Source organism: Chiloscyllium punctatum, chromosome 9 (assembly GCF_047496795.1).
Source record: "Chiloscyllium punctatum isolate Juve2018m chromosome 9, sChiPun1.3, whole genome shotgun sequence".
In the NCBI taxonomy this organism is placed as follows: domain Eukaryota; kingdom Metazoa; phylum Chordata; class Chondrichthyes; order Orectolobiformes; family Hemiscylliidae; genus Chiloscyllium; species Chiloscyllium punctatum.
The window spans coordinates 29,506,878-29,651,056 of NC_092747.1; the positions used below are offsets into that span (position 1 = coordinate 29,506,878).

The window sequence follows — 144,179 nt, forward strand, 5'->3', positions numbered from 1 at the left end:
AGCTGCATTTCCTCAATAGCCAGAATGTCTTTCCTCAAATTTGGAGACCAGAACTGCACACAATATTCCAGGTGCGGTCTCACCAGGGCCCTGTACAGCTGCAGAAGAACCTCTTTGCTTCTATACTCAATCCCTCTTGTTATGAAGGTCAGCATGCTATTAGCTTTCTTCACTACCTGCTGTACCTGCATGCTTATCTTCATTGACTGGTGTACAAGAACACCCAGATCTCTTTGTAATTCCCCTTTACCTAAATTGATTCAATTGAGGTAGTAATCTGCCTTCCTGTTCTTGCCACCAAAGTGGATAACCATACATTTATCCACATTAAACTGCATCTGCATGCATCTGTCCACTCACCTGACCTGTCAGGTCACCCTGTAATCTCCTAACATCCTCCTCACATTTCACCTTGTCACCCAGCTTTGTATCAGCAAATTTGCTAATGTTACTATTAATACCATCTTCTATATCATTAATATATATTGTAAAAAGCTGCTGTCCCAACACTGATCCCTGTGGTACCCCACTGGTCACTGCTTGCCATTCCGAAAGGGAGCCGATAATCACTACTCTTTGTTTCCTGTCAGCCAACCAATTTTCCAACCAAGTCAGTACTTTAATTAGAACATTTGCTTATTTAAGTACATTTTTGAAAATGTTTAACATCACTTACGTACATACTATGTTGGAAATGTCAGATTAGGCCTGTGTGCTGATTGAGTTGTTAAAATGTTTTAGCTGCTTTGACTAATCCTCTGGAATGAATATCCTTTGAAAATACATTTTAATTTAAGGTAGGGTAACCTTGATTGAATTGGTACTGTAGATGTAACTTGTCGCGTTGCTTTGTTTTCAGGGAAGTTGCGGTGTAATGGCTTGTAAATAGGTGAAGACACAGGTCCCAAATAGATTAAAAACACTGTCCTCGGAGTGCTTTAGGTGTGGAATCGTTTGGTTGACATGCTCTTAACGGAAGAAAATATGCAATAGACTGACATGGTAGTTCCTATCTAGAAAATATTTTCTTCTAGATAAAACAACAGCATTTAAAGCATGAATAGTGTCGAATTTCAACGCCTTCCTTTAGATTTAGCTTCGAAACGATGCCAAAATATGCAAACTGATTACATCTTTTGTGGCTGTTCCAACCTTCTTTGAAGTTCAAAATCGTTGTGAAGTTATTATTTCTTTTTTTTAAAAAAAGCCATAATGTTACTCATTTCGTCCAAATCTTTCGACTTTAAATCTAACAGCCTTTCCTTCTAACAGGTAACCTCGGGGGCGGAGCTCAGACCGTATTGATACGGGTGACAAAATTAGAGTGAACTCAGGTTGAACTCAGGGATTCAGTTCTAATCCGCAAAATGCAGAGTATACTCGAAGTAAACAAACTCCAGATTGAACTAATTTCAGTACTGAAGCCGAGTGTCTGGTCCATTTGTCGGTGTGGAAGTGACTCAGATTTTTTTGGAAGTGGGGGTGGTGGGGGGGGAGAAATCTGTCAATATTTGACATTGGTTAACCACTGTTCCAGAAATACAACAGGTCTGCAGGAGAACAGGGTGTGCAGTCTCGATCACTCTCACGCACTTTCTCAAAATCACTGTCACACTCAGGTTGCAGAGCTTCAAAAGCTGTCCCGCAAATCGAATTAGGCTGAGTGTACAACTGTCGACTTTAATTTTCATGACTTGAATAAACAGTACCATCCTTTCGGATTTTGCAACGCCAGCTTTGCGTCGGGAGCCAACACGTTCCCATGATTTCATGGGGGACTTCAAACCCTCCGAGCCTGCCCTCCTTTCTGTGAACTGGGGGAATTTTTTTTGGGGTAGATAAAAGTCCACTGTCAGACTGTCAAAATGGCTGTGTGTCTGTACGTGTTTGTTTTTATGTGTGAGTAAGCTCCCCGCCATGTGTTTACTCATGTTGCTGGTGGGCGGACTTTGATGAGCTCCGCCTCATCAACCTAACTTGAATTGGAGGGGGGGGGGGGGTTTGCAGACCGTGTGTGGGGCAGGGGTGAGAGAGGAAAGAAGGGGGCGGGGAAGGATTCGGCCCTTTCCCGGGGTTTCGTTGGCTGGAGGTCCCCGGCTTCTCCGCGGACTCCGATGTCGATTGGTGCATCTAGCTGCCCATCAAGCTGTCTCCGCCTCCTCCCTTTGTCACGCAGAGCCATCAGGTTAGGTGGCTCGGCCCAGAGTACAATACAGCGCTTGTCTGTACAGAGAGAGGAAAGTAGGACAAATGGTACGACAGGGTCATGAAGGTCTATGAGCATTATTATTGTTATTAGTGTTTTGTCAACGTGTTCTTGTTTTCTGTGTAATTTGTTTTCTGCTCTTGTTGGAAATCGGTTTTTTGTTGGAGTTTTTTTATATCAGAAGGGACATTATTTTTTTCTTGCTGCCCCAAGTGACGAAGTAACTTTTTTTTTCCCCCATAAAGTTTTTCTTTACTCCTCGCGAGTTGCGTTTTAAGCCGAGAGGGAAAGGTTGGGGGGTGGGGGGAGGGGGGGGAGGAGGGAGAGGGAGGTTGAATAGACGGACAGACAGACAGAGGGAGGGAAACAAACTTCAAAACTCCAGTCATGGCCGAGGCACCGCCGCTTCAACAGGTCGTAGAGATCGACCCCGATTTCGAGCCGCAATCCCGGCCCCGTTCCTGCACCTGGCCCTTACCCCGGCCGGATTTCAGCTGCGCTTCGTCCCCGGCTTCGGTGAAGCAAGAAGGGCAGAGCGAGTTCAACCTGACCCCGGAAGGGGCCGGCCGGGTGAGCGCTTCGGTGTCGCCGGCTCTGGTGCTGGAGGAGCAGGACGAGGACTTTGAGCAGAAGCCCGCTGTTCTCGGACTCGAGTGCTGCGGTGACTTCCAGTGCCAACAGCAGCAGCAACAACAGCAACAGGATGGCTGTCACCATCAACATCAGCACCAACAGCAGCAAGTCCCCTCGGCCGGAGCCGCTTCGGCAGCCCAGAGAAAGAGTAGCTCCTCTCGGAGAAATGCTTGGGGGAACTTGTCATACGCCGATCTCATCACCAAAGCCATCGAGAGCTCCCCGGAGAAGAGGCTGACCCTGTCCCAAATCTACGACTGGATGGTCAGGAGTGTCCCTTACTTCAAGGATAAAGGAGACAGCAACAGCTCTGCTGGATGGAAGGTGGGTTCAAAATAACATTGTTTTCTTTTAAAAATCTTTTTAAACTTTGTACTATGTGTATACATATTCAATACAACCAATTCAGTTTTCATTTAGAAACAGAAGTTTTGGTGAAAAAATATCGATATTCCCAATGGTGCATATCGTAAGGTTATTCTACTTTCCGAATCCATTTAGCGCCAATTGTTGTCCAGCAGGAAGGAAGTCTGATGGGAATGATAGGAATGACTCTCGCAAAGATCTGACACTTTAAATATTCCGCTTTCAGGGCTACAAGATATAGCTGTAAAAAAACTGCACCTTTTAAATGATTTACTGCTAATCATATGTCGTACACTCCGCAGAGATAAAGGGTGACTTTTTAAATCATATTTTCCCACCTGTTTTGGAGAGTGGGATAATATTGTGTTCAGTGGAAAATCACACGTGTGACCAAAACGGGTCCAGTCGGTCTAGTTACCAAGAAATTGTCCATTAGGTAAGAGGTGAGATCAGCTGCTCTCACACAAACACTGATACTTCACGATAGATTTCCACATGTAAGAAAAGAAAACAAAACGGACAGCATCTTCCACAACTTCAAAAACAAATCACTGTTAGAAAGTCCGGAAATGCTGTCCCGATGAACTCGCGCTGCCTTTTATTTTAGATTTTACATTATTGTCGCAACTTGCATAGCCTTGGCAAACAAGTGACGTGTAAATAAATCGATATTGCCTGACGTACGTCCCAAGTTTCCCAAACCAAATAAAACACTTTTTGTGCCATTAGGTAGGTTCGTGGTTGATATTCTGTATGGTGAGCAATTAGTTTTTCTTTCGAATGGGTGGGGACGGAAGACACTAGTGAGGAAGACAATGTCGGAAATCTTCGGAGTAAATGTTAACTGTTGAGCAGCTCTCTCGGTTTTCTCCTGCACTACGTTATTAATTCAACCCTGACCAGTAAGGCAATATAGTATATGCAACAAAAGGTAGCATTGCTTCAACAACATTTACCACATTTACAAGGCTTTTGGATGGGTATACGAATAGGAAGGGTTCAAAAGAGTCTGGGCCAAGTGCTGGCAAACTGGACTAGATTAGGTTAGAATGGCATGGACGAGATTAGGTTAGTCGGCAAGGACAAGTTGGACCGAAGGGTCTCTTTCCGTGCTGTACATTTGTATAACACTTATGACTCTAACCTTTTTTCTGTGAAAACAGAATTTCAAATTCTGTTTAAGACAGACGTTAGCCAACATTTCTGAAGAGCAAGACAAATTAACGGAACTCTGTAGCATGGTACTTTTTTTTAAAAAAAGGGGGCTAACTAAGGAAGTCCGAGCTTGGGGGTTTAAACATGTGCGCAGCTAAAGACTTCAAAAGTATTGCCAAAATACCAAACTGTGTACGTCCGGTTCAAAAATGCAATTGGTTGGCTTGTATTTAAATAACACCCCCACCCCCATGTTCACATTGAAACCTGTGATGCGGTTTGCACATCTCTTGATGCACTCTATAAGACGTCTGTCCATAGTCTCTGAATCTTGGGGCGGACATTTGTTCGCAGAGTATCGCAATATTCAAACGGTGCATCATTTCTCTTTTAAAGTTTTTAAGCGGAAACACTCTTGCAGCCCTGATTTTTGTCTGGCTGGATTTGGGGCCTTTCTCTGCCTTTCTTTCTGTCTTGCTCTCTGCGTTAGTTATTTTGTCATGTCAGTACAATAGAATCATAGTTGTCGGATGAATCACGCATGCAGTCGGCTGGGCGCATCTGCCAGTCTGTCCCTGAATGTTATTGTTTCAGCCAGGATCGCACGCGTCCGTCGATCACGCCCACACCCTAACCTGCTGCCCTTGCTTGGACCCGCCCTTATCCTGACGTGATTGGGTTGGATGTGTCAAAGAGTGGGTCTTCCAAGGGCTTCTCTGGCTCCGATTGGACGGAGCCCTCTGCCGATCATTCAGGGAAGGCAAGCTTGATGTTTCAGGGAATAATGTATCAATCCACTGACAGGCAGAGAGAGAGAGAGTGACTCATTGACAGAAACAAAGTTACGCAAAGATCTCGACGAGTTGTAATTGTAACCTCCTCCCTATCTCCTCCACCAACCTCCCCCTCCCTTTCGTCGGGAAACTAAGCTGACGCTGGTTATGTACTTTTCCACATGTTTTTGGAGAAGGGGCAACCGTTGTTTTGGGGACACAAACACAGCTGAGGAAAACGGCTCAGATAAATAAGAAAGACTCCGAGTCAGATTGTGAGCTGTTCCTTTGTCGGCTTTCCGCTTTCTCTCGTGACTTGCAACAACTTGGAACAGTTTCATGTGTTTTTGTAGTTTGTATTTTCTACTTTTTGGGGCGCAGCGTTGTTTTTGATATCAGAATGGAAATGGATTTGACGTTTCTGTCAAATGAATTGTGCTATACTCTTTGTTGAGCGAAAAAAACAGCACCAGCTAGCGGAACGGTTCGTTATTTTTACATCTTCCGGCAAAACAGCCACAATAAGCGGTGATGCATTTCCTTATAGATTGGAAAATAACACATTTTTCAGAATTGACTCATTTGAACCCATTTGAACTGTTCAATGTTTACGTTACTGCCAGCTTGGAATATAAATTAAGTCATAAAGGTGGGAATTACCTGTCTTGTAAACTGTAATAATGACGAACCTTTTTGATACATGGAACTTTTTTATATCGAAAATATCCCCTTCCTTAATCATTTGTTTTGGAGCCTAGCAGGCGTGGGGTGGCTCCAGCTGAATTTAAATTGCACCTGTGAATGTAGGCTTATTAAAAAATCTTTAATATTTTAAATATGATGGAGTAGTACTGATTACACTCAATAATCGTTGCTGTGGCATTGAAGTCGTCAGAACAAATGCACCAATGTCAACTGGATTAATACTCAATGATATCTTGATAGAGGTGCTGAACGTGACACATCTCTAGTCCAGATTCATGTACTATTGTACAATTGTTTTTTTTCTCTTCAGTTCTGCCTTTTTGGCACAGGAATCTTGTTCTATGTGCTGACTGTTTGACAAGGATGCATATCATACAAAAAAAAGAGGCAAAATAGAATTTAGGAATATAGTGTTTAGGGGCAAGATTGGGCCTTTCAGCCGACTAGCCAGCACTATCTTTCAATGGCTGAATTAGTTGTGGTTTCAATCCCACTTTTTCACCCTCCCTTCCAACCACATAGTCCATGACTCACTTCTCTATAAATCTGACTACTGATTGAGTGGTAAATGGTTAGTCAGTGAGGGGAATTAACGTATAATAGTGATTAATTGTAAAATATACCTGTCTTTTGTAAAGTTGTATATACTTTTGAACTTTATTTTCCAGCAATTCATGAGAATGATATAGCTGCAAAACAGAGGGAATGGAAACTGCCAACTGAAAGCAGTTATATTCCAGCACATTATTCAAGCATAAATTGGGTTTGAATCAAATGTTTATAAATATAAGCTGCATTACAGCAGCAGTACTGTAAAGTATGGAACTGTCTGACTTTTGCCATAACATGAACAGGTGCTAGCGTTTCCCTTTCTTTCCCCGTCTTGGTGTACCTTGATTAGTCCACTCTTAAATCCAGTTCAAAATGTCCAAACTTTAAATATTTATACTTAAGATTATTTTTATACTTTTTTTTCATGAAGCAATGCAACTAATCTTAGTTTCCACCATTGAGGTATGAGCATACTCATTTGCTAATATGTTAAGTATGTTCTGACACAGGTTTTTATTCTTTAAGTATTAAAAATTTATCCCCACAGGGAGGGGAAATATCAGTTTTTTAACTGATGGACTATGTTGATCCAGTTTGGAATATTACCCTTGGAAACTGTATTCTTGCTGTTAGCAATCGAGTGTTGTGTGTACAAATATGGTCTTATGATTGCATTTACTCTGTCTAAAATGGTTTGTTGTGGTGCTTGCTTCAGTCTATGTCTAGTAATAGTGTTACCTTCTGATAAATTTAGGACAAGTAAACTACCTAAATAATTTTGTGTTGATAAGGGAAGGTATGTCAGCACACCTACTTTTCTTTGTACCTGGCAAGTGTACCATAGTACTAAATGATGTCACTGGTAGCAATGTTGGGCCTGCTGGTCATCAAAAGTGTTATTAAAAATTTGTTATTATGTCACCGTACATTAAAGTTGGTGATATTTTAGTTCTGCTAGAGTATGCTTAGTGACTTTAACAATAAATCAGCAGTAATATACAGGACTAAAAAGTGCAACAAGGGAATACTGAAAAAAGGGCCAGAAGAACCAAAACTTGTTCTACATAAAATTATTAGACTTTACAATTACTATGTAATAATGTTCAGTAAATCCTCCCAAATATATAGTGTATAGAAAAGATGGGGAGATGAAAAAGATCCAAACTTGTGTTGTGTCAATCATGTGGCAAGATGAGATGTCTTAGACTGTCTTAGCAGCAGTTCATGAAGGCAGGAGGAAGAGTGTTAACTGCAATGAGTCATTGTACCTACATCTTTCAGTTTCAGTGGTTTAAATGAGCATGAAAGTATCTTGTCTCGCCCAAACTGATTGAACAACAGTTCAGTTACTCAAGTAATTGTGGTTTTAGTCTTATTCCGATTATTAACTGTTTAGTCTTATTGGGGGGGGGGGGGAGCACTTTGCTTCTCAGCACTGCCTTCAGTGAATTTCCCTCAACCCTACATGTATATTATCTTGAGACAGGATTAGAGGCCTATTCAGGCAATGATGCAACATATTTGTTGACGTGTGAACTTGAATCATTTGTGGAGAAACTGTTTTTTCTCTTCTGCAAATTATTTTCCTTTGTTCTTTTCATTCCTCCCTTCATAAGTCAGGCAAGTTGTTTCCTTCTCCTGGGGAAATTCAAGTGCAGTACTAATCAGGAAAGTATAAATGTCACTAAAGATATCAAACTTATTTCAGGCTCTGGTTTAACTGGAAAGTAATCACTTGCTATTTCTAATTGCTTAGACATAACACAAAATTGGTTAACAAATATAGTGATAGTAGCCTGCAGTCTGACAGCTCCCTGTGGTTCTGGATGAGCCAATGCCTACACAGTCGACAGTTATAATTGGAATTAAGTGGTGATATGCATGCTGCTAATTCAGTGACTGTTCAGTTTAGGTTTGGCTTGCAAAAGCATGTTGAATAAATTGCATTTTATTTATAGACTTTTAACATTGTTGTGATCTGGTAGATGTCATTATCACATCATTAATAATCAAAATCTTTCAGCTTGGACATTTTACCCAAACTAGGTTTAATTTGAAAATAATTTTGGGTTGGATTGACTTGTCCAAAATTTGAAACTTTAGGATTAATGCTAGTTTCACATGTGTTTCTGTTCTTTTTGCCTGAAACCAGGTGAGGTTATCTGATTTGAGCTGGTTCCACCCACTCAAACTCCGCAAAGTACCATACCTACTCACTAACAATTGGCTCATCTTTTACCATGCATGGGAGGTTGATTAATTCAAATCATACTTTCAGTTCTTGTGTTCACATGATAAAGATCTGTGTACTTCCCACGTTCCAACTGTAGCTTTTATGAGCTTCTGTTTCAACTCTAGAGTTCTCACTCCTCACAACCAGTCTTGAGTTAGATTACTGTCATCAACTTAATTAGGTTAGTGTGGGATAACTGCCTCATAATCTTTGTGAAGGAAAATGTTTAGATTCCAAATGACTATGAAAAGAATAATGATACATATGAGTGTCAACACTTATTAACTTTGATTCGGTGCTCAAAATCTTATCTCCATTATAGAAATTTTCTTTTCATTATTATTATCTTTCCCTAATTGCCATTGAGAAAGTAGTGGCAAGTTACCTTTTTTGAACTGTTGTAGTTCATGTGGTATAGGTACACCTATAGCGCTATTTGTGAGGGAGTTCCAAGTTCTTGACCCAGTGCAAGTTCCAAGTCAAGATGGTGTGTGGTTTAGAGGGAAACATGCAGGTAGTGTTATTTCTATGTGTCTGCTACCATTGTTTCCAGGTGATAGAGATCATGGGTTTGGCAGATGCTGTTTAAGGAGCCTTATTAATAGTACACATTGTTACTGTACATTTGTGTTAGAAGGTGTGAATGGCATGTCATCTGAAAGCCTTCACCAGTCAAGCAGGATCCTTTGTCCTGGATGTGTCGAGCGTCTTGTGTTGTTGAAGCTGCACTCATCCATCTATCTTGTATTCCATCACACTCAGGACGTGCCTTATAAATGGTGGACAGGCTTTAAGGAGTCTGAGGTGGGTTACTCTCTATAGAATTCTCAGTGTCTGACCTGCTGTTATAGCTACAGCTTTTTATCTGGGTGCTCCTGTTCAGCTTCTGGTCAGTGGTAACCCTCAGGATGTATATATATAGTGGAGGAATCAACACTGGTTGAGACAGGGAATGATTGGATTCTCTCAGTGGAAATGATCACTTGTATGACGTGAATGTTACATGCCACTTCTAAGCTCAAGTCTAGAAATTGCCTATGGGTGTATTTAGGCATGGACTCCTTTTAATATCTGAAAAGTTGTGACTAGTGCTGAATGGTGTGCAACCACCAGAGAATACAAGTACCTCTGACCTTCTGATAAAAGGCAGATCATTGACTGACAAATGTTCCTTCGAATTCAGATAACTGGCCCTCTTACTCCTTTATATGTATATTTACATTGTTTGTAGAAGAGAATGCATGTGTCCTGTTTTTCTGGCCAGCATTGATCCTTCAACTAGTTTCTCTCTAAACCAATTATGCAGTTATTTACCTCCTTTTTTTTTCTTTTGGATTTTGTGTGTAATTGGCTTCCAGCATTTCCTCGTCTTGCCACAAAAGTGACTATAAATCAAAATATTTAAATGAATGAAAAGCAAATTGGCATACGTTTAGGGTGAGAAAGGAAAGATATAAAGAAGGTGGTATGTGTATGGAATGAGTTGCCAGAGGAAGTGGTGGAGGCTGGTACAATTGCAGCATTTAAGAAGCATTTGGATGGGTATATGAATAGGAAGGGCTTGGAGGGATATGGGCCAGGTGCTGGCAGGTGGGACTAGATTGGTTTGGGATATCTGGTCGGCATGGACGGGTTAGACCGAAGGGTCTCTTTGCATGCTGTACATCTCTCTGACTGTTATACAAATTGAAAGAAAATAACGTTGGAGAGGAGGAACAAGCTAAGGAAGCCTGTGTGTACAATCTTTAAAGCTGAAGTTTGGCACAGAGCAGTTAGTTTAAGGGCATTTACACAGATTCTTCTGTTAAGATTGGTCAAATACAAGTACTGATCTTTTTTTAAAAAGAAGAGCAGAGATCTCAACGTGTGATTAACCTGCATGCAATGTGTTATGTTGGAAGCATGCCAACTTTATGCTGCCCACTCATTTGAATGCTTATTTTGTGCAGCCAGGACTAATTGTGACCTTTGTTGCTTATACATGTCATCAGGAGACTCCAATTCCAATCTTGCTAACACCAGTTAAAGCTAACCAGCACTTCTGAAACAAGAGGTGTACTGAGGCTGGAACAGGTGCTGGCAGTTGTGCAGGAAGTGTGTCAAACTTAACAAAGAGTGATGAAGGGAATAACATGGGAGGGAGCCATCTCCAGTACTTTTGGACATTGCTGTGGGAACTTTGGTAGAAGAGTTGTAAAGGAGGATAAGTATTCTATACTTGCAAGAGACCAAGAAGTAATCTAGATATACACTCAAATGACAGTGGGAATAGATGGCTTTGAAGGTCATTGCCAGGGATTGAAACTCAACTACTTACATGCAATACTAGAAAAATTGATGACCTCACTGGATTGGCAAGGCTGGTGAATGCATCTTCAAATGTCATTCATTACCAACTGTACAGGCATTGCTTAAATCACCTCACACCCACCCTCTCAATAATCAAAGTTATCAGTCAAGGCAGCTAGCTATACATGTGATAAACTTTATCATGCTGCTGCATTCACAAGTAACTCACAATGCTTGCTGTTTAACCATGACAATCATGTCATGCAAGCAGAGTTTAATTCAATCAACAAAACAATTGCCCATCTCTTTGGGTTGGCAGCCACCATGTAGCTAACCAGAAGCTTCCCTGCAAGCCCTTTTCCCTGTGATGAGGAGACTAAAATGAAGATTGTCAATGGGACATCCGTTACTGAGGATGTGGTTAGGGATGGTTTTGAAACCTTTTGTGAAGATGAAAATAACAGCCAGCAATGGACATGTTAAGCAGTTCCCACTTTGTTTCCTCCCCTCATCCTGCTGCACAATGGTGATCTCCTCTGGCTAATGCCATGTCTCTGATAGCTGTTCTGTTCCCAAAGAGTCACTTCCCAAGAGACGACTGGCAGACCCAGTGAGTCCTTCAAAGCAGACAAATGCATTCAATCCCCATTTTAAACCTCCCCTTAATCCCTAACTGCAGTTGGCTAAGAGACAATGGATGTCAATTGGCTCATTAATGAAGAATTTACATTGTATTGCCAACAACAGGTAATTCTGCGTCAGCCCCTTTCAACCACTCACTTAATTGGGAGAGGTTTTGCTGCTGCCAGCTCACTCTCTCACGCTCTCTCTCTGGTCAAAGTGGCATTTTGCATCGATGGACATTAGAATCCATCTGCTATGTGTGCATCCAGGCAAAGATTTAATTATGTGTGCAACACATTTTGGATGGTGCCATACAATTCAAAGCTGTCACCTTGTAACCTTGAACCTTTTATACCTAACTACAAGTTTCCTGGTGCGAAAGTGAAAAGCTGAGAGTACAGTATTCCTTGACTTTTGCTGTTTTTTTTTATTGGACCCATCTGGCATAGCACAAATTTCACACATTTCTTTATTACAACCATTGCCAATTTGTGAGTGATTATTCATTTTGTGCCAGAGATGGTATCTGAGAAGCAAGAACATAAAATGTCAAGGCAGAAGTACTCCATTGTTTTATGGAATTTGTCAGTGGAGCCAGCAAAGGTGGAGCGATCTGTCCTGTTATCCTGAGAGCAAACTCGAGTGTTATATTCCTCTTCAGAAACCACAAACAATTTGCATTGCTACATATTAAATGACATCAACATGCACAGTTTTTCTGTGGTCAGACTGCTTCTAAATATTAATTGAATGCACACTCTTCCAGGACATGTAGACCATATGATTGTTGGGAGGAGCTCTGTAAGTTCACTTGGATGCCATTTTCAGTGACTTGTCGTTGAGGGAATCCTACCATCTGATGAAAGTTTTGCACTCTGCCCAGCTGATGCCTTCTTGTCATGGGGGACAGTGTTGAAGTTGCAAACATAGTGTTTTTCATTTGGTAACGTGCACTGTAAATTGCCAGATGATGCAGCTGTTCCCTGCAATAGCTTGAAAAGAATCTATACATGTTGCATGATATGGTTGCCTTGACTTGTACCTGAAGTTCCATCCTTATTCTGAAATGGAGACTCTGAAGGCTTTTCTTCAATCGTATTCAGGTATATGTATAGAAAGAAAGAAATGGTGGGTTCCAGATGTGGGTCAGATATCTTTTGTTATTCCTTTTGTGTTTCTTCCCTAATTTTTATTATCTAAATCAAATGGTATTGTGCATTGTATTATAACAATGTCTTTGGCACCCTCTTTCTCAGTCACAAAAACTTTAAAAGTTTGGTCTCACTGCCTATGACAATGTTGTTCTGAAGTTCCATGTTTTGGCATAAGGCAAATGATTTTGAATGATTCCTGTAATTTTAGTGTGGTTTTCCAAAATGCAGCAAACTGACCATTCATTGTACAAATCCCCTGCGAAACTGTTCCAATTTGCTCAGGAAACCTGTCCTACTACCTGAGCATTTCCATAAATGTGGGGGGAAAAGAGGTGGAATTGTACTCAAATACAGCAGTGCAAACATAAATATCTTTTCTTCATTCACCAATGCAGCTCACCTTGGAGTAAGAGACATCTACTTCTAGCATCATTGAACTTAAGAAAAAGCAGGTCCATATACAACTTTGTCACAACTGAGTGGAACAGTTTTCAAATGGGAACAATTTTTCTTTGTGCTGTTTCAGGGATATTGTTTGTACTTTCTAAACTGTGCTTTGTAGATTTGATTTTTTTTTGCTCAATTTACCATATCTCCTCGTCGGTATTGGCTCACTACCAAAAAATATGGACTGATAACTTTAAGTCAAGATTTTGAGGATTTTTAGTAAATTTACTTTGTCTAATATAGATTTCTTATTTGGACACTGCAATTCTGTTATATCCCTTGTTGGTGCCTCATTGGATTTTCCCATTTATGGCTACTTCCAAATAGATACCTGTGCCTTTGGCATTATTAATAGACTCTGAAAAAAATTCACTCTGTTGTATGCACCATGCTGAGTGATCTTGTTCATAGAGTCATAGAGATGTACATAATGAAAACAGACCCTTTGGTCCAACTCATCAATACTGACCAGATATCCTAACCTAATCTATTCCCATTTGCCAGCACTTGGCCCATATCCCTCTAAACCCTTCTTATTCATATACCCATCCAGATGCCTTTTAAATGTTGCAATTGTACCAGCCTCCACCACTTCCTCTGGCAGCTCATTCCATACATGCATCAACTTCTGCATGAAAAAGTTGCCCCTTAGGTCCCTTTTAAATTTTTCCCCTCTCATGCTAAACCTATGTCCTCTCTTTCTGAATCCCCAAGGGGAAAAAGACCTTGTCTATTTATCCTATCCATGCCCCTCATGATTTTGTAAACCTCTATAAGGTCACCCCTCCGCTTCTGACGCTCCAGGGAAACCAGCTCCAGCCTGTTCAGCCTCTCTCTATAGTGTTGGAATTATAAGTTCTTTTGTGATTGACTAAAACTATCATATGTGATCCAAATGTGCTTTGCAATTAAAAATAATTTTGGAAAATGATTACATTTGCAATTATTATATTGTGGAAGTTATTTGAATGGGTTAAATAAAAAAAACAGAACTTGCATTTGTATATCTCTTTTCTTGACCATTGTCATATTGCTTTACAACCAGCGACATTTTTAAAGTGTAGTGACTGTTGCAATATAGGAAATGTGGCAATTAGTTTGTGCATAATAAATACAAACAGCATTGTGCTAAAGGCCAGATAATCTTTGTCTGTGGTGGTGATTGAGCAATAAATATAGGTCACAACAAAATAGTGCTGCAGCATCTTTTGCTCCTGCTGAAAGGACATTGGCTTTATGCCTCCTCTGAAAGAAGTATCTATGGCAATGTAGCAACCTCTCAGTACTGCATAGGAGTGTCAGCCTAGATTTTTGTCTCAAATTCTGAAGTGAGACTTGACTCCACAACCTTCTGATTTAGAGACAAAAGATCCAATTTCGCCACAGCTGACCACAAATGGAGTATGCATTTATTACTTGATTAGAATAACAATGCAGTGATCTGTTACAACTATTGGCATACCACAGGAATTTCCTAAGATAATTTTCATAAATATTAATGTCATGAGAATTCTGTGGTGATTACTGTGCTATAATAACTGTTGGGCTTCGGGTAACCGTTGTTGTTTAGCTGCATAACTCACTTTATGGGCCATGTTAAATGCCCGAGTCCGTTATATCTAAGTTTTTCGTATCTAACTGATAGTGTTAGTGGAATCTTCTGCGTCACCCCTCAAAAAGGAAAAAATATGAGCTTGCACTCTAAATGAAATATATTATTTATAATCTGGAGCTAGCCTTGTTCCCTGTGTGGTTCTTGTAGTTGATAAAATGTTGCAAATAGCTCATGTTACGTAAGGTGTTGTGGTATGGATAATTTCGTAGTCACAGCGTAGGTAATCTGCCACTGCAGTCTACTGTTGTAAAGGGGCTGATGTTTCTCTAATCCTGTGCTAATGTTACTCTTAAGTGGGCACTGGTGAAAGCAATACTTGATCTGTTTTTTCTTGTGAAAATCTGAGAACTGTGGTAGGGATACTCTATACCATCTGTCAAAAGGTAAAATTTTAACAAACTTGATTGTTAAGGGCAAATAAATCTCAGCCTTTTAAAACATAAGGGTTAACAAACAGTGTCAGAATATAAAATTCCTGAAGCCTCTGGAAAGGCTCCAAAGTCTTTTGGTCTAGAACTATTGGGATTTGTACTACTTTTAAGTAACAGTACCCTGTCAACACTTTCTTGTTCAACTCATCTTGCAGTGCAGTTGTCGTAATCTTGTCTCTGGTCCAGAAAGTCCAGACTCAAGTCCCACCTGCCTTGGAGGTGCATCCTATCTGAATAGGTTGACTAAAAGAACTAGAACTTCAAGGAGCAGCTGCCATATTGGTTTTGAGATATGATTCCTACTTTGGGATATTTAGCCCTATATATGTGAGAGGTCCTCGGTTCAAAACTTTGACGTTCCCTGGTATTTTGTCACTTAGGGCCTTGTGGTAGAGTGTTAGTATTCTCCCCCCAACCCCTGAGGCAAAAGGTCCAGGTTTACATCTCATCTACTCCAGAGCTATATCTAGCATGTCTGAAATATCTACAATCAACTTTATTATGTTGGCAAGTCTTGGAGGTAAGACCATAAGACATTAGGAGTGCAAGTAAGGCCATTCGGCCCATTGAGTCCACTCCGCCATTCAGTCATGGCTGACAGGCATTTCAACTCCACTTACCCGCATTCTACCCATAGCCCTTAATTCCTTGTGAGATCAAGAATTTCTCAATCTCTGCCTTGAAGACCTTTAACGTCCCGGCCTCCACTGCAATGGATTCCACATGCCCACCACTCTGGCTGAAGAAATGTCTCCTCATTTCCATTCTAAATTGACCCTCTCTAATTCTAAGAGGGTGGGTAGTTTCACTGTGTATAGTTGGCAAAATTAAATTTCATAAAAGCAGTCAATGTATACTTCTGTCCTTTTTCGTGCATGGAACAGTGTGTTTGACTGTGTGCTTTCCCTTTTTAAAATTAGACTACAAAGGGAATTAGACTTTTCCATTCCCCTTTCTTCCCCCCTCCTTTTAAGGTAGTGACTTTTACTGAAATATGTTTCCGTGCATGTTGACAGGCCACCAGTATCCCATCCAATTGTCTGCTTTTTGTTTGGAGTCTGAATAGTAAACTATTTAGGCGTTGTTTTTCACTTGTGATCTCAGCCAGTTCTGTTCATTCCCTATTTAACATCTTCAAGAACGAGAATTGTATATCTACTCTTCGTAGCCTTGAAAAGTTTGAAAACAAGTACAGAGACTTCCATTACTGACCTGCCTGTGAATTGAATCCATGCATGATTAACTGAGTTCAGCCTTTAGACTACTTGATGTATGTAATTCAGTATTGCACCATTCGTATACTGTGGGAGGTCTTTTGGGGCAAGGGTGGAGGCTTAAGTGGAGGGGAGGCAAGATTATTTGAAATGAAATGTATATATTACAAAACATAAATAATGAATCTTGCATGTAAAGGAACTTGTGGGCTTGCAGGATGAAGAGAAATCTCTTTATCTTTGCATATGCATTTCATTTATGGTTTATGTTGTGAACCAAGGAAGCCTATTAGGTAGCATAGGATCTTGTGTATGTTGTAAATACTTGGATCTTTACAGATGATATTTGAAACTATTATCTCCAACATTTCAGATAAATAAGCCTGTACAGTGGTAACTTGCAGTATTGGTTATCCAACCACATAGCTTCAGAATTTAGGTTCTGCCATTTTTGACCTTGTTGCCACTCTATCAGGCATTTACAGTTCCATAGCAGCCAATAGATAGAATGTGATCAAGGTGAGTGGGAGTGTAGCCTAATGTTCAACTGAATTAGACAACTTGTTAGATATTAGGGTTTGGTGATTTATGGTAATGGGACTATTTTACACTGTTTTTGTTTCAGTTCTCTTTTTATTTTCACCAGTCAGTTTGCTTTTGTGTAGACCTTTTGCTTGCCCAAAACTAAAAGGAAGTGTAAGAGTAATAAGATAAGCGCATCTATTCAGGAAAGTTTTTAGTAAAGTTGCACAAGTTGTTTACATTTTGGTCATTTAAGGTGTCTGCCTTGGTTCACTGGTAGCACTGCTTTAATCTGCATGTTATCATTCTACATCAATCTCACACCTGCACTAAGGGCTGACGGTGTCCTGGCAAACATGTTGCAAGTGCATTAACCAAATGACCATGTATCAAAGTCTGAAGGGAGTAGACCTCCAGTTTGGTCAAGGGAGACACCCTTCAAGTAGTGAGTCCCAAGACATTAAGTCAAGGTCGTTGTTCGATCTCACTCCAGGGTTAGACATGGTCAGTTGGGGCAGTCAGGGTCAGAGGGTCTGGGCCATGGATTAGAGCCGCACAATGGTGGCATGACTAAGCTGAAGGGCAAGGACTTGGCGTAATGTGAGGAGATGAAGTCATAAATCAGGGAGTTGTGCAGGAATGTATAAAAGCTCGGTATGTATAAAAGATGGGTTCAACAGGGAGTGTGATACGGAGGTTCAGATCCTTGACTACTCGGCTGAGCCTGGAACTCATTCTTCTAGGTGTAACCTGCATTGCTTTCTATTCTCATGCAAATCATAATCGTGCACTAGAAATGGTAAATGGCTGCCTCTGCACCTGGAAATGGGCAGGGTATGTGTTTCTCTTCTCTTCCGTCTGAACAGATGGGTTGTATTTGTGAATGTTGTCAGACCTTTCAAGGGCAGTTGCCTCATTGAGATGCTTGCATTGTAGTTTTCAGTTATCTGTAATCATAACACCCAGCATGCAAAATGCATCCAAGAGGGTGGAATACAAATCCTGGTCACAAACAATGTTGCTATTGTTGACCTCCTTGGACGATATCAGGGGTGGTGGAAGGGATGAGTGACATGTTATAAGTAAACATACTGTACTTAGTGCTATAATGCCACACTGCTAATACATTTGTCCAACCATGGTCTATGCTGCAATCATCTGAAATAAGGTTCCAATGTCAAAGGTCCATGTAGGGCATTCCAGAGCCCTGTTTCTCCAAATTCTCTATGTCCCATTCTATGGGGAAGTATGCTAAATCATCATTGACTGGATACCTGATGAATGGTGACAGAGATGAGGGCAACCAAGGCTGATGATTCAATCACACATTCCCCTGAATGAAGCTGAGGGTAGATACATTCTTTCATGATAGGACTGTTGAACTTGAGATTCTGATGCTTGGATGGTCAGGGCTCGAACTTGCAGTACACTGCAGTTCAGAGTATGTACTCTGTACTCTGTGCTCTTTACAGCTGGAACAGAAAAAGAGCAGAGGTGATGGATGCTGAAGAGCTGGGAGCTGGTATAGTCTACACCTTCACCATGACAGAACGTTGCAATGTCAGGCCCAACAAGCCAGACTAGACTTAGTTGATATCCATTTCTGGTTGATGTCAGAGGAGTGCAGTGATTATTCACTTGACTGTTTTTGTAGTTGCTTGAAACTCCAGCAGACCCTGTCTGTTCCAGAAACAAATGCAACTTTTTGTTTTTGTATTTGTTGTTGCTGGATAAAAGTGTATGTTTTAACCATTTTGAAGGTTTCCCAGTATCTGATTTCTCCCACATTAAGCAATGAACAACCAAGATGTTGGGCTACATGTGGCCTTGGGAAAGAGTGGCACTTTCTTAGACAGGTTCTAAGCTGCGATATTGCTAAAGTCCATTAACCTGTATACCCTGGTTATTAAGCAGTGATATGTTTACAACTGTGCACTTATATTTGCAATGACTTGTTAATATCACCAGTGTGCCCTGGGCAGTGTTCCTTTTAGGTTACTTTGCCATTACATAGTGAAGGGATGCTCCTACTAACAATGCTTGACCAGGTACATGGCTGGCATTGAACAATGGCACTCATTGGGAATCCTGGCAGTGATGAGTACTTCTGCTTCTGGAGAGAAAGAAGATGGTGTTTGCTGGGAATAGAGACATAGGCTCCACAAACTAGCTACACACTAACATGAGAACACATGCTTGGGCTTGTGGGGAGGATCCCTTCATAAAATTTGCCAAAATTGATGTGCTTGCATCTGCGGAAAATTTATTAAGATGCCGGATCATTTAATAACTAAATTGAAACTAAATATAATGGTCAATGCGGCTTCATAAAACCTTCGTGATCATTTAGTTGAGTTTAGCAGGTTTGATCAACCTTGCTAAAGATGTCCAGAGCTAGTGCTTCAACAATGGTTGTAAAGGTGAAATTGTGCTGTCAGTTGTGAAGAACTTCTGTGCAAACTCTTTATTTTGTGATACCTGTTTTTTAAAAAAAAAGTCTAATACAGAAATTTGTATAGCAATGTGGTGTCCAAAGTACGCATTTCCTGTCTGTCATACTCTGAGAAAGTGACCCTCTGTCAGTCAACTTAGTGGATTTTCAGCTTACTACTTGGGTACTAAAAAAACATGTTCTAAATTAGATGTTGGTCATAATAAGTGCCTGATTGAAGTCAAAAGAAATGAAAATTAGGTAGTTTATGTAATGGCCAGGTAAACTGAAATCCCTGCTTTATGTCCCAACTATTTATCAGCTTTGTATTCTATGTGGAATAGTCTTGGCTTGATTATGTTTTGTTGTAAACAATAATTAAAGTAAAGGTGTGGGCAAAATATCATAAAATGGCTACTTAATTTAACTTAGTTAATAATTTGGAGCAGTATTAAATTTTTGCTTCTGAATTCCATTTCAAATGCAATTTGCAAGGGAAAGTTGTGCCTTTTGGGACAGGGTGGGTGTAGTAGCAAAGCACTTGCTCATTCAAAGTTTTAGTCCCTAATGGAGCAGTCTAAAGGTTGATACTTTTAACTGTTGAAGACCTTGCTTGAGGTGCTGGTAGTTCTATCAGTGTAAAACAGAACTTCCTGTTCAGGTGTGTTGATGGTGAAAGTCTAACATTACCATTGTAGTGAGTCATTCAGTCTCTATCCCTGATTCTGACCAAGCCTCCCCTTCTACAATGGAAAATCTTTACGAGCATGTAGTTAATAAACTTCATGAGAGAGATGACTAACCGGTTTTGTTTGATAGAAAGCCTTTAAATTAGGCCCTGGCAGTACATGTGGGGAATAAAAAAACGCTAACCATTTTCACAATAAATATTTTGGATAATTTAAAGTTTTTGAAGTGTTCCAGGGTAGATTCTTACCCATTTACTTTTGTGGAATGGTAACATTACGGCCAGTCTGAGGTAAAACCATGCTTTTGTTTTTGGAAGACTGGAAGAGGTATGTTTTATTGTTGCTGATTATTTTTATTTGCAAAGTTATCCCATCTTATGCCCCTCATTTAAAAAGTATTAATAAATAGCTTTAACTATTTTAGTATAAAGGAATTACATTTCTGTTGCTTTAAGTCTGGCAGGTAATACTTTGTTTTAACCACCACAAAAATGGTTGCATTGTCACTCTCAAATACCAGCCAGTGAAGCTAGTTTCTGCTTTTACTCTTCTCAAATTTTTTCATACATTTGAGAACCTCTGTTTAAAGGGACTTCCCTATTTCCAGCATATAAACGAACTTCATAACTTCATTACTCCTAGTAAATATTGTCCTGCCATCCATGTTAAGTGTGGCACCTAGAACTGGATACAGTTCTCTCTATCACTTATCATGCCTTAGGCTTGTCATACTGGTTTTGTGTTCCATGCCTTTAACAGAAAAACCAGGGATCCTAAATGCTGCTTTTTTTTTGAAACAGCATAACTTATCTTGCCACTATCAAAGATTTGTGTATGTCATCCCCGCCACCCCGCCATCCCATCATGTTTCCTTGTTCCTGCAATCCCTTTTAAAATTGTTGTATTTAGTCTTCACCCACAATCTACACACTCATTTTTCAGCATGAGCTGCTGACTGGCGGTTTGGCAGACAAATTATTTTCTCCATTTATTTCATACAGCAGAACATTCATCCTTTCTTTCACTATTGACTGTGACTGTTTGAAATGAGGCAAATGTCAATGTTTTTAGTGGTTATGGGAAATCTTACTTGTTTAAACTGTAAAAACAGCTGAAGAGTCATCTGATTGAAAATACAAGTTACAAAGTAGAGCGAACTCCCATGTCCCACATCACAGTTTCGAAAGCAAACTGTTCATACATGTGTGTTAATACATATCCAATATTGTCTGCTGGCTTGTATGTTTGAAATCTCTAATTCAACCTCTTGTCACTGAATAGAGTTTATTATTTAATTTGCACGTGAGCTGGCTGAACTTGAGTCAGTCAGAGAGACCTTAGGCTAAGATCGAGAGTTTTTCAGCTATTTGTACTATCGGCTAGATAGTCCTATGATCCAATCATAGGGGGTTGATGAATATCATCAAGACCTAGATTAAAAGACTTTATTGTTGGAGGTCTTTATTTTCCTCCCTACTTGTTCTGGTTTTCTCTCTCCTCATGAATGCGTTCTCACATTCCTTCTCCTCACACACAACATTCTTCTCTCATCTCACCAAGTGCATGAGAGTGAGCTGTCTCTCCTAATTAGTTGAAATTATGTTCTTTTGCTATCTTTTTTTTCCCTCTTCTTCTTCTTCTTCGTTGCATGTTTTTTTTCTCTCTCTCTCCGCTCTTTTCTTTGCATAGCTCTATTAGGTCATTTTTTCATTATCTCCCTCACACGCCATAAAGTTGAAAGGTAGGTTTTTATTGAAAAACTGGTGGTTGCCTTTTTGGAAGACACTGGCATGTGTTGGATTACATTGTTTTATGTACAAATTATACTATTGTTAAACATCTTCTACCTGGATTGTGACTGAAGCAGATCTTTCAGTTTTCACTGGAATGTATTGTTCAAGCATAATCACGATGAAACTGTGTTTTTAGCTCTGTCTTTAACTGGATTGAATATTTTCAGTTTGAAAAATAAACTAACATAAGGAGCATGCCAGCTGGTTATGTTGGATATTTGAAATGTAATTATATTCACTATAACAGGTATATTGTTTTAGCATTTAAATTTAATAAAGATTCCAAGTTTGATCTCTGGTTTATACTGAATTTGTTGATCTTGACTGGGTGTAATGGTGGGATGAGGTGATAAAATTGGACCTGATACACTCAGACCACCAAATGAAAGGACAAAAAAGTTACTGTCCCAGACAGCTCTCCATCAGCTAATACAGAAATATCCTTTTTTGGACATTTTTTAAAAAAAAGGAAGTTTAGGCTGTGCACCCTGGTCTCCGGAATAACCTCCGGACACTGATTTCCTATTCTCCTCTGTAGACCATGGCCAATGGTTGAAGCCACAGAGAGCCAAGGTGGACAAAAGATGGAGAGAAGTATAACAGTTTTTGCTCGATTCACATATTAGTTTATCATGGCACGCAAAATGACTTGTGAACTCCTTTTTTAAATGAAAATCCTTTAAACTTGTTTATACTATATGCTGGATAATTTTACGAGATACGCAATGGGATTTCATGGCTTATGGAAAAAGAAACCACCAGTGAGTTGATTCTGTATAATGCACTTAACCAAAGTTAACCAGCAGTATTAGTTTTTTTCCATTAAGGAGAGTCCCATTGTGATTCCTCTGTATATCAGCTATAATTATTTAATTTTAACTGCCTTGGCATAATGTAGAAATGCACGCGTTGTCCCAAGTTCGTTTTTCTATTTAGAAAAATAAAATAGTAAATAAATCAGAATTTTCACAGTTACAAGGACTGTGGTGCTGAATGTAATATTATAACTTAACTGCATAATGTCTTCCATTCCTTAAATAGTAACCCCCATACTGTTAAGTGCCTTTTTAAAATTTCATTGCAGATGTATTGCGCTTACATTGGTTACTATCATTGTATTCACCTTGTCAGAGTTGTGCTTGAAACTGATACATGCTTTATTCATTGCTGACGACATTGATTGGACTATGCTGTTACATGGCCCACAGTATTGAAATATTACAAAAATGATTTGTATTTCAACATGCTCTTAGTGTTGAAGAAGTGAACGTAAACATTAAATACATAGCTATTTGTTGATTGGAAAGAAATATCCTATCTTTGCAGGTCTGGCAGTATCTGTGAAGAGAAATCAAAGATCTGTTGAGGCTTTCCAGCAACTTCTGTTTGTGTTTCTGATTTACATCATGCGCAGTTCTTTCAGTTTTTAACGAGTTATTTTTGCCTTGGATAACCTTGTCCATCAGACTGTTCCCAATTTAGGTCCTGGTGTGCTTGCAGATCCCTGACAACTGAACTATAATATTGTGCCCTTACTTTTTCTTAAAAATGTTTAACTTCAGTACAGCTCCGTGTTAGAGAAAGGATGTTTATTTTTGACAAATATTAAGTAGTAGAGAAGGCTTCACAATAAGTACTGTTACAATTTTGATTTCATTTCACTTAGCATTGAAGTTGACAGTATTAACACTGTTCACCGATTCTTTTCGGGTATTTGGAGCGGGCAATGTAAAAATCAAGAAATAATGCTTATTGGCCTTCATTACTTAAGGAATTAGCAGTTATTAGGACAAACTTTAGAAAATCATACAAATCAACAGTTTGAAGGGCTTGATTGTATTTAATTGTTAAGCTCCTTTTATAATATACTACTTTGCCATACAAAAAGACAAATTTCCAGTTAAAATCCCTCAAGATTTTTTTTGAATGACTTAGCACTGTAGGATGCAATTGGTGTTTTTGTTTTGGTTAATTTCTGGACAGTTACAGTATTTTGCGTTGCCACGTATTCTGTTTTGTTAAGTTGCTGTGGGTACTTTTTTCTAAAAAAAAATTGTGCCATGATGCTCCTCTCACGAGTTGAAAGTGGGTGTGTTTTTTATGTGTACACCCACCACAAAAGATTTTGAGTCAACTGCATGCTATTTGGAGCTTTCTGTAAAAAAAAAGCTTTTTAAAAATTATTTTAAGTAGATTTTAGGTTGTGAATTGTGTAAATATTTAATTTTCTTTCCTTTGCTGCCTCAGAACTTGTATCTTGCATTATTCTACTGGGAAGTCTATTCCATGTGTTACCATTTTCAGAATATTTTTGTGCTGTAGAGTCTATATTGTGTTCAGCGGTTTGCCAGTGTGTATTACCAGTTTTGTACTAATGTTCATTCAAAGCCATGTTGTATTGGCACAGCCTAAGTATAGCTAAATGCCCATGGATTGATCTTCCAGCTAGGACTTGTGCTCGGGATCAAAAGATTTGGGCAGGAAACAAGGTACTGAATTGTGTAATCATATTGAATGGTGGAGCAGCCTCGAATGGCCAAGTGGACTACAGTACTACCTTGATTATCCAGACATCAATTATCTGAATTTTGGATTATCCAAACAAGAGCTCAAGGTCTCGCAAAGACTGCATTAGGCAGCTCAGCATTCAATTATCAGTTAAACGGCATTATGGCGTGCATTGCCGGATAACCGAGAAATGTTCGGATAACTGGCACTCATAAGTTACGCTTGTTTACGATCAGATCAATTTCCGAACAAAATACTCTGCACCTATCTCATTTGGATAATTGAGGTTTACTGTATTCCTGCTCCAATATTCTGTATTTATTTTGAAGACCCCAGTGTTTCAGTTCTGAATTTAAACAGCAGAAAGGTATGTATAGGAATAGGTGTCTTTGATCATGTAGGAAATCATTACTCACTGACAACAGCTGCATAAAAAATGTTAATGTCCTTGTTTAAAACATTGTCAACATTTTCATTCTTTCTCTTAGTCTTAAACATTGCATCAAAGTTTAAATTGTGACAAAATACTTTTGTTTCCTGTGTTGTGAACTAGAATGTCCAAACGATTGACAGAAGTAGTTTTAAAAATAGCAACTAACTTCGTACTGTAGAGGCTGAACTTTCCCTTATTAATTTACTGTAATCCAAGGTTCTTTGTGAAAATGTTTGTTTAAATGAGAGTTAGAAAACCTGTGGACATCCCTGTCATACAGTTCTGTTGAATCAGAACATGTAAGTTCTTTTGATATGGACTACAGTAGCTCGAAGAATCACAAGACTAAATTAGGTAAGTCCTGTTTGTGTTGAGGTGAAAGGAAGCACAGATGCAGACTTGATGGAACAAATGGGCTGTTTGTATTGCATTTTTCTGTGATCAAGATAAAGTATGCAGATGCTTTCAGACTGAAATAGAAGTTTGCAATTGAAAAGCATGGGCTGCTGTAGAATGGAGCTATACACGCTGAGAAAGTTAAAGCTGTTTCTCCCTTTCTCCACTGTGCTAGGGTCAGGTCAGAGGTGTAATTGAAGGTGTAAAATAAATAGCAGAACTATGTTTTATTAGCTGCTTTTAGATTTAAATGAATAATATTTGACAGCTTTGGATTTTTTTTGGTTACCAAAAACAAGTGCTATATCTATTATGTAAACACTGCCGTGGAGTAGTGAATGACCATTGTGCGATCATTATTTTTACACATTTCTTGAAGATTGAGTTCTTATTTCCTGAGGATGTTCAGCAGCAGTGGTTTTTACAACATAATGTCAGGGCTGCAATTATGTCTGCAGTTCATGTGTTTCAATTCATGTTTTTTTAAACAAAGGTGGGTGGAGCCTAAATACAACCAGTGTTATATGAAACACTGTTAACAGCGTGTGTCCTGGAGAGGAATGGATCATAAAACTTTCTGGTCATATGGTAATCAAATGTAGTGAAGACACAATAACAACATATACTGTGGATAATTATTTATGTATGTGTGTCCTTTTATGTAATAAACTGCACAACAGTTTAACCCCCTCAGTGATCCCTGGTTGTCTTTCAAATATTCCCCATACTGCATTTGTGCCCATGTTTATCTACTTTTCAAAATGCTGTTCATCTATAATACCGCCCACCTCCAAGGTAGTTTTAAGCTAAAACTGATTTTTTTAAATGCACTCATGGGGCTCAGCTGCATCAGGCAGATTTCAGATAAAATGTTAAGAAGCTTGCCTCCTCACTGGGGTACTAGCAAGGGATATTAGAGTACAGCAGTCCTCTAATCAATCTATCTTAGCCCACACGATTGCTAGTCTTCAACTCCCTTTTCTCCCACTTACAGACCTCTTGGAAAAACCTCTTGGAATTTGTCATCAGCCAACCAATTAACACAATTCTGTGAATGCACCCATATCTTTACGTAAGTCAGGGATTATTGGACTCTGGTTCCTTGTCTTTTACTGTTACCCAGTCCATGTTCTACCGTTCCTGCTCTGCCATCTTCAGTCAAAAATGCAGCATTGATTAGAGGACTGCTGTACTCTAATGTCCCTTGCTAGTACCCCAGTGAGGAGGCAAGCTTCTTAACACTTTATCTGAAATCTGCATGATGCCGCTGAGCCCCATGAGTGCATTTAAAAAATCAGTTTTAGCTTAAAACTACCTTGGAGGTGGGCGGTATTAGAGATGAACAGCATTTTGAAAAGTAGACAAACATGGAAGAGCATGTGTGCATGCAGTTCAAGCAGCTGTTTATTGGCATGACAAGAGGGTACAATAAGAGTAATCAAAGAAAGCAATGCAGGAACCAAGGTTGAATATCACTGATGCCAGTCACCCTTTTGACTGCCTTCTTTATTTTTAAATATTAATGTGTTTGTTGCCATTGACAGCATCTGTTGTCAGAGAGAAAGTGGGATCTGCAGTCCCAGTTTCTCCATCTCTGTTGTATCTGTTCTGATGAAACAAACCTCTACAAGGGGGCCTCTGAAATGTCCACCTGCTTCCTCAATGAGGATTCCCACTGGATTGGTTCCCAGGTCCCTCAGCCGTGTCCAACTTATCTCCAGACTTCTGTGCTCACCCCTTCTCATTCCTCCCCCTCACACCACAGCAATAGGATCCCTCTGGTCCTCACTTAAGACCACTTGCATCCCCATCAAAAAGATGATTAGCAGCTATTTCTGCCACTTACAGAGGGTCTGCCATCACCAGACACACATTCCCCTCCCCTCACTTGTCAGCCTTCCGAAATGACTGTTCCTTCCAGGACACCTTGGTTCACTCTTCCTCCGTTCCCAACCCCTCCCCACATTACTATGGCACCTTCCCCTGCAGTTGCAGCAGGTATAATACCTGTCTACTTCCTCCATCATCATGATCCAAGGTCCAGATGCACCATCCAGGTAAAGCAGCGATTTTTACCTGCACTTCACTCAAACTAATTTATTGTATTTGCTCTCTATGTGCTCTCCTCTGCACAGACTGGTTGACCGCTTTGTAAAACACCCACGTTCTGTCTGCAAAAAAAAAACCCCAAGCTTCTAGTTGCCTATCATTTCAAGACACCACCTTATTGCCTGGCCAACATCTCTGTCTCAGGCTTGCTGCAGTGCTCCAGGGTAGCTCAGCGCGAGCTGAAAGAACAGCACCTCATTTTCTGCTTGGGGGCCCTGTAGCCTTCAGGATTCAATATTGAGTTTAATAATTTTAGAGTATAAGCATCTTTCTCACACACACACACACACACCCCTTATCATATGGGCTGCAGCTGCCCTTTGCCTGTCCAATTGTTCTTTCTGTCTGGGCTCCATCTCCACCTATCCTCCCCCACCCCAAACCCAACTTCTTCATATATACCAAGCTTTAACTAGCTGCGATCAGTTCTGAATCAGGGTCACTAGACCCAAAATGTTAACTCTGCTTCCTATATTGGGGGTACTGCCAGACTGCTGAGTTTTCAAGTGATTTCCGTTTGTGTTTTTTTTCACCTTCAGTGGAACAATGTAAAAGATCAAAGACAGAGGTCTGAGGGAAAAAGGGATGGAGAATTGAAGTGACAAGCAACAGAGTTTGCATTCACATGTGGGACTTTTCTATTTACTATTTCCATTGAATTCTGTATTGAACATTTTTTCTATGTCACTAGTATTACATCTAGATGATAAGTTGAAAGTCTACACCCATGTTTAAACTAGTATTGGAGTGAAAAATTAAAATATATCATACAAATAAATTATAGATTAAAACTGAGCTCCTAAAATATGAAAAAAGTTGAGGTGCTTTATTTTCTTCATTCTTATTAATGTACCAACAGTATTATTTGCGTGGTGGCCAACACTATGCCTAATTGTAGGTTACTACACAGTATTTCCATTGAATTTATTCGAATTTATTTATTTATTGTTAAGAGTATGAGGTAAAGTGAAAAGCTTTGTCTTGTGAGCAAGAGAGGCAGATCACATAGTTAAATAGCATAGATAAGTAAATAATAGGTAAACAGCAGCAAAAACAAAAATACAGGTACAGGCAAATGTTAAGAGTTTGAGAGTCCATTCGGTACTCTAGCAACAGTAGGGTAGAAACTGTTTCAAAACCAGCTGGTGCGAGTGTTAAGGCTTCTGCACCTTCTCTCTGATGGTAGAGGTTGTGGAAAAACATTGCTAGTGTGGGATTGATGTTTGAGAATGCTGGTGGTCGTTCCTTGACTGTGGGGTCTGGCAGATGGATTCTATAGATGGGAGGTTGGCCTTTGTGATTGCCTGGGCTGAGTTCACCACTCTCTGTAACCGTTTCCAATCTTGAATGGTACAGCTGCCATACCAGGTAGTGATACATCCAGACAGAATTGTCTCGATGGCACACCTATAAACGTTGGTAAGAATCCATCTACCATTGTTAGTGCTAAAATAGAAGATTTGTTTTCTGTTTGACACAGTGCAGTTTGAAGGCAGAAACTTGGGGAAAATTAAATCTAGAAAAAGTTGTTTTTTTTTTAATTTGCAGGAGCTTAATGCTGTATTAAGTAGCAACAGCCTTAGGGATTGAGATGACCTTGTGGGGATATATGCGGATACAAGGAATGTGAAACCCTGTATAATGCTGTCTAATCAGAATGTGGGTGGTTTCTGACTCAGTAAATGACTGACAAATACGTCACAGGCATGAAGCCAGCAAATACTGGAGTTGCAGGTAATTCCCAGTCAGATGAGTAATGTCTTGTAATTTGGCATTTTGTTCATTATTGTTCAAGGCACATTCATATGTATCTCCAATTTCAAAGATACCAGTTGCAGGAGGAGTATGGAAAAGGGTAAGATGTGTGTTAACAAGGAATTTTCTAATATCTCCTTTAGTGAGTTGGATTTCATGATAGTTGGTTTTTTACACAATATGAAAATGCCTGAATTCCTTTGTGGATGAACAATGCTGAAATTAGAAATGGAGTTCTTCAATGCACACATCTGGAAAAAGCAAAGGCTATTCTTGATTCAAATATTTGATGACTGTTCCTGTGGTTGAATAATTTTTCTGAGCCAATTGAGTGCAGAGAAACCAGGCCTGAAGTAACCTCCTAATTGTGCCCGACATTTCAGTCTTATGGGAAAAATGTTTTAAGCAGCTTGAGTTTTTAGTGGCTTTTGTAGTTATATGGGAGGGTAGTTGTGGTTTATCCAAATGGAGTTTGCTGTTTATTTCCTCTTCAACATTTAATTATTGTTGAGCTGACTGTAATTAAGACTGACTTTGATGTTTTATATATTGTAAACACTTGCATTTTGTTGCGTGCATTAAGGCTGAGGTTTGTCCATTTAGTTGCATTAACTGTTCTCAGGGAGGAAAACTTTTTGGTTTTATATATATATAGTGATCAGTGAGAATCCATTCTGAAGTCACTTTTTTTCAGCCAGACTGAATTCCTGTGCCTGTGCCTTTTAAGGGAAGAAATGTTGCTTGCAGTTGTCCACCTGTTGGTTTGTTGAACTCCTCTTTGCTACTGTAAGGAACCAGTAGCATAGCTCACAGATAACTGGGTGGAGAGTTCCCTAGGTGGCTCTTGAGCACTTCATGGTGGTTGTTAGAGAAACCTGATGGAAATTCTGTGACTTGGTCTGTTTTGGCCATAAATGAGAAATAACCTAAAGGAAAAATTGGATGTTTTCTTCAACCAAAACACAAACAACATATTTCTTTGGTAGAAGTTGAGATGTATTATAGTTTCATAGATTTAGAATCCATGCATCAAATCAAACAATTGTTCTAATTGTGCATGTATTTCTATTCACCATAAGCCTTATCTTAGGGTAATTGTCTCTTTCTATGCTGTCATCTTATCTCTTTTTGCTTCTTTGTGTTTGAGGAGCACAGGTAAATATGCTATTTCTCTAGACTCTTCAACATAATGGCTAGTTAGCAAATTTGTTGAAATTACTCTGAAATTCTTTATTTGAGTTAATGATTATTTTGTATTTATATCCACCAACTAGTCCTCACTGCCTCCATAAAATCACTATGCCACAAGAGCCTAAGTAGTGGTGGAGTAAAGCTTGGCGTTGTTTGTAGATTATTTTTATATCACTTGTTCAGACATGCTGTACAGCAGCATGAATTGAATCCAGGCCTTCTAGCCCATTGGTTGGGACCACTGTGCCTCAAGAGTCATAGTTCATAAGTGAAGGTATTTTTAATCAACCTATTTGGAGATGTTATAACACACCGTTAGAGCAGATGGTACTTGAATCCAGGCCTTCTGGCTCAGGGATAGGAATACTATAGTTGCATCACAAGAGTCATAGTTCCTCAGGGCATCTTCAGATGCTTCATCAATGTGCTTTCTTTCAATATGCTTGCACAATGTGACCAAGGCAGCAGAGCCTAGAAAACATTTCAGTTTTGTGCAGGTAGCTGACAACAAAACAAAACATTCACACCTCATAATTTCCAAGCAATGAGCATCTCCAACCAGAAAGAATATCACCATCTTCTCTTGACATTACCAGTCATCTTCATCTTTCCAACATCAAACATCTTAACAGCCCCAATTTTTCTTTGCACCCTTTTGCATTATCATTACTGAAATCTCAACATCCTGCAGATTTGCATTGACAAGCAACTGAACTATACCACCAATATTAATAGTGTAGCTATGAAATCTGATCAGACTAGGAATTTTGAGGTGAGTAATTACCGTCTGATTCTCGAAGGTCTGTTCATCTATAAGGCACAAATGATGAGTGTGAAGTGTGAATATATTGCATTCCAACAGCTCAAGAAGCTCAGCACGATTCAGAACAAAGCATTTGACTTGATCAGCACCCTATCCATCCACCTAAAATATTTACTGAGCCCACTTCCAAGGCACCAATGCATAGTAGCAGGAGTGTATACAAGGTGAACTGCGATTTACAAATGCTCATTTGACAGCATCTTTCAAACTCCCAAACACACTCACCTAGAAGGTGAAGGGCAGCAAATACATGGGAACACCCAATGCCCACAAGACCACCTCACATGCCACACTATCATCCTGACTTGCGCTTCTAAGAGCCTTCTTTCATTGCTGTTTCAGAATCTTGGTTCTCCTCCTTTGCTAACAGCACTGTGGGTGCTTCAAGCTAGAAGCCCACCATCATCCTCTCAAGACAGTAGGAGATGGGCAACAAATGCTGGCCTTTGCTAGTGATGGTCACATCCCCAAAAAATTGAAGCAGAAACAGACCTCTCTAACAAATGCTCTTTTGAGTTTTTCACTAAGGCAAGATGGAAGTTGGTGATAAAATCAAAATAAAGAAAAAATCGCAACAAACTCCTAACAAATGGAAGCTCGAGCACCAAATTGTAAAGTTAATGTCAATGTCAATAAGACATTTTTTAGCTTTTGTCAGTGTGACTGGTTGCCAAAAAAATCAAGTAGATACTGCATGCTCTGCATACTCCAGAGTAATCTGAGAGATTTAAGGTGCAGAAGAGATACAGACAGTGAAAATGATTGCACCTCTATGGGCATTGCCTTTCTGGACCTAACTATGTGCTTTTGGGTTTGGGGGACAATGAGATGATGAGGGCAGGGAGTGGGACTTGGGTCAAGATAACATACGTTCAGCAGAAATCTGGATGAGTTGTTTTGAAGTAGCGAAATTGTGAAGCTTGTGATTACAACCTGGAATAATTGAGCCCAATGTACTAAAAGTGTGAATTAGAGTGGAACGTGGGAGTGGGACTATATAGTAAACTAATTTTGTCTCCCTTCTAATGTTTTTTTTCATTAGTTATTAGAACTGTTGTAGGAATGGTGGGCTAAATGGTCTCCTCTGAACTGTAACAATTCTCTGACACCATGCAGCAAAAGCATTTTAATCTCCAGAACTGAGTGGGTTTGAGTTAGGTGGGAAATAATGTATAACACTTTTAGATTACTTTTAGATTACTTACAGTGTGGAAACAGGCCCTTCGACTCAACAAGTCCACACCGACCCGCCGAAGTGTATACCACCCAGACCCATACTCCTACATTTACCCCTTCACCTAACACTACGGACAATTTAGCATGGCCAATTCACCTAACCTGCACATTTTTGGATTGTGGGAGGAAACCGGAGCACCCGGAGGAAACCCACGCAGACACGGGGAGAATGTGCAAACTCCACACAGAGAGTCGCCTGAGGCAGGAATTGAACCCAGGTCTCTGGCGCTGTGAGGCAGCAGTGCTAACCACTGTGCCACCATGCCGCCCACAAACACTTCAAATCTGAACCCAACACTCCCGCTTGTGGTTTTACTGGAGGTGGGAAAATGGGGGAAGGGGGTGAGATAATGATTTACATGTATGATCCACCTGCTGAGTAAATGTTCTTCTTGTGTTTGTGTGCCTCCGATTTGATATGCCTCAGACCCTTCCCTAGCTGGCTGTGTCCCTGGACTTTGGGAATACCATGGAGCTAAACATTTGTAAGGAAAGAAGCATGGAAGAGTTGAATAGCTCCTAAGTATGGACCGGAGATTTTCCCCATAATTCCTCCCCTGATGCTGCTCCATTTCTGTAGATACCACATTTCCACACCCATCTGCTCATGCCTCCATTCGCTGCACAGTCACTAACTTTCCCCACTCTCTGACCACCATCCCCCTCTCTCTGATTCATCTCACAGCCCAGCCACCATCTCTGGTGAATCCCAGCTCCCCAGATTGTTTCTGACCATCTGTACCCACCATCCTTCAGACCACCTAACCCAGATGATCAGTGTTCCTGCCCACCTCTCATCCCAAAAACTACTGAAGTCACTGAGTAGAAAGTTAGTTGGGTAACTACAGAGCACTGAGCACTCGTTGACTATGAAAAGAGGTGGGTCAGGAGGAAGCTAAGAGAAACTTTGTCAAACATGTTTCAATGATTTTGGAATCTTTACATTTGGCTATATTTCTGCAAGCTTTCTGTTTTATTGCAATGTTTCACCACAGTAAGATAACATTTTGGGAGTGCCTTTTGTTTAAATTGTTGCTTCTAATTTTTTGACCGTTTTAACCAATTTATATCTATGCACGTCTGGTGAAAGACCGTTGAATATATTTCAACTGTCTGATTTGCATAACCCATTCATCTATGAAGTCTACACATCCTTACACATCTCTGCCCTGTTCCTGACCACTAAATTAGTCATGTGACAGAGTTTTAAACTTGTATTCTGCCATCACAGTGAAGGGTTAAGTATCAGTTGATTTGTCAAATTTTAAACTACAGTGTACCAAGTAGTTTAGTGATTATTGAAGTTGGACATGCTTTTTCCTCATTTAGGGAATTTCCAATATGGTGATGAAATATCATTGGAGTGAATTGAAAATAATCTTAAGTCTGGAGCAATGAACGAGTAGGTTGTGTTGGAGTCTATCTGCTTGTGCTCACGGTCTTTCACATGATGAATCTGGCTACTCTGAGATGGCATGAGTTGGATAGTGCACATTCTTTGCAGGCTGTGAAGGTCAACTGTCTATCACTGATCTTTTATTAGTTTCAGTCATTGCCTGACATCCTGTAGTAAGTTCCCAGGCATGTAACAATTTTGTTTGTTGAAAATTTTGTGACTCAAATATCTTCAACCCCACTCATCCAATTCACCCAAGGCTTCAAGGATGTTGTGTACCATTGCTACTGAGAAGAGTGGGGAACTGCAAGTAGAAGCATTGCAACCGGTTCTAATCTTGCCTTCATTTGCGCATGTACTTGAACCAGACATTGTTGGATGGAAATTCAAAACAGCAATCCTTGGCCTATTTTCTGTGCCTGAGCATTGATGACAAGGCCATTTTGAGAACCAGAGCTCCCACTTGGATCATTTGGGCAAAGACTATGGATTTAGTGTGAACTTTGCTGATCTGTACAACATTGCTGTTCATGGTTAAACATGTTCAGCCAAGAGGTTGTGCAGACCAGCAACTTATGTATGTCTTGAATTTGCCATTTCAAACAAATTGTGATTCCACAAGGTTTTATTTCATCCCCATTTTCCTCGATTGTGACTTTGCAAAAATAAAAGTTGACCAATAACATCTGTGCTACACGAGTGCCAGGCAATGACCACATCCAACAAGAGAGAAACTATATATTTCCCCTTGACATTACAAATACTGAATCCCTCGCTATTGACATCCTGGGGTTTACCATTGGCCAGAAACTGAACTGGACTAGTCATATAAATATCAATGACTACAAGTGTAGGCCAGAGGCTAAGAATCCTGCAGCAGTTAACACAACTAACTCACCAAAACCTGCCTCCATCTATAAGACACAAGTCAGGAGTTGGATGGAATACTTCCCACTTACCTGGATGAGTACAGCTTCAGCAACATTCCTGATTGATTGGCATCACCTCAACAAATAATCAATCACTCCACCATTGACACTCAGTAGTATCAATGTGTATTATTAGAAATAATACAGAAATTCATCGATGCAGAAATTCATCAAGGCTCCTTAGTCACACCTTTCAAATCCACAACCCTTCCATTTAGAAAGACATGGGCAGCAGATGCATGAGAATGCTAACATTTGCAAGTTCCCTTCCAAATTATTTACTGTCCAGACTTGGTATCGTTGGGGCAAAGTCTTGGAATTCCTTCTCTCACAACACCATTGTTGTGCTTACATCACCATCACATTCGCAAGGGATATTAGGTAATAAATGCTAGCCCAGCGAATGAGCTGACTTGCTATGAAAGGCAAGAAAAACTAGCAGAACAAGTGAATTATTTCAGAGTTGCATGGACACGACTCAGAAAGCAGGTTTGAAGAATGTGGCGCTGGAAAAGCGCAGGCAATCTGGCAGCATCAGAAAAGCCGGAGAGTCAACGTTTCAAGTATAAAGCCTTTCATCAGGAATGAGGCTTGTGGGCCAAGGGGGCTGAGAGGTAAATGGAAGGGGGTGGGGCTTGAGGGGAAAGGTAGCTGGGAATGCGATAGGTGGATGAAGGTGGGAGTGAAAGTAATAAGTAGAGGGTGAAGCAGATAAGTGGGAAGGTAGGAATGTTTAAGAAGGCAGTGCTGAGTTGGGAGATTGGGACTGGGATAAGGTGGGGGATGGGGACATGGGAAAACTAGTGAATTCCACATTGATCCCGTGTGGTTGGAGGGTCCCAAGGCGGAAGATGAGGCGTTCTTCGGGGTGGTTAGGGTTTGGTGCCAGGAGACGCCCAGGGCCTGCATGTCGTTGGTGGGGTGGGAGGGGGAGTTAGTGTTTAGCTACAGGGTGGTAGGGTTGGTTGGTGCGGGTGACCCAAAGATGTTCTCTGAAATGATCTGCAAGTTGGCGTCCTGTCTCCCCAATGTAGAAGAGACCACATTGGGTGCATCAGATAGAGTAGATGACGTGTGGAAGTACAGCTAAAGTTCTGTTGTATACAGAAGGATCCTTTGGGCCCTTAGATGGAGATGAGGAGGGAGGTGTGTGCACAGGCTTTGCACTTCCTGTGGTGGCAGGGGAAGGTGTCGGGAAGGGAGGGTGGTATGTGGACCTGACAAGGGAGTTGTGAAGGGAATGGTCTCTCTGGAACACAGATGGGGTGGGGAGGCATATATACCTCTGGTGGGGATCTGTTTGTAGATGGCAGAGGATGATGCGATGTATGCAGAGGTTGGTGGGATGGAAGTTGAAGACTGGGGGGGGGGGGGGGGAGAGGGGAGAGGGGGGATGGGTGATGGGTCTGTCCTTGTTGCGGTTGGAGGGGAGGGGTTCAAAGGAGGAGGTGTGGGATGTGGAGGAGATGTGCTGAAGGGCATCATCGACCACTTGTGAGGGGAAATTGCGGTCTTTGAAGAAGGAAACCCTCTGGGATGTCCCCACCTCTCTATGCATTTTCAGAGAGACCATTCCCTCTGACTTGCTTGTCAGGTCCACACCCCTCACCAGGCCACCCTCACCTCATGGCACCTTCCTCTGCCTGTGCAGGAAGTGCAAAACCGCACCCACACCTCGCCCCTCCACTCTGTCCCAGGCCCCAAAGGATCCTTCCACATCTGACCCCACTCCTCTGAAAGCAATTTTAAAAGATTATTATGAAAGAAGGATTTGAACAAAAAAATGCATTTTAAGACATTCTGTGGAAGCTGGGGGAAAGAACTGGGTGACATGCTGTAGGACTTATTACAGTGGTCATTGCTGCTTATAAATTACACTTGACTTTAGAAATTCAGTGCTGTTTCATCTTTGCAAAAGAAATCAACATCAAGACATTGCTGTATCTAATAATTCCTTTTTAGCATTGATAATGGTAACCTCTCTAATATTAACAACTCAAGCCAGTAAGTATCTTGAAATTTTTATTAAAATTTACTCGTTAAATTAATTTAATACTCAGTGGTACTTCATTGAACATCATCCGTTATTTCTTGTAGAACCTGTTGAATTCCTTTTGTAACTCATACAAATTGTTTTAATTATTTGGTCCTGATTCAATGAAAATTATCCTATGATTGGACCACTGAGAGAATTGGTGGCAAGAAAGATGTCTTGACAATATATAATAAAAACTCTTCCTTAGTAGTATTTCAATTGGAAGAGTCCATTGTTGAAGCTTTAACCTTTCATTGAAATAGTAGTCAGCTAATACTTTTAAGAAACACTCATTGGCTGGTTTTCAATATTTGTAAAACTTTGTACTTTGGGGTTCAGCAATTCTCCCCCATGTGCAAAGCGAAAACAATTACATATTTGTAGTTTTTTCTGTTGTGTAATCAAATTGTACAGTACTTTAATGTTATAAAACCTGTAATTTTTCAACAAGTGACAGAACCTGTGGTGACAAACAAAATGCTTTGAATAGTATTGTGCCCACATTGGGTTTAAAAATCTCTTAACAGTTCCAGCATGTTCAAGTTTGGCCTTCAAATATTTGAGAGATGTTGTCACCCAGAGACCAATGTTTTTCATAGTCGAGCAGTAATATACAGCTCTTCGCAATATTGCTACACTATCAGTCTCAGTCACAAATACTTGATATTTCTTAGGACTCAGTAGGATTTAGTTGGAATCAATGGTGGTCTGTTGACTTGCTTGCCTATTGTCTGCAGACAGCACAATGAAGTTTGGAGAACCCCATAGGACTCTTCACCATTCTCATCCTTCTCAACTCTTTCATTCGCTTCTCCTTTACCTTTGCCAACAGCATAAAAACAATTGTCTTCCAGCTCCCTTTTGATTCTGAACAAGGGTGCTATTGGACTAAATGTTAACTCTGTTTTTCTCTCCACAGATGCTGTCAGACCGGTTGAGTTTTTTCTATCACTTTATGCTAATATTCTATTAATTGGTTAATGTTTTGTGCCTGTCTGCTAGATTTTAGTGATTTCTATGTGTGCATACCTAAATTTCTCTGCTCTTTTACTGCTTCAGTCTATTTTTAAACTCAAATCTATCTTTCTTGGATCGAAAAAGGATGACCTCACACTTTCCCACATTGAAAACAGACTACCAGTTTTTCCATCTAACTATTAATGCCTCTTTACAAATTTCTATCCCTTTTTTAATGGCATTCTGTCCACCAACACAACTGTTAAACTTAGCGGCTTTCCTGTTTGTCTAGTATTATAAGAAAATCAGGGGAGTTGCTTTTTTTTCACGTTTTAAGCCAGTTCATTGGATGTTTACGCACAATATTGGTTCTGATTTACACGTTGTACCTGGAGGACAACATGCAGCATTATTAGTATCTCTTCAAAATCACATCAGCCAAAGAGGGAATTTGACACAAGGGTGTAACTTTAGAAATGTCATTTCCAGAGGGAGTGGATTGGAACATGTAATGCCTCACATGGCTTATCTATTAAATCTCTGCAGTTGCATAATGAAGTTTGACAGATAATATTGGTCTCATTGTTTTCTATGTAGTTTGTATCTCCAGTATTTGCAGTACTTTGTTACTGTCAGTTACACAGATCTGATACCCTACTGCAAGTAAACGGATGAGTGTGTGGAGGGCGAGATGATGCCAGATGGTGTATCTGCAATCAGCATCATGTTTCATATAAGCTTGCTTTGTGCCTGTGTTATAGGCAAACTATTGTATCATATAAATGTGGAAAGATCCATGGTACTAGGAGGTCCAACAAGTTTCTTTACCTCTTGCCAAAGATGCGTAGGTTTGTATTGAGTTTGCTTCACAGACTGAGCTTCAGTGCAAACGGCAGGTGCTACAAAAATGACAGAATTCAAGCCAGGGACTTTATGACCAAAGACCAGAATTGGCTGAGCAAAGGAGTACATTCAGTACTATTTGGCAATAAACATCCTATACAAATTGGGGTGTTCCATTACCAAATATTTAGGAATAAACACAAGATAGTATTTGATTCATGAATAATAGAGAGGTTTCCATATTCAGTACATACCATTAAATGTATCATGCTATTTACCTCATGTCAAATACTTCAATCCTTTAAGACACAGCCCCTTGTAACTTCGAAACTTTGGAGATTTTCAAATTTATAAAATGAGGAAGACTTTGGCATGAGCCATTGCAACTAGGAATTCCTGCCAAACATAGTTTTAAAAATCCATTTTTTAAAGCAAATTTGGATAGTAATTTGGTTTTAGATTAGACTAGATTACTTAGTGTGGAAACAGGCCCTTCGGCCCAACAAGTCCACACCGACCCACCGAAGTGCGACCCACCCAGACGCATTCCCCTATATTTACCCCTTCACCTAACACTATGGGCAATTTAGCATTGCCAATTCACCTAACCTGCACATTTTTTGGATTGTGGGAGGAAACCAAAGGAATCACGCAGACACGGGGAGAATGTGCAAACTCCACACACAGTCGCCTGAGGCAGGAATTGAACCTGGGTCTCTGGCGCTATGAGGCAGCAGTGCCAACCACTGTGCCACCCATAAAAGTCACCATGATTTGTGCTGACTCTCCGTGCTGTTAATTACATCCCCCTCATGGGGTCTTATCTTTTTTTTTAGATTTAGATTAGATTCCCTACAGTATGGAAACGGGCCCTTGAGCCCAACCAGTTCACACCAACCCTCTGAAGAGTAACTCACCCAGATCCATTTCCCTCTGACTAATACTCCTAACACTATGGCCAATTGAGCATGGCCAATTCACCTGACCTGCACAATCTTTGGATTGTGGGAGGAAACCAAAGCACCTGGGGGAAACCCATGCAGACACAGGGAGAATGTGCAAACTCCACACAGACAGTCACCCAAGGCTGGAATCGAACCTGGGACCCTGGTGCTGTGAGGCAGCAATGCTAACCACTGAGCCACCGTGTCGCCCCTGAAAGGATTAATAAAATTGTGTTGAAATCAGCAAATCTTATACATGTTCTTCATAGAATGCTTGCCTGTATTACGGTTTGCATTTTTTTTTTGAACGGGAAAAACAATTAGAGAAAATAATTTGGAGGTCTTATTGACTTAAGTTGACATGTTTGCTTTGACTGACCCTCAGCATGAGAATGATAATGCAATGCTGTGAAGTTGACATAACTGGTCCATTTTGGAAACTTTCTAAAACCAAGTTTAATGTATAGCCACTTCTTTAATTTGGTGCACAAGTCAAAAGTATAAAATTTATTTTATTTTTGTTGTGGTTTCCTTTTTAAAAAAAACTGTTCTTAAGTCTTTTTATTTAAATTCAAGCTATCTTAAATTTGCATGCAGCAGATTGAGGAAGAAATGAAGTTGAATGTTATGATATAGGTTTCTAAAGAGGCATTGAAAACATCAAATTCTCACTAAACAGTCACTGATGCAGACATTGTGAATTTAAAGGCAGGGATATTGTGGAAGTGAGGATGTTCTTGGTTGTCAGCTGGAGAACAAATGAGAGAGCCATTCTTTTCTCTTTATTTCAGAAAGGTTCATTGTGTCTTACTCATGGAGGTGAGGTTTGGCAGCAGGGGCAGCTGTGACTCTCAGTGCTCCTTCATCATCACCACCATCACCATCACCCCTGACCCATGGCTGGGGACCTGCAAGGAGCCACAAGACAGTTTACTTGTGGTGTTACATGCCCAGATGGATAAAGCTTTAAAAAAAAAAGTAATACTGTTTGCACTGGAGCTCCTTTTCTAAGTTTGCAAGATGAATTGATCCTGCATGTGTCATTCACATGTTTGACTGGTTTTTCTTTCTGGGTTATGAGTTCACCTTACTGTTGCTGTGTCAACGCCAGTGGCAGCAGGATTGGACATTTAAGTGGACGTTAATTGGCCTTAAGGTCAACTTAAGGGTTTATTGGCAGCTGGTCAAGCAGGCTACCTTCAGGCTTTCCTGTCCTGGATTTAATTGAATTAGAGGCGGAATGCTGGGTGGGATCCCCACCTCCATTCTTCTTCACCACCTCCTACCATAAACCTGCCATGTGGGACAGCAACAGATTCTACCTATTGACTTTCACTGAAAGGATTCAATTTAAGATCAATTAAATTAATCAATTAAAATATGCATAAAATATGAAGCTGCTGGGTGGCACTGCAGTCTTCAGAAACCAGATTATTTTTGTTCTCAACCATATGTTCCAATTATTTCTATCGTCAAAAAGGAATATTTTCATTTCTTTGTTCAAAATGTGGTCATGGAATAAATAGGTTCATATTCAAAATAATTTTGTCCTCTCATGTGACTTTTTAAAAAATTTCCTGAGAATGTTCGGAAAGTTGGCGCTTAAGCACAAAATTTACTCATCTGGTGATCGTTTTGTAAAATCGGCCATTGTTCGACTTTTACAAGAGTAGAAAAGTAAATCTGAATTCTATTTTTTGCTCCATGGGTGTTATCATGACCTAAACACAGGCAAGAAGTTAATTTTATTGAGAAATGGAGTGATGAATGAGGAAAAAGCAGAACAGGAAATCTGTGGCAGGATGTGGTTGGCATATATAGCCTGTCATTTTAACTTGTGCATAATGGCAAGGCAAGTAGTACAGTGAACAATTATTTTTTATGAAAAAAAGTTTAACGTATGGTGCTAAGCTGGTGGCTCAATTTCCAATTTTAATTGATATATGCCTCAGTTTTGAAGAACTTAATTTTTCTCCTCCTGTCCAAATGTTATCTTGTCTTTACCAGTAACAAATGCATTGTAAATAATGGAACTGACACTGACGGCTGAAGTAAGGCTTATTGCATCTTTTGGTTAACAAATAAATAATAAAAAATCTTTTGTGGAGCAAAGCAACTAACTTTCTGAATTCTTTTATCGTCTAATCCATATTGAATATAATTTAGTATTCTCAGTTGCTCTGCATGATAGAAGATCAAGTCAGATTTGACTGACTTTACTACTGGTGTTGGATGAAAGCACAAACACTGTCAATCGTGGATTGAGTCAGCAGTGAGCTTTTTGGGATATTAAGGCTTCTTATCAGTTTCTTCAGAATGGTATACACTAAGGGATCTGATTGCACATGAAGAGTAAAAGAGCAAAGCTGCTGTAAAAGTAGCCTTATTGTTGCAGAACAAGCATTGCACTGAAATCAGGCACTGAGTAGTATGCTAATTAAGATGTAGTGCAATTTGCTAATTAATGTTTGGCACCAATCATCTTAGAGAATGGTACATTATTAACACTGCACATGCATTCTTGTAGAACTAGAAATTCCTGTTACTTCTGGCAATCTCTTGTTTGATTATTCTTGCAGATGGCTAGTTGGATCTGAGACGTGAGTATTGGCTGTGCATTCGCAGATGGTTTATTGAGCCCTATTTTAGCTTTAAAAGCTGTTCCCATACTGAGGATATTAGTTCTGGGTTGACCTGCCATTTTCTGCCTCTCTTTGTCATTCCCTTCCAGTGGCTGCTGTTGTTGACCGAAAGATCTTGACTCTGTTTTGGATGATGAATTGTTACTTTTGGTCATGTTTGGGAATCTGGTTTTCATGTGTTAATGTTAATAATCATCATTGAGTTTTTGCAACTTTTCCTTTGGTCCCCCATGTGAATGCATTCCCTGGCACAGCTCTGAGAACAGCATCTGTCTAGGCATTCTTGAGTCGCACATACTGACAATGCATCCCATCCACTCAACTAGTGAGGTTATTGTGTCCTCTATTGTATTACGTGTTTTTATCTTGGAAAATACGCATGGTCGTTCTTTATCCCACCGCTAAAACATTGTTTTTGGCCTTGATATGGCATCTGAGTTGTCCAAGTTTTAGGGAAATAGGGAAGACCACTTGGATAAATGTTGAGTTTAAAGTCTGGTCCCATATCACAATTTGCAAACTCAAACATGTAGCTTACTGTAGACTCAGCACATTGGATATTTCTTCATTTAATGCCAGCTTGGTGGCTCAGTCATTAGCATTGCTGCCTCACAGCTCCAGATTCACATTCACCTTGTGTCCACGTGGGTTTTCTCTGGGTGTTCCGGTTTCCTCCCACAATTCAAAGATGTGCAGGTCAGGTGAATTGGCCACACTGAATTGCCCCATAGTGTTCAAGGATGTGTATGTTAGGTGCATTAGTCAGGGGTAAATGTGGGGTAATAGGGTAGGAGAATTCGGTCTGGATGGGTTACTCTCTGGTGGGTCAGTGTGGACTTGTTAGGCTGAAGAACCTGTTTCCACACTGTAGGGATTCTAATCTTCTAATCTTTTAGGGATAGATGGCTTCCAAGATATTTGAAGTGAGGGACATTTTTCAGCACTGTACCATGACACTCAATTGAAGGCATTGGAATTTGACCCATGGTGTAATGTCATAGGTAAGCTTGGTCTTTTTGATGTTCAAGGCAAGTCCCATGCTTTTGCAGGCTTCAGTGAACAAAGAGCAATCTGTTACAGTCCTTGTCTGACTGAGTGATCACGAACCTGTTAATCCTGACAAGCTAGCATGAGTCACAATGAAAGGTTTAACAGGCCCTTACCACTGCCGAATTTAAGATTCTCAATCTGAAAACATAGCCTTCAGTTTTATCTGTTTATCTTCATGTGAGGCACAGTGATCGCAGTGGGTGGAATGAAGTTGGACTCGCCAGTTCAACATGAAGCTTGCTGCTTTCAAATGCTGCTGAGATGCATTCAAAGCTGTTGCCTAGTTTTTTTTTGCTGCTGAGCTGGTATATGGAGCAAGACCGTTACAATATATGGAGTTAAGACACAAACTATGTATATTGAGAGGTGGAAGAAGCTAAATACCATTTCTAAGTTTTGAAGGTACTAATCTCTCCAGTTGGTAAAGTGTTCATTAAACTCATTTTTACTATACTGGCTTACATAATTATTCACTAATCTTGGTGCTGAGTTGGATAGGTATGTGGAGTGGGAGCTCGTTTGAAATGAAAATTAAATGGGTGGGGGGGGGGGTGATAAGGGATTTGTAGGGACAGGGACCTGAGCATCAAAAGAAAATGCCAGGGAGAGAGAATGTTGTGTCTGTGAGTGAATAATGGAGTCATCCAGCTGTGGTTTATGGATACTGACTTTCCAGAGTTGTTGCATGAGATGCTTTTGAGAAAGAGTATCCCACTTGTCACCAAGCACCACTTCCCATGAATTTGCATTGCAGCATGCCCGTCAGGTGGTGGAGGGCAGTCCTGTGACGACATTTAAGCAGTATATTGTCAGTGGCTGTACAAACCACGTCGTACATGTCAGCAACAGATATACTTACTAACCCCAGCTCTGATTGTGATTTTCTTAAATATTGCATTCACAGTGGAAATGATCAGTTTTTTTTGTGGGTCCTGTCAATCAGGCATTGCAAACTGCTGATCATTCTGCTTTCTTCAGTAACATGTATGACATCCAGTAGATTACTTAAACAGGTCTTCACATGTATATGTACCACCTTGCATGCAGTCATGACCTACTACAAAGTTAGAGCTTCTGCATGCTCTAGTTGTCTATCAAAGCAAGATATCATTGCTTCTGACTGCAGGCATCAGAAGGACTACTTTAGGCATCTTGTCTTTCAGTAGTTCTGCTTTCTTTGCAAGTAACTTATTGGCTTTCTAAGAGAAGTCATTCATTAATGACAGTATTAATTTTGGGGTCAAGGAAAGAAATTCAAAACAATTGGAACAAAAGCTAATGTGAGCTCAAATGTGCACAGAAAAGGAAACTTCAAGCTGGTATGGAAGTGACCTAAACTGTTGAATGAATAGTCTTTTTAAGCCTATCTTTTATGTACTGCTCAATTCTCTGCAACGCGGAATCTAGATTTGCTTTGGTATCATTTTGAAGTAGTATGACCTGATCGTAACTGTCAGCAGTCATGATTTGGAGATGCCGGTGTACAAGTTAAAAATCACACAACACCAGGTTATAGTCCAACAGGTTTAATTGGAAGCACACTAGCTTTTGGAGCGTCGCTCCTTCATCACCACCTGATGAAGGGGCGACGCTCCGAAAGCTAGTGTGCTTCCACTTAAATCTGTTGGACTATAACCTGGTGTTGTGTGATTGTCAGCATAATACACATCTTCAAACAGTACCCCTAATCCAGTGAAGCTTGCTGCTGTAATCCTGATGAAGGGCTTTTGCCCAAAACGTCGATTTTACTGCTCCTTGGATGCTGCCTGAACTGCTGTGTTCTTCCAGCACCACTAATCCAGAACCCTACACTACTGCCCACATACACACTTAAAAGGTAGAGCTTTGTATTTGGAGTTTATATCCAATTTTTCTGATTTGTAATACTTGACCTTAAGGACAGGAAAGTTAATTCCTTAACTGAAATTTACATTGGGACTCTTCAATTGAAAGCTCGTTTGCCTAAAAGATGGATAAATTATATTTCTGTAGTTGGGTGTTGTACTTTTTTAGACTTTGGGTAGGATTGGATTGGTTCATTCATTGTCCAGATGGATTTGGTAAATTCTGAGGGGAAAACATTTCCAGAAGGAACTCATTTCCCTTTCACTTCAATATAATCCTTTGTTTCGCCATCTATTGTAAACCACGAGTCTCCTGCTACTTATAGATCAAAACTATCATGTTGCTAACTCCATGACCTCTTGAGGTTTCCTGTAAAATGGGCTTTCCAGTCTGTGAAGGTTTCTTTGAATCTGGGACCACTCCAGAGTAGTTATTGCCCATTTTATTGTGAAAGCTTGAGAGATCAAGTTTAAGTCTAAATTGAAATGCAACTGTTTTCTTCCTTCTCAAACTGCTTTAGGGTAAGATGCTTAAATTAGTGTGCGATCTGTCTTTGTCTTCATTTGCCTTCACACAATGATGCATCTTAGCCTTGAGGGTGAATCTTTCAACAGCTAATGTGTTGGAATAACTGGAAGAGTGGCTGCAATTCCTGTTATTGGGATAGAATTGGAGTTCTCCTGGATTTATTGTTAATGACTAGAGAATGTTTGTCGAGTTTTCCTCTGGGTTGAATCCTTTTATAAAAGATTGTGCTTAACAAATTCTGGTTCTATGCTTTGTGTATTATGTTCTTTGTGGATTGCTAGCTTGGTTTGAACATGATTGGAATAACATAAATGCAGTAAGATTGGAGTAAATCTGGAACCATATTAGTATGAGGGTAGTTTACTTAATAGTTGATCACTTCTTCTAATTATCACCACAAGCTAGAGGTTTGAATAACATGGGGAGCCACAGATTGTGACAACAAAAATAAGTTCCATTATGCTATGGGAATAATGTGGGTGGCACGGTGGCACAGTGGTTAGCACTGCTGCCTTGCAGTGCTGGAGACCCGGGTTCAATTCCCGCCTCAGGCGACTGACTGTGTGGAGTTTGCACATTCTCCCCGTGTTTGCGTGGGTTTTCTCTGGGTGCTCCGGTTTCCTCCCACAGTCCAAAGTTGTGCAGGTCAGGTGAATTGGCCTGCACACTGTAATGTAATGTAATCTAATCTAATGGGGATTGGCGCCGAACAAAACCCTTAGTTTTTGAACACTTTTTGTTTTGGTGTTTGAGAGGCACTTGTAGAGTGCTGGAAAATTAAGCTATTCTGTTAATACGCAAGAGTTGTTATGAGGAATTTAAAGGAAAATAAGCAAGGCAAGAGTATAGCAGTCAGAATAAATAGAACAATTTTTGCAGATGTTTTTGCGGAGAAGAGTAAAAGCAATGCATGAATCAAGAGGCCAAGCCTTGTTGAAGAAGTGAGAGATCGGTGTTCTCTCTTTTTGGGAAGGCACATCTAATCAGGCAGTGACAACACCTTTCCCTGGAATCACGACTGTGCTGAGTAATTGGGAGGGAGAGACGCTCACCACCTTTATAGCAGCAAAGTCTGTCGGAGGCTGGAAACTCTGGTGCTCAGCAGCGCTCCTGGGGGACGTGGCTGCTGCTGGAACAACACCCACTAGAGTCCCAAAATTGCAGAGGGACCCAGATCACAGGTGAGTCTTGGGGGAGGGAGGTGACTGGCAGAAGAATAGAGTTGCGGGTGTTAGCCGCAAGAGGAGAGGTTGGCCCTTCTAGAATACCAGACCCTTACCGAAAAGTGAGAAGCTGGCAGCAACACTGAGGTTTTTATTGGCCGTGTGGTGAGAGGTCTGCTTCAAGCTGGCTTTAATACCCAGTGGCTCGGGATGAGATCTTGGTGTGTATTTATGTACCCTGCACATGTTGCTGATGGAAGACCTGGTGACAAACTTTTGTTTGGGCGTTGTCCGAACTCACTCCACCTTAAAAAAAACCACGCGTGCAAATCTTTGTTGATTGTAAATTAGTAGGTGGAGGGTAACCCAGATTTGCAAAGTCTAGGGTGTGGTCCTGTTGCATTTAATGTTCTGTTGTGGTGATTTAACGTGTCGATGAGATGTGCAGATCACAACCTCAATACAGGGTGTGGCTCCAATTCATGAATAAGAAAAAACTTACTTTATTTTTATTATTAAAACTGTAACTACTTATCGTTCCATATCTGCAACCCCAGTGTGAAGTGTGATCCTGAAGAAAATAAACGTTTGCAGCAATGACTTGGACTTTATTGAATGATACATGATTGTGGCTTTATAACCAGACCAGATATTACAGGAACTATGTGATCTAAATCTAACGTCATGCCCCTGCTATGAAGTAACACACCATATTGCCTTGGTAATCAGAGATTTGTGGCTATGGATTGGCATATGTGGTATGATTGCTGGATAGCTGTTGAAGTCAGTACTCCAAATGCCTTTTATAATTGGTGTTTTCTTTTTGGTGATTCAAAATGTTTTATTTGCCAATGACGACAAAAACTACGTTGTCATCTATAGTTGTCTATTTTTGGTAGAACAAACCAATACTTCAATACTGTAACCACTGACACCTTTCTTCAACAATGAAACAAGTAAAGAAAGACATTGTAATGTTGAGCCACAATTACATGTTTAATACTATGGTTCTTATCTTCCTGCTCTGGTAACGAGAGGTCTGGGCTAACAGTGTAAGAATAGTAGTTTAGTTTAGGGCAGCATGGTGGATCAGTGGTTAGCACTGTTGCCTCACAGTGCCAGGGACCCGGGATCAATTTCGACCTTGAGCAACTGTCTGTGTGGAGTTTGCACATGCTCCCCATGTCTGACTGCGTTTCCTCCAGGATTCCTCCTCCTGTCCAAAGATGTACAGGTTGGGTGAATTGACTCTGCTAAATTGCTCATAGTGTTCAGGGATGCGTAGGTTAGGTGCATTAGTCAGGGGTAAATATAGGGGAGGGAGAAATGGGTCTGGGTGAGTTACTCTTCGGAAGGACAGTGTGGACTTGTTGGGCCAAATCAAGATTTGAGTGGTGCTAGAAAAGCGCAGCAGGTCAGGCAGCATCTGAGGACCAGGAAAGTCGACATTTCGGGCAAAACACCTTCATCAGGAATGAGGCTGGGGGCCTCGGGGGTGGAGAGATAAATCATTAACATTCCCAATGAAGGGCTTTTGCCCGAAACGTCAATTTTCCCGCTCCTCAGACGCTGCCTGACCCGTGCTTTTCCAGCACCACTCTAATCTTGACTCTAATCTCCAGCATTTGTTGGGCCAAATCGCCTGTTTCCACACTTCAGCGATTCTATGAAAACTGGCAACAGTAAAAGCAACCATGAAAATTCAATAAAAATCCTGAGACAAAACCTTCCAAACCCATGACCATCTCAAAGGTCAAGGGTAGTAGATATGTAGGAACACCACCATCTGCAAGTTCCATTCGCCATCCTGACTTGGAAATATATTGCTGTTCTTTTGGTGAGTCAAAATCTTGGAACTCCCTATCTAACAGTGTTGTGCATCTGTCTGCACCATGTGGATTGCAACAGGTCAAAATGGCAGCTCATCATCACTTTTTTTCAAAAACAACTAGGTATGGGCAATAAATACGAGCCAGCCAGAGATGCCCATGTCCCACAAGAGGGGGAGAAAAAGCTTTTGGATTATTATAAAAGCTCGCCTGATTCCTAAATGCCTTTTCATAGGAAGAATTCAGTTTGTGCTTATTTGTGATTCTAGCCCCATACCAAAGCGGTTGATTCTTGACTGCGCTCTGAAGTGGTTTGGCAAGTGATTCACTTATATCAAAACTAGTACCAATCAGTGGTCACCTACCCCCACAACCCTACCCTGCCATGATAAATAGATGTCACTTGGAAGGCAGGGATCTCTCTTGACCCATTCCTGCTGGGTGTAGTTTTGTAACACAAAACAATTGAAACTTTCAGCACATACTCAGTAATTTGAACAGTAAGGATGGTTAGTGTACAGTGAATGAGAGTAGTCATAGATACACAAACCGCCAAATATCTGTATTGGTGAAGAGTGACAACCTGTGACCTTGGAAATTTAACATTGAGGGTTTAAAAATTGGTCTATCCCCAGCAATGACATGGCCATATTCATTGGTGCATCACAATCAACCCAGTTATTTATCTGGCACGGCCTCCACTTTTACTTGTTTAAATCCAAGAAATATAAAATGAGCATAGGTAGTGCCTAACTACGTTAGCTGTCCATCAGTATATCTGGCTGAACCACATCCTTTTCACAAAAACAGTCCGCTACTCCAGGATAACTCTGGAGAGCATGTACACCACCAGTTTCCTTTTTTTCTTATTCTGGTCATTACTGATGCCAGCCTTGCCCGAAGTAGAAGCACTTGAAGCACGTGGATTTCTATGTCATTTAAAGTTGAGACCATCATCTGCTGGGCTGCTGCTTGTATTCTCACCTACCTGTCCTCTCCCTTCCCTCCATATTTAAGCAACCCTTACCCTAGCATCTGAAAGTTGTTTCATTTAAGGTGCTCACTCATCTCTAAGTTCCTTTACAAATTCCCCTGAGAGTTTACGTTTTAAATGATCCCTTGCTCTAATACTGCTCTCTCTTTAATGACTGTTGTTTTCAACCCTTCCTCCAAAATAAATTTGATCCTTCTGTCCTTGAAGCGACACAAGTTAGAGCATTACACTGCATTGAATTCTTGTCCAACGCATTATTGTGTAATGATGATGAGCAAGATCATGAAACATTTTCAATACATCCAGGAAGAGGCTTGCGTTGCCTATCATTTACATACTCTACTGGAAAATTTCTGGTAGTTAACTCGCTTTTCAACTGGTTCCTCAGAAAAGATGAGTGACTCATTAACAACTTCTCAGTTATGCTTTATTATGTTAACCAAGTTTTGTTTCAAAACAATTTTTATTGCTGATCAAACCCTGCAGGTTTTCATAAACAGATTACAAAAATGCTCAAGTAAAAGCAAACTACTGTGGATGCTGGAGATCCAAAATAAAAACAGAAAGTGCTGGAGAACCTCAGCAAATCTGGCAGCACCTGTGGAGAGAGGAACAGAGTTAACATTTCAAGTCCTTCAACACCATTTGTTCCATTCGCTCCTCCTCTCCCTTTGTCAACAGCGTAAACAACATCATTTTCCAGCCCTGGAGAAGAAGTCATACGAGACTTGAAATGTTACTTTGTTTCCCTCTGCACAGATGCTGCCAGACCTGCTGAGGTTTTCCTTGCACTTCTCATTTCTTTAAGACAATACTCTTTTTGTTTATTCTAAAGATTTTTTTTTCTCATTTTACAAATTTACTCTGTCAGTTAACTCCAGTCTTTAGGTAACTTGTCTTTGAGATACAATGATTTGCAGATATTTACTTCTCCTGTTAATTTACTTTTGTAGTTGTAAAACAAGTCAGATAGAGGTTTCAAAGGAACATTTTTACATCCTCAGATGACAGCCATTAGCACTCTTTGGTGAGAGTCTTTATATTTGCCAAGTCATGATGTTAGGAAGCAAGATGCTGGCAGCCACATTGCTCTGATTGACTAATATTAGCCCTACCATAGGATTATGAAGAATTGGTGCTTCAGGGAAGAATGCACTTGAGTGTATATGTATTAAATGCATATGTTGGAAGTTGGACAAAATAATGTTCAGACGATCTTAATTTGTAGCTGGATTAAAAATTAACTTGGCAGCAATTCTAATTTTTGTTGATTATCTTTGCCACATATGTCAGTCTCTCTATGAGAAATAAAAGTGGTACTTAATCAAAATGTTGAAGTCTATTTATCTCCTACAGGGACATACATGCAGATGTAGAACATCTGTTAAGGTTGCTGAATATTAACCTTTTACATATTTCTTCTTAGTTCCAATTCGCTGCCTTGTACCCTTAATACCTGCACTTCCAACCTATCTATCATCCTTTTGAATGTCAATTGAATTTGTACTTGAGGGCCTCTAGGGTAATGTGTTTCACATTCTCACATGTTTTATGAAATCCTTCCTAGATTTGCTTTTCCTGGAATTGGTTGAGCTCAAATTCTAAGAGTAACCCTAAAATTACAGGAAGAATTGCTTCCAGATTCCACTCTATTTGTGTGGCTATAGCTTTTGTACTGGTCTGATGTTAACAATTTTCAGCAATATCCAAGTTTAGGATAGACATTACCTAAACCTGTGAAAATAATTTTATGACATTGATGCAAATTCTTCCATCACACATGTCTTTCATTAACGATGAAGGATTGGCACTTCAGGGAATAATGCGTTTGAGTGATATTTCACAATATTTACATTTGATACATCTGAAATCCCATGACATGTATGTTTAAATGTTAAGAATAAAACTTACTATTCTTAAAAACTTTTGCGAAATTTTGTCAGTAGATTTGTCTTTAAGGTGATACAAGATTTACTTCAGAAAAGGTGTTGATTTTGTTAACTATTTGCTGCTAATGTATAGGGCTTGGTTAGTCGCTGGACAGCTGGTTTGTGATGAAGAGTGATGCCAACAGCGTAGGTTCAATTCCTGCCTCCTTCAGCTTGCCCTTTGCCTGAGGCATAGTGACCCTCAGGTTAAACTTGCCACCAGGTGTCTCTCTCTCTACTGAGCGAGCAGCCTGATGTCCTCTGGGACTATGGTTCTTTATGGGCATGGGTGGTCACTCTTTAGTTTTCCTTCTATCTTCCATCAAAATGCCACATAGTGCCATTAGCAGAATAACAAATTATAAAACTGAGAGTTTGTGCTTTTAAAACAAAAATACTTGGAATATTTGCTGCATTTTACAAATGAGGTGAGTTCACGTGATTCAAAATTAAGTTTGTCTCTTTTTTTTCTGAACAGTCACTAAGTTACATTTATGTAAATAAATGCTTTTTCTGTTCAGTCTGTGCTGTTTAGTGTTGACGAATGCTGGAACTAGCTGAAGCTTGAATGTTTTTTTCCTGCTTTGCAGCTAGTAACAGCACCAGGCTTGACTAGCATGTTAAATATAGTATAACTGTCTACTTCAATAATATTGGCATTGGATATTGACTAATATCTTCAGACCACCTATTAAGAAGTCTAATACAACTTAATATTCCCATAGCACCTGTTCTTGTGTCTATGAAATAATCCCAATCACCTAAGATGCTTTTTAAAATGCCCAGGATCCCTCATCCATCATGTCCATTGACCAAGTTCTTCTACATGTCTCCTTTTTCCTGACTAGTCATGACCATGCTTTAAGTTGTTTAAACAATGGAAACCCTAATGCTTCAAAGGAAGTGTAGAAATTCTGTAAGATATAAGAAATGGAAATATTTTGGAAATGGAACTATCAATCCCTTGTTGCTAAATGTAAAATCACAATTAGAAGTGATACATCACCTAACCATTTGGCTATTGTGCTGAAGGCATAGCTGCCAATGATGGAGGGATTAAACTTAGCCTACTAAAAGGGTAACTTTCAAGATGTTAGTGGAGGATTCAGCTCCAGTAAAGGCATTGAATGTCGAGGGGAGATAATTCAATTCTCTCTTGTTGGAGATGATCGTTGTCTGGCACGTATGATGTGAATGTTCCTTGCCAAACCTGAATATTGTCCAGCTTTCTCTTGTTAAGCCCCACCGTATCTGTTCTTAGTAATCTAGTTAAATAGGTTCCAGCCACCTCATGACCAGTTTCTTTTTATAAGAATTCATGTGCGTTGTTACACTGGTCAGTTTCTATATTTTTATATTTAAAACAACACTGTCCATTAACTCTCAATCTGCTGCACCCAGTCTATTAGTAAAAGTTATATGTTCGTAGTGTTTGTAATGTTCACATTTGTTATGCGTAGTTAATTAATTTGCTGAAGACACTGATGTCATTGTATGGTTTTGCACACTAGTAAATGGATTGTTCCAAAGAGTCCCATGCTTATAAAATAGTCCTATGCTTATAATTGAACTCTGATCTGGATTTCTGGTCAAAAAGAGGAGGTGGCAAGCAAAAGCCAATGGGTTTGTAAGTATTTCTGCCTGTTACTTATGTTCTAACTTAAAGTTGTCTATTTACACATTTTGTATAGACTAGAAGTTGAGCTCCACAATGTAATGAGAATTCTTTGCATGCAATTTAGAAATAGAAGGATCTGAAGAAATTAATAACTGAGGTGGGCAAGTCTATTTTAGGAGAAGGATTCATTATTTTAAAGACCATTCACTTGGCTTGTTTGTTAGTTCGTACAATGCAGATATTCTAAAGTCCCTAAATGCGTCTTTTGTTATAAAAGAATAACCATTTGACTTGGAATTGCAGCAGATTGTTGTTCCTTCTTGCAGCTAAGTATCTGGTTGAGCTATTCACAATGTTTACTTAAAAAGAGAAATATTCCCAGCAACAAGAAACAAGAAAGACAGGTCATTTAGATTCACATTCCCATTTCAGCTTTTGTTTTTAAAAATGTTAATGGTAATCTGTTTATATTCACCACCAGCCTGTAGAAATAGGTTAGTTTTATTTCTGGAATGCTTGTCTACCTTAATGAGTGTGTAGTGAAATATATTAGACATTGGATTAAAGTCTATTGTTTCCCTTTCACCTGCTTGTAGCAAAATTTAATTGTGTTATGGTTCATGCTTCAGTTGAGGATAAAAAGTTTGTGATAAGTATAGTGAAAGCCAAGGAAATAAGTGGATATTGTTAATTTTTTCGTTCTTTGGTCTTGGAAAATTTGAATTTTTTTTTTAAAAAGCAAAGTATGATGAATACTGGAGATCTGAAATTAAAAAGCAGAAGAATTCTGAAGTGTCATATTTGCAAAAAATGTTGACTCTGTTTCTGTCCATATGAATACTGCCAAAGCTGCTGTTTCTCCAGCATTTTCTGTTTTCCTTTAAGAAACAAACTTTCTAAATTGTGACCTATGCTTTAGGTAAAATTTTTAAATGTCCAGGGTGAAGTATTGGGGCTTTGCTGGAGAAACTTTTAAAAATATTAGTCCAAAAATTATTAATATTATGGATTTTATGTATATACATCAGCATTCCACCTTAATGCATCAAACAACCTACAATGGGTAATCACAATCAGCACATTTATTCAGTTAACGTATTTCTATGTGACTTCAGGTTAATGATAACAAGGGTGATATTTTAAGAGTGGAAAAGCTTGTGGTTTGCTATTTCTGCTTTTCACCACCAGCCTGTAGAAATAGGTTAGTTTTATTTCTGGAATGCTTGTCTACCTTAATGAGTGTGTAGTGAAATATATTAGACATTGGATTAAAGTCTATTGTTTCCCTTTCACCTGCTCCCTAGAGTTGTTTGTGTGCACTCAGACTGCTGTTGTTAATGTGTTGTGATGACTGTCAATTGACAATGTAACTAGGGTCTGCTGACTGCCCAAAGATTGGCAAATTCCATTATGATTTATATCTCACCACAACTTAAATCATCCTAAAACTGTATTGATTTTATAAATTAATGGTCTGTGAATGTTGGTTCCATTTATAATCCTCTAAATTTGTATTTATATAACCACATTTTATTCCTACCAGATACTTCAATCATTTGTAGCCAGGGAAGTAGTTTTAAAGTGTAGTTGCTGTCTTAATGTTGGCAGCTAAAATGACATCCCATAAACAGCAATCTGTCTTTGTGATATTGAGGGAAGAATATTGGCTAGGATGCTCATGTAGGCATGGAATGCTCGATTTTGTCCCCCCCCCCCGTGCAAAACGTCACAGCTCTTGGACATTTTCCAAGAGTATCTTTTGGAACATCAAGTTGTTTTGAGTTCGCACTTCTGCATCTTTGCAGTTGGCCTGGTAACAAAAATGACCTAAATATGTTTTTTTAAACATGGTCACTCGAGGAAAGACAGGGAATTTACTATAAACACTTCACCTTGTGCCAAGTGCTCCTCAAGATGGATGAGGAGGTTGAGTACTTTGCAACTGCTTTCCTGCAGTCTAAAGGTCTTGGCAATTGGTAAATGGAAGAATTTGGACATGACTGGTACCCTCCTACTTGTCCCGATTACACTATTGCCAGTCAATGTTCACAGTTTATCTTGCACCCAAATCATATTGCATTTGAAAAATATCACATTGTCTTCCAATTGTCAAATTATCCATTTATAACTTATTTAATGAAAAGAGAAGTAAAAACAATATGCCTTTACCTGTTTTCCGTTTAAACCTGTAGAAAAAAATAATGTGCTTATGGGTGAGTTGATTAAGACTACTGATTTTACTTGTGGTTGTCAGAGAAGATGCATTCACTGTTCACTTCAAGTTGACTTATGTACTTGAAGGAAGAGAATACATTCTGCATTTTCATATACAGTGCCGGGGCTATTAATTTTAACAAACCTTGAAAAATGGAACTTGATCTTTGTCTTCTGATGGTTTCACGTTAATAAAAAAATGGTTTAGCAATTCCAGTGTAAAGTGGCATGTACTTGAACAGGAATAAATGGACCTGAATCTTTAAATGCAATATCTGCCTGTCATTCTTGGCATAGAAACTGAACTTGTAAAAGTAAGCATGGATCGCTCTGACCACAGAAATAAGAATTAGCTGTGAAATGGCCACAGTTCAGTAGAATAAGCAAGAGAATTACTTCATTGGTGGTTAGTTTTTCCTTCAACGTGTGGAGATGCAGGAAGTTGTCAATCTTTGTGAGACCACATCATTTAGTGTACTGTAATATAGAGTTTTGAGTTTCAGGAAATGTAGCATGTGGAATTTATATAGCAACTTTGTATTATTTAGGATGATACAACCAATATGTTCATAAAGGTTGATGCCACTAGGTAAACCAGTCTTTGCCATCACCATCAGTGCTGCTTTTTGGCTCTCCAATTTTTAGATAAGTAGGCACCTTTTACCACCATGTTAATAACATTTATTTTCTTGGTCTCTTGCCAGCAACTACCATGTATCTTGTCTTTCAGAAGCCTCCAGTGGTCAGCACCTCCAATTAACCCTGGAGAAGTGGAGTTGTGACATTATGTTTGATCCTGAATTGTGCTATTGGCTATCCTTTTATTAGTTGCCATGAGATCTTACGTTATTTGAGCATTACCTCTCTATAGCATGTCTGTTCCTCACTATTACTGAAACATTTTCTCAATGCCTTCATCACCTTTGAGTCTCTCTCTCACGCACACCCATGTGCGCACACAACTTACCTACCCTCTGCTTTTGAGATAGAAGTTCAAGCCGTATTCCAAAGATTTGACCATATAATAGATTGAATGCTGCGTTGAAATAACGGAAAATATTGCAGATGCTTGAAATATAAACAGAAAATGCCGGAGAAATGCAACAGGCCTGTGAAGAGAGAAGACCAGTTTTGAATCTGAGGTGATTCTTTTAGAACAGTTCAGAGCAGATGAGATAGCCCAATTTGCCCTTTCAGGTAGACATAAACAATATGCTGTGTTGAGAGTGTGGCACTGGAAAAGCTCAGCTGGTCGGGCAGCATTGGAGGAGCAGGAAAATCGACGTTTCAGGCATATGCCCTTCATCAGGAATTCCTGATGAAAGGTTTATGCCAGAAATGTCGATTCTCCTGCTCCTCCGATGCTGCCCTGACCTGCTGTGCTTTTCCAGTGCTACACTCTCGACTCTGATCTCCAGCATCTGCAGTCCTCGCTTCCCCCATAAGCAATCTCCTGGCAAAATTTAAAGAAGAACAAGAGGGCAGGTAATTTGTCCAACATTTCATTTATTCAACTAACTCACTTTTTAAAAAAAATTCTGCCTAGTCATTTGGCTCATTGCTACTGTGAGACCTTGTGCTTGAATTGGCTGGCAAAGTGTCTTTTATTTGATGTGCTGAAGCCTTGAAAGGTGCTATGAAAATGTAAATTCTCTCTCTCTTTGTTTAACCTGGGTTAAATTTACTGAATCACTTTGGTCATTTCTCTTTCCGATCTGCTACTTGCTGTTGAAGTGTGGAACATAAAATAATCCTCTTTTTCTACTGTCTTACATTTCCAATACCCTCCCTCTCCTCCAAAAAAAACTTATATTAATTGTTCAAATTTGTTGTAGATCTTTAACCTTTATTGGTAACTTAACAGTATCCTCCAGGAACAATTAGACTAATACTACTGAAAACCCAATCTGTAAGTCACATTCTTATTAAATAAGCGTTCAATATAATTTTCTTACAAGGGCAAAAACGTTTCTTTCAAAAATGTCATCCTTTGCTGCATTTTTGCAGAATTTTGATTAGAATTGCAATTCTTTTAACTGCTCGGTGCCATTTTATGTATGTTACTGCTAAAAACCGCAGTGTACTGTATGGTTATTTTAAAAAGTTGACCTATGTTAAATGTCAAAAAAAGTGGAAAGGAAATAATCTTTTAAAATGTCACAAGGGTTGTGTAGAGAAAGAATATTGTAGAGCTGACCAATAATTATGTATTATTGATATGAATTCACCAATCATAAAATGTGTTTATGGACAGATGTAGGGAAGAGACCAGAGTGATAGGATTTGTACAGATGATTTTGAGAAGCTTGTACAAACATAATAATTCAAGTGACTGTCTTCTGTGTTAAAGTCTCTGTTTTATAGTGTTGTGGAAAGGAGCAACCTTAATGTACACCAGACAAAACAAGGGTTCCTGTTTAAGTGACAATTGCGTCAGGTCAATGGTTCCCATATTGACACATACACATAATGTTATGGACTTTAATCGGCATAAATTCAATGTGAATTTACTGAAAGCTCTTTCACATAAGCATGTGAGTGCTGAACTTAATCCTGTTGCTTTTGATGACCAGCATTAAAGTTGGTCTCTTTACAGACCCTGCTTTAAAAAGGAATAACACTACCTCTCGGGGACGAAAGAAAAGCTTGGAAAGTTTTTTTTTAAAAGCAACATAACCATTTTGCAATTCCACAATTTAGGACAAAGCAGGCACACCAGACTCTACAATTGGGGCCTTTTGTTTTTGAGGTTTTGTAGGAATAGTGGGCTTTGCCTTTCCTTTCACATGAGGACAGCTTCCTCCCATGTAAGGGTTTCCTGTGGGATGTAGTTAAGCCCTACTGTAAAGGAAATGTGTGGTTTTTTTAGTTGTATACTATGCAGAGAAAGGTCTTTGAGGACAGACTTCTTCAATTTCATCTCCAATCAGGTTGAAAAAAAGTGTTCTGATTGATTGATTGATTGTTTTGTTTTCTTTTTTTCAACTTTAGGGTTTGGTTGTCATTTTCTTAAACATCTTACAAAATACACAACTGGCTAACCAACTGATTTCAAGCTGAAAGCTGTTCAGGCCACCTTGTATAAATGAGCATAATATCTTGTTGTATAGAAACTGATACCTCTCACTGTAAGTTGCTAAATATAAACTCCATTGTTATCTAATCACATGTATGTACAGGTTCTATATAGCTTTTTTCCAACCGGCAGTGTCATTTAAACCATTTACAGCTGGTATTTCAGCTGATAAATAGATGGGGGCAGAATTTCTGCCAGTGATCTCCTGATCATTTACTGTAACATTGGCACATGATACAAGGAAATCCCAGAGAAGTGACGTAAACTAATGGTGAGCATATCTAGGTTATAATCACAGCATATCAACGTTGTATTCCATTGGCATTCAGTTATGAAACTCGTCAGAGAAGTGTTGCGTAAAATTGCCATGTAAAGAAAAATGTGCTTCTGATGTGGGGACAATAAGTCCGAAAGTCAGCTTAGTCAAGGTAAGGCTGTGAGAGTATGGGAATTCTGAATTTATACTTTCTAAAAAAAAAATTGTATGTATTCTGATGTCAAATTGAAAGAAAAACAAAAGTTAGATTTTGTAAAGACTGCCTTAAAGGCAAATAGCATAGGCTGTCTGAGGGTGAAAACACTTTTTCAGTATGTTATAGCATAGACATTTTGATTTTTTAAAAAAAAATGAGGAGACAACAGGGAAACTAGATACTTTTCATGGGGACTTCTTTTTTGAGAGTTCCATAGGATTATTGGGCTTTTACACCATTTCTTGGAGCTGTGTACAGATCCTATGGCAGGGTTGCAGTGTACTGTTGGCAGAGACCTCTCTGAAATTCAACGCTGTCCTTTAATGAATCTAAAATATAGTGGTACTGCCAATTTTCTGTAATTTTATACAGCACAGTGTTGTGTAGTATTGCTTCTCAACCTGAAATAGAATTGGAAGGGAGAAAAGATTATTTGAATTTAAAAACAAAATGTATTGGAGAGATATCCTCAGTGTACAGATCTTCAAGTTTTAACTTGCATTTATCAAAATGTTTTGAGACTGCTAAGTTGAGTGGTAGTCAACATCACTATTGGGGGATTAATATTAATTAAAGATGGTTAACATGGTTTTAGTACTGGCAGATTGTACATAAGTAATTTGTTAGATTTCTCTGAACAGATCAAAGACCTAATAGATAGGGACCAGGCAATAAATTTCAGGACTGATATTGTCTGACCTGTAAAGCTACTGCATAGCTTTGGAGACTGGATATGTGGGAATATATTAGGCTGATTTGACTATTGGCTGATGCACCACAAGTTATCTGGATGACAGCCATTGTGAGTTATATGCCAGAGAAGTTTATTTTGGCCACATTTTTAAATGTTTTCATCACATATTTGGAGAATAGTAGAACTTAGAATTATAGATGACTTGTATAATGTTAGATTCTGAAAATGTCACACATGGCAGAAAATGTTCAATAACATAAGCTAATGAGATTGTGTCTTTGAGGGGTGGCAGTCTGGATGCATTTTTTTTTAATGTTTTCCCACCCAACAGCCAGCTTGATCTGAAAAGGGAAGGACTGGTGAAGAAACCTGAGGCACAGGGCCTTGGCTGACCTGAGGAGAGGCAAGTCTTCCAGCTGAAACAAACCAGAAATTGCTGGCGCAACTCAGCATGTCAAGCAGTATCTGTGGAGAGAGAGAGAGATAGACAGGCAGACAGAGTTAACATTTGAATCCGATCAGACTGTTAGAATCCTAGAGTCTTACAGCATAGAAACAGACCCTTCAGTCCCACTAGTCCATGTTTCCAAACTAAACTAGTCCCTTCTCCCAACGCGTAGCCCATATCACTCCAAACCTTTCCTATTCATGAACTTATCCAAATGTCATTTAAACATTTTAACTGTACCTGTGTCCGTCACTTCCTCTGGCAGTTCATTCCACACGCTAACCATTCTGCATGTAAAACAAAAAGTTGCCCTCGTGTCCTTTTTAAATCTTTCTCCTCTCCCCTTAAATGTATGTCACCGGTTTTGAAATTCCCATACTTTAGGAAAAAGACCTTTTGGTTTTCACCTTTATCTCTTCCCCTCATGATTTTATAAACCTCTAAGTTCACCTCTCAACCTCCTATGCTTCAGTAAGAAAAGTCCAGTTCATTTTTATAACTCAAACTATCCACTCCCAGACACATTCAGTAAATCTTTTCTGAACCCTTCAATTTAATAATATCCTTCCTATAAGAGGGAGACCAGTACTGCACACAGTACTCCAGAAGAGGCTTCACTAACATACTGTACCAACATGACGTCCTAACTCCTATACCCAAAGATCTGAGCAATGAAGGCAAGTGAGCTAAATGCCTTCTTAACTGCCCTGTCTAAATGTGATGCAAATTTTTTTTTTATTAATTCATTTGTGGGACTTGGGCATTGCTGGCTAGCCAGCATTGATAGCCCATCCCTATTTGCCCTTGAGAAAGTGCTGGTGAGCTGCCTTCCTTAATCACTGCAGTCCACTTGCTAGGGGTTGACCTACAATGCTGGTAGGGAGGGAATTAAGGATTTTGACCCGACTGTGAAGGAACAGTGGAATATTTCCAAGTCAGGGTGGTGAGTGGCTTGGTGGGTACTTGTAGGTGGTGGTATTCCCAAGTACTTGCTGCCCTTGTCTTTCTAGGTGGAAGTAGTTGTGGGCTTGGAAGTTGCTGTCTAAGGATCTTTGGCGAATTTCTGCAGTGCATCTTGTAGATAGTACACACTGCTACTACTGAGCACCGGTAGTGGAGGGTTTGTATGTTTGTAGATGTGGTGCCAATCAAGCAGGTTGCTTTGTCCTGGATGATAATTTTCTTGTGTTGCTGGAGCTGCACCTATCCAGGCAGGTAGGGAGTATTTTATCACAGTCCTGACTTGTATCTTGTAAATGGTGGATACACTTTAGGGTGTCAGGAGGTGAGTTACTCACCGCAGTATCCCTAGTCTCTGACCTGCTGTTGTAGTCACTGTGTTTATGTGGTGAGTCCAGGTGAGTTTCTGATCAATGGTAACCCCAAGGGTGTTGACAGTGGGGAAATTCAGTGATGGTAATACCGTTGAATCTCAAGGGGCGGTGGTTAGAGTGTCTCTTATTGGTGATGGTCCTTGTCTGGCATTTGTTTGCATATTGTCCAGATCTTGTTGCATTTGAGCACAGACTGCTTCAGTATCTGAGGAGTTGTGAACGGTGCTGAACACTCTGCCATCATCAGCGAACATCTCCACTTCTGAACTTATGACAGAGGGAAGGTCATTGCTAAAGCAGCTGAAGATTGTTGGGACTCCTACAGAGATGTCCTGGAGCTGAAATGACTGACCCTCCACAGCCACAACCATCTTCCTTTGCGCCAGGTACGATCCTAGCCAGCGGAGTGTTTGCCACCTGCTACCTATTAATTCCAGTTTTGCCAGGGCTCCTTGATGCCATACTCAGTCAAATACGGCTTTGATGTCAAGGGCTGTCTCTCTCACCTCACCTCTGAAATTTAGCTCTTTTGTCCATGTTTGAACCAAGGCTGGAATGAGGTCAGGAGCTGAGTGACCCTAGGGAAACCCAAACTGAGCATCACTGAGCAGGTTGTTGCTGAGCAGGTGCTGCTTGATAACACTGTTGATGACACCTTCCATCACTTTACTGATGATGGAGAGTAGACTGGGCGGTAATTAGCTGGGTTAGATTTGTCCTGCATTACCAGGGTAATTTCCACGTTGTCAGGTAGATGCCAGTGTAGTAACTGTACTGGAAGAGGTTGGGCAGGGGAGCAGCAAATTCTGAAGCACACATTTTCAGCACTATTGCCGAAATGTTACGAGGGCCCATTGCCTTTGCAGTATCCAGTGTCTCCAGCACATGGAGTGAATTGAATTGGCTGGAGACTGGTATCTGTGATGCTGGGGACCACTGCAGAAGCCGAAGGTGGATTATTCACTCAGCATTTCTGACTCATTGTTGCAAATGCATCTGCCTTATCCTTTGCACTGATATGCTGGGCTCCACCATCGTTGGGGATGGGGATATTTGTGGAGCCGCCTCTTCCAGAGAGTTGTTTAATTGGCCACCACTATTCCCGACTGGATGTGGAAGGACCACAGAGCTTAGATTGATCTGTTGGTCGTGGGTTCGCTTAAATCTGTCTATCGCTTGCTGTTTATGCCATTTGGATATGCCTGATGCTGCTCCAGGCATGCCCTCCTATGGTCTCCATTGAAACAGGGTTGATCCCCTAATTTGATGGTAATGATTGAGTGGGGGGTATGCCAGGCCTTGAGGTTCCAGAATGTGCTGGAGTGCAGTTCTGCTGCTGTTGGTGGCCCACAGCACTTCATGGATGTCCAGTCTTGAGCTGCTAGATCTGTTTGAAGTCTGTCCTGTTTAGCATGGTGATAGTGCCACACAACATGATAGCAGTTATTCTCTGTGTGAAGGTAGGACTTCGTTTCCACAAGGCCAGTGCGGTGCTCACTTTTGCCTATACTGTCATGGACAGATGTATCTGCAGCCAACAGATTAATAAGGATGAGGTTAAGTATGTTTATTTTTTCCTCTTGTTGGTTCCTTCACCACCTGCCGCAGACCCAGCCTAGCTGTTATATCCTTTAGGACCCGACCAGCTTGATCAGTAATGCTGCTGCTGAGCCACTCTTGATGGTGCTTCCTCCAGGTGTTGCTCAACATGGAGGAGTAGGTTAGATTACTACTTAGTGTGGAAACAGGCCCTTCGGCCCAACAAGTCCACATCGACCCTCCGAAGAGCAACCCACCCAGACCCATTCCCCTACATTTCAGTAGTGATTCATCAGCCGAAGGAGGACAGTACACTGTAACCAGTAAGAGATTTCCTTGTCCATCTTTAACCTGAAGCCATGAGACTTTGTGGGTCCGAGCTGATGTCAAGGGCTCCCAGAGAAACTCCCATCTGACTGTATACCACTGTACCACCACCTCTGCTGGGTCTGTCCTGCCAGTGGCTCAGGACATTTCCAGGGATGGTAATGGTGGTGTCTGGGATTTTTTTCTGTAAGGTCTGATTCTGTAAGAATGGCTGTCAGGCTGTTGCTTGACTAGTCTGTGAGACAGCTCTCCCAATTCCGGCACAAGCCTCCAGATGTTGGTAAGGAGAATATTGCATGGTCAACAGGGCTGTTTGTGTTTTTGCCGTTGTCTTTTCTGGTTCCAAGGTTGATGCCAGGTGATCCGTCTAGTTTCATTTCTTTGTTGTGTCTTCCTCGTGATTAATGCAACTGATTGGCTTGCTGGGCCATTTCAGAGGACATTGCTGTGGCTCTGGAGTCACATGTCGGCCAGACCAGATAGGAATGGCAGATTTCCTTCCCTAAAGGGGATTAGTGAACCAGATGGGTTTTCCTGACAATTGACAATGGTTTTGTGGTCATCAGTCAACTCAATTCCAGATTTTTAAAAAATTGAGTTCAAATTACACCATCTGCCATGGCGAGATTCGAACCTGGGTCCCCAGCATATTTCTGGATTAATAATCAAGTGATAATACCGCTAAGCCATTCCCCCCCCCCCACCACCACCAAAGAATTTCAAAGAATTGTCTACCTGAGTCCTTACGTTTCTCTGTTCAATAATACTACAATGGGCCCTTCCATTAATTGCATAAGTCCTGCATTTTTGTTTTTATCAAAATGCAATACCTCTCATTTATCCAAATTGAACTTTATCTGCTACTCTTTAGTCCTTTGACCCAGTTGACCATAGAATCCCTGTAATGTGGAAACAGGCCATTCAGCCCAACAAATCCACACCTGATGCTCCGAAGAGCATACCACCCAGACTCACACCCCTCTTTCCCCCCCCCCCCTTATCCCTGTAACTCTACATTTCCCATGACTAATCCACCTAACCTACACATCCTTGGACACTAGGGTCAATTTAGCATAGCTGATCCACCTAATCTGCACAATTCTGGATTATGGGATGAAACTGCAGCATCTGGAGGAAACCCACGCAGACACTGAGAGAATGTGCAAACTCAACATGGAGAGTTGCCTGAGGTTGGAATTGAACCCATTCCCTGGCGCTATGAGGCAGTAGTGCTGACCACCGAGCCACCATGCTGCCCACTAGTCAAGATCTCCTTGTAAGCTTAGATAACCTTCTTCACTGTCCACTATATCACCAATTCTTCAGAAGTCTTCTGAGTGGGTAGGAAAAGATGGTTATCAGCGTGGGGTCTGAGATTGGGCAGAAAGCAGGGTTATCAGTGATAGTTTGGGGTAGTCAAGAGGTTGTAAGGCTGACTACAGCCTCCAGAGGAAAGGTTCCTGTACCTTCTGATGCGCAAGCAGTGCAATAAACCTGAAGGATCCAGCCATTCTGGATTCCTCATATTTGCCAAATTCATTCATAGTCATTGTGGAGTCATTGCTTTTGATGGCACAGTTTTCAATCCTGCCTAATCAAGTTGCGAAAAAATTAACTGCCTGATACTACTTCTTGAAGTGGCCATATCAAGTACTCAACCTGATAGAATCTCTGTCACTTATTTGTTTTATATTTGTTCATGATATGTGGGCAATTTATTCCAGAAGTTATTGCTCATTTTGGATTGTCCTTGAGAGGGCAACGAGATTTTGTTTTATTTTTCATAATGATTGATTGTTTTTCAGAATTTTCATTCTTGCGGACTATTTTCAAGATGAACCAGCTTTCCCTTTCGCAACAGAAAATCCAGTTTTTTTTTTAACTAACCAGTGTGAAAAACTGTCACCTTGATTATAGAGGTGCAGCTTGTAATTAATAGTGTAAAACCAGTACTATGTAAGGCAGCTGCAGAGGTATTGATTGATACATTTATTTACTATTTGTTTTGATATTTCTATCCTATGTAGTTTTTTTTCCCCCTGAAGTTAGTGGGAAATTCTTAGTCCCACTAGTCCTTATCTTCCATGTTATTGGAGCCATTTTGATTAAAATTCTAATCATGCCAGGATATGTTGTTCAGTATATTTAGCACGTGCAATATAAAGGAATGATTTGAAACAGTGAGTATTTTGGCAACCAGCGCCATTATTGTGTAGTGTTTGTAACATTGGTGCCATCTTCTGAACCAATGATAGTCTTAAGGGATACAACAGCGATTACAAGAATTGTACTAAGAAATATTGAATCCAGAGTTCTGATTCAATTGAATCCAGAGTTCTGATTTTCCTGGTGCCCCTTTGAGGGGCACCAGGAAAATCCTCTCAATATGAAGCTCAGATCATTTACAATAATTTTGCTCTGTTCTGAATTTAACCCAGAGCTAGCAGTAATGGTGATAGGTTGAGAGTAGGAAACTTAATGGGAGAAACACACTGATGAAATAGTAGCTGGTATGTGGATGATTCTGGAAGGAGGTGCAAAGAGGTGCTAGGCAGATGGAGATGAAAGGGAAGGCCAGGTTTCCCTTTTATATCACTGAGGTATCACTCATCCTTATTATGTGAGCACACTAGAATGTTGTTAATTATTATATAATGAGCAAGTATAGACTGTAAAATTAGAAAACCTTACAGAAACATAAAGTCTTAAAATCCTTGCTGTGATCATAGAATTCAGGGAATCTTCTAAGATGGAAATGGTTCAAAATTATTTTGTCCCCTGTGACCAATGATGCTGTAGTCCAGTGGCCAGTTATTTCTTAGAATCCCTACAGTGTGGAAACAGGCCATTAGGTCCAACAAGTCCACACTGATCCTCCAAAGAGTATCCCACCCAGACCCAATCTGCTGCCCTATTATTTTACATTATCCCTGCTTAATGCACCTAACCTACATATCCCTGAACACTATGGGCAATTGAGCGTGGCCAATTCACCTAACATAGGCGAAAGTGAGGACTGCAGATGTTGGAGATCAGAGTCAAGATTAGAGTGATGCTGGAAAAGCACAGTAGGCCAGGCAGCACCCAAGGAGCAGAAAAAATCAACTTTTCGGGGATGGAGCCCTTCATCAGGAATTCTTGAATTCATCTAACATGCACATCTTTGGACTGTGGGAGGAAACCAGAGCGCCCAGAGGAAACCCATGCAGACACTGGGAGAATGTGCAAACTCTACACAGACAGTCATCCGAGGTTGGAATCGAACCTTGGGTCCCTGGCGCTGTGAGGCAGCAGTGCTAACCACTGAGCCACCATGCTGTCCCTTTGTGGCAAGTTTTCTCATATCAATAATGCCTTGTGTCTTTATTGCTTAAGAAATAGCAAGATAGTTCAATGAGTAACTCATAATCACTCCCTCACTTTGTATTTTGTGTACTGTAATGTCTACCTTTTTGGAGACCTGGAACTACATTGGCTGTCCCTAAAATAAAACTCCTTTTCATTCAGTTGGGTAACACGTTGGTACAAATACTCATTTACATTGTTCAAAAACATAGCCAGCAAGCTTACAAAAGGAAAAAATTTGTCATGACAGTGTGCAATTACTAGTGACCTAAGTTTGAGAAAAACAACCACACCTCCTCCACCCACACAACTGTAGGGTGTGGCCTTTCAATAATGAGAGGGAATTTGGAAGGACAGATAGGAAAGATGTGCAGATTAAATAAATATAGGTTTGCTAATCCTTAAGGATTAGCTCGGAGTCTCTAAGAGTTGGAGGTAAGTCTCCAAGGCACTGTTATGAGCAACACAAGGGAGAAGGCATAGGGATAATAATCAAAAGCACAGATATTTCAATGGCCACAGAATTATTGGAGTAGTGTAGACTGGAGCTGTGTGTTTAGATTATGTAGATTCTCAGACATTGACTTCATGGGAATTAGCCAGGTAATTGAAGTTTCCAATTGGCTGTTCCCTTGTGTCTGGAATCCTCCAAATGGATCCATTAAATTTTGGGAATTTTGACTCAGTTAAGCAAATGGTTACCCAGGAAAAATTTAAAGGATTAAACACCTACACGCAAAGTGATTAAACTGAATGCCTGACCACTTTCCAATGAGTACATACCCAACCTATTCAACCTTTTCTCATAAGACAATCCCTCTGCAACTGACTCCAGCCAACTGCACCTTTTCTGGACTGCCTCCAATGCCAATATATTTATCCTTAGGTAAGGACACAAGACTATCGACAGTATTCCAGCTGTGCTCAGAGTAGTGTCTTGTTTTGTTTTAACAAACCTGTGTACTTTCATTCCCTTTTGAATAAAGGTCAATGTTCCATGAACGTGGATGTTACCTTTTTGTAATTCATGGATGAGGACTCCAAAATTCCTCTGTCCCGAAGGTTTCTGCAGTCTCCTGCAGAATATTCAGTTCCTCTATTCTTCCTGACAATGTACATAATTTCATATTTTCCCACATTATTTTCCATCTGCCAAATTTTAGCCCATTCACTTAACCTGTCTCTATCCCTCTGGAACATCTTTGTATCATTTTTGCCTCTGTTTTTGTGTCATCTGAAAATTTGGCTATGATACATGCACTTTCTTCACTCATAACACTGATATACATATTACAAATAATTGTGACCCCAGCAATGATCCCAGTGACACTCCACTAGTTATAGGTTGCCATTCTCAAAATGCCTTCCTTATTCAATTCTCTGTCTTCTAGTTATTTTTCTGTCCATGTTAATATGCCACCTCCAAAGTCATGGCCTGTTATCTTATTAAATCGCCTAGCATTTGCCTAGCATGTGGTACCTTACCAAATGCCTTCTAAATATCCAAATATATTACATTCACGAGAGGTCAAGTCTTTATTTTTTCTCATAAAATGTGAGCAATGCAGGCATTTATTCCTTATCCCTAATTCTTCTAGAGGCTGTGATGCTGTGCCACCATAGTCCTTGTGGTGTACGGACACAAGCACACGGTGCTTCGGGGGATTTACAGATTTCTGACTTGGCGATGGTGGAGGAATGATGATCTAGTTCCAAGTCAGGATGGTATGTGATATGAAGAGAAGCTTGCAGATGGTGCTTTAATACATTGACTGCCCTGGTACTTCTGGCTAGTAAAGGTTGCAGATTTAGGATGTTGACTGAGCATTGCTGAGATGCTGTAATGCGTGTTGTCAGTGCATGTTTAAACCATTAGATCTGGTGCCAATTCAGGAAGCTGCCTTGCCTGTGCATTGAGCTGCATCCTTCCAGACAAGGAGAGAGTATTCCATCACAATCCTGGCTTGCATCTTGTGACATATAGGTGGACTTTGAGGAGTCAGGCGGTGAGATACTGTTGGAAAATTCCCAGTTTCTAACCAGTATTGAAGCTCCAAGAATACACACCAATAAGAATTGCTGACCCTAATTATGTATGTTTTAATCTTGGCAAACTAAATGTCAAAGTGGTACTTGAAATACTCTATTCCTTGTAAATGACAAAGAATTTTTAATTTACTGAGTGGAAGAACTGAAGGTTATAAATGAATACTGCTAACTGAAATACCTATTTCTTTCAGCTTCATTTAAGCTGTACCATAAAAGGTTCTTGTTTCTAAGTGATGTCTTTGACACAGAATTTCATTCCAGAAAAGGAGGATTGTGCCATTCAGAAAAAGTACTTAACTGTAATTTAAATGAAACAGTGTAATTGTTCAATTGCAATTTGTACTTTACACCTCTGCCAATGTGTTATCCTTTCTATTTTAATAAGCTTACTATTTGTTGTTATCCTCAAACCTAACTGCCAAGGACTTTAGATTTAATTAAAATTTAATTTTAGAAGTTCTTCAATAAAATATATATGGGCTTTCAGTGGAGCCAGTCTACACCATGGGAAAAATTCTGTCCAGGAATATCTGTAATTTTATTTTCTATTTTGAAGCAAAGTCTTGTGTGACTCTTTAATGCACTGAACACCTCCATGGATAATGGTATTTTGATGATCATTGCATGTTGGCATTGTCTTGTTAACTGAAAGAATTACACTCCAATTCTTATATTGATCCATCCTTCACATACTTAATATAAACAGAAACATGAACAACATTTTTCTTTTGATGTAGAGTAGGAATTCGTCAGAAAGCATAATTTCTGAGAGGGATCCAAATTGACTTTGAGTGACCGTGACCTGGATTCTTTCTTGTCATCTTCAACCTTATTTTATCCCTCAACACGGTTATCTGTGCAATCTTCCTTCAGTGTTTTTTTTCTCAATTGTTCAATGTGGTTGGTTTGCCTTCGTCTATTTCCAGTTTGCCTTCGTTTCAACTAGTCTGAAAATATCTGGAATAGCTCCAGCAATAGTTTCACTTCCCTCCCCTATACAACTGAGTCTATATCCTCTCCTTTTCCTCCTTTATAATCTGCCTACCAGTGATATTATCAGTGGACATAGGGTCCAACCTTTAGATATATGTTGATGTCCTGTTTTATATCTTACAGTTTCCCCCCAATCCCTGGATACTGTCACTTGGTTTGTCTGACATTCAAAATATATTTTAAGTTTGCAGTTTCTTGCAGCTAAATAAGGGATAGCAACTCTAGCCTGCTCCAGCTCGATCCATGTGCTATTGAAATCCTCAATCATATTTTGTCTCTTCCAGACTTAACTATTTATGGGCTTGAACTGGTAACTTTGTTTTTTCTCTTCACAGATTCTGCCTAATCTACTCTGTACTTAGAGAATCTTTTGTTCTAATTTCAGATTCCCAGCATCTGCGCAATTTTGTTTGACTGTTCCAATGCTCCTCTGTCTGACTATCCATACACTCCCCTGGTCATAAATATCAGCACACTTGATTCATCACTATTCAAATTCAATCCTGCAACAAATCTTGCTCCCACTCCAGTTTAAAGCTGTAACAATCATGCTTGCATACCTTGCCCCACTTGATCTCTCAACCATTTCAGCACCAAAATCTGAGAGTCAAAAAGTGCGGTGCTGGAAAAGTACAGCCGGTCAGCCAGCATCCGAGGAGCAGGAGAGTTGACATTTCAAGCAGAAGCTCTCAGGAATTCTCAGTCCCCACTCATCTCCATTCCACACCCCATTTCTGGCACTTTTTGCAATAGAATGGCTCATGCCAAGATGGTGATGTTACTAATTTTGGTGAATAAAATGGTACAGCAGTACACTTGCCAACTGTTTGCATTGAATTGGAACTCATCACGTGTTTCTTCTTTGCCACAAATGCTTTTTTTTTACTGTACACATAAATGGCAAGCTCTGAGTTACCATTATTTTTCCAGTGATTTCTGGCCAACATATTAGGGTGGGTCACACATTCCTCCAAATTACTGGTATATCATTATTTTGTTATCTTATGGAAAACATTCCACATTAAACCAAAAATGGAATCCTGCAGATCCCTGATATCTGCAATAAAAGCAGAACATGCTATTAGCACTCAGAAGGTCTGACAACATTTATGGCGAAGGAAACAGTTCATGTTTTCATTAGAATATTAAACCGATCGGCTCCTCCTGGGGTTGTTGATGTGCTGATGGGATGGACTCATTTTATAGCATTGCAATATATTCCTTTGTTATTGGCATATAAAAGAATATAGTGAGTTGTCAAATACAGTCCCTGAATGAGTCAATGTATTAGCTGTGATGAATTAATATTTCTGTAATCCTAATGAATGCATACTCTTGCATTGTCCTCCTGTTTTAGATGATAGCATTATCTTATTACAAGTTTGGCTGCTGGAGTTAGGTTAAGTAACTTCTTTGCTCTTAGTCATCTTGTTTAGTTTTTTATGTTTTGAACATTCAAAAAAAAATTTCTTTGCAAAATGCATACATTCAAATTTCTGTCTAAACTTGTATCTACATCTGTCATCATGCCAAACGTATTCACAGTTGACCCCAATTAATTAGTCAATAACTTCTTGTAATTACTATTTGGATTTTTGCTTCCCCATATAAATTGACACTAAATTTATGATTTTGAGGCGATGATCTGACAATAATATACTTGATGTGAAAACTCTGCAAACTAAAACAAATTTGAGGTAAACAGTATCTCCCTCTGAGTTTTCTTGCCAACAAATTGACACTATATTTTTACATTATAAATTTTTTCAAAAATTCATTCACAGGATGAGGGCATCACTGGCTAGGCCAGCATTTATTGCCTGTTCCAGAGGACAGTTAAGAGTGAACCACATTTGCTTAGGTCTAGAGTTGTATATTGGCTAGAGCAGGTAAGAATACCAGTTTCCTTCCACAAAGGACATTAGTGAACCAGGTGGGATTTCCCAACAACAAACAATAGTTTCATGATTATCATTAGACTCTTAATTACAGATTTTTATTAAATTCAAATTCCAGCATCTTCCATGGTAGGATTGGAACCCCAACAGTCCAGCGATAATACCACTTGGCCATCACCTCCGCAAAGTTTTGTTTCTTTTTTACAATGGTATTTCTTGCAAATTGTCCTGGCGATGAAACATTTCCACAAAATGTCTTTGGTATCAGCAGCACTCAAGCCGTTTACTACCTGACTATTAAATATTATGTATTAAAACCTTTTATTCAAAGCGATTATTGCTGAGAGCAATTTGATTACTATAACTCTTTTATTGCTGACTTAAAAAAAAACTTGCCATAAGATATTGAGTAGAATTAAACCATTCAGCCTAGCAAGTCTGCTCTGCCATTCGATCATAGCTGATGTTTTTCTCAAGCCTATTGCTTTCTTAAACGCACTTAATAACTTGGTCTCCACAGCCATCTGCACCAATGAGTTCCACAACTAAGCCACCCTCTGGCTGAAGAAATACCTCCTCATCTCAGCTTGAAAAGGTCACCCCTTCTCTTTGATTCTGTGCCCTTGGATTCTAGTCTCTTCTACTAATGGAAACATCCTCTCTATATCCACTATATCCAGACCTCTCAGTACTCTTAAGAAAAATTTTAGTCCTTATTACCCTCCCTCCCTTATCCTTCCAAGTCCATCGGGCACAGACCCAGAGTCCTCAACCTCTCCTCATACAACAAGCTCTTCATCCCTGGGATCATTCTTGCAAAACTCCAAGGCCAGCATGTTCTCCCTTAGACAGAGACCTAAAAAGTACTCTCAAAATTCCAATGTGGCCTGACCAGGGCCTTATAATGCTTCAGCAGTACATCTCTGATCTTGTATTCTAGCCCTCTTGAAATTAATGCTAACATTGCATTTGCCTTCCTAAGTGCTAACTGAACTTGCACATTAACCTTAAGAGAATCCTGAACTAGGACTTCCAAGTCCCTTTTGTGCTTCTGATTTCTGAAGCCATTCCCATTTAGAAAATAGTCTATGCTTCTATTCATCCTACCAAACTGCATAACCTCACACTTTTCCATATTATATTCCATCTGCCGATTCTTTGCCCAGTCTCCTATCCTGTCCAAGTCTTTCTGCAGCCTCCCCTCTTCCTCAACTCTATCATCCATACACCATCTTTGTGTCAATTGTAAACTTAGCAATAATGTCCTTGGTTCTTTTGTCAAGATTGTTAATATATAATGTGAATAGTTTGGTCAACACAGACCCCTGTGGAACTCCACTAGTCACTGGATGCCATCCTGGAAAAGATCCATTTATCTCTCTTCTCTGTCTTCTGCCTGTCAGCCAATCTCTAAGCATGTCATTACCTTGCCACAAACACAATGGGCTCTTAACTTGTTTTGTAGCCTCCTATGTGGCATCTTGTCAAAGACCCTCTGGAAATCCAAGTATATGATATCCACTGGTTCCTCATTGTCTAACTTAGAATTATTTGAGGAAATAACAAATAACAGATTTTTTCAGGCATCACCACCCCTTGACAAAGCTATGCTAACTCAGTGGACTTCCAAGTACTCCGTAACCTCATCCTTAATAATGAACTCTAAAATCTTCCTGATGAAGGGCTTATGCCCAAAATGTCAATTCTCCTCCTCCGATGTACTCTGACCTGCTGTGCTTTTCCAGCACCACACTCTTGCGTCTAAAATCTTACCAATAACCGAGGTCAGGCTAAACAATCTATAGTTCCTCTTTTCACCACAAATGTAACAAAGACTTACGAGTGTTTAATTGCATTGTCATATTTTTGTCCCTCCTGAGATTGCTAAAACGTACTGTCAAGTTTAATTTTGGATGATAGTACCATCCTTTTATCTTTTGTTTCATTGTTCACAATTGAAGAGAGAGATCGGGTTAGAAATTCATCAGTTAGTGACACAACAGAACAATATTGGCTCAGTTGCCTATTATACTTTGAGCCTATTATTCAGTTTCATTGTAATCAGTGGAACAGAAAATCAGACACTGTACTATACAGGTGTCCAAGCCTAAACCGTGTGTCTTGTACCACTATCTGAAGTTACTTTCTACCTCATGATGTAGGAGATGGGGTTAACTTTTGGGGCATGCTGAATATCCGGCCAATTCCTATAAATTTGGGAACAAAATGGAATTACAAAATAAAAGCAGAAAATGCTGAAAATACTCAGCACATCAAACATCATCTGCTGAGAGAGAAACAAAATTGATGTTTCAGGTTGAAAATCTTATTGTTACACAATAATAGATGCTCTTGACTCCCTTTTGAGTCAAAACCTTGAGTTTCACTGCCACACATTTAATTTGTTAAAATAGTGAGTCCCACACATGTTAGCAATTTTAGAAAAACTAAGCGCTCTGTTTCTGTCTGTTGACTAGGGCACTAGATTTTCCCATTTTGTGATGAAGTCTTGTTCACCTACCAGAATAATTAGGGTTTATGTAGTCCATTAAACACCATCACTAAAAGAATATATTTGACAATGAACTGATGTCTTTGCACTGCATTAAGATTTATTTCTTTAGGACTTGTTTAAATATTTCGGTATAATATAAATCAGAAAAATGTTAATGTTATGCAGAAATAGGATGTTGCGATTTCTTGAAATTAAGTTCAATGGTAATTTGTTTCAGCAACAAATATTTCCTTGCTATTCTGAATAGAGTCTTAAGTCATTGAATTTCATTCATGAAGAATTTTAACTGGAACCCAAATTTTGCATGCCATCCTTGAAAACATCCAGTACAGACTTGAATTTTGTCTGTGGGTAGTGTGCATTATCTCAATAACAGAATCAAATGAAAATATACAAAGAATTTGGCCCTGAAACAAGGCTAGCAGTCAGCATCAATGTATTTTATTCGCCATTCTTCAGGCCCACTTTTATCATGATCGTGAACAATGCTGCTTTTGTATAAATAAGAAGTAAACTATACCTGCATATAGTTTATTTTTGCTATCATTTGCTGTACTTTCATCTTTGCGCAGGTAAGATTAAAATTCATGTTTTAACAGCTAGCAAGGAACATTTAACATTAATTGATACTACATTGTCAAAGCATTAAGAGCCACATGTTATCCCATAGTAGTTGTGTATAAGCTAGGCAAGTGGGAACATCTATAATTAGATTATTTTTCAAGTCCCAACTATCCCATATGGAAGTTCACAGCAGGCTATGTTTCTGAGGTAGAATGCAGCATGGAAAGTGACAAAAATGCAGAAAAACTTTCAGACTATCTCTCTTGTCACGATCCCTTGGAGAAGCTAGATATTCATGAGTTTGTATTTGTGTCTGGAGTTGTCAGCAGACACAACATCATTAACAACAGGACTTATTTTTTATAACATTACCTCAAATCATTTTTTCCTCAGTTTGGTAAGTTATCGCTTCACATATGGTCTGCTTTTGAAAAAACAGGAATTTACGTAGCAACCCTGTAGAACTTTTCCTGTTCGGAAAAATAATACATTATTGTTTGGCAGCACCAGGAGACAGCTCTCTTAGCTGGAAGAATGAGTTATAACTCACCCATTGATCTAACCGTTGCACATTGGGCCGGGATCACTATGAAGGTGTCACTAATTGTTTTTTGCTAAAAACCAAAAGGAGGCTTATATACACCATCAACTGGCTGGTGTGTAGATAAGACAATATTATTGTGACTGCAGTGAATCTCATTCCATAACTGATTTCTTTAATGCTATTGGTCCTGCTGCTAATGTTTTTGCATCCAACAAAACAAACGGAAATCTTAGAACTCAGCTGTGTAAGAAGTTCTTAGAAATGTAAAACCAGTCTTTTATCTTCTGTATACTCAACAGTTTTCAGTCGTCTGTCTACGCTTATCTTTAAAATTGGAACTTGTTGCAATAAAGTTCCATAAAATGATGGTATGCATTAGCTGTGATCAAGAATGCTTAGCAGACACCAATATCTTTTGCTCATTGTTAAACTTGAGAGGCAGTGTTTCTGATTACACTAACCAAATAAAGCAAGATGAAGATTCAGACATTATTTTGCAGCCAAGCCAGAAGTGACCATATGGATAGACTGGTGGTTGTGAAAAGCACTTAAAAAAAAAAGCAAGTCTGTCTTTGTTTTCTTTCGGTGGAAATAGATGAAATTCTGCATTGCACAGCAGTTATAACATCTGTTTATTCTTCACAAAATTTATTTGTTTGGTGTCTAGATTTAGGGCGTTTAACCAGATTTGAATACAGATTTTTAACAAACAAGATAAATTTTGGGTAGTTCATGCACTTGGGAGATAAAATAAGGTTTAAAGATCAAATATTATCATGCCATGTATTGCTGTTCTGTGGATGAGAAATTTAAAAAACTGACAAGACACAGTCTCTGATCTTCCACTGTCCGTTGAAATTCATACATTAATTTCGTATGTAATATAATTTTCAACATTTGCTATACCATTGTACTGATTCCATTTAATTAAATTATACCTCATTTGAAACGAAGTTAACAAAATGTGAATTTGTAGTGTCTTTAACAGTATGAGGGTCTGAAAGCACTTCATATATATGGCTCAGTGGTTAGCACTGCTGCCTCACAGCACCAGGATCCCAGGTTCGATTCTAGCGTTGGGCAACTGTCTGTGTAGAGTTTGCAAATTCTCCCTGTGTCTGTGTGGGTTTCCTCCGGGTGCTCCAGTTTCCTCCCACAGTCCAAAGATGTGCAGGTCAGGTGAATTGGCCATGCTCAACTGCTCATAGTGTTAGGTGCATTAGTCAGAGGGAAATGTGTCTGGGTGGGTTACTGTTCGGAGGGTTGGTGTAGACTTTTTGGGCTGAAGGGCCTGTTTCCACACTGTAAGGAATCTAATCTAATCAAACAAAATTTCACCCTGAGTTACTTTAGGTAAGTGGACAGGTGAACAAAAATTTGGCCGTAAGAAATGTTTTAAGGAGTGTCTTTAAAAATGAAATAGATAGAAGTTTGGATCAGCTTTTGAATTTGGATTGCACAAAGGGCAAGAAGTAGAGGAGCACAGATGTCAGAGCGCTGTAGGTCTGGAGCAGATTAGAGACAGGAAATGGCAGTGCACTGGAGGAATTTGAAAAGGAGGATGAGAATGTTAAACTTAAGGTGCTTCCTAACTGGAAACCACTGTAGGTTAATTAGAAAGGATGATGAGTGAACATGATTTGGTGCAAGTGAAGAACACAGGAGAGGTATGGGATAGCTCCAGTTTGGGAAAGACTGACTGAAGAAATCAACCAAGAGTACATTGGAATTGTCATTCCAGCCACTTGCAGTAGATTGCTAGAAACCTACATTTAAAATGGGTTATGGCAGCAAAACATGTTATCATTGTCTGATTACTGTGCAGCTTACTTTGTTGTGGGGAATATTTCTGTCATAATGAATGTCGCTGGCTCCAGCTTCATTACAGCCCATTCCATTACAGCCCATTATTAGAATTTTTAAAATCATTGAAGTAATGAAATTGATTCTGCACTTTTAACTGGGATAGAACAAGCTAATATTGAACTGTTCCATTAATTAGCAAAATGCATGGGGAACTGCTTTGTAGGAAAGTGCACTTTTCTTTTAGCTTTCACATATTAATGCTCCATTGCCCCACAGATTTTAGTTTCAGAATACCTCATGAAAAATAACTGGCATCTTTGTCTTTGAATCACTGATCCACATTATGACTGATACTGTGTTTTCCAACTATGTAGTGCATTTTGGCACACCAGACTGGAAGTTATGCTTCTAGTCATACATGCTTGGGTGACTAACTGTCAAAACGTGTGCTGCTGGGAAAGTACAGCCGGTCAGGCAGCATCCAAGGAACAGGGGAATCGATATTTCGAACATCAGCTCTTCATCAGGAGTGGAGAGTTGATGCTCGAAATGTCAACTCTCATGCTCCTCGGATACTGCCTGACCTGTGCTTTTCCAGCACCACACTCTTGGACTCTGATCTCCAGCATCTGCAGTCCTCACTTTTTCTCCTGGGTGACTAACTGTAAAAGCTGAGTGAATGCAAAACTATACATTACAGTACCCCAACGCATCAATGATTAACTTGGAATATTCTCTGACTTAACCCCGATCCTTCTCCAAACATCACCACCAAAATAGGGCTGCTAAGGAAGGAATTGAAAAGCAAAGAAAATTGTGTGGTCATGTAACAAACAATTAAGAGGGTGCACTGAAGAAGTGGTTCTGACTCTGATTTTGTATTTTTGTTTTGTAGAATTCAATCCGTCACAATTTGTCACTGCACAGCAAGTTTGTAAGAGTTCAGAATGAAGGAACTGGCAAGAGTTCTTGGTGGATGCTGAATCCAGAAGGGGGGAAGAGTGGAAAATCTCCAAGAAGAAGGGCAGTGTCCATGGATAACAACAGCAAGTTTGCTAAAAGCAGAGGGAGAGCAGCTAAGAAAAAGGCAGCACTTCAGGCTGGCCATGATGGCAGTGCTGATAGTCCTGGAACGCAGTTCTCAAAATGGCCTGGAAGTCCTAGCTCTCACAGTAATGATGATTTTGATGCCTGGACCACTTTCAGAAAGAGAACTGGCTCAAATGCCAGCACATTAAGTGGAAGGCTTTCACCTATAATGCCAGAACAGGAAGATATTGTGGATGGTGAGGTTCATCAAATGTCTCCCCTAGTCTATACTGCTACCTCCAGTAAAATGGCATCACCGCTACCAAGTCTAAGTGAGATGACTAGTTCCATGAACAATTCAATGACTGAAAATGTAATGGAGGATCTTTTAGACAACCTAAATCTTTTGTCCCCAAATTCAGCAATGGCAGCATCTACCCAGCCTTCATCAGTGTCACTAATGCAACAAAGCTCGGGCTATTCCTTTCCATCTCAGAACACACCCATTGGTTCACAGACTCCAGATTACAGAAAATGCTATGTTCAAAGCAGTATGAACTCCCTACAGCAAATTCCTTTGCCGAATTTTCAAGATAAAAAACAGAGCTTTGGGGCAATTACTCAATACAACTGCCCAACAGGACTACTTAAGGAGTTACTTACTTCTGACTCACCACCTCATAGTGACATGCTACCACAAGTCGATACTGTGGTATCACAGGCTAGTAGTCGGCTGGCCAGTCAAAATATGATGATCTCCACAACATATGCTAATCAGGCAGTTCACACCAAGATGATGAACCCCAGTGTGCAGCACCACCCAGCACATAGTCAGCATTCAGTTTCAATGAATGGTCGTGCCTTACCTCATACAGTGAGCATCATGACTCATCCTTCAAGTATCCGACATTTGTCGACACCAAAAAGTCAGCTACAAGTGCCTATGCATTTCCAACTAAATACAATGGATCCCTGCTCTATTAACAGTAATAGTGGTTACGGAAGAATGAATCTTGCTTCTATGAGTCAGGAGATGCTGCCTAGTGATTTGAACGATATGTTCATTGAAAGGCTTGACTGTGATGTTGAGTCCATTATTCGTAATGATCTTATGGATGGCGATACTCTAGATTTTAACTTTGACTGCTATTCCAACAGTGCAAAGGCATCCAAACATAGCTGGGTATCTGGCTAAATTATACACAGGTGGGTATTGCATCTCATACCAAACTGAGTTTTCTATTTTGTCATTACTAGTATTAACTAGATTAAATTTATAAAACGTTACAGTCAGTTCAATGATTTTTTTAAAAATGGAACTCTTAGTAGCATACTGCATATTATATATCCCTTTAACACATTACCGTGGGGCCACAAAAAAGACATAATATTGTGCAGAAGCAGAATTTGGGGAAAGCAAATTCCTTTTTGGAGAAAGAGGTAAGTTGAAGGTTAGGAACCTGCTGACTTCAATGGAATTTTGTCCTTCCAGTCAAAGTTTGAAGGAAGCAAATCATAGTCTAGAAATTGGGAGACCCAATATCTTCTCACCAGGACAAAGGCAAGGGGAAACTGAAACTTTGGTTGTGTGGCTCACAGGAGCATTATAAAGCTCTTAGCTTTACAATGGAAAATTAAAAAAAAACTAAACTGTTTATGTTTCAAATCCTTTCTTGAACAGAGTTCACTTGTTAAGAGAGCCCTGGTGTCTTCCCCACTAAATTAAAGTTAAAATAGCACTTGGAATTTCAGTGTGCATGTCCACCGGTCCCTTAAGGCAGACAAAGTAGTGAAGAAGGCATATGGGATACCTGCCTATATTAGGCAAGGGCTAGAGTTTGAGCAGCAAGTTTTATGCTGGAATTGTATAAAAAGTCAGTTAGGGCACAGCTAGAGCATTATGTGCAGTTCTGAAGTCCACATTAAAGGAGGGATGTTTTTGCACAGGAGAGAATGCAGAGGAGATTTACCAGGATATTGCCTGCGCTGGAGACTTTTACTCATGAAGAAACATTGGATAGACTGGGACTGTTTTCCTTGGAACGGGGTGGTCAGGGACATGATTGAGATGTATGAAATTATAATGAACATGGACAGAATAGACAGAAAGAAACATTTCCTCTTTGTTGAGGGATCGGTGACCGAGGATGGGGGCATAGATTTAAGGTAAGGCATGGAATGTTTAAACAGGATGTAAGGAAAAGTATTTTCACTCAGAGAGTGGTGAGAATGTGGACCTCATTGTCTGTGAAGGCGGAAGAGGCAGAAACCCTCAGAACAGATGTATACTAGCAAAGCCAAGTCGTAAAAGACTGTGGGTTAATTTCTGGAAGTTGGGTTTAGGATAGTTAGGTAGATGTTTTTGATCGGCACATACTTGATGGGCCAGAGGACCTCTTTTCTGTGCTGGAGGTAACTATAACTCTACGTGTGATCAGTTCCCAATCTGCATATTTAAGGATGATCTCCATTAGATTGTGGCCAGGTTGAAGTAATAGATTGAGATCCGAGGTAGCAGAGTTTAGTTAGTACGTTGGCAGAGAAGTCACCTGATCAATTCAACTCTCTATCTGCCTGGTTTCCATCTTGTTAAACTCCACACTGTAATTTTGTAAAGAACTGATTATTGCAGTTTCCAAATTTGTAATTCTGCCCTATTTTAAAGGTAGCTTTGTAATGCATGTAGTGCAAGCTGTCTCATATCAGTAGTGCAAACTGAGAATCTTTGCTAATTGAGTGGGTGTTGTTTCAATCTTAAGGTATCAATTAATGCCTTGCTCCATGCAAGAGTGAAGCAAAAGAATTTCAGAGATAGAAAGTAAAATATATTTGAAAAATCCCCTAAAATGAGATTTTATATCCACTTCATACTGGGGAAAAGAAAATCACTGAACATAACCATTATAATCCAGGCTGGAATTCAGTTTATGTCTTCCACATTTGCCCCCCAACACTCCACTCATTGCAAAATACATTTTTATGTCTTCTATTTTTTGTCAGATGTATTATTCTCTGATGCTTTTAATGGACTTTGCAAACTTTCCCATGTTCTGTGTTGGCATCAGCTTATCTCAACGTGTTCCACTGCACAATTGGACAGTAAGTTTATACTTAGGCTGCATTGTCAGAAATGCTGTCTCTTAATTGAGACTTGAAAAGGCAATTGGACCTTGATTTTAATTGGGTATGAAAAATTCAGTTAGGAGATTAAAGAGTCCTACTTGAACAAAAAGTGTTTTAGTTGATGATTGATTTATTTTTGAACGACCTTGTGTGTAAATTGGCTGCATTAATCAGCTGTAAAAGTAATTTCATAGAATCTCTACAATGTGGAAGCAGGCCGTTCAGCCCATCGAGTCCACACTGACCCTCTGAAGAGCATCTCACCGAGGCTCTTGCCCTGACCCAATCCCTGCATTTCCCATGGCCAATTCACCTAGCCTGCACATCCCTGGACACTATAGGCAGTTCATGTATGGCCAATCCACCTAACCTGCACATCTTTGGGCTGTCTGAAGAAACCAGAGCACAAGGAGGAAACTCACCCAGACACTGGGAGAATGTACAAACTCCACGCAGGTTGGAAGTGAACCCTGGTCTCTGTGAGGCAGCAGTGCCAGCCACTGAGCCATTGCACTACCCTAGTAGCCTATGAAGTGTGTTGGAACATCTTGAGGAGCTAGAGAACATCACTATAAGTGCAAGTCTTATCTTTTATTCTTTCCTTACTTATATGTAATATCACCACCACACACCCACCAGATGTAGGGAAGAAAACTGCTATTTATTTTGTCCTTTAGACAGAGCAAGCACAGGGGATTGAGTCATGAGTTCATACCCAACTTCTGCTGTATACTTGTATATTGAAGACTTCCCTTTATTCTGGATGTAGGTTTGCTCGCTGAGCTGGAAGGTTTATTTTTCAGACGTTTTGTCACTATACTAGGCAACATCTTCAGTGAGCCTCCAAATGAAGCACTGGTGATGTAGTCTGCTTTCTATGTTTGAGTTTCCTAGGGTTGGTGGTGTCATTTCCTGTGGTGACATCATTTCCTATGATGATGTCATTTCCAGTTCCTTTTTCTCAGGGGTGGTAAATGGATTAGCACTCCCTGAGAAAAAGAACATGAAATGGCATCACCATTGGAAATGACATTACCACATCAAATGACATTGCCAACCCTAGGAAACTCAAACATAGAAAGCAGACTATACCACCAGTGCTTCATTCGGAGGCTCACTGAAGATGTTACCTAGTATGGTGACAAAATGTCTGTAAATGAACCTCCCAGCTCAGCGAGGAAACCTACACCCAGAACCTCAACCTGAGCTACAAATCTTCCCAAAACTCGCCCTTTATTCTGTGTTTATCAACTTTTTCTTCAGACCATGGAACATGGTATTACCATCTTTCTACTAAATTAAGTCACTGGTATATATTAGAAACCAAAAGTTTGTTGAGTAGGTATTTGGAAATACATTTCAAGATAACGGAGTATTGAAGTGTTCAACTGCATGTCACAAATAATACACAATATTGTCTGTACATGCTAATTATTCTAAATAAATTATGACTAATATGCCAAATTAACTGTAAATATGACTTGGAAATACTTCATTTTTTGAATGTTGGAGCACATTGAGCATTGAAGAATAAGTACAAATATTGCTAGAGAAATTGTATTGTGTTTGGCTCTAGTTTCTTTTTAAATGTACACAACTGAGAGTCTATTTTATAAGGTTGTAACGTAATTAGAATTTCAGATGACTTAGAACTGCCAGAACAAAGCTCAATAATTTATAACAGTTGATTTAAATCTTTTTGAATAAATTCATCCTGAGCTCAATCTCTGTAATGAGGCTATCCTGACCATAAATGAGAAGTGCTATTAATTTATGTTGAATTGACTTTTGTTAGATAGCGATAATTTGCACATATGTGGTACCTTTTAACGTGGTAAACATCCTAAAGTGCTTCACAGGAAATCTTATATGAATAGATATCAGTGCAATGACCAAAAACTTTGACATGGGGTAGGTTTTGAGGAGTTTCTTTAAACGCAAAGAGAAAAGAGAGTCAAAAGAGCTTTAGGAAGGGAATTCAGAGTTTAGGCCTTAACAGCTGAAGCCAGTAATGGGTCATGATTGAAACAGGACAATTAAACCTCAGCTAGTTGATTCAGGCCAAATGTGTGTTCTGTAAAAGATCACTTCTGAATTTATTTTGAGCAAGGGTTTAGTTTGACTGCTCTCTCCCAGCAAATAAGTTTGTCTCCATTCTGATTTTATTTTTAAACTGCACCCTGATTTGTGATTGAAAAATTAAAAACAATGCCTGATTTTGGAATGACTAGAAGTACTAGATTCACTTAGCTTAGTTTGCAATAATTCAGTAGATTCTTCCTATTTATGTTTGATTCTTTTTCTGTTTCTCATTAAACTAGATTTCTCTGAAGGCACGCAGACTGGATTGACATCAGGAATTGGGAAAAGCAGTCCAAAGATGTCCTTCACCCTTACTGAATTCTCTTGATAAATGCTCCCTTTTCCCTTTCATCATACTTGGCAGCATGGAGCATTTTCCTGCACAGGATGTTTGCCCAATGTTTGCAGGTTTTGTGCTGCTCTTGATAAGGCCTCTGGAATTTGGAACTGTTTGGTTACAAAGTGCCAAACACACTACAGAATGTCATTTCAAACATATGTGTATTGTGTGCTTAATTAGCAATTTTCTTTTTAATTATGAGCATTACATAGGCCTGTTCTGGTTGTTGACTATGACTGTAACAAACTTTGCTCCTGAGTCCAATACTGTATTGTGAAAATTTCAATGCAAATAATGCACTTGCTAGCTTATTTGAAAACACCACCGTTAAATGATGGTAAAGGTCCTTCACCCTTCAAAAGAAGAGTTGACCTGCAGTTAATGTTGGACTCAGCTTCAATACTTGCCAGTTTTTGGTAGCAAATTATTGTATTAATGTTACTGCAGTTAAGCCTTAGGATAGACTACTTACATATCTAATATGTTGGTACTGCTGCCATTCTCTTTTAATACCAACTGGGCTTGTAATGCCAGTAGCTTAATTTTCTGAGCATATGCCTGGGATGTCAATTTCAGTGAATCACTATAGATGATATGCCCATTTTAAAATATTCCCAACAATAAAGCATGATCCAGTGTGCAACAATTATACACTCAGCTATTTCCTTACACAATTAATGGGAATATTAAAATAAATTAACTCTTAAAAGATATAATACCATTCATTTTGTCAATTTCAAGTATGACTTTGGAATGCAAAGGAGATATTTTAATTAAACTCACCCAGTGGGAAGCTAAATCGCACTTAGGGTGACTTTATGCCCTCAATGAACTCGATGGAATGTAATATCAGGCAGGGTATAAAAAGAGTGACTGATTCAAATTCTGATGGTTTCCAATTGTGTATGTCAGGCTGAAGTGACCTTTTCAAGAATTTGATATTCAAATACAGTAATTATTCTCTTCTAATGTAAGTAAGCTTTAATGTAAAATGTTTATTTGTGTTTTTTGCAGTGAGTTTTTATATTTCCAATATGTTGCCATTTAGTTTGTAGATAGTTGTGCTGTCTTGTTGGTTTGGCATTCACTGTGTCCACATAAACTTTGAAAACAACAGATTGTCACATAGGTCTACCTGTCACAGCCCTTCTGTATAAATTACAGGACTCTCTCAGAGGAGTCTAATGCTCTATCCTTGGTGCTTGTGACTTTGCAAAGCTGAAAACTGGTTGTGATTTGATTTTTAACATTCAATTTTAAAAGAACAGAAAGAAAGTTACATGCTCTTTTGTACCTGAAGACTGACTTTTAATTTATTTAAATTAATTTTTATCTCTTAGCATTTGTAGCACTCACTGTAGTTTCCAATCTCTAAGTTGATCAGCATGCCTGGAAGAATGTTTTAATTATAGGGTAGCCCATTGAGGAGAAGATTTGCCATTTCTTTGACATCCTCTCCCAAACGTAAGATGAAGGCAAAACTCTGACAGTGTGAGGATTCCACTTGATCACCTTTATAATAAAGGAAATGCCTTTTGTCATGTTCTTTTAAAAAGTTAGTTATTTGACACTGATATACTAGATCGCCACATAATTCTTCAGTTTTCATTTGAAGTGCAAACGTTAGTGTTACAATACCACAATCAATCTTGATGTTGAGAATTATCTTGTCGTTGAGGAAGTTAACCTTGATGACCTGTGCAACCAAATTTTCAACTAAGTGCAGATGTTTAACTGACTATAGGAGAAAATCCTGATAAGGTGTTTCTGTCTGTGTCTCCCGCACCTGACCTATTCCACTTTATTTCTAAGTCGATCAATTGAAACACTTTTCTTTCAAAAGCCTGATTTTGCCCCAGTGCAGTGATTTGATTGCTGGCTGAAGAAAATCTAGACTCTTCTTGGAAGATTTTTTAAAAATGATAGTTTGATGCCCTACTTTGTCCCAAGATTTATGAAATATAAAAGTTCAGTAGCAGTGTGAGATTTTCTTGAGATGTAACCAGCCTTGAGCCTCTTCTTACTATTCTACTTTGTTCTTTTAGAGTATGTAAATCATCCTGATAGAATGTTCCAGTCAGCTTCTTCACAGATATTTTGTAACTCAAGCTTTGAAGATAGATAGTGGCACTATTTTTAGATGCTAGATGTTCCTCTATAGAAGACCATTTAACCAAAGAAAAGGGCTTCTCATGTGCTCAGTTCACCATTAAATGTTTGCATGGCATCTGGGAAATAGCCACACTTGGTGATTCTTGTATGCACATTCCCCAATTACATCAGACAGTGCATCATACTGTTTGGAAACTGGCAACTTAACCCATTTAGCATCATCACTGCACAGTTACACCATAAGACCCGTAAAATGCCTGGTGCAATTGTGTGAGAGAAATGGCATCTGTATACTATGTTTTTGATTGTAACGATCACACACAGACATGTGTATGAAATTTTCTCTGAAGCTATGTCTGTAAGAAATTCTGTCCAAATTGGAATGCTCGTTTTATGGGCTACTCATTCAGTTGTGAGGACAAAGCTAATTTTTTTCTTTGACACTAATCTTGTGGCCATTTAATATCCAGGGTTTGTTCAGGTAGCGCTCTCACCTGTAAAACAAACTGTAGTAAGTTCAACCCAAACGATAAGCATGCATACATACTTTATGCTGTTATTTCAATTAGCAGTGAGAAATGTTGCATTACCGAAGGTGCCATATTTTAAGTGACAAGTTGAAGTCCCATCTGCAAGCTCAGGTGGCTGTTACTAATCCCAAAGGATTACGCAAAGAAAAACAAGTTCTCCTGGCCAACATTCCTCTTTTACCTATCACCTCCAAAACAAGTTTAATCATTTGGTAGTATAGAACATGAGTATTGCTGAAAATAGACATATATTGTCAAAGCTTTCAGCTTACACTCATCAGGACAGTTTGCAAGAAATCACCATGTAAAGGGAAAACAATATTTCATACTGTACAAGAAGAGAATGCAAAATAGCTGGCAATTTGACTCTTGTAGAGGCACCTTTCCCAATCAAAGTCTATTTGTGAACCAATCGACGTTCTATTCTCAAACCATAGGAAATGTTATTTCTTGTGAATTGTTGTGATGAGTGCAAGATGAAAGGCTTTGGCAAAATGTATTTTGTCAGCAATAAAACAAGGTTATATGGCTGTCCATTCAGTTGCTGTTTGTGAGACATTGTTATCTAGAAATTGGGTGCTGTGTTTATCTACATAAACTACATTTTAAGTGTAATCTATTAAGGTTTAGCTATGTGCTGTATGCACCTATGTTCATTTGTTCTTTTCTTTTTCTTTTTCTACCTTCTCGTACATGCACTCTCTTTTCTGTTTACACACCAGTGTCATCTACTTGTACTTGTGCACAAGTACATCACACTGGGAAGCCCATTATATTCCCTTCTTCCTCAAAGAGTTTGAGTTTTCAATCTCCATTGAGCTGCTGCAGAGATGCCTCGAGCGGAGATAGTTCGATTGCTGATGGAGAGGGAGAGTCATTGTACACATTGGTACACCCCTTAGTGCTTGGTTTTAACAGTGCAGGAGACCCATTAATGGTCAGACTTCTGATGCACAGTTCTGACATCACTCAATGATAGAAAAAGCTTTCAAGATGGAATGCATTCTATTAGAATATCAAAGCATGAGAGCTGCACATTCTTTGGCAATGCAGACAACTGAAAGATGCAAATACTTTGTTCTACTCATTAAATTTGTTACAGCGCACAATTGATGGCTAGATCAGATGACATTCAGTGTTATAGTAGGGTTTTCTTTGGTCATAAACTGACATGTTTATAAATAAATAGTTTAGGAATGAAAAATCATGAGATCTATGTTGCATTCACATTGTTAATGTGATTTTTTTGCATTATGTTTAAAGAAAGCGAATAGTGCAGGTTGAGAGGTTTTTTCCCCCATGGTGAGTTTACAGAATCACAGAAAAAAAGGGGCATCATGCACCTTCACATTTTTTATATTAACTGGATTAAAGTAAAGTTTTGTATGTACAGAGTTAGATTTTTACATCCTAGGGGGTGCTATTAAGTGATGGTGTTTGCAGTTTTTGTAAATATACAATGGAACTCAAAGCGTAAGAGTTTTCTAAACATAATCAGTTTTGCCTGATGTGGAATTTTGCGCAGGGACTAATGTAAAGTTGTAAGTTTTTTTTTGTTACTTTTTTGATCAATTATTTAACAATCAGATTTCTTATACAAGTTTTCATTCTGCTTAATGTTATGCTCTAAGTTTAAAGTACCACAAAGTGTTACGCTAGATGCTCAGACAGTTTCACGACTGTATTTCATTGGTCATCTTGACATAGAAGCTCTGAAAGCTTTGAGTAGAACTACCTTAATTGTAAATGATTGCTCCGTGAAATGTGCAAATCTTACCTATGCATACAAAGTCTTAACTTTGAATTTTTTCTAGATTTGTACTGTTAAAAGTATATTATAAAATAGAGTTATTCAGATATTTTAAATTTAACAAAAAGATGTATTGTTTCAGATATAGCTATATGTAACCATACATGGTATATAAAGTTTATGTAGAAGTTAGTGATGAAAATCATACTGCTTTTGATAAACCAGTGCTATTTTCTTCAGTACAGCTAATGGATGTGATGTACTGCTTGATGTTAAATGACTGATAGGAGTCAGCAGAGCATCCCTATGAAGAGGGAAGAAAGCATCTTGGACCAATTGCTTTTCCACATAGAAAATTAATTGCACTTGAGCTTTTATAAAAAAAAAGTTTCAATAAACATTACATTTTGAATCATTAATGAAAATTAAGTACTTACATTTATTAACTTATCAAGTTAAATGTGACTAATCTATTACATTCTGTTTATAAATAAAAGTTGCAACAGAAGTAGTTTTTTTTAATGAAAATTACCAATTTGCACAAAACCTGACCCTTCTTTTGACGGATGTTCCGCAGACCAACAGCAACCTGAAACTGGCATGTAAATAATGTTTTCTCCAGTAAAACAGACTGTAGCAGTACTTGAAAGTTCCACCACTTTATATTCTTTCAATAATGTAGGCTGTAACTAAATATAATGTTTCATAGACAAGTGCCTGATAATGTACATTTAAAAAAAAAACACAAGAACAATCTTTGCTGTATTGTATGGAGCCATAATAAATGTATATAAATTCTGATACAGAATCTGAATTGTGTTACTGCCACCCTTGTCTGATTTTGATTTTAAATTAATTGCATTCTTCACTTGAAGTGAATGCTAGGGGAAATTGCATCCTTGTTGCACCTGTATTGTTTCTGATATAGCTACATATAATCATACATGGTATATAAAGTTTATGTAGAAGTTAGTGATGAATATTTTAGGTTTATCATTGATCATTCATTGAAAGGTTAGTCTGAAGAAAAGCGGATCAAATACTAAGCCAAACTTCAAACCATTGTCACCATCTATCATCAAGAAGATCTTAGTTTGAGGAGGCTCTGTGATACAGGTGGTAACTTTCCTGTCTCTGAGTCAGTAGCTGTGCGTTGGATTCCACTCCATGTTCATGGAAGGCACACTTGAAACATGGCTGAACGGGTTGAGAGCCAGGCTATAAATCCTTCCGACATGCCTTTTGTCAGACAATAATAACATTAATGCTCCATGGCTTATCATGCTGTCCTTTATTGCTGCAGTTAAATGAGAATTAGCAGCAGCTTCCAAAATGATGGTTGACACCAAGGCAATCCACCAGTCCCATAAGACATGGAGAATAGTTGAAAGAGAGAAAAAAATCACCATCAGGTAATCTTATCTAGAATATTCTCTGCCATTTTGGGCATGCTACCTTTCAAATGACAAAGCATAGAGGAACAAGTTTGCTGGAAAATCAGAAATGTGCAAGAACAATAAATAGGTTATATTAGAGGATTTTAGTTACCCAAATATTGATTGAAATAATATTGAAAGTAAAAGGTAAGGAGAGGGAAGAATTTCTAATGTATTTATGAGGAGTTTCTCATCCCATCTATAAAGGATGCAATGCTTGGTCTTATTTTTGGAAATGAAGTGGGCCAAGCAGACTAAACATCTGTGGGGGAAACCCTTGGGTAAGAACTAACATTGTATCATAAATTTTAGATTAGCAATGGAAAAGAGCAGTACAAATCAAATGCAGAGCTTCTAAACCACGTGAAGGTGAATTTCGATTTGATGCAAAGGGACGGATGGAGTGTAAAAGACTGAGTGACAGGAAAAACCAATGAAAAATAGATGATCTGTAAGGATGAGATATTTCAAATATAGGCTCTATATATTCCAACAAGGGCAAATGGTCAGGGAGCCAAAAACAGGACTCCATGGATGACTAAGGCGATGGAGGTCATATTGTAACGTAAAAGGGGAGTGTATGATGCATGGCATATGAGTGTCAGGTCAAATACAGTAAGTGAAGAGGAAACAAAGGCAAAGACAAAGTCTGCGAATAAAATAGCAATCAACATAAAAGAGAATCTTAACATCATCCAGCAGTATGTAAATAGGAGCATAAGGTTTAGAAAAAGGAATAGGTCAATTGGCCCCTCAAGACTACACTGCCATTTGTCAGAATCGTGGATGACCTGATTATGGCCTCAATTCCACTTTCCTGTTTGCCTCCATCAGTTATAGGCAAGGAGTTGGAATCTATATTCAGTTTAAAAAAAAATTAACAGGTATCTGGAGCGATTTGAGTTCATTAAGGAAATCTAGAACTGATTTGTTAAAGGTTGTTAATGTTTGATTAAATTAATTTGGGCGAAATATCCAAAGAATAATGAAGGGACTGAAGAGGATGTTATCTACATGAATTTTAAGAAAGCATTTGACAAATTAGTGGGCGGCACGGTGGCACAGTGGTTAGCACTGCTGCCTCACAGCGCCAGAGACCTGGGTTCAATTCCCACCTCAGGCGACTCTCTGTGTGGAGTTTGCACATTTTCCCCGTGTCTGCGTGGGTTTCCTCCGGGTGCTCCGGTTTCCTCCCACACTCCAAAGATGTGCAGGTCAGGTGAATTGGCCATGCTAAATTGCCCGTAGTGTTAGGTAAGGGGTAGATGTAGGGGTATGGGTGGGTTGCACTTCGGCGGGGCGGTGTGGACTTATTGGGCCGAAGGGCCTGTTTCCACACTGTAAGTAATCTAATCTAAACCATATAGAAGGCTGCTTCAAAAAGGGCTGTCAGTTTGGGCTGATCCATGGCAAGTAACATTCACAGACGCAAGTTCCAAGCAATGATTGACTCAAATAAGAGTGTGTCTAGCCATCTCCTCTTGACATTAGTTGGCATTGCCATCATTAAATTCTGCTACCTTCAATGTCATCAGGATTACCATTGACCAGGAACTGAACTGGATCACTCTTAAAAACACTCACTATTAGAGAGACTGGTAATGCTTTGGTGAGTAAACTATCTCATCATGCCTAAAGCCTTTCCAGCACCTACAAGGCACAAGGCAGGAGTGTGATGGAATACTCTCTATTTTCCTGGATGAGTGCAGTGCAACAATAATCGAGAAGCTTGATACCATTCAGAACAAAACAGTCTGCTTGTTTGGCACCCTATCCCACTATGTTCAGGTCTCACTCCTTTCACCACAGTGGCAGCAGTATATATCATCTGCAAATTGCACCACAGCAACTTTGACAAATCTGTGGTCTCTATCACCTAGAAAGACATGAGCAGCAGAGCCATGAGAATGCCACCAACTGAAAGCTCTGGATTGGGACGATATCACTATTCCGGTACAGTTGCTGAGTCAAAATCCTAGACATCCCCTCTTAGCAGCACTGTGGGTGCACCTAAATTCTTAAGATTGCAGCAGTTTCAGAAAGCACCTCATCACCACCACCTTCTAAAGTGTAGTTAATGATGAACAACAAATACAGGCATAGCCAGCAATGCCCATATTCTGTAAACAAATGGAAAAAATCACACATGATTAGAAAGCAATGCATCTTTGTGGGTGGTTGTTTTTCAGACTGGACAATGATAGACAGCAATACTCCTTAAAGATTAAGTGCTTGGACCATTATTTTTTGCTAGCGATAAGTGATACAAATCTGCAGAGTAAAGTTTTAACATTTGCTGATGATGTCAAATTTGGAGGACTAGCAAATGGTGGGGTGATATGAATTGTCTGGAACAAATAATAGGTTAACAGAATGGGCAGACAAGTGGAAGGTAGAACTTAATGCCGATAAATGTAAGATGGTGTATTTTGGCGGAAAGAATGAGGAGATAGAGAATAAACATAGTGCCACAATTCTAAAGACTGTGTGAAACAAAGGGATGTCGGCTGGGTGTATTTTGGTATTTGAAGGAGGAAGGATATATTGAATTAGTGATTAGCAATGCAAATGGGAAGTTGGGTTTATAACTACAGGCAGGGATGTTATGAGGTCGTTCAATGGTTAGCAATGCCTCCTCACAATACAGAGACCCAGTTTTGTTTCTAGTCTCAGGCAACTGTGTGGAGTTAGTATGTTTTCCCTGTGTCTATGTGGGTTTCCTCCCACAGTCCAAAGATGTGCAGCTAAGGTAGATTGGCCATGCTAAATTGCCCATAGTGTCCAGGGATGTACAGGCTAGGTGGGTTTGCCATGGAAAATGCAGGGTTATAGGGATAGGATGGGTCTGCTTGGAATGCTCTTTGGAGGATTGGTGTGGAAACACTGATGGGTTGAATGGCCTGCTTCCTCACTGTGGGGATTCTATGAGATTATCGTAAACTTCTAAAAAGCTCTTGTTAGGCAGTAAATGGAGCACTGCTTCCAGTTTTAGTCACTGCACATTAGAAAAGATATGAAGATCTATGTGATGGAGCAGAGGAGATTTGTTCGACATGGTCAAGTAAAACAGAGCTGCAGATGCTGAAGATTGAAACAAAACAAATTGCTGGAGAAAATTGGTGGGTCTGGCAGCATCTGTGGAGAGAATGCAGTGTTAGCATTTCTGGTTCAGAGACCCTTCTTCAGAACTAGTAGTAACTAGGAAAAGGTAGTATATATGTTTATGTATGGTGTGTATATTTATGGTATCTACTAATTGTTCGGAAGAAGAGTCACAAGTTTTGAAACATTAACTCTGCTTTCTTTCCAGAGATTGTGCCAGATGTGCTGTGTTTCTGCAGAAGTTTCTGTTTTCATTAGAATGGTTCCAGGCGTGGAAAGGTTTCCAGTTAAAAGGTTTCCAGTTAAAAGGCTAAATCAGTGAAGTTGGGTTTGATCTCCTTGGACCAAAGGAAACTGATAGATTTTAGATTAGATTAGATTTCCTATAGTGTGGAAACAGGCCCTTCGGCCCAACTAGTCCACACCGACCCTCTGAAGAGCAACCCACCCAGACCCATTTCCCTCTGACTCATGCACTTTACAGTATGGGCAATTTAGCATAACCAATTCACCTAACCTGCACATGTTTGGACTGTGGGAGAAAGCCGGAGCACCCAGAGGAAACCCACGCAGACACAGGGAGAATGTGCAAACTCCACACACAGTTGCTCGAGGCTGGAATCGAACCTGGGACCCTGGTGCTGTGAGGCAGCTGTGCTACCATGCCACCCCAAAGAGTAAATAGGGAGAGATTAGGGCCCCTCAAAGATTAGATTACTTACAGTGTGGAAACAGGCCCTTTGGCCCAACAAGTCCACACTGACGCTCTGAAGAGCAACCCACCCAGATCCATTCCCCTACCTTTACCCAACACTACGGGCAATTTAGCAAGGCCAATTCACATAACCTGCACATATTTGGACTGTGGGAGGAAACCCACACAGACACGGGGAGAATGTGCAAACTCCACATAGACAGTTGCTGGAGGTGGGAATTGAACCCGGGTCTCTGGCACTGTGAGGCAGCAGTGCTAACCACTATGCCACTGTGCCATCCACCCTCTGCAAAATTTTGAGGTTTTGATAAAAGTGGACAAGCAAAACAATTTGCCATTACCTGATTGCACAAGTATTAGGAGACACAGGTTTAAAGTTTCGGACAAGAGATGTAGGGAATGCGTAGAACAGCCTTTTGAATGGTTTGTGGAACTCACTTTGTACAAGGTCGCTGGAAGAAAATTATTTGGGCATTTGAGGGAAATAAACTTGCAGAAATCACACAGAACATAGGTCTGACTGGAGTACTCTGAGGGGAGCTGCTTGGATTTGATGGCCAAATGGCCTCCTTCTATGCCACAAATGATTGCAAGAAGCTAACCAGGCTAGGTGTAAATCCTCATCTAAGGTATGATAAAAAGACTTTTGAGTAAATGTTGCTCCTGTTTGGGAAAAATGGGGAAGAATGACAAAGGTTCAAGCCAGTTGAAATGATATAGACGAAAATCTAAGAAAATGACTTTGATTGACCACATAGCTAGAGGTTGCGAGTTGAATATAAACTTGCTTCAAAAGAGATTTTAAAAATTGCTCCACCACATGGAATACTGATTCAGAGGAGATGGTGTTGGACTGGGGTGGACAAAGATAACCTGGTGTTGTGTGATTTTTAAAATGGAATACTGAAGCAGTTTTCCAACAAAGCAGTTAACAATGTGGCAATACCTGGGTAAATAACTGGTAAATAATGAATTTGGAAGTTAGGGATAACATTAATGGTCCATGGTACACAATACTTTCATTGTGGGTAGCTTTTGTGGGGGGAAGGGCTGCAAGGCGTGGACATGTGAAGATATAGGTGAATAAATATTTTGGAGTTTCTCTTGGGTCCAAAGGGCTTTGCAACTTCCCTGTACCTGTAGAGAATTTTGGGGCTGAGATAGTGGAGTTAAAGCACAAAAGTTTAGCATAACATCTGTGATTAATCTGCCTTCTGCAGCTTAGTGACTAGTTACTAAGATATCACACACGAGAGCTGATCTCATTACTCCGAGTCACCTTCCTGAGACACCAAAATCAAGCCGCAAAGGTTATCAGTAAAGATGTGATCTTTACATTTTTAGGCTACGCTGCAGAATCAGACCAACCAATTGACTCATGCTTGCAAATTCAAATGAAAATATCTCCTGCAAGCTTTTTAAAGCAAAAACAACTCTTTAACACTTAGGCTTTTAGTTGCAAGGCCTTTCTGATCAGGGAAATCATATTCCCCAGATTTCTGAGGCAAGATACAAGCTCAGGAAAGCTGTGGCCCTGGCTGGAAAATTACCTTCTGTATGGTGAGGCCGTTTAAAACCCAGATATTGATCAAATTGGAGTTCTGGAGGTGTTAATTATTCTATAAGACCATAAGACCATAAGACATAGGAGCGGAAGTAAGGCCATTCGGCCCATCGAGTCCACTCCGCCATTCAATCATGGCTGATGGGCATTTCAACTCCACTTACCCGCATTCTCCCCGTAGCCCTTAATTCCTTATGACATCAAGAATTTATCAATATCTGCCTTGAAGACATTTAGCATCCCAGCCTCCACTGCACTCTGCAGCAATGATTTCCACAGGCCCACCACTCTCTGGCTGAAGAAATGTCTCCGCATTTCTGTTCTGAATTGACCTCCTCTAATTCTAAGGCTGTGTCCACGGGTCCTAGTCTCCTTGCCTAACGGAAACAACTTCCTAGCGTCCACCCTCTCCAAGCCATGTATTATCTTGTAAGTTTCTATTAGATCTCCCCTTAATCTTCTAAACTCCAATGAATACAATCCCAGGATCCTCAGTCGTTTCACATATGTTAGAGCTACCATTCCAGGGATCATCCATGTGAATCTCCGCTGGACACGCTCCAGTGCCAGTTTGTCCTTCCTGAGGTGTGGGGAGCAAAACTGGACACGGTACTCCAAATGGGGCCTAACCAGAGCTTTATAAAGACTCAGTAGCACATCGCTGCTTTTATATTCCAATTCTCACACCAATCAGACTTCTCCCTGAATACAATTAAAGACTGTAGGGTGTCTCCATTATTATTCAATTTTAATTCCTAAATTTCACCTCCACATACATAGTAAATTGTAACTGATAAAACAGTGGTCAAGTTGCCATAGTTTTGCGCGACCATAGGGCTGCTCTCTCATTAGAAATGACTGGTGATGATTTAACCTGAGGGCCACGATGCCTCAGGCAAGGGGAGACGTTGAGGAGGAGAGTCTTTCATGGTAACCTCAACCAGTGCAGGGACTGAACACACACTGTTGGCATCACACTGCTTCACAAATCAACTGTCTAAACAGTAGTACGTGTAAACTCGTCAACAACACAAAATGCTCAGTGCAACAGGAACTGTATTTGCTGTAAATTTTAATTCCTCATTTGCTGGTGTTCACTTTCAGTCTTCAAGATGGGGGCTGCTGGGGAGGATTAAAAACGATCAAGATGAAGATATTCATTCAGATTTTCATGTACAGTTGGTTGCCAAGTAGATGTAGTCAGTTTAGCCATTGAATAACTCCTGTGTTGCGTTAGCAGATTTTCACTGCAGTAGCTATATGGGTATAGCAATTCTCCAGACTTAGGGTGGTAGATGATGAGGCATCCCTGCTTTCAGTTCGTTTTTGAACACTATAAAGTGACTAATATTTTTCACAAATTTTGGGTGAAGTCAGGAGCCCATGGTCTGTCCTGATGTTGACCATGATTCCTAGAACTCAATGGTGAAATTATTGTACTTCATACAAATAGTGTCAACAGATGTAACAAACCAAATGGAACCCAGCACCATAAGAAAATAAGACAAGGTAGGAGTGTCATGGTGAATGGTAGAGCCTTAAGGAGTGTAGTGGAGAAGTAGAGATTTTGGAGTTCAGATTCACAGTTCTCTGAAAGTGGGCTCACAGGTAGGGCAGTGAAGAAGGTTTTTGGCAGATTGGCCTTCATCAGTCAGGGCATTGAGTATAGAAATTGGGAAATTATATTGCATGTTATACAGGATGTTGATGAGACCACAGTTGGAGTATTGCATTCAGTTATGGTCATTTTGTTGTAGGAAGGATGTTATTAAACTGGAAAGAGGGTAGAAGAAATTTACAAGAATGTTGCCTGGACTCAATGGTTTAAGTTATAGGAAGAGGTTGGCCAAGCTAGGACTTTTTTCTTTAGAGCGTAGGAGACTGAGGGGTACATAGAGGGGTATAAGATTATGAGAGGCATGGATAGGGCAAATACACTCATTCTTTTTCACAGGGTTGGGAATCAAGGACTAGAGGTTTGAGGTTAGAGAGAAAAGAATAAAAAGGGAATCTGAGGGGCAGCTTTTTTACACAGAGGGTGGTACGCATATAGAGTCATAGTCATAGAGATGGGCAGCATGGAAACAGACCCTTTGTTCCAACCCGTCCATGCCAACCAGATATCCCAACCCAATCTAGTCCTACCTGCCAGCACTTGGCCCATATCCCTCCAAACCCTTCCTATTCATATACCCATCCAAATGCCTCTTAAATGTTGCAATTGTACCAGCCTCCACCACTTCCTCTGGCAACTCATTCCATACACACACCACCCTCTTTGTGAAAAAGTTGCCCCATAGGTCTCTTTTATATCGTTACCCTCTCACTCTAAACCTATGCTCACTAGTTTTGGACTCCCTGACCCCAGGGAAAAGACTTTGCCTATTTACCCTATCCATGCCCCTCATAATTTTGTAAAACTCTATAAGGTCACCCCTCAGCCTTCGACACTCAAGGGAAAACAGCCCCAGCCTATTCAACCTCTCCCTATAGCTCAAATTCTCCAACCCTGGCAACATCCTTGTAAATCTTTTCTGAACACTTTCAAGTTTCGCAACATCTTTCTGACAGGAAGGAGACCAGAACTGCATGCAATATTCCAACAGTGGCCTAACCAATGTCCTGTACAGCTGCAACATGACCTCCCAACTTCTGTACTCCATACTCTGACCAATAAAGGAAAACATACCAAACGCCTTCTTCACTATCCTATCTACCTGCGACTCCACTTTCAAGGAGCTATGAACCTGCACTCCAAGGTCTCTTTGTTCAGCAACACTCCCTAGGACCTTATCATTAAGTATATAAGTCCTGCTAAGATTTGCTTTCCCAAAATGTAGCACCTCGCATTTATCTGAATTAAACTCCATCTGTCACTTCTCAGCCCATTGGCCCATCTGATCAAGATCCTGTTGTAATCTGAGGTAACCCTCTTCGCTGTCCACTACACCTCCAATTTTGGTGTCATCTGCAAACTTACTAACTGTACCTCTTATGCTCGCATCCAAATCATTTATGTAAATGACAAAAAGTAGAGGACCCAGCACCGATCCTTGTGGCACTCCACTGGTCACAGGCCTCCAGTCTGAAAAACAAACCTCCACCATCACCCTCTGTCTTCTACCTTTGAGCCAGTTCTGTAAGCAAATAGCTAGTTCTCCCTGTATTCCATGAGATCTAACCTTGCTAATCAGTCTCCCATGGGGAACCTTGTCGAACGCCTTGCTGAAGTCCATATAGATCACATCTACCACTCTGCCCTCATCAATCCTCTTTGTTAATTCCTCAAAAAACTCAATCAATTTTGTGAGACATGATTTCCCATGCACAAAGCCATGTTGATTACCCCTAATCAGTCCTTGCCTTTCCAAATACATGTACATCCTGTCCCTCAGGATTCCCTCCAACAACTTGCCCACCACTAATGTCAGGCTCACTAGTCTATAGTTCCCTGGCTTGTCTTTACTACCTTTTCTTATGGAATGATCTGCCAGTGGAAGTGGTTGAGATGGGTACATTAATAACATTTAAAAGACATTTAGACAAATGCATGGATAGGAAAGGTTTAGAAGGATCTGGACCAAGTGCAGGGAAATGGGGTTAATGTGGATGGACATTTTGGTCAGCATGGACCAGTTTGGGCCAAAAGGCCTGTCTCTGTGCTATTGGACTCTATGACTCAGTGGCTGATGTCAACTGGAATGGCAGTAACCATAAGTTAAAAATCTTCATGAAAAACAAATGACTGAAGCGTTAATTGTCTTGAAGCAGTGACTCAATGATGTAGGAAAGAGTAGGAGGTCTTGCAGAGAATGTCTCAAGAGTTAATTTGCAGAATAAAGTGTGAAAATATGGAGGTGGTAATCTGGGGATTATATGTCAGTGACTCGTTGCTGGGAAAGGATAAATGAGACACTTTAGATTATGGTTTAAAAGCTGCAATAAGAAACTATTTCAATTTCCATTAGGATAAATTGTGGGACTGAAGGAAATTATAGACAGCATAGATATGATCTGAATCAGATCCATCATCATGTATGAAAAAAACAACAGAAATTGGTGCAAAAGCTCAGCAGGTCTGGCAGGATCTGGCAGAGAGAAATCAGAGTTAATGTTTCCAGCGATCCTTCTTCAGAACTTCATCATGTATGCTTTGTCTAGGACAGATCCTTGACACTTATGGTTGGATTTAACAGCCCCCCCTGTTGATTAGTTTGAAGGTGGTAGCTGTTTAAATACAGACAGTGGGCTACCTATCACCTACCCACCCACCCCTGTCCACACTGCAACTATGCCATGGGGTGATCCACCTGCCAATGGGGTCAACTGAGATGGCCAAGTTTGTGGACAATCAGTACTCATTGGAGGACACTCCAAGGTGTAACTCCTCTGATTTCCCCCCTCAAAGATACCTTCTCCCTCATTAACTCTCAAATTCTGGCTCCCCACTCCCTCACTGACTCTTAATTACAAGTTCCCAACCCATTTAGAGCTTGTCCAGGTGCATTTAGCAATGGCCACCAATTCCACATGATATGGTACATGGAGAGCTTTCAGCTGGCATGCAAGACAGCTGTCCGAGGTGGGACTTCAGTCCGTGGCTGGTGAGGGGGGAGTCCCACTTCCAGGTTGTTAATGACCAATTAGCTGATGTATCTTCATGAGGCAACTCTTATTTCTCTGGATGGGCTTCCCTTCGAGATTTTAGCTGGAGCAGAGAACATGGCCGACTGTATAATTAAGCTGATAGTTATCTCCATAACTCCCTATCTTCAGTACTTTCATTTTCCAATAATCTCCTTCAATTTTCAATCCAAAATCCATATTCTCTTCCTGTTCTCTTTTTCCTTGAAATCTTCCCTCCATAATGTACTAGTCCATTTCCTCATAAGCGCCTGCATTGTCTCTCTTCCTTTTCCTAATCACATTCAGCAAATTTCTTTGTAAATACTCTCCTCAGCATCTCATCATTATTTATTCGGACCAGATGATCCTTTCCATTCTCCTCCAAGCCCACATTTCAAAGCTTTTTAGCAAGTCGGATGTCTTCACTTTCCTTAAATTCCAAGGGTCAGATCCACACAAAAACAGCACTGCAAATCAAACTCTTTGCAAATCACTTCTTCAGTGGCTTATTCAATATTCCAGTTAGCAACTGTACGTTCAAAAAAATTTCAGAATTTCCTATCGCTATTGTTATAGTTTCTGCTTTGTTTCATTCTTCATGTACAAATATTATGCTCAGAAGTACTTGAATTCTTGCACATGTTCTATGTCTTTTCGTAAATCAGACTAATATCAATAGAAAAAGTGGAAGAGGATCCACATAAATAAACTGGTAGTGGGTGTAGCAGATGGAAGGGTAAATTTAAGAAATTTTAAAAATCAATGGATCTGGAAAAGATGTAAAAGCAACATGTTATCATACAAAGTGGGACATGATGGATAATGGTTTTGTATAGACTTGAAAACAGCAGATAAGTAAGTCAGTAAAGCCTGAAGCTACAACCACACTGGAAATGTTGAGCTTTAATTTACTGCAACAGTGCATCAAACGTATGGGCCATTACTTAGAATTGCTCTTACATGTTTAGGTTATTAAACGTTTTGCGTGAGTAGTGGTTGAAAGTGTGAATTTATAATGTCACAGCAAGGAAAACCAAATACCCAAGGCCCATGTAAATGGGGGCAAGCAGCTGTATGTCTCCTAACTAATTAGATGTGACTGTGAAATTACCAGTATAAGATCTGGAAAGGTAAGGTAAATTAGAGTGGGTAAATTCAATGCCAAGTGAGATCAACAGTAGGAAAGAATGACTAAAGTTTGCAGGAGAAAAAAAACGAGAGAAAAGTAAACTATTCTAAAGAAGAACATTTTTATAAGTTGTGACTCAAATTAAAATTAAATGATTGAGAATGTGACACTTTCACATGTGATCACTTATTTTAGTACAAACTACTTTGTTAAAAGGTGCTAGACTGGAATGGACCCAACAACTTCCTGTGGTAAGCCTAGTTTGTATCAACTGTGCATATACAACAACTTTACACCGTTCAGTGCAATTCCATGGTGAGCTAACCTTTCAATGTCATACTAATGTTCAAACTGGGAGCAGGAGTAAGCCATTTAGCACCTGGAGCATGCTCCGCCATTCTATAAGATCGTGCTGGACCTGATTGTAATCTCAAATCCACATTCCGACCTATGTCCAGTAACCTTTCACCCCCTTTTTAGATTAGATTAGATTAGTTTACTTACAGTGTGGAAACAGGCCCTTCGGCCCAACAAGTCCACACCGCCCCGCCGAAGCGTAACCCACCCTTACCCCTACATCTACATCTACATCTACCCCTTACCTAACACTACGGGCAATTTAGCATGGCCGATTCACCTGACCTGCACATCTTTGGAGTGTGGGAGGAAACCGGAGCACCCGGAGGAAACCCACGCAGACACGGGGAGAACGTGCAAACTCCACACAGTCAGTCGCCTGAGGCGGGACCAAGAATCTATCCATCTCTACCATAAAAATATTCAAAGACTTCCATCACTTTTTAAGGAAGAGAATTCCCAGGATTCTCAACTGTCAGTGAGAGAAAAAATGCACTTCATATTTATTTTAAATAGGTGACCCTCTGTAACCATTTTCTCTGTAACCATTAGTTCGGTACTCTCTGCACTTAGCCTGTCAAGACTTCCCCAGAACTTACATGTTTCAACTAAGTCACTTCTTACTCTTCTAGCTCCAGTGCATACTAGACTAGTCTGTCCAATTTTGAAGAAAAAATGAAGTAGTAATCACTAGTTGGGCCAGCATTTATTACTTATTCCTATTTGTCCTTGTAAAGGTAGTTGTGAGCTGCCTTCTTAAACCACTACAGTTCATTTGGAATAGATAAACTCATCCTTCTCTGTTATTTCATCAAAAGGAAATATGCTGAGTTAAGCACAATCTTTGGCTAAGAAACCTGGACTGGGGGTTAATTAGCTCAAAACTTCTATAAATGTCAATTGATTCCCCTCCAACCTGACCCCGATTATAAAGCCTTACCAACCATTAAAATCAAACTGCTGGCCTGTACTTAGTCCTTACACCCTTTCTGGAACAAAGGTGTGATATTAAACACTCCCTGATTTCTGGCACCTCTCAGGGAAAACTTAAAGATTACAGTAAGTCTTTCTGTGCTCACCATCACTGGTTTGTCCAGTATATCCTACCTCTTAATTTATACTCTATTCATTACTTCAATCATCTTCACGTCTTCTTATGTTTTGTCAGTATCCTCCTCCTTGGCAAGTACAAATACAAAGAACTCATTATGCAGCCTACTCTTGCCTCCATCTCTAAGCAAATCCATCCTTCGTTACTACAATGAGATGAAGAGGAATTTGCATGATGTGAGAACCAAGGCACAAACATTCAGTTGTGAGAGGATTTCAATGGAAAATCAGATGAGCAAAGGTGGGAATAGAATGGCGGTTAGCATAAAATGTGACACAAAAATCTTCTATTGGCATATAAATAGTAAGCTATTAGTAAGAGGTGGGATCAGTCATAATTTCCTCTTCACTTTCCGTCTCAGCTTATTGTATTTCATCTTGTTCTCAACTAAAGAATTCACCTGCCATCCTTCACAAATTCATACACTCTTCCAGTTATATTTAATCATATTCTCTATCTCTGCTGTCATCCAAGGAGCCCTGCCTTTTGTTTCCTCAACCTTTAATTATTGTTGGAATGGACCTTTACCTGGAACGAACAAACTCATTGATATCCAGTATCGGGCACTTGAATTATGAGGAGAATTGAAGAGCATCAGTTGTTACTTTAAAGAAGAATAGGCTTAGGGGGAGATGTTAGTCAGATGTTTAAAATTTAGAAAAGATTGGATAAATTGAATTCTGTTAACAGGTTTGAGATTGGTACCGATGTATTTAACAAGGACACAGGCTGAGGTTCAGAATTGAGAAGGCAGTTTAGACCAAATACTTTGTACAGAAACTGTAAACAACAACTTGCCACAGTGCCTTTAGTTTACTAAAATGCCTGAAGATGCTTCATAATTAGTTAACAAAATGTGACACTGAATCATATAAGGAGTAGTTAGTAGTCTTGACCTTCACAAGGATGGGTCCTCTATTCAACACTCACTCCCGTGATCTTGTGTTTTCCTCTTCAGTTGTTTGTGAGATCTTCCTATTGTCAACTTTAAGTTGTGTAACATCATCATTCTCTTTCTCCACCTTGGTCTACATCTCTCTAACCTTCCTGAGTCACCTCCTCCGGCAGGTTTTCATGCACCAGAAAATGGCCAATCCTATCTTGTTGTCTTTTCTTGATACAGTATTCATCGATCATTTCCTGTTGAGAATTTCTTCATCATTGTTGTGCTGTCTCCAACTGACCCACCTCGTCCTCTTCCAGAACCACATTTCACAATTAGTCTTTGGCTGTCCAATTAATGTCTGAATTTTAGCCCCTTACAACAAGACATTTCAAATCACCATGTTAATTATTACTTTCTTGAGATCTCTACTCGTCCTTGTGCTGAGCAATACCTTATATTTGCTATTCTGGTCCTGATTTATTTGTGGCTGTAACCATCTTCTGACAAGGAGCTTCTCAAGCACTTATGTTGTGACACTTATCTTGATCTTAGCTTTCCACCATTTTTCCTTCAATTTTCTGAACTACTGTCTTTTTTACATTAATTCCCATTCCTCAAACATTCAGAACTTTATTAAGTCTATCCATTAGTATCTGTATATCTTTGGCTGTGTTAACCATCTGGGCCTGGTCAGCTTCAAATCTCACTACCTTCACCAATTGACCTACATCATTCAGTGCTTCTTTTATTTTGGTCTGAAGAGAACTAATTATAGCATAGAATATAGAACATAGAACAGTACAGCACAGAACAGGCCCTTCAGCCCATGATGTTGTGCTGATCACTGATCCTCATGTATGCACCCTCAAATTTCTGTGACCATATGCATGTCCAGGAGTCTCTTAAATGTCCCCAATGACCCTGCCTCCACAACTGCTGCTGGCAACGCATTCCATGCTCTCACAACTCTCTGTGTAAAGAACCCGCCTCTGACATCCCCTCTATACTTTCCTCCAACCAGCTTAAAACTATGACCCCTTGTGCTAGTCATTTCTGCCCTGGGAAATAGTCTCTGGCTATCGACTCTATCTATGCCTCGCATTATCTTGTATACCTCAATTAGGTCCCCTCTTCTCCTCCTTTTCTCTAATGAAAAAAGTTCGAGCTCAGTCAACCTCTCCTCATAAGATAAGCCCTCCAGTCCAGGCAGCATCCTGGTAAACCTCCTCTGAACCCTCTCCAAAGCATCCACATCTTTCTTATAATAGGGCGACCAGAACTGGATGCAGTATTCCAAGTGCAGTCTAACCAAAGTTTTATAGAGCTGCAACAAGATCTCATGACTCTTAGACTCAATCCCCCTGTTAATGAAAGCCAATACACCATATGCCTTCATAACGTCATATGCATAAAGCCTTGTCCTACTCCATGCCGAAATGTACCAGGTTCAGTTTCACTAAATACTGTCCTGATTGTAGCAGTCTGTCCCATGTACAGTGTTAAAATCATTCTTTTATCTCTCCAATCGACTCTAATTACCTGCAAAACTTTCAACAGCTTTGCCAATTCACCCAGTTGAAAGCTCTTTCATAACCCACAAAGCAAGTGTATGTTTTGTGCTGGTATTCTATACTTCTTTCACTTAACACTCTCCTCATTAATGCAACCTCTTTAGCTCCACAATCCTTCCTAAAAATGATGTGATCACAGATTATGTAATGGCTTACTGTGACTTCCAATCTGTTTGCTAGAATCCTTTACACTACCTTGGGTGCTTGTGTAAGTAAAGTTATGCTGCAATACTCTTCACAGTGTTTGCTTTGTCCTCCATTGGGAACATCAGGCTCCTCAAAAAGTCCCTGGCTAATCTGTTTGTACTCAAGTTAATCAATTTTCTGATTCCCTTCTCTCCATGTCCTTTCGTAGGCATTGGGACAGGTGACCAAAAGCTTGCTCAAACAGCCAAGTTTTAAGGAGCAAGTTCAGGGAGGAGAGAGAGGCAGTGAGGTTAGGGAAACAAACTCCAAGCTTGGGGCCTAGGCAACAAAATGAATAGCTGCCAGTTGTAGAGCAATGAAAATCAGGCATGCACATTATGTAAGAATTAGAAATTATCAGATATCTCAGAGGCTCATAAAACAGACCACCCAGAGAGCTGGGTAGGTAGCATGGAAAACATTTGGGGAGAATCTTGTTGCCACGCTTGTAAATAGAGTTTAAAGCAAAATCTTCATTGTCTCTGTGTTTGTCCTGATTCTGGTAATGCCAAGTAACTATTTCTGATTGGTAAGCTGTGGATCAAGCAGCGCTATTCACAAGTTTTCTCTCAGAACAACTCCTGAAAGACCTCCTTGGCTTTGATTTTTGCAGGAAGGCATTGTATCACGTAACTAACTTTGTCACTGGCTGCAGTTTGTATGGTCCAGATGTCAGCAACGATGCTGACATCAACGGAACCTAGCAGGTTATCATTAAGAAAAGGGATCATCGTTCTAATGGTAGCTTACTTGTTCAATTTAATTCTGTTCTATTTATGTGTTGTGTTTGCTTTATCACCAGGATCTGAACTGAGTTGTGCACTGTGGAGTTGTGCAGTGTTTCATGAATATTAATTTGGAATAAAAATGTACTGCCAGTATCTAAAGGCATTTCAGTGAGGATGATGGCAAAAGTTGGAGTTAGTGATTTATGCAGATGTGTTTTGAACTGCTTAGGAACATTACTGAGGGTTTCTCTAACGTTTCAAAGTAATATTTACCAGACTTGCAAAAAGAGAACTGCTGGTTGAGCACTTTTTTTTATTTTTCAAAGCACCTTTGATACGTCATACACTGATGCCATTTAAAACCTAGTTGTACTGCATGAAGTATTTTTATAGATTGGCAGGAACGATGGAAAAAAGTTTTCTTTATATAAAAAATAGCTACTTTCAAGGTTGTGAAAAGATCCCTTTTAAAACTGCATGAAAAAGATGATATAGGCAAATCTAAGAATAAATTCAATACAATTTTTATGACCATGAAAAACAGAGCAGATTGAAATGCTTTTCCTGACCCCAGGACATCACAGTAATCTTTGAATTGTAAGACCTAATATATTGGAGTGAATTGTGGCAGACAATTTGCTTAGATCCTGATCTTAAAAACAGCAATGACCTAAATGACCAGGTAACAGCCACAAAATTCAGATACACAATGGCAGACCTTAGATGTCTAAAATAATGTAGTAAATATGATGTGGAAGTGCTGATGTTGGACTGGGGTGGTAAAGTTAAAAAAAAACTAGTGGGTCAGGATCATAGGACACAGAATTTACAGTAAAAGGATTGAAGTGTCATACAGTTGATGCAATGTATTGAACAAACCTAGATTGCTGTTAAGTCTTTAATTGCTTAGAATGGGGATGCAGGTTTTGATTGATAAATTCCCAAAACTTCTTTCAAGTCACATTCCAGAGATAAGTTAAGGTTTCATTAAAAAAAAAGGTGCCATCTCAGTTCAGACAATGTATTAAAGGTGTGTGGTTAGAGTCTGTCTGTATTCCAATCTTGACTCAAACTGGTTCTATATCCAAACTAGAAATTTATAAAATGTCACATGATCTGACTGTCTACAGATTGTGTGCTTTTTGAACAAAATAGAATGTACATGCAAATACAAATCTACAAATGCAAATTTGCCCCATAGACTTGAGTGTGTGTGTGTGAGAGAGAAAGAGAGTGTGTGTGTGTGTGTGTGCAAGTGTGACAGAGTATATGCCTATGAGAGGGTGTGTGCATGAGTGTGTGTCTGAGAGAGTGTGTATATGAAGTAGGGTCTGTGTGAGTTTGTAGGAATGTGTGTGTATGTGTGCTAGTGTGTGAGTGTGTGTGTGAGTGTAGAGTGTAGTGGGGTCACCTGGAGTGTGACATGAACCCAAGTTCAGTATCCATGTGATGGCCTCAATGGGGATCTTGGGTTCATGTCACAGTATTGGTGACTCCACTCCACTATACACTCAACAAACACAATCATACACAAGCACCCATACACACCCACACTCACACTCATGTGCACACCCTCTCAAAGGTGTATACTCTGTCATATTCGCACACATCCTATCATGCATGCACACTCACACAAACACACACACACACGTCTATAGGGTGAACTTGCATTTGCAGATTTGTATTCACAGATACATTCTATAATGTTCAAAAAGCACACAATCTGTATGCAGACAGTTCATGTGACATTTTATAAATTCCTACTTTGGAAATAGAATGAGTCTGACTCAAGTTTGGGATACAGATAGACTCTAACCTCACATCTTTAATGTATTGTCTGAACTAAGATGTCACCCTTTTTTTAAAACCTTAATTTATCTCGGGAATGTGACTTGAAAGAAGTTCTGAGATTTACATAATAATCAATCAAAACCTGCATCCCCATTCTAAGTGATTGTGTAAGCAGCTGGTCAAACCACTGTGTTAAATAAAACAATTTGTTTACAAGATTACCAAATGAAACACAACAGAGAACAGACAATCAATTAAAAGGTTCCTCGAATAAGTAATAATAAAGGTGTGGGTTTTATTACTACTTGACACTGACATCTTTTACAAACCCACCGACTCCCATAGCTACCTGGATTACACCTCTTCCCACCTTATCTCTTGCAAAAATGCCATCCCGTATTCCCAATTTCTCCGCCTCCACCGTATCTGCTCCCAGGAGGACCAGTTCCACAATAGAACACACCAGATGGCCTCCTTCTTTAGAGACCGCAATTTCCCTTTCCACGTGGTTAAAGATGCCCTCCAACGCATCTCGTCCACATCCCGCACCTCCGCCCTCAGACCCCACCCCTCCAACCATAACAAGGACAGAACGCCCCTGGTGCTCACCTTCCTCCCTACAAACCTTCGCATCAACCAAATCATCCGCCACCATTTCCGCCACCTCCAAAAAGACCCCACCACCAGGGATATATTTCCCTCCCCACCCCTTTCCGCCTTCCACAAAGACCGTTCCCTCTGTGACTACCTGGTCAGGTCCACCCCCCCCCACGACCCACCCTCCCATTCTGGCACTTTCCCCTGCCACCGCAGGAACTGTAAAACCTGTGCCCACACCTCCTCCCTCAGCTCTATCCAAGGCCCTAAAGGAGCCTTCCACATTCATCAAAGTTTCACCTGCACATCCACTAATATCATTTATTGTATCCGTTGCTCCCGATGTGGTCTCCTCTACATTGGGGAGACTGGGCGCCTCCTAGCAGAGCGCTTTAGGGAACATCTCCGAGACACCCGCACCAATCAACCAAACCGCCCCGTGGCCCAACATTTCAATTCCCCCTCCCACTCTGCCGAGGACATGGAGGTCCTGGGCCTCCTTCACCGCCGGTCCCTCACCACCAGACGCCTGGAGGAAGAACGCCTCATCTTCCGCCTTGGAACACTTCAACCCCAGGGCATCAATGTGGACTTCAACAGTTTCCTCATTTCCCCTTCCCCCACCTCATCCTAGTTTCAAACTTCCAGCTCAGTAACTGGCTCCTTGACTTGTCCGGACTTGTCCGACCTGCCTATCTTCTTTTCCACCTATCCACTCCACCCTCTCCTCTCTGACCTATCACCTTCATCCCCTCCCCCACTCACTCATTGTACTCTATGCTACTCTCTCCCCACCCCCACCCTCCTCTAGCTTATCTCTCCATGCTTCAGGCTCACTGCCTTTATTCCTGATGAAGGGCTTTTGCCCGAAACGTCGATATCGCTGCTCGTTGGATGCTGCCTGAACTGCTGTGCTCTTCCAGCACCACTAATCCAGCAATCTAGGTTTGTTCAATACACTGCGTCATTTGAATGACACTATAAATTCTCTGTCCTATGATCCTACCCCACTAGCTACCTGACAAAGGAGCAGAGCTTCGAAAGCTTGTACTTCCAAATAAACCTGGTTGGACTATAACCTGGTGTGTGTGACTTAATGTAGTAAATATGCACACTCCTGGTGCACATCAGAGTGGATGGTATTTTGGTGAGAGTGCCAGGAGGTAGGTAATAAATGTATACTGGAAGTATGCATTTGCAGATCATGATGTCAGTGTGGAACACTGATTTGATGCTGACATGGTGCTTTAGCTAACATCCTATCTTAATTTCACATTGCTGAACATGTGTTCAGCAGCAGGATTGTCATCTCAACACCAATGTGTTCTTCTTTTCTGATTTTTCTTGGCTATTGCTACAATTGTACAAAATTTGTTGGTATTCTAGAGTTGCTAAAATCAACAGGAAGTTACATAGAACATAGAACATAGAACAATACAGCGCAGTACAGGCCCTTCGGCCCTCGATGTTGCGCCGATCAAAGCCCACCTAACCTACACTAACCCACTATCCTCCATATACCTATCCAATGCCCGCTTAAATACCCATAAAGAGGGAGAGTCCACTACTGCTACTGGCAGGGCATTCCATGATCTTACGACTCGCTGAGTGAAGAACCTACCCCTAACATCAGTCCTATATCTACCCCCCCTTAATTTAAAGCTATGCCCCCTTGTAATAGCTGACTCCATACGCGGAAAAAGGTTCTCACTGTCAACCCTATCTAACCCCCTAATCATCTTGTACACCTCTATCAAATCACCCCTAAACCTTCTTTTCTCCAAAGAAAACAACCCCAAGTGCCTCAGCCTTTCCTCATAGGATCTTCCTACCATACCAGGCAACATCCTGGTAAACTTCCTCTGCACCCGTTCCAGTGCCTCCACGTCCTTCCTATAGTATGGCGACCAAAACTGCACACAATATTCCAGAAGCGGCCGCACCAGAGTCTTATACAACTGCAGCATGACCTCAGGACTCCGGAACTCAATTCCTCTACCAATAAAAGCCAGTACGCCATATGCCTTCTTCACTGCACTATTTACCTGGGTGGCAACTTTCAGAGATCTGTGTACATGGACACCAAGATCCCTCTGCTCTTCCACACTACCAAGTAGTCTACCATTAGCCCAGTAATCCATCTTTTTATTACTCTTACCAAAGTGAATCACTTCACACTTAGCTACATTGAACTCCATTTGCCACCTTTCTGCCCAGCTCTGCAGCTTCTCTATATCCCGCTGTAACCTGCCATATCCTTCCTCACTATCTACAACTCCTCCGACTTTCGTATCATCCGCAAACTTGCTCACCCAACCTTCTAACCCTTCCTCCAGGTCATTTATAAAAATGACAAACAGCAATGGTCCCAAAACAGATCCTTGCGGAACACCACTAGTGACGGCACTCCAAGATGAATCTTTGCCATCAACTACTACCCTCTGTCTTCTTCCAGAGAGCCAATTCCTAATCCAAACCTCCAACTCACCCTCAATGCCATATCTCTGTATTTTCTGCAGTAGCCTACCATGGGGGACCTTATCAAACGCCTTACTAAAATCCATATATACTACATCTACCGCTTTCCCCTCATCTACCTCCTTCGTCACCTTCTCAAAGAATTCAATAAGGTTTGTGAGGCACGACCTGCCCTTCACAAAACCATGCTGACTATCCTTGATCACATCATTCTTATCCAGATGTGCATAAATCCTATCCCTTATAATTCTCTCTAAGACTTTGCCCACAACAGAAGTGAGACTCACTGGCCTATAGTTACTAGGATTATCCCTACTCCCCTTCTTGAACAAGGGAACCACGTTTGCTAGCCTCCAGTCCTCTGGCACTACTCCTGTAGACAAAGAGGACACAAAAATCAAGGCCAATGGCTCTGCAATCTCCTCCCTTGCTTCCCAGAGAATCCTAGGATAAATGCAATCAGGCCCAGGGGACTTATCTATTTTCACCCTTGCCAGAATTTCCAACACCTCTTCTCTACATATCTCAAAGCCATCCATTCTACCTATTCGTGCCTCAGTATTCATATCGACAACAATGTCCTGTTCCTGAGTGAATACTGACGAAAAGTATTCATTCAGCGTCCCCCCAATCTCTTCAGCCTCCACACGCAACTTCCCATTACTATCCTTGATTGGACCTATTCCTTCCCTAGTCATTCTTTTATTCCTAACATACCTATAGAAAGCCTTAGGGTTTTCCCTAATCCTACCAACTAAGGACCTTTCATGTCCCCTCCTTGCTGCTCTTAGCTCTCTCTTCAGGTCCTTCCGGGCTACCTTATAACTCTCAATCGCCCCTATTGAACCTTCACGCCTCATCTTTACAAAGGCCGCCCTCTTCCATTTAACAAGGGATTCCAACTCCTTATTAAACTACGGCTCCTTCACACGACCCTTTCCTCCCTGCCTGATAGGTACGTACTTATCAAGGACACTCAATAGTTGCTCCTTGAACAAGTTCCACATATCAATTACGCTCTTGCCTTGGAATCTACTTTTCCAATCCACACATCCTAAGTCATGCCTCAACGCATCATAATTTCCCTGCCCCCAGCTATAACTCTTGCCCTGTAGTACACACTTATCCCTCTCCATCACGAGACTAAAAATCACCGAATTGTGGTCACTGTCCCCAAAGTTGTGTGGAAAGTATTGAGGAAGTTCAAGGTCTCTGTGTAAACCAATTGCTCCTGATCACAGGTGCAGTAATAGCTATTCCCCTGGAAAACTTGTAAAATACAGAGAGGCTACATGAAGTTCGACATGTTCCTGGAAAAGGGAGAAGAGAAAGAGGAAAAGGACTCCCAGCAGGAGGTTATAATCGTACAGTGTTCAGGCAGTTATGCTTCTATTCGAACCTCAATGTGGATCTGTGCCAGATATCTGCATTTCAGTAAGTTGAGGAACACTTAGGGGAGTGATAAATGGCTCCATTTCGGAATGGCAGGCAGTGACCAGTGGTTTACCGCAGGGATCCGTGCTGGGACCGCAGCTTTTTACAATATATGTTGATAATATGGAAGATGGTACCAGCAATAACATTAGCAAATTTGCTGATGATACAAAGCTGGGTGGCAGGGTGAAATGTGATGAGGATGCTCGGAGATTACAGGGTGACCTGGACAGGTTAGGTGAGTAGGCAGATGCATGGCAGATGCAGTTTAATGTGGATAAATGTATGGTTATCCACTTTGGTGGCAAGAACAGGAAAGCAGATTACTACCTCAATGGAATAAATTTAGGTAAAGGGGCAGTACAAAGAGATCTGGGTGTTCTTGTACACCAGTCAATGAAGGCAAGCATGCAGGTACAGCAGGTAGTGAAGAAGGCTAACAGCATGCTGGCCTTCATAACAAGAAGAATTGAGTATAGAAGCAAAGAGGTGCTTCTGCAGCTGTACAGGGCCCTGGTGAGACCACACCTGGAGTACTGTGTGCAGTTCTGGTCTCCAAGTTTGAGGAAAGACATTCTGGCTATTGAGGGAGTGCAGCGTAGGTTCATGAGGTCAATTCCTGGAATGGCGGGATTACCTTACACTGAAAGACTAAACTGACTGGGCTTGTATACCCTTGAGTTTAGAAGACTGAGAAGGGATCTGATTGAGACATATAAGATTATGAAAGGATTGGACACTCTGGCAGCAGGAAACATGTTTCCGCTGATGGGTGAGTGCCGAACCAGAGGACACAGCTTAAAAATACGGGGTAGACCATTTAGGACAGAGATGAGGAGAAAGTTCTTCACCCAGAGAGTGGTGGCCGTGTGGAATGCTCTGCCCCAGAGGGCAGTGGAGGCCCAGTCTCTGGATTCATTTAAGAAAGAGTTGGATAGAGCTCTCAAAGATAGTGGAATCAAGGGTTATGGAGATAAGGCAGGAAGAGGATACTGATTAGGAATGATCAGATATGATCATATTGAATGGCGGTGCAGGCCCGAAGGGCTGAATGGCCTACTCCGGCACCTATTGTTTATTGAGTTCTATTGAGTTCTATTGAGTCTATTGAGTTCTATTGAGTACTACAGGTCTGGCAACATCTGAAGACAGAGAAACAGTTAATGTCTCAAGTTCAATATGACTGAACTCCCAAACTGGATCTGAATTGATCATGTCTTCTGGTTGTAGTTGGAGCTTTTTTGTTCATGACTATGGTATCTTCCCAGATGCGAAAACATTCAGGTTTAGCATCACTTTGCAAAGTGATGCGATATTTGGTCTTAAGATTTCTCAGACCAATAAATAGTGTTGGAAAATCTTTTCTCAAGTCACTTCTGGATTTTTGTTGACTAATGTCTTCCACTTTTCTGATAAGATTGAGAGCTTTACACGATAGATGTCATGATTATGTATGATATACAATATTTCAATATCTACTTTTCCTTTCAATGGAATGTTGCATATAGCTTTCCCTTGACTTTTAAATCAATCCTTACTGGCAATATAACATAAACCATGGTTCATTGTCTGATAGAAATGTTACACTCACTCCAGTATCTGGTTTGAAGTTGGTGGTGTGTTTGTTGACATAATTTTCTGCATTCTAGAATGCATGATTAGGGTCATTGATCTCACCAAAAATAAATTGATCCTCCCCTGTCAAGTTCATTAATAACCTCATATATGAAGACTGTTCCTTTTCCTGTGAAGGTCGAAGCTTAATGGGTATATTGTCTCAAAAGAGTCAATTTTTCTTCAGAGTAGGCATTCTTCAGAGCATTCTTTGTGCCTGTGGGTCTTTTTGGTGCAGTACCAATAGCATGGTTTAACAGCACCTTCTTTTACATTCCTATGCTAAAGAAACAAGGTTTCCTGAGCCAAGTTTTTACTTCACCTCTTAGTATTACTCTGTTTGATTTATGGTCCTTCATTTGTCTCACAAGATTGCTTTTCCTCAGCTAAGCTGTTAGATTCCAATAAGTCTGACAAGGATTCATAGGCTACACCTGTGGTCTCATACTAACTCCAACATCCTTCAACCAGTATGTGAATATTATTGGTAGAAACATCTATCGTAAGTAAATGGGAAAGCTAACAGAATTTTATTGCTTGCTGTGTGGGGAATTGAAGACAAAAGTAGTGGGATTATGTTTCAATTATGCAGGGCATGGAAAGACATTTGGAGTGCTGTATACTGTATTGATCTCCTTATTTAAGGAAGGGGTGATATGCATTGGAAACAGTTCAGAGAATAATAACGGAATGGGCAAGTTTATTGTGAGGAAAGGTTGGACAGGCAAAAGTGTTCAGGGTTTAGAAGATTAAGTGGTGACTTATTAAAAAAATTATTCCTGGGACAAGGACATGACTTGATTGAAACAAACAATACTGAGGTGCATTGATAGGGTGCAAGTAGAAAGGGTGTTTATTTTGTGGGAGAAGCTAGAACTTGGAGTCACCCACTTTAGAATTTCTTTTCACAGATGATTGTGAATCTTTGGAATTCTGTTCCTCAGAAAGTGGTGGAAGTAGTGCCTTTGATATTTTAAGGAAGAGGTAAAATAATAATCAAAGGGTTAAGGATGATCAGGATGGTTGAGAATGTGGAGTAAACACATTAACCATAATCCTACTGAATAGTGGAGCAGGCTGAAGTGTTGGGTACTGTGGGCTCCTCCCTTGTATATTCATATGTTCTTGATTTCTGGATCATTATTTGACCTTTTCAATCTTATTACTCTCCAAGTTGAAATAGTTGTTGAAGTCTTTAAATACTTCTTAAAGTTTATCTGCAATCTCATTAATGCCGTGTCATGCAATATTATCTTCTGCTACAGTTCCTATGGAATAATGGGTGACCTGTTCAGCTTGAGACTTGCTGTCCAATCCTGATATGATTTGGTATCTCAAGAATCCTTTTCTCCAAAGAGCCCAGTTTTGAGTTTGACTTGGTTTTTCTCTGTATCCAAACCTCTCATGTCAATTTAGGATTCATACCTTCTCTGAACTTTTATGTGGTTTACCTGATGTAATAAATTTTCCTTACATTCCCACACAATTCAGACTCTCACTAATTCTCTCTGTGGTCACTATCTGTCCCTGAGGAATCCCTCAGCTAGACTTGGTATTTATTTCTTGAATGGTGGAAAGCTGTTGAAAATTTCTTTTCCTCAATAATTTCAATAGTCTTTTCACTCCCTTCCTCTGAAATATTGAGTATTTTCAGCTGATTTTTTTGGGGGTGTACATTTCTTCACTAGCTCGTGGTTGCCATTAGTAATGGCGTTCATTTCAGATGTGGACTCCAGGGTTTTTTAGTTTAAGCCATCCTTTTTAGGAATCTGGTATTTCCAGCATTGCTTGCCCAGTGCGTCATTGAAACCATTTTTTTCTATCCTTTTTGAGGGTTGCTCACCAGATCCACAATCTTTGGTTCCCTGACTGAAAGTTGCCATAATTCAGGATGATGTACTTTATTGAAGCTTACTTCTAGCATCATAGAACTTAGAACAGTACAGCATAGGAACTGGCCCTTCAGCCCACATCATGCCAAACACGATGCCAAATTAAACTAATCCCTTCTGCCTGCTCTTGGTCCATATCCCTCCACTCCATTCATATTCATGTGCTTATTTAAAAGTCCCTGAAACACTCCTATTGTATCTGCCTCCACCACTACCCCTGGCAACACATTTCCAACTCCTACCACGCTCTGTGTAAAAATAAGTGCCTCGCACATCTCCTTTGTACTTTCCCCCTTTTACCTTAAATGCATGCCCCCTGGTATTAGTCATTTGAACTCTGGGAAAAAGATTCTGACGTCAACCCTATCTATGCATCTCATAATGTTATAGACTTCTATCAAGTCTCCCCTCAGCCTCCACCACCCCAGAGAAAACAACCTGAGTTTTTCTTGCCTCTCCTTGAGCTTGGGGTGGCATGGTGGCTCAGTGGTTAGTACTGCTGCCTCACAGTGCCAGGGACCTGGGTTTGATTCCAGCCTCGAACAACTATATGTGCAGAGTTTGCATATTCTCCCTGTGTCTGCGTGGGTTTCCTCTGGGTGCTCTGGTTTCCTCCCACAATCTAAAGATGTGCAAGTTAGGTGAACTGGCCATGCTAAATTGCCCGTAGTGTTCAGGGATGTGTAGGTTAGGTACATTAGTGAGGGGTAAATGTAGAGGAATAGGTTTGGGTGGGATACTCTTTGGAAATACTGGATTAGTGGTGCTGGAAGAGCACAGCAGTTCAGGCAGCATCCAACGAGCAGCGAAATCAACGTTTCGGGCAAAAGCCCTTCATCAGGAATAAAGGCAGTGAGCCTGAAACATGGAGAGATAAGCTAGAGGAGGGTGGGGGTGGGGAGAGAGTAGCATAGAGTACAATGGGTGAGTGGGGGAGGAGATGAAGGTGATAGGTCAAGGAGGAGAGGGTGGAGTGGATAGGTGGTAAAGGAGATAGGCAGGTCGGACAAGTCCGGACAAGTCAAACTCTTTGGAAGGTGGGTGTGGACTTGTTGGGCCAAAAGGCCTGTTTCCACACTGTACGGATTTTCAGCCTATATCCTGTATTCCAGGCAGCATCTTGGAAACCTCTTCTGAACCCTCCCCAAAGCCTCCACATCCTTTCTGTTATGTGGCGACCAGAATTGAATGCAATGTGGCCTAACCAAAGTCTTATAAAGTTGCAACATGACATCCCCACTCTTGTACTCAATTCCCTAACCAATAAAGGCAAGCATACCATAAACCTTCTTCACCACCCTATCTACTTGTGTGGCTACTCTTGCACTTGAACAGCAAGATCCTTCTGTACATCAATGCTGTTCAGAGTCCTGCCATTAACTGTATACTTTTCCTTCACAGTTGCTCTTCCAAAGTGCAATACCTCACATTATTTGGGTTAAACTCCATCCGCCATTTCTCCGCCCATACCTGCAACTGACCAACACTCAGTTCTGATATAACGTGATAGTTACATTCTCGTGTGATCACGTAGCATAAGAAAATCGCTCAATAGCCGCGCCATTTAAACTAATGGGGCCCAAATTGAGTTATAGCCAATAAAGGTAAGGAAGGTTCGTGTTTTACACATAACGGTCTAAATTCTTCCATCTCACTAAACCCAATTTGCATTGAAGAAATGAATTATAGCAGAACCGACTGTATATCCCACTGTATCCTTTGATAACCAAGATGAACGAACAACCTTTGAAGTCAAAAATTCAACAAATTTTCAGTGGAAGCTGCTTTATGGAGGCTACTTCTTGTTCTTACATGCACTATCTGCTTCTGTATGGTACTCCCAGGTCAGGTGACTCCCAATGAAGTACAGCGTGTTCCTGACTATATCTTACCTGAACACCATGTGATATCTAAAACTCCAGTCACTGTCATGACATCTCTCTCCTATCAGACTAAAGACATATCTAAGATTTTCTGGAATTACATGAATGAACACTTGCATACATACTGTATTAAATTTTGCAAACAAACTGAATAGATTATTATTTTCCTCACTCATTGAATAAATAATTTTCTTCAGATACGAATGTTTGGTAAGTTTAGTGCATTACAGTCCAAAATAGTTGCTGAGTATTTCACCTTTTTCCTTGCACTACATTTGCTTTTAGGGACAGTGTTCAGTGTACATCCCTTATAGTTTGACCATAATCACAATAAAATCTTTATGTTACTATGGGGGTCTTGTCCCATGCTGTGGGCTGCCTGTTGTCTCATGAAATCCAATCATCACATCAGGCTTAATAAGTCTCATTTTCCAGAGCGTTATGAACCAATGTCATTCATTCAGGTGGAAGAAGAATAATTGGAGCTGGAAGGGAGAAATGCAAATTTGTTACAATGTTTTAGTGTTACAAAACAGTCTGCAATTCATTTAGTTCGGGATTACAGTCACTACGATACTGATTACGAGTTCATGATCGTAAAGCAACAACTAAAATCATCTGTTCCTAATGAGAGCTAAATGTTTTCACTTTGTAATTTTTATTAGCAATATGTAATTTCCTACTCTTATTTTAACAGTAACAACTACAATCTGGCTTTAGTTACAGGCGTCATGCCCCTGTTGTTGGTACTTACCATTGAACCAAAACAAAGAGACAGGAAAAGCTGCAGGTTTCAGAGGCTTCCATGTGTATTGCTGGCCACTAGCCTTGGGCCCTCCTGGTTGATTTGAAATGGGTGGAAACATCTGCTGGGATTGTTTTGGGCTTCACTGGAATGTGCTGGCTTTCAACATGCATGCAATGATTTTAAATCTAGATCTCTATTTTACTGCCATGAGCACTCCCTTTGTCTTCTGCTCTAAGCACCTTCCACCACCTGCTCCACTTGCTACTCCACAACAGCATAAAAATAAATTATTTTCCACGTATACAGTTCCAAAGAAGAGTAATACATTGGACTCAAACCATTCACTTTGTTTTTCCTTCCAGATGCTATCAGACCTCTGCTGGGTTTCTCCAGCATCTTCTGTTTTCATTGTAGATCTCACCTGGTCTGTAAAAGATCAGATTGAAGATCATCCAGGACATCGGCTATAATGTGACCTAGAAGTTCATCTTGTAGGGTCCCACAAGCACAACAGATTGCTAAATGACTGAAGTCATTTACAATGGCATGGTAGCTCAGTGGTTAGCACTGCTGCCTCAGAAAACCAGGAACACGTTCAATTCCATGCTTAGGCAACTGTCTGTGTGGGGTTTGCATGTTGTCCCTGTGTCTGCATGGGTTTTTTCCTACTGTCCAAAGCGTGTGGGTTAGGTAGATTGGCTATGTTTGAAAAAAAATTGACCCATAGTATCCAAGGATGTATGTGTTAGCCATGATTAAAAGAAAACATAGGGTGCTGGGTTTGAATGGGATGCTCTTCAGAGGGTTAGTGCAGGCTGAATGGCCTCTCTCTTCTATTGTAGGGGTGCTATGAATCAGCGCTGCACTTTCCATTTAGACACATTACAGACTCAGGACTCAACATTGGCTTGAACAACATGAACACAGCGCTCTATTTTGATTCCAGACCACCACTATCTCTGAGCATTTTGTTTGCTTGGACTGGATCTCAGCAATACCAACCTGCTTTTGATTATTCGCACCTACCATCGGCATCTATTTTCTTCTTTTCTTTTAGATCTTCAGCATCCACATTATTTTGCTTTCTCCAGAGAAGACCTCACGTTGTCCAAGGCTGCTTAAACAGCTCGGCAAACTGAAATCCCGGATGAGGTAAAGGATTTTCTTGGAAACTCTCAAGCTGAGCCTGTCAATTATTTTTAAAAATGCAAGTGAGCTGGGCCACTTAGAAATGAAAATCAATGTGAACAGCACCCATAGCCCCCAGAACTTATTGTTCATGGTGTACTGGGAAAAAATCCCATCAGTGGGAAAACTGCCCAGCCATCATATGTAGCTAAAAGATATATTGATTTACTTGATATTTAAAAAATCCCATTTGATTTGTGACTTATATTAAATTGTATCTTTGATATAAGTTTTGAAAAACTTAATCTCCCCTCAGCCTTCCCCTCTCCAAGAGAAAGATCCTAACTTTTTCAGTCTGGTTTCAGAATGAAGTTTCTTATTTCTGAAACTGCTCTTGGAAATTCTTTTCTGTAGCCTGCCCATTCCATTCACAGCCTTTCTAAAGTGTGATGCCCAGATTTAGTGATGTGTAGCAGCCCTCAATGCCATCCACTGACAATCCAGTTTTTTTTGTATCCAGACAACAAAAAAATACAAAAGAATTGCGGATGCTGGAAATTTGAAACAAAAACAGAAATTGCTGGAAAATCTCAATGGGTCTGGCAGCATCTGTGGACAGAAATCAGAGTTAACATTTCAGGTCCTGTGATCTTTCTTCAGGACTGATCTCTGTTTTCAGAACAGAACTTCTGTTCTTGTTTGCATTTACTCCAGAGACTACATGCCTAACAATCTTACTATTACCTAGGAACATCCCATTACGCTAATTAATGGTATTGCTTTCAGTGATGCTTGCTTGTGTTGAGATACACTTGGAGCTAGGGCTGGGCTATTCAAGTTCTTAGGACCCTGTCTCTTACCCATTTATGTCTCTAATGGAAATAGTTAATAGAAGGTTGTTGCTCATCAACAGACATATCTCTCTCTATAACCTCAATATGAACTCACAATGGGATTTTCGGACAACAGTTGGGTGAGATTGAAAAGGATAATTAGCTAACTGTGGCAACAGAATTAGTCAATAAACGGTAAACCTGCCAGCACCCTGTATGAAGGATGACAATGTGAATATAGTGCTTTATAAGGTGCAAATTAATCCTTTTTGACAGTTTGGGCAATGAGGGAGGATGCCAGGAGTTGGCAGTAAAGTTGAACATTGTGTATGGCATTCAAAGTGTACTGATATAGTTATACGAGAAGGTGGGAGACTTGAACGGATTGGGAACAATTAAACTAAAGGAGGTGTAGCCCGTCAAGCTGTTCCATGGTTACTGCTCACCCTTGGCCAGCAGCCTTAAATAATTCACAGGATGTTAATTGTGTACTCTTATATATCCATATTCTAGTAGGGCACAGTGAGGGTGACTGTCCAGTTGAAAGTCTTGTCACACTCGAGTTAGTATAGAGACAATGGGTGATCATCTCTGCTATGGGGAGTGCATCAACATTTAAGTATATGGCATTTAAGCTGTGGTATTCATTGGGAGGTGAAATAAAAATGCTAACCACATGGATCAACAGTCACCTTTTTTACGCATTTGCAAAGAGTACATGCCATTGTAATGTTGGTAATAATTTGCAGCAAAGCATTTGAAGGAAGTGGTGATCTTCCCAACCACTTATCAGTGTTGTCCCATTGTTGCAGTTTGCATGCAGGCATTATCACTGCAAATGATCAAACTTTGTGAAGTTTATCAACATTAAAACTTTGTTTCACTGAACCATGGAGTGTCGGAGGTGCCACATTTTGAAAGATTAATCCCAGACCCCATCTGCTGTATTACATGGACACAAAAAGGCACCATTTCAAGGAAAGTTCTCCTGGCATCATGTCCAGAGTTATCCCTCAACCAACATTATTAAAATAGATTGACTAGTTATTTAACTCTGCTGTTGTGACACCCTGCTGTTCCCAAATTAGGTATTGTGTTTCCTGCAACCACAGGGAAGTGGTGGTATAATGGTAATGTCACTGGGATAGTTGTCTAGAATCCCAAGCTAATTTAAATCCCACTGTGGCATTTGGTGAAAGTTCAATTCATTAAAAAGCCAGTGCAATGTGACCAGATATCAATTGTTGTAAAAGCCCATCTTGTTCATGAATCCCCTTTAGGGAAGGCAATCTGCTATCCTTACCTGGTCTGGACTACATGTGACTCCAGACCCTCCAGACAATTTGGTTGACCATTAACTACCCTCTGGCAAACAGAAATGGGCAATAAATGCTGGCTGGTAGCCACCAATACTCTCAACTCATGAATTAATCTAAAATATCACATTCGTAAGCACATATCAAATATATTTCATTGATTGTAAGGCACTGATGTTCTGAGATCAAGAAGGATGCTACATAAATGCAGGTTCTTTCTTCTTTTAGAGTTGTCCTGGATTACTAAATCAGCATAATTGGGATCTACCTTTCATCCTAGCATATTTCCTTGCATATTGCAGAACTCAGATCATTTCAGGTTGTATTTAATTTTTTTTAAAGCTTGCCTTAAAACAAAACTGCTCACATTTATTTTAAAAATCTATTAAAAATGCTTCAAAAATGTGTAAAACTAAAATGGTATGGCAAAAATTGTAAGGTATCCTTGAAAGACCTCCTGCGTCCACACAGCATTCTTTGTTCCTATTCCAAATTGGCACACAAAGGAACGCAGAAAGCACAAATATCATTATGTTGTGTTTCTGTTCATTTAAATACATTTGCATTAAATCCAAGTCCTTCATGGGAATTATTTCAGAAATGTGCATAAAAGTTTCAGCTTAGCAAGTGCAGAAATACTAGAACTTGCAGGCTAGAAGAAAAATTTTACTCATCCTGCTTCCCAATTAAATGATTATGTTGTGTTTACCACCCCCTCCCTCCCCCCCCCAACACATAGAACCAGGAATATTGTCCTGTAAAGTATATCATGTCAAACAGATGTAGAAAAAAAAATCTTTATTGAAATCAAAACAGAAAACGCTGGAGACACTCAGCAGGCCTGACAGTCTCTGAGGAGAGAGAAATCGAGTTAATGTTTCAAGATCAACATAATTTCATTGTACCTCTGAAGAAGTGGTTCTGAAGAAAACATATAAACATAGAAATAGGAGCAGGCATAGGCCATTTTGTTCTTTACTTAACATGACCACTCCTGATCGTTCTATTCATTACACTTTTCCCGCTTTCTCCCCATATGTCTCACAAACTTGATTGAGTTTTTTGAAGAAGTAACAAAGAGGATTGATGAGGGCAGAGCGGTAGATGTGATCTATATCGACTTCATTAAGGCGTTTGACAAGGTTCCCCACGGAAGACTGGTTAGCAACGTTTAATCTCATGGAATACAGGGAGAACTAGCCATTTGGATGCAGAACTGGCTCAAAGGTAGAAGACAGAGGGTAATGGTGGGGGTTGTTTTTCAGACTGGAGGCCTGTGACCAGTGGAGTGCCACAAGGATCGGCGCTGGGTCCGACTACTTTTTGTCATTCATATAAATGATTTGGATATGAGCTTAAGAGGGAAAGTTAGTAAGTTTGCAGATGACACCAAAATTGGAAGTGTAGTGGACAGCGAAGAAGGTTACCTTGGATTACAACAGGATCTTGATCAGATGAGCCAATGGACTGAGGAGTGGCAGATGGAGTTTAATTTAGATAAATGCGAGGTGCTGCATTTTGGGAAAGCAAATCTTAGCAGGATTTATACTCTTAATGGTAAGGTCCTCGGTAGTATTGTTGAACAAAGAGACCTTGGAGTGCAGGTTAATAGCTCCTTGAAAGTAGAGTTACAGGTAGATAGGGTAGTGAAGATAATGTTTGGAATGCTTTCCTTTATTAGTTAGAGTATTGAGCACAGGAGTTGGGAGGTCATGTTGCGGCTGTACAGGACATTGGTTAGGCCACTATTGGAATATTGTGTGCGATTCTGGTCTCCTTCCTCTTGGAAGGATATTGTGAAACTTGAAAGGGTTCAGAAAGGATTTACAAGGACATTGCCAGGATTGGAAGGATTTGAGCTATAGGGAGAGGCTGAACAGGCTGGGGTTGTTTTCTCTGGAGCATCGGAGACTGAGGGGTGACCTTATAGAGGTTTACAAAATCATGAGGGGCATGGTCTTTTCCCTGGAGTCAGGGAGTCCAGAACCAGAGGGCATAGGTTTAGCGTGAGAGGGGAAAGATATAAAAGAAACCTGAGGGGCAACTTTTTCATGCAGTGGGTGGTATGTGTGTGGTATGGGCTGCCAGAGTAAGTGGTGGAGGCTAGTACAATTGCAACATTTAAAAGACAGTTGGATGGGTCTTTGAATAGGAAGGATTTGGAGGGATATGGGCCGGGTGCTGGCAGGTGGGACTAGATTGGGTTGGGATATCTGGTCGGCATGAATGAGTTGGGTCAAAGGGTCTGTTTCTGTGCTGTACATCTCTGTGTCTCTGGACTCTATGACTTTGATGCCTTTAGCCCTCAAACCTTAAGTATTGCATGAAAACATACAATCTTTTGGTCCCAACCACTTTCTGTGGCTCTCAGAGACTTTCAAAGGCTCACAATCTCTGGGTGAAGAAATTTCTCCTCATCTGAACTCTAAATGACTTACATCATATCCTTAAATCCTTAGGCTGTGACTCCTGTTCTGGACTCCCTTGGTCATTGGGAACATCCTTCCTGCATTTATCTTGTCTAATTCTGTTAGAATTTTATAGGTTTTTGAAAGTCATTTTGGACTCCAAGTAACATCTCTGGTTCGCTTTTGACAGAAGCTACCAGACCTCTTGCATTTTCCCAGCATTTTCTGTTTAATTCAGATTCCCAGCAATACTTTGTTTTACATTCTTTCAGGAGTGTGCTCCAAAAACTTTGAGTCTCTGGTCTCATGCCAAGTCGAAAAATTACAAAGTGACTCGACTTTGTAAAGAGAGTGCTGGCTCAAAATATGTGGCCCTATCTTCCAGTCTTTTCGAGACACGTGTCCCTCCAGATCATGTGTGGTTATTTCTCTTCTGTCATCATCAGCACAAATACTCTCAGGGTTTTTCAGATGTTTTGTTATCACCATAAGATGAAACTTTCATTTTCAGCCACCATATATGCTTTCTGCCGATCTCTGCTGGAAGTTATCGCTCTGTGCAAATTCTACTCATGTTGCAAAGTGGAAATTAAACTTTTAAATCTTCACCCTTTGTTTTCCACCATTCAGATTGACAAACAGTACAAGATGTGCAGGTTAGTGGATTTGCCTTGCTAAATAGCTCTATATATCCACGGATGTGCAGGCTAGGTGGGTTAACCGCAGTAAATGCGGGGTTACAGGGTTAGGGTGGCAATTGGATCTGGGTGGGCTGGTCTTCAGAGGATCAGTGCAGATTCGATGGGCCAAAAAGCCTCTTTCTGCATTCTATGGTTCTATGACATGGGAACTGGGCAAGTACTGAAGGAAGCAAGGCAAGGACTGGACTCATAAAAGTATCTTCCGAGAAGGTGAGACCTACAGAGAATATTTATGTTCCAATGGATCTCATTTGGGCCAACACAGATATATGACAGATACCTAGTTGAGGAACTGGAAAAGTTTGCCAATTTCAAATAACCTCCCTCCGCATCCCCTGACTCCTTTCCCAGTCCCTCCCCCTCCCTTCCATTCCTCTGATCGACCCTCCCTTCCAGCTACCAGCTGGATTCATTGTTTCCATTGACTAACCAGGTCATACCCTCTACCTGTGTTCTCCTATCCCCGCTTCACCAACCTGCTTCCCTCCTCTGCATTACACCCACACCCAGTTCTGAAGACGGGTTACACCCAAAATGTTGACTTCTCCATCTCTTGCTGCTGCCTGACTTGCTGTGTTCTTCCAGCCTCCTGCTTGTCTACACAGGATTCTAGCAACTGCAGTTTTTTTTTGTCTTGAACTGGAAAATAGAGCTGGTTGGGGACTGGTCCATTTTCCTCTGTGCATATCAAGGACAGTTCAAACACTGTTCTTGGAATTCTGCCCCTTATATCTTTTTAAGATCCCAGAACTCATGCCTGTGAAGAGCAGCCATTCAGAGTTGCCACAGCAGCTAGAAAAATCAGAGTAGTGCAGTCAATCAAGGTTTCCACATGTTCACTCCCGCTGTCCTTCATTTAGTGCACTCAACATGTTCTTTAATGGGATATTCTAAACAAAATTAATAATGCTATAAGAAAACATTTTGTAAGGTTCATTCATATTCTAGTTCTGAACAAAACGCTGCTCACTGCCTTCCTCTGTATTCATGGCAACCAGACCAGAAACTGCAGCACAGCCTGGAGAAAAAGTGAATGGCAATCGAGCCAACAGAGTTCAAAGGAAGCTGCCTGAAGTCAAGAGCAGAATTATACAGGACTGGGAGTGGATCTGGCTGCTAGACTGTTTGTATCCGATCCAGAAGCACCTGGCTGCAGCATCTCATTGCTTCCAAGACTCATGCCAGGCCTGGGCCCGAGCACTAGGCCAGATTGACTGGCTCCCAGCCATTTATGGATTAGTGGTGCTGGGAGAGCACAGCAGTTCAGGCAGCATCTGAGGAGCAGTAAAATTGACGTTTCGGGCAAAAGCCCTTCATCAGGAATAAAGGCAGAGAGCCTGAAGGGTGGAGAGATAAGCTAGAGGAGGGTGGGGGTGGGGAGAAAGTAGCAGAGAGTACAATAGGTGAGTGGGGGAGGGAATGAAGGTGATAGGTCAGGGAGGAGGGTGGAGTGGATAGGTGGAAAAGAAGATAGGCAGGTAGGACAAGTCATGGGGACAGTGCTGAGCTGGAAGTTTGGAACTAGGGTGAGGTGGGGGAAGGGGAAATGAGGAAACTGTTGAAGTCCACATTGATGCCCTGGGGTTGAAGTGTTCTGAGGCGGAAGGTGAGGTGTTCTTCCTCCAGGCGTCTGGTGGTGAGGCAGCGGCGGTGAAGGAGGCCCAGGACCACCATGTCCTCGGCAGAGTGGGAGGGGGAGTTGAAATGTTAGGCCACAGGGTGGTGTGGTTGATTGGTGCGGGTGTCCCGGAGATGTTCCCTAAAGCGCTCTGCTAGGAGGCGCCCAGTCTCCTCAATGTAGATACAATAAATGAAATTGGTGGATGTGCAGGTAAAACTTTGGATGTTGAAGGCTCCTTTAGGGCCTTGGATGGAGGTGAGGGAGGAGGTGTGGATGCTGGTTTTGCAATTCCTGCGGTGGCAGGGGAAGGTGCCAGGATGGGAGGGTGGGTTATAGCGGGGGGAGTGGACCTGACCAGGTAGTCACGGAGGGAACGGTCTTTGCGGAAGGCGGAAAGGGGTGGGGAGGAAAATATATCCCTGGTGGTGGGGTCCTTTTGGAGGTGGCGGAAATGTCGGCGGATGATTTGGTTTATGCAAAGGTTGGTAGGATGGAAGGTGAGCACCAGGGGCGTTCTGTCCTTGTTACGGTTGGAGGGGTGGGGTCTGAGGGTGGAGGTGTGGGATGTGGACGAGATGCGTTGGAGGGCATCTTTAACCATGTGGGAAGGGAAATTGCAGTCTCTAAAGAAGGAGGCCATCTGGTGTGTTCTGTGGTGGAACTGGTCCTCCTGGGAGCAGATACGGCGGAGGCGGAGGAATTGGGAATACGGGATGGCATTTTTGCAAGAGGTAGGGTGGGAAGAGGTGTAATCCAGGTAGCTGTGGGAGTCGGTGGGTTTGTAAAAAAATGTCAGTGTCAAGTCGGTCGTCATTAATGGAGATGGAGAGGTCCAGGAAGGGGAGGGAGGTGTCAGAGATGGTCCAGGTAAATTTAAGGTCAGCCATTCATCACCATTGCCAGCCTTGCATTGCTCATGGCTGTGTATGCAGTGGAGGCGTGAATAAAGGGGAATATCTGGGAGGAAATGTCCTGGCTGAGTCAAATGGAGGATACAGACCAGTGAATGCCATTTGCCTTGTAACCCGCTACTGGAGGGGAGGCTTATCTTCAGCCTGAGCTGGAACCAAAAAGCAGTTCACCATCAGAGTCAGAGGGTTGGAGCTGTAGGGAGATGCTGAATAGGCTGGAGCTAATTTTCCTGGAGGATGAGGGGTGACCTTACAGAGATTTATAAAATCATGAGGGGCATGGATAGGGTAAATAGACAAGATCTTTTCCCCAGGATAAGGGAGTTCAAAACTAGAGGGCATTGGTTTAAAGTGAGAGGAAAGATCGAAGAGGGACCTAAGGGGCAACATTTTCACACAGAGGGTGATGCATATATGGAACAACCTGCCAGAGGAAGTGGTAGCGGTGGGTACAATTAAACCATTTAAGAGGCATCTGGATGAATATATGCATAGCAAGGGTTTAGAGTGATAAGGGCCAAATGCTAGCAAGTGGAAATAGATTAATGTAGAACATCTGGTCAGCATGAATGAGTTGAACCAAAGGGTCTGTTTCCATGTTGTACATCCCTATGACTCCATGACTCTATACATTGCATTTTACAAAATCTCAGGTAGTGTGAAAGTTGAAATTCAAACACTGTATTGGCATATGAGGCAGTAACCTATCAACTGCTTTAAATCGAAATTTGAGGTCATGGTCAGTAGTGCTCTCCAGGAAAGTTCACCATTTTAAAGTTTAACCACTCTTAAAATGAAAATGCATGAAAGACTGTGCTCTAAATAGAGGAATAATTGTACTGCACCGGGTATTTACATTCTCTGAGACTATCATCCCCTTGAAACTGCTGAAATGGTTCAATTACACCAGTAGCCACTTCCTCCCTACTTCAGCCTGGTGCTACCAACAATTATCTTAAAAAGAATGAATATTCTACATTAGTATGAATAACGATTCTACATTTGTAATTTATTTTACATGAAAATCAGAATATGATGTTCATTCCCATTGTTCTACATTGGATATATGCGAGAACTATTATAATGTTAATATGGCTCATGTGATGTGTACCTACAGCAATGACTGGATGCTTTTATTCACAATTTACACCATCAACAATCTTAATGACAACATTAGTTAGATTAAAATACTCTCGTTATTATTATTTGCTGGTTCACAGTTTTGGAATTGTTATGTAGGTGTATATATTTGACTGACAGACTGTCACAAGTGGTGTGTCGCAGGCGTCGGTGCTGGGGAATCAGCTCTTTACAATTTATATGAATGATTTGAATGAAACATTTGAAGGTGTGGGTGCTAAATTTGCTAATGACACAGAGATAGGAAAGTGAGTTGTGAAGAGGATATAAGGAGCTTACAAAGATAGGTTATGTGAGTGGGCAAAGGTCTGGCAAATGTGGGAAAACTGAAATTGTCTATTTAGCAGAAAGAATAAAAATGAAGCTTATTATTTATATGGTGAGTGCTCTGACATGCAATAACTTCTGGGTATTCTAGCATGTGAATCTAGCGCATGTATGTAGGTACAGTAAATAAACAGGAAAACTAATTAAATGTTATATTTTATTGTGAGTGGAGTTGAATGCAAGATTAGGGATTTAATGCGTCAATTATACAGGGCATTAGTGAGACTGCATCTGGAGTTCTGTGTACAGTATTGGTTTCCATACTTACAGAATGATGTTAACACATTGGAAATAGTTCAGACAAGGTTTATTAGAATAATACTTGGAATGGGCAGATTGGCTTAGGAAGAAAAAATAGACGGGCTAGGCCTTTATCCTCTGAAGTTTAGAAGAGTCAGAGAAAACTTAGTTGAAACATAGTTAAAAATCATACAACACCAGCTTATAGTCCAAAAGGTTTATTTGGAAGTACTAGCTTTCAGAGCCCTGCTCCTTCATCAGGTAACAAATGGGGGTGGGATCACGAGACACAGAATTTATAGCAAAAGATCACAGTGTCATGTAATTAAAATGATATATTGAACAAATTTAGATTATTGTTAAGTCTTTCATCTTTTAGAATAGATTGCAGGTTTCGGTTCATTAATATGAAAATCCCAGAACTTCTTTTAAGTCACATTCTCGAGATAATTTAAGGTTTTATAGCTCAGACAATGCATTAAAGATGTATGGTTAGAGTCTGTCTGTATCCCAATCTTAGGTCAGACTGGTTCTATTTCCAGAGTAGGAATTTATAAAATGTATTTATATAGTTTATAATATAGAACATAAGTCTAGGTTTGTTCAATATATTGTTTTTAATTGCATGACACTGTGATCTTTTGCTATAAATTCTGTGTCTCGTGATCCCAACCCATTTGTTACCTGATGAAGGAGTAGCGTTCTGAAAGCTAGAACTTCCAAATAAACCTGTTGGACTATAACCTAGTTTTGTGTGACTTTTAACTTTGTCCATCCCAGTTCAACACTGGTTCCTCCACATCTTAGTTGAAACATATAAGATCCAGAGGGGACTTGACTAGGGGGATGTGAAAGAAAACTTGTGGAAGAATCTAGAATTAAGAGTCACAGTTTAAAAATAAGCGGCTGACCATTTAAGACAGAGATGAGAACTTTTTTTTTCTCTCCGTGGTTTGTGAGTCTTTGACATTTCCTTTCTCAAAAGGCAGTGGATGCAGATTCTTAAAAAATTTTTAAGGCAGAGGTCGATAGATTCTTAATTACCAAGGAGATGAAAAATTATCAGGGGTATTCAGCAATATACAATTGAGGTTAAAACTAGATCAGCCAGGATCTTATTAAATGTACAGCTGGCTCAAAGAGCTCAGTGGCCTACTCTCCTTTATTGTTCATATGTTTATATAAATTTGTGAAACAATCACATGAACAGAATGAAATATATTATATGTAATTTTGTGAAAGCCTGCAATGCAAGTGCAAAAAATCTTTGTCTTCTTTATTCTTTTCGAGGAATGTATGCATGACTCACAATTGCCAGCTATCTCTAAGTGGTCTTGAATTGGATGACTTGTCAGACCATTTCAGAGGGTAGTTAAGAATCAGCCACCTTGCTGTGGGTCTGGAGTCACATGGAGGACAGCAGATTCTCTTCCAAAAAGGGCATCAGTAACCACATTGTTTTTTAAATAATTCAACTCCAGGTATTAGCAATTGAGTTTGAATTCCAGCTATTGCTATGGTGGGATTTAGTATGGACATTTAGTTTAATAGTGCAGTGACATTATAATTATGCCACTGTCTCCCCATTTTTATATGTATACAGCGGATGACCTAAACCACCAATGCAAGATGGACTGCAATGCAGCAGTTCAAGAAGTTATCTCACCCCCAGCTTCTTTTTTTGATGCAGGGATAAGAATCCTATTGAAGACATGATTTGGAGATGCCAGTGTTGGACTGGGGTGTACAAAGTTAAAAATCACACAACACCAGGTCATTTGGAATCACTAGCTTTCAGAGCATTGCTCCTTCATACTCCACAACCACCTGATGAAAGAGCAGCGCTTCGAAAACCAGTACTTCCAAATAATCCTGTTGGACTATAACCTGGTGTTGTGTGATTTTTAACGTTGTATCCTATTGAATGAGTAGAGAGTCTGTTTATTATATTAACGGGCAATAAATGTTGGCCTTGCCATCAATGCCCTCATCGTGTGAATAAATTAAGCAAACCTCTCCTTCTAACTGTTAATGTCTGTTTATTTCCTCATATATCTCATTCATTTTTTGCCATCAGACAAATTTGCCACTCTGAGCTACTGACTAGTTTGTCTACTGGTGACATAAGCCCTGCTCACAAATGGAAACTCGGAATTTACATTTGTGCAACTGATACAGGAAGAGATTTTACCACTGTCTGGATTTTTATTATACTGCAGTATGAAACCCTGGTTTCTGGTTACACATGAAATGATATGGATTTACATCTAATGGTTAATTGCTTAGTTCTGAAATAATTTTGAAATCCTGATGATTCGCATCCTTCTCACGTGCTAGTTAAACTGGCCTCAGAATTTTACTGAACACAAGATTGCTGTGGCTTTTCTGAACACCTCTTAAGTCTGAGAATTAACATATATTTTAATCTATGGATATAAAACAGATGCCTTGTCTGATTTTGTAGGTAGGATGCTACAACTGAGTACAAACTTTCAATAGGCTCATTAAATGTTGAGTGGAATCCTGCCCAACAATAGAATTCTACTGTCAACCCAGATGAGTTCACTTAATTCAGCTCCAATCAGATGTTGTCCTTATGGCCTGAATTTGGGTTATTACCTCACCACTAGATTTAGATTTTAACATCATCTCATGTGTTGTAATCCCTTTTCTTTAAAAAAAAAGGGCTTGATTATACTTAAGAATAAAAGCAATTTTTTAAAAGTGCATTTATTTTAAACTTCTTTTTATTCATAATGTCTTACATCATTTATAAAGCCCTTGTAAAAATCTACCTTCTAAACTGCATCAGAGTCAACTCTCTAACCCTTCAAAATTGATGTGGCATATAAATTTAAGTTCCTGTTACTGTTACAGTTAACATTATTTAATTTCTAAAAGTCAGAATGAATAACACTGAAGATCTAGCACATCAATTAAATGAGCTAATCAAAACCTGCAAATGCGACATAGAAGATGTGATTTAGATGCAGGGATAAGTATCCTATTGGATGAACAGAGATTCTGTTTACTATATTAATGAGCCATAAATATCTCTGTACGGCTCCTCTCAAATTCTTCATCTCCACAGGGAATTCTTCAGCTGTGAATGTGCAAAGCAGGGGAAATTTAGTCTTGCAGTTTAAAGCTTCTTAAAATGGATGGGTGTTCCCCATAAGCATCATTACAATTTCTCACAAAATCTGACGAGCAACTGATTAAATAAGGTTATCTAATTAACCATGATATAGAGATCCCTGCTTGTGAATTGTTGGTATTTGGTTCAGTAAAACGTATCCATAGGGTACAGCAAAAACAGAAAATGCTGAAAATACACAACAAATCTGGTAATTGTAGATATTTTCTAAACAACCTGCTCACTTATGTTATTATATTCTTCTTGAGCTGGTTTTTAAAAATAAAATTCGCTCAGAGACATGGGTACCACTCACTGGTCAGAATTTCTTGTTTGTCCTTAGTTACCTTTGAGAAGGTTGTGGTAAGCTGTCTTCTTGAACCACAGTAATGTATGTGCTGTAGGTAGACCCACAATGCCCTTAGGGAGGCAATTCCAGGATTTTGACTCAGTGACACTGAAGAAGTTCAGGATGGTGAGTGGCTTGGAGAGGAACTTGCACGTGGTGGTGTACCCAGGCTTCTGCTGCCCTTGTCCTTCTAGATGGAAGTGATTGTCTAAGGACCTTTGATCATTTTTGCAGTGCATCTTGTAAATAATATGCACTGCTGCTACTGAGCATCAAAAGTGGAGGGAGTGGATGTGGGTCTTGAACTCAGGCCTCCCAACTCAGATGTAGAGATTCTACCACTGCACCACAATAGCCTCTCAGATCTGACTGTGGAAAGAGTAGACAAATATGTTTCAGGTGCAAAGCCTTCTGTACTCAATGAAATACAATCAAAACTGCCAAATGTTGAAATTGCTATGTTAATTTCAGCACAGAATTGGTTAAGGACATTCAATAATTGTTATTTTAGCAGAAGTGTTAACCTATTAAAAATAAATGAACTGATATCAATGTTGATAAATGGATGTTTTTCTGGTTGGAGATCGTTGGCTAATGGTGTGCCTCAAGGGTCAGTGTTGGGACCGCAATTGTTTACAATTTACATTGATGATTTAGAGATGGGGACCAAGTACAGCGTGACAAAGTTCGCCGATGATATTAAGATCAGTGGTGGAGCAAAGTGTGCAGAGGGCACGGAAAGTCTGCAGAGGGATATGGATAGGTTAAGAGAATTGGCAAGAGTCTTGCAGATGGTGTACAATTTTGGTAAATGTGAGGTCATCCATTTTGGTAGGAATAACAGCAAAATGGACTCTTATTTAAACGGTGGTAAATTGCAGCATGCTGCTGTGCAGAAGGACCTGCATGTTCTTATGCATGAATCGCAAAACTTGGATTTGCAGGTGCAGCAGGAAATTAAGAAAGCTAATGGAATATTGACCTGATTGCTAGAAGGTTGGAGTTTAAAAACAGGGAGATTATGCTGCAATTGTGTAGGGTGCTGGTGAGGTGTCACCTGGAGTACTGTCTACAGTTTTGATCTCCTTACTTGAGATAGGATGTACTGGCACTGGAGGGGGGATGGTGGGTGCGGAGGAGGTTTACTAAGTTGGTTCTGGAGTTGAGACGGTTGGCTTATGAGGAGAGATTGAGTAGATTGGGACAATACACATTGGAATTTAGAAGAATGAGAGGGGATCTTATAGAAAACTGTAAAATTATGAAGGGAATAGATAAGATAGAAGCAGTGAGGTTGTTTTCACTGGTGGGTGAAACTAAAACCAGGGGGCATAGCCTCAAAATAAGGGGGAAGCAGATTTAGGACTGAGTTGAGGAGGAACTTCTACTCCCAAAGCAGTGGGAATCTGCGGAATTCCCTGCCCAATGAAGCAGTTGAGGCTACCTCACTGAATGTTTTTAAGGGAACGGTAGATAGATTTTGAGCAGTAAAGCAATTAAAGGTTATGGTGAGCGAGTGGGGAAGTGGAGCTGAGTCCACAAGAAGATCAGCCATTGAATGGCGGAATAGGCTCGAAGGGTCAAACTTTTGAACATGAAAGTGGAAAATTCCAAAAAAATGAACGTGATAACACTAATGAAAAATTACGTCAACATTGCTTTCTCTCTGAAGACTTTGTGAAAAATCCTGCAAAAGCAATGCTTATAATACAGGTTGTCTAATTTGGCAAAGCTCTCATGTGTTTACAGAACCTAGTGATCTCAGTTCTGTCTTTAAATGTCAGTTTTATGCAGACACGTTTGAAATGCCAAATATACCTTCACTGACCTTTTCATATTAGACAGTCTCACTAATTTTGGTTTTAGTCCATTGAGTGAGTTTTCTCAGTAACCCACAGGTCTCCAGTCATTGGCTTGTGATAATGGTGAATACTGCTGACATTTAAAAAAAAGCTTTTCAGCTCATAAGCTGTGTGTACTTTTATCTGTTATGCTGAGAGCAGAATTTCTAAAAGTCAAGTTTACTTGGTCAACTCAGCCACGCAGAGATTAGTGGACACATTCACTCCTTGTATTCTATAATCATTACTTTTTTTTATTAGTTTATGGGACGTGGGCATTGCTGACTAGGCCCATCGCTAAGGAAAAGTGAAATACTACAGAGATCTGAAATAAAAACAGAAAGTGCTGGAGAAATTCAGCAGTCCTGGCAGCATCTGTGAAGAGAGAAATGGAGGTAATATTTCACATCTAACATGACTTATCTTGAATTCAAAACATTATCTCTGTTTTCTCTGCTCTACTGAGTTTCTCCACACATTCTGCTTTTTTTTGTTCAACCTTTATTACCCTGGAGAAGATGGTGGTGTGCTGCTGTTTTGAATCACTGTAATCTTTCTGGTATGGGGGTTCTGACAGCATTGCTAAGAAGGGAGTTCCAGGATATTGACCCAGAAACAGTGAACTTCAGTTGCTTGAATATTTAAATAATCTCTTTTTAAAAATAATTTAAGAGAATAACATTTTCATCACATTTAACCTTGATTGCATCATTCCACTATTTTCAAAGCATTGAAACATAATGTTTAAAAGCCTATAACAGAAGCAAAAAGGAGCATAATGGATTTAATATATCATATAAGTCATAAAAAATGTCAATTTTATCAAAGGTGCTCTGCTAGCCAAATAGACCACAGTTTATTGTTTGAATTGTGGATTAGTTAGTAGCATTCTCTCTTTTAAGTTGTGATGTGGAGGTGCCGGTGTTGGACTGGGGTGGACAAAGTTAAAAAAAAATCACACAACACCAGGTTATAGTCCAACAGGCTCGCTTGGAAGCACTAGCGTTTGGAGCTCTGCTCCTTCAAAAGCTACCTGATGAAGGAATAGCAGTCCAAAATAAATGCTTCCAAATAAATCTTTTAAATTAGAAACACTTGAGCAAAATAATTTCAGTTCACACTACAGTACAATATTGACGGAATGCAGTACAGTCAAAATGCTTTCTTTTGGATGAGATGTGAACTATATGCCTGACCTTCATATGGATGTAAAGGTACCATTTTGAAGAATAGGGGAGCTAACCCCAGTGTTATGACTATCATTGATTTATTCATCTACATCACAAATAAAGCAGATTGCCCAGTTGTTTCCATATTTCTGTTTGTGGATGTTTACTGTGTTTCCTATGTTTCAACTTTCAAGAGAAGCTTTATTGACTGTAATGTGGATACCCAGTGGTTATTAAAGATTCCTCATGATTGCAAACTAAACCACAATCACTCCAAACTCAGTCACTGAGCTTCAGTGTATAGTTGATGGCTATGCGTGCACTCACTCGCAACTAAATTCCAGGTCATTGTTAATGCCTTCTCCAAAGCTTATGAAAAAATTGCCCTTTTGAGAAACATATGAGAAGATAAACAGACAAAAAGTTATAATGCTGTTGCAGTCATTTCCCAGAGCAGAACACCTTCCTTCAACCACTCAACCATCGGCCAAGCACCACCACCACCATCACAACCATGGAATAAGATCAATGGTGAGACTGGAGTAACTGGGGACCACTGCATCCTGGAAGCATTCACTCAACAAAGGCAGATATAGGTTAGAAAATCCATCATTGCCTGCAATGAGCCAGCTCAGCCTTCTGACAATTTAAGTAAATGAATTATTTGTTGACTAGAGTCCCAACCCTCAGACTCAGCACCGCCTTCTTGACCTGCAATCTTCTTCCCGACCTCTCCGCCCCCACCCCTTCTCCGGCCTATAACCCTCACCTTAACCTCCTTCCACCTATTGCATTCCCAACGCTCCTCCCCCAAGTCCCTCCTCCCTACCTTTTATCTTAGCCTGCTTGGCACGCCCTCCTCATTCCTGAAGAAGGGCTTATGCCCGAAACATTGATTCTCCTTCTCCTTTGATGCTGCCTGACCTGCTGCGCTTTTCCAGCAACACATTTTTAAGCTCTGATCCCCAGCATCTGCAGTCCTCACTTTCTCCTAGGATGTCAAACCCAAGGTTAAGTCATGGTTTATCAGGAAGCTGAGCACCCAAATCTTCTACATTCTTTGGAGACTGGGCAATAAATAATTTCAGTAACATCTCAAAATGCTGAAAAAATATTATTTGTGGTGTCTTCACAAGATCCACAAATCCAGATTTGAAGAAAGGAAAGCAAATAGCTGTATCTTCTCCTCAGCCAACACGCTGTACAATGAGCACTATTCACTTAAAACCAAATCCACTGAGAAGGACATGTACTTCATACACGTGACACCAGACAATTGAAGCAACTACTCCATTTGGAACTTGTTCATTGCCAGAAACTCCCAGGAAAACACTGGACATGCTTTAGGACTGCGTTCAAAGAATCCGTAAAGAGGTCAAACATTCTCAGATACTTGTGGGAGTCCCTAGTTTATGACTGGCCAAAGTGGAGAATGGTCACTCAATAAGGCATTGAACACATCAAAAGACTTTGTTGCAAACATGCAGAGGTGAAATTGAAGCATTGGGAAGTGTGCATGGAAATCCAAACATCTTATCTAACCAGCCCTTCAATCAATGTCCCTTGTAGCAGGGTCTATAGATTGTATATTGGGCCATCACCATCTCTGAACCCATCGAATTGGAATGGAAACAAATGATCCTCAATCCCAAGGGACAACCTGAGAAGTGTAAGCATTTTTGCTTTTGTGCCTTTGCTCCGTAACCTTTGCTATACGTACATAACAGAAACCTATTTATTTCATTCCTGAAACTTCCAACTGACCTATTGTTTATAGCTGTTTGGGAGAGAGCATGCCAAAATTCTACTTGAATGAAAATGTACTTCTTGATTTTGTTCCTGAATAGTTTAATTCTATCTTTAGTACACATCCCCTTGTTCTTCATTCGTTGATGGGAGGAAGTCATTATTCTGTATGTAGCAGGAGAATAGGTTAATTTAAATCATGATAAATCTGTATGAATTGGGAAACGGACTGCTTACATGTTATTTAATTCCATGTTTTAGATACCAATAAATTTGGCGTGAATTTGTCCCAGCAGAATCCGTCATTAATCACTGCCAGAACCTTTCACAAACATAGTGTAATGGCTGTTAAAACATGCCCTTAGTATGCTCTTCCACGACAACAAGATAGCACACTAATCAATTAATTGCTGTAATGTCTGACCAGTTGATAAATCTCACTTCACTGTCTACCTACCTTTCTTGTGCAGTTCTTTCTATTGCACAATAACCTGTTGTAAATCTGCAGATGCTGCAGAAGTTCAGAGTGACGTTGAATGGTTTTGTGAACAGCTTTATTTATTTTAATGCAATATATGTTCATTGTTATGTACAAGCCCTTTCTTAATGTGTACAGATCAAAAGACATGAAAAAGCCTTATTTTCAATTGTAATTCTTGTTTTCAGTATAAGCAACATTAAAGTGAAAAACCTATTCAACAATGAAAAGATCCAACCCCACTCTATTAGAAAGAGCCCACATTGTCAGCTGAAATCATCTGATGTGCAATTTGTATACTCTATCTTAATCTAGCAATTGGGTACATTTAGAGATTTCCATAGCTATTTATAACTGAATCTTGACAGCTCATAGAAAGCCCACTGCTGTGTCCATTTAAAGCACAGTGAAAATCACACCTGGTGCGTGTGACTGAGTTATTAGCTTGTAATGACTGGTTATTAATGGCTGTCACAGCACTTACTTCACTCAGGGTGAAGAGAATCTTTTGCAAGGTCAACAAATTTGATTCTATTTGGGAATTGCAAATGATCCATGTGTTTAGTCTTGGTTAACTCTTTGCGGTTATCTTTCAAATTTGAACATAGAAAATTTTTTCAATAAATATTCTGGGAGCAATGTAATAGCATATCATTTTACGATGTGTCAGGGAAGTATTGCAACATTGCTTCTTTTATTTTGTAAAATATTAAACAGTGTCTAAGCAAGCAGAACAACCTCTCATTGTATTTCGGTGAGAGAGAGAAGTAAATGCTCTATTTTATTCCTTTTGCCTCCAAAGCTTTACTAAGAGATGATTCATAAGTGGTGACAATTGTCTGATATCTGGCTCATGAGGCATGAAGTTTGACCCAACTTGATCCAATTCCCTCTTGAATTCCTTGATCAAACATTCATCCACCAGACTCACAGGCATTTCAGATCCCAACCACTTGCTACATAATGACATTTTCCCTCATGGACCCAGCACTTATTTTGCTATTTAACTTAAGTCTGTAGCCTTCCTTGACCTTTCCACCAATGGAAATAGTTTCTCCTTTTCTACTCCATTCAAACGTATCATGATTTTGAAATTTTTTAATCAAACCTCACCTCAAACTTCTCTTCTCCAAAGAGTTCCAACTTTTCCAAATTTGAAAGATCACAATAATTTAGACTACAGGGGACATGGGTGTTCGAGACTGGTAAGTTGACACTAATTGGCTGAGACATTGTGATGGAGAAAATAACTAGCCTTCCCAATCTCCCTAGAAATTCAAAAACAGGCACAAAGCTTGAACATATTGCTTTTGGTTATAGAAAATTGTCCCCTCATTTCTCTTCAGCAAGCCTTCCCATTATGAGCTTGACTGTTTATAATAACAGTCTCAGGAGTGTTCAGCAACTGCTGCCCAATTGCAGGATCACATCTAACAGTAGACATTTTGTTTTGGGTTTTGGAAGTACAAGCTAGTTTAATCTAGATGGTCCTCTGCCCATTATGAACAGCCAAAAGAGATGTGTTATTTACATGATATTGCTCAATGTGGTAGGCAGAGTGTCTTTTTAGAATAATGGCAACATTCTGATCGTGGAAACCATCACTCAAGTCTTGCATAGTAGCAGTGGGAAATGGCTTGCTTAATTTGTTGTTCAAATTATTGAGATATCTTGCCTTTCCAAGGTACTTTGAGATAGATCAGATAGTTTCAGACCTGAAAGTGGTGATCTTTGGTCCTTTGGGAGTTTGTGTTAAATAATGATTTGATAAGGATGCCACTGTCCTGAGGAGAGCTTTGATTCTATTTTACTGTCAAACTTGATCAAATGGGTAACATCCTAGTTACATGATTGCTGATAGGCCAGTCTTATAGATCGTGGAGATGGAGTTTAGAAGAATGAGGGGATCTGATTGAAACTTACTAGAATACTGAATGGCCTGGACAGAGTGGACATTGGGAAGATGTTGCCATTGGCAGGAGAGACAAGGACCTGAAGGCACAACCTTAGAGTAAAGGGAGGACCTTTTAGAATGGGGAAAAGGAGCAATGCATTTACGCAGAGAGTGGTGGATCTGTGGAATTCATTGCCACAGAAGGCTGTGGAGGCCAGGTGGTTGAGTATATTTAAAGCAGAGACAGATAAGTTCTTGAATGCCAAGGGGATGAAAGGTTACGGTGAGAACGCAGGACAATGGGGTTCAGAAACCTATCACTCATGATTGAATGACGGAGCAAACTTGATTGGCTGAATAGTCTAATTTTTGCCCCTATGTCTTTTGGTCTTATGTAATCTCCCGGTTAAGATGGCAATGAGGATTCCTTTTGTCAGAGAGTTGTTAATTTTAGGAATTCTTTTCCACAGATGGCACTGAAGCTTAGGTCATTAAATGCATTTTAGGCTGGGTTAGACCAATTTTTATTCTACAAAGGAATGAAGGATTATGGGAGACAGGCTGGAAAGTTGTGTCAGCGCCAAAATCAGATCAGTCATGATCTTATTGAATGGTGGAGCAGACTTGAAGAGCCAAATGGCATACAATTGCTTTTATTTCTTATGTGCTTTTACCTATTAAGGAGAAGGTGGATAAACAGTTGAAATAGAGGAGCATATGGGCTATGGGGAGAGAGTGGAATACTGGGATTATATTTGCAAAACGTCAGTAAAGATGAGTTGCCCTCCTATGGTTTGGTAAGCAGCTGCCATTCTGTGATTATCAAATACTCCTGCATAAATGCAAAACCAAAGCATCCTAGAATCTTGTATACTTAATGCCATTGTATAATTGTGCTTTCGGCTGTGTGATATCTCTAAAACTGATATTTCCACAGATGTTCCCTTCAGCTGAAAATTGGAAGAAACCACAGAAATAGGTCTGGCGATGGAGGTGTCCAAGGACCTGCATGTCCTTGGTGGAGTAGGAGGGGGAGTTGAAGTGTTGAGCCACGGGGTGGTTGGGTTGGTTGGTGCGGGTGTCCCAGAGGTGTTCTCTGAAATGTTCCGCAAGTAGGCTGCCTGTCTCCCCAATATAGAGGAGGCCTCATCGGGTGCAGTGGATACAGTAAATGATGTGTGTGGAGGTGCGGGTGAATTTGTGGTGGATATGGAAGGATCCCTTGGGGCCTTGGAGGGAAGTAAGGGGTGAGGTGTAGGCACAAGCTTTGCATTTCTTGCGGTTGCAGGGGAAGGTGCCGGGAGTGGAGGTTGGGTTGGTGGGGGGTGTGGACCTGACGAGGGAGTCACAGAAGGAGTGGTCGTTCCGGAACACTGATAGGGGAGGGGAGGGAAATATACCCCTGGTGGTGGGGTCTGTTTGGAGGTGGCGGAAATGATGACGGATGATATGATGTATATGGAGGTTGGTGGGGTGGTAGGTGAGGACCAGGTGGGGTTCTGTCATGGTGGCGATGGGAGGTGCGGGGCTCAAGGGCAGAGGAGCGGGAAGTGGAGGAGAGCATCGTCGATCACATCTGGGGGAGAATTGCGGTCTTTGAAGAAGGAGGCCATCTGGATTGTCCGGTATTGGAACTGGTCCTCCTGAGAGCAGATGCGGCAGAGACGAAGGAATTGGGAATATGGGATGGCGTTTTTACAGGGGGCAGGGTGGGAGGAGGTGTAGTCTAGGTAGCTGTGGGAGTCGGTCGGTTTATAGTAAATGTCCGTGTTGATTCGGTTGCCTGAGATAGAAATGGTGAGGTCTAGGAAGGGGAGGGAGGAGTCTGAGACGGTCCAGGTAAATTTGAGGTCGGGGTAGAAGGTGTTGGTAAAGTAGATGAACTGTTCAACCCCTTTGTGGGAGCACGAGGCAGCGCCGATACAGTCATCGATGTAGCGGAGGAAAAGGTGGGGGGTGGTGCCAGTGTAGCTGCAGAAGATGGACTGTTCCACATATCCTACGAAGAGGCAGGCATAGCTGGGGCCCATGTGGGTGCCCACGGCTACTCCTTTAGTTTGGAGGAAGTGGGAGGATTGGAAAGAGAAGTTGTTCGGGGTGAGGACCAGTTCAGTCAGTCGAAGGTGGGTGTCAGTGGAAGGGTACTGGTTAGTACAGCGGGAAAGGAAGAAGCAGAGGGCTTTGAGGCCTTCATGATGGGGGATGGAGGTGTACAGGGACTGGATGTCCATGGTGAAGATAAGGCGTTGGGGACCGGGGAAGCGAAAATCATGGAGGAGGTGGAGGGCGTGGGTGGTGTCCCGAACGTAGGTGGGGAGTTCTTGGACTAAAGGGGACAGGACCGTGTTGAGGTATGCAGAGATGAGTTCGGTGGGGCAGGAGCAGGCTGAGACAATGGGTCGGCTGGGGCAGTCAGGTTTGTGGATTTTGGGCAGGAGGTAGAAACGGGCGGTGCGGGGTTGTGGGACAATGAGGTTGGAGGCGGTGGATGGGAGATCCCCTGAGGTGTTGAGGTTATGGATGGTCTGGGAGATGATGGTTTGGTGGTGGGAGGTGGGGTCATGGTCAAGGGGGCAGTAAGAGGAGGTGTCCACAAGCTGGCATTTAGCCTCAGCGGTGTAAAGGTCGGTGCGCCAAACTACTACCGCGCCTCCCTTGTCTGCCGGTTTGATAGTGAGGTTGGGGTTGGAACGGAGGGAGTGGAGGGCTGCACGTTCTGAGGGTGAGAGGCTGGAGTGGGTGAGAGGGGTGGACAGGTTGAGGCGGATAATGTCACGGCAATTGGCTATGAAGAGATCGAGGGCAGGTAAGAAGCCAGCACGGGGTGTCCAGGTGGATGGGGTGTGTTGAAGACGGGAGAAGGGGTCGTCAGAGGGTGGGCGAGAATCCTGGTTGAAGAAGTAGGTGTGGAGGTGAAGGCGGCGGAAGCATTGTTCAATGTCTCGCCGCATGAGGATGAAAGATCAGTCTTCGGCAGAGGCCTCACCTTCATTCCCCTATTGTCCTAGGAGAAACTATTGGCAAATATTCTGATAGTACTGATATAATCTTTTTGAAATAGTAATTTCCAAGACTTACTGATCAATCCATCAAAATAAAGTAAAAGTAACTTCATTTTTTTTTCCCCTGTTCTTCTCCATTCTTCTTCTTCTGTCTTCTTCTCCTCCCCTTCCCCAATAATCTGCTATATTCCAGTTGAGAAGATAGGCCTACGGCATGTGCTCAGGTCTCTGCTTGTGTTGCTCAGAAGATGCCGGTGAGAGGTGCGTGAGAAACGCTCAGCTTGAGTGAACTCGCAGTATTCCCTGGTTCCCTTTGGGAAACTGCCTCACCTGAGCCCTTCACTACCTTGAGATCCCCAGCTGAAAAGTGGCACGCATTCTCTGGAGAGTCCTGGGCACGCTATCCCTTGGTAATAGTATCCCTTAGGTACAATATTCCAAATGGAATTTCTCCACAATACAGCAGCACAGCGTTCACAACACTATTCCTGTCTTAAAATAACTCAAAGAAACACACATCCTGGTTCAATTTTAATGTTGCCCATGTTTAACTAAAAGTTTTTGCTGAGAAAGATTTGTGATTTGATAACATGCTGAAGATATGTTTCAAATTTCGTAGGGAACACTGTTGCTGACAGTACACAATGTTTACAGCCCAAGAAGAGATCATTTGGGCCAGATCTTCTGTGCTGGCGTTTATACTTATGTGAAGAATTAATATGTTATCAAAAAGATAGAAACTGCACTTGCATTAATATTATTGATATTAGTCTGCCATTATACCATGTATGAATAAAATCCTTGCTCACTGTGACAATGATTTTGTAAAATCATGAATTGTCAAGAGAGAGACATTGCCCGATGGTTTGCAGCAGGAAGTTATCCCTCAAAGTATTTCAGTCAACCTGTCAAATCAACTTCACCTCACACGATGTAATCCTCAAAGGACATCCCTTTTTGTTGTTCTTAACTGCCAGAAGTACTGTCGGAACTAAATCTGATGCAAGTTGATTAAATAGGGTCGCTAATTCTGGTTGGACAGGTTTTCTGAAGATGCCATAGAGTCACTGAGTCATGCAGCATGGAAACAGACCCTTCAGTCCAACTAGTCCACACTGACCATGTTTCCAAATTAAATTAGTCCCACCTTCCTGCGCTTGTCTCATATTGCTACAAAACTTTCCTAATCACGTACTTATCCAAATGTCTTTTAATTGTTGTAACTGTACCTGCATTCATCACTTTCCCTGGCAGTTCATTCCACACATGAACCACTCTCTCTGTGTAAAAAAGATGCCCCTGTAGCCCCTTTTTACCCCAGTTTTGAACTCGCCCACCCGAGGGAAAAGGCCTTTGTCATTCACTTTATCTATGCCCCTTATGGTTTTATAAACCTTAGAAAGGTTATCCCTCAACTCCCTAGGCTCCAATGGAAAATGTCCCAGTCTTTCCAGTCTATTTTTATATCTCAAACTCTCCAGTCCTGGCATCATCCTGGTGACTCTTTTCTGAACTCTCTCCAGTTTAATAATATCCTACCTACAACAGGGTGACCAGAACCCTGCACAGCACTCCAGACGAGGCCTCACCAATGTCCTGTCGAACTTGACATCCTAACTTCTCTACTCAGATCCAGAAGCCATGACCTCAAAACTCTGGCCATTGGTCACCCAACATCCAGAATTGCTGTCTGTGGCCTTCACACTCCAGTTCAAAAGCAGATGAATGTTTAGAGATTTTTGACTGACTATCAGGCAGTATCTTGTTTTCTCATCTCAGTCATCTGTATTATTAATAAGCTGAGCATTCAAAGGAATTTTTTTCTGTAAAAACACAGTTATTTTTAAAGGATCCCATGATGTTTCTCCTGGGTTGCTTGCAGCAGTGTCCTGGAGATTAGTCTTTAATCCCTGGAGACTCTATGCAACCCTGGAGGGTTAGCAGTTGCAACTCTGAACAGTGTGCAATCCACCCTGCAATACTGCACCTGGATGATGATTTCTCTATTACCCAGCAAGCACTAACCATACCTCACATCTAACGCTCGTGCTTTGTACTTCTGTGCAAAAATCATACATAGAATTTCAATCCAAAACATGTTACCAGACAAGCTTTGCAGTAAAATGAATTTTACAGTTGTAAATCAAAGAAAAATGCATAATGTTTATTTTTTAAAAGATATTTGCTAACATCAAACTCTCTCTATTTTTCTTTTAAGTCTCTAAACCTTCATTAACTCCTAGTCATTTTCCAGATAATTTGATAGCTCCTGTGATTTGCTCAGCCATTCCTTGGCCTCTCTGGTTACAGCGATTCATATAA

The 144,179-nt window shown here is 40.4% G+C and overlaps 1 protein-coding gene across 1 annotated transcript; it reads left to right on the forward strand.

Moving 5' to 3' along the window:
• Positions 1-2,543: 2,543 nt before the first annotated feature.
• foxo1a (forkhead box O1 a) lies at positions 2,544-88,541 on the forward strand. Its single transcript, XM_072577158.1, has 3 exons — positions 2,544-3,163; positions 77,699-79,038; positions 83,277-88,541. The coding sequence occupies exons 1-2, from the start codon at positions 2,594-2,596 to the stop codon at positions 79,025-79,027; spliced, it is 1,899 nt and encodes a 632-aa protein (XP_072433259.1). The 5' UTR covers positions 2,544-2,593; the 3' UTR covers positions 79,028-79,038; positions 83,277-88,541.
• Positions 88,542-144,179: the final 55,638 nt, after the last annotated feature.

Coding starts and splice junctions, on each gene's coding strand:
- foxo1a (XM_072577158.1), top strand. CDS start 2,594: ATGGCCGAGGCACCGCCGCTTCAACAGGTCGTAGAGATCGACCCCGAT. Junction 3,164..77,698: donor ACAGCTCTGCTGGATGGAAG/GTGGGTTCAAAA, acceptor TTTGTTTTGTAG/AATTCAATCCGTCACAATTT.